Here is a 140,000-nt window from a genome sequence, read left to right on the forward strand (position 1 = left end):
TTCAAACACTCCATAGAGGAGAGAAAGATGCTATCATCTATATTAGCTAACTATCATCTCTATAATACTACCTCACACCTACTATCATCAAAAAGCAGTGCCTCTAAATTCAATTGTTCAACCTCCATATTCCTTGGAGAAAGAAGGGGATCTAGTGGGACTATACCTAGATAGGCTGACAGGGGTGCACTATTTAAGTTCATTTCACCCATTTATCCTATTGCAAGTTGAGATCTTAATAAATTTGGAGTATCCCTACTATACAAGCTTCCTTTCGATCAAGAAACCATTGGGATTGGTGCAATAGTAAGCAAGATATTGACAATTTTCTTCCCTACAGTCATATTTGACAGCACCTATCCATAATGGCAAAAAACAAAAGGAAAGATCAAGTCATGGAGACCATTTAAGAAGACATAAAAAAGTATGTCAATGATAAAAACAACACTAATGAAGCCCTCAATCATGACCAACAAGATGATGGTGTACGTGTTGGTAATGCTCATAGTGCACGAGTGGGTAATGATGGAAATCCCTTGTTTCACGAATCTTTTGAAGACTCTATACTTTCAAGAGAGATGCAAATGCTCAAAGTTGGGAGGCATGATACTTATGAGATGCATATGCTGAAAGTTGGGAGGCATGATACTTATGAGAAACTATCCAAATCCTTGGGAAAGCTTGAGAATACATCCAACAAAGTGAATTAAGGACTTCAACAGCTAGTCAAGTTTATGAAGAGTGGATTTGAAGATGTAGTAGCATCTATCAAGGACTTGAAGACTCAAACCACATCTTTTATACCAAATGTGCCCACTTCTCACATTGAAAATACTTCAGCCCCATCCCTCTAATATGAAAGGAAAGGGGATTGATCAGCCTATAATGTTAATCTTTGAGAAAGGAGAGCCATCAACATTGAGGAGTGCTCATTATCAGCCACCAATGTCATCAAAGCATCATGCCCATCCTCAATTCAATTCGAGATGTGAGGCTACTTATGAAAAAGAGGAGGACCTAAGAGTAGAAGAGAATGAAGAGTTTCATGGATGTGAACCCTTCTTCAAATCTTTTCCCTCTCAATCTACCATCAAGCAAAAAGAATTGGACTTTCATGATAAGAGTGGAAGATTTGATGAAAGAATGCCATTTCATGATATCACCAACAAAAGACAATTCATTTCATGGTCAGTCTACTAATGGATAACATCATTCTTTTGGATTGGGACAACCGAATCATGGTGGTAATACTTCTAGACCAAACTCTTTTGGAAGAGATTCAATGTATAGAGATTCTTGGAGACAATCATCTTTTGGGCATCACTCCAACAATTTCAAGCCAACCTATAATGAAAGGGAGTACAAAGAAAAGATTACCATTTCCAACTTCAAGGGGGATAATGCATCTCCAACTAAGTGGGAAGAATGGGTAAACAAATTAGAGATGTAATTCACACTTTTCCCTCGCTATGATGACGCTAAGATCTATTTTGTGGCACTCCATCTTGAAGGCTATGCGCATACATGGTGGAGATATATGCAAAGAGTTGGTCATAATTTTGCTTCTTGGGAGGATTTTAAGAAGGCAATGTTGGAGGTGTTTATCTCTCCAATGGAGAAACAAAGATTACAAAGAAGATGGTATGGTCTTCAACAAAGGGGCATGTCCGTTCGCGATTACTCTAATATGTTCCTTAATCTTTTTATGTACATTGAAGGGATTGATGATTTGGCCAAGTTAAACAAATACATCTTTGGTCTAGATTCAACTCTCTCTTCGGAAGTAGATGAAGCCATTTTATATGCTGAAAGGTATGGGTAGAAATATAGAAGAGAATCAATGGGGGTTTAGCAAAAAAGTGCAGGGTATTCATTAGCTAATTAGTCTTCAAGGGTTGGAGCTCATTTCAACTAGCAAAGGGATGCTTATAGGCAAGAAGGCAAGGAAACTAGTACCTATAACAATAATTAGAGCAAGTTGCCTACATATCCAACCGTCTATGGATCAAAACCAAGTGGATGAAATGGTTATAAGCCAATGGCTGAAGCAAAACAAAGCTTTGCAAGGGCTGAAAATGCACAAAAGAGATCTCAAAACAACACTTACAACAAGGTCCTTTCAAATGATCAAATAAGGGACATGAGGGCCAAAGGGTTATGCTTCAAGTGCGAAGAAAAGTGGACACATGACCATATGCTGAAATACAAATCCAAAAATAGCAAGCTTAACTTTGTCATCATCGATGAGCTGGATGAAGATGAAAGTAAAGAGGGAAATGTATTTCATGTGGAAGCAAACCCTATGGTTGAAGAAATGCATGATGAGGATGAAGGAAATAATGATGAATTTTATGATATTGTGGATAGCTTTCCTTTTGATCCGGGTGGTTCTTTATGTACAATTTCTCATGATGCATGGACTGATTGTAAGGGAGAAAACATCCCTAGACTTGAGGGGTTGATCAATGGAAGAATGGTTCACCTTTTGATTGATACGGGCAGCACCCATAGCTTCATTAATACCAAATCTTTGCATGGGCTGAGATTACTTCCTCAATAAATGCAAGTGTTGTTGAAGATCCAAGTGGCTAATGGAGCTTATGAGTCAAGTAATGAAGTATGCCTACACACTCCTATCACTCTATCTCCTTCATGTACTTTATAAGTGGACTTGGTCACTTTGAAAATGGGACCCATAGATATTGTCATTGGTCGTGATTGGTTGAAAACCATTGAAATTTTTTCTTTGGACTTGGAAAACATGCTGATGGAGTTCAAATGGAATGGGTAGCATAGAATTGAAGGGCATTGATCAAAAGCAAATGGAACTCATCTCTATAAAGAAGATGCGTAAAGAAATCAATGCATGGTCATGCATATTCACTCTTTTGCTTGCGAAAGTGGATGAAGAACAACCACCAAATCAGCCATCGTCTTCTTCAAAGCAAAAGGATCTAAGAATGGAAGAGCTATTGAAGAAATACAAAGATTTATTTCAGCAACCATCATCTTTGCCTCCAAAGAGAGAGGTAGATCACGCTATTGACTTACTACCCAACACAGAACCCATCAACAAACCTCCCTATCACTTGTCAAAGTTTGAAAGGGAAGAGGTGGAAAGACAAGTTAAAGAGTTGCTGCAAATGGGTTTAAGTCAGCCAAGTCAATCTCTGTTTGCCTCTCCTATGCTCTTCATAAAGAAGAAAGATGGATCTTTTCGCATGTGCATTGATTATAGGGAGCTTAACAAGTCCACAGTGAAGAATAGATACCCGATTCCTCGCATTGATAACCTCTTGGATGAGCTCAAAGATGCCAAAGTCTTCACAAGATTGATTTTCGTTTGGGCTATCATTAAATTCGAATGAAGGAAGGGGATGAGTATAAAATAACCTTTAGGACTGAAAGAGGGTTATACCACTTCTTAGTCATGTCATTTGGGCTTTCAAATGCACCCACTACTTTTCAAGCACTCATGAATAAGATATTGCAACCTTTTTTGTTCAAAACAGTCATTGTATTCTTTGATGATATCCTCATTTGTAGCAAATCCAAGGATGAGCATTTGATGCATGTGTGAGAGTCTTTGACACATTAAGAAGACACACACTCTTTGCCAAAATGTCAAGGTCTTCTTTCATGGAAGATGAAGTGGAATACTTGGGTCACATTGTGGGAGAGCAAGGCATTCATGTGGATCCTAACAAGGTGAAATGTGTCAAAGAGTGGCCTATTCCTACGAATTCTACTTCCTTGAGGGGTTTCCTTGGATTATCTTCATTCTATAAGAGGTTTATAAAAAATTATGCTCATGTGGTGGCTCCTTTGACTGACAGACGGAAGAAAGAAGCTTTCTTTTGGGACTCCATAGCTGACAAGAGCTTCAATGAGCTAAAATCTCTCTTAGTTTTAGCACCTATTCTTGTATGCCTGGATTTCTCTAAGGAATTCATTATATGTGTGGATGCTAGTGGAAGAGGAGTTGGGGATGTTTTGTATCAAGACCATGGAGTTATAGCTTATGAAAGTTGCAAGCTTGATGACAAGGAGCGTCGATTACATGTCTATGAACAAGAGATGTTGGCAATTTTGCATGCTATCAAAATAACTATATATATGGTAGTCATTTCAAGGTGAAGAGTGATCATCGTGTGCTAAAATACTTCCTTTCCCAACTAAATTTGTCCCCTAAACAAAGGAGGTGGCTAGCTACTCCTCAAAGCTATGATATTGAAATATCATGCATGGCTGGAAAAGATAATGTTATCGCGGATGTTTTATCATAGATGTGGGCATGTTCTGTCTCTTCAATTTCAATTGTACATAAGGATTGGATTCATGACATCCAAGAAGAAAATTTGCTTGATGAGCAAGCATCAAAGATGATGAAGGAATTTCAGCAAGGCAGAGGAGAAGAGTATCCCAATTTCAATTGGTACAACGGTCTTTTATGGTTTCATGGTAGAGTCTACTTGACACCACAATCCTCTTTCAAAGATCATATTTTGCATGAGATGCATTCTTCACCTTTAGCGGGCCGTGATGGGCTGTTCAAAACTTTTGACAACATCCATAAGAGCTTCTATCGGAAGGGCATTTGGTAAGATATCAAGAATTATGTGATGCGATGTTTTCCATGTCAATAAAATAAAGACTCATCTCTTCTACTCTGCAGCTTACTTCAGCCACTCCCTATTCCTCAAGGCAAGTGGATTGATATCTCTATGGATTATATTGTGGGATTGCCTACAACTAAGCATGGGTGGAATAGCATTTATGTGGTAGTTGATCGGTTGACCAAATCAGCTCATTTCATCCCTATTAAGGCCCAATTTACAACAAAGCAAGTGGCTCAACAATTCATGGAATGTATTTTCAAGCTTCATGGTATGCCAATGAAGATTGTGTGCGATCGTGATAGTAAGTTTATGGGTAGCTTTTGGAGGAGTTTGTTCTCTTAAATGGAGACTCTTTTGACTCCTAGTATCGCATATCACCCACAAACGGATGGGCAAATTGGAAGAGTTAACAAACGGCTAGAAGTTTATTTGAGGCACTTTTTGCCATGAGACACAAATGCATGGGACCAATGGCTCCATCTTGTGGAGTTTTGTTACAACAATACTTACCATAATAGCATTGGAATGTCTCTTTTTGAAGCTTTATATGGCTACAAAGTACAAGTACCCTCCGCATTGTTTCATGAAGATGTAAATCCACAAGCCCTTGAGGAGTTGGAAAAGATGGAGGGTCTTATGAAGCAATGCAAGGAAAACATTCATAAAACTCAAGAGAAAATGAAGGTCTATGCGGATGAGAAAAGAAAACATGTGGAGTTTAAGATGAATGGGTATTTTTGAAGGTTCCCAAGTCACACTATACTTCTCTTAAAGGAGGACACAACAAACTTGCTCATAGGTTTTATGGCCCTTACTATATTGTCAAGCAAGTTGGGGATATTGCTTATCAACTAGACTTACCTTCAAACACAAGAATCCATAATGTCTTTCATGTGTCTTAGCTTAAAAAGTATGTGGGTCCTCAAATTCAAGTTCTTGAAGAACTACTCCCTTGGATGATGATGGTTTGATCATCTATGAGCTCGAGAAGATTATTGGTAAGCATGAGAAGGTTCTAATCTCTTCCGGCTCCTGCAGAAGTGGATATATTGGCCGTATTCACCTTCAACGTCTGTAACTGCTTTGTAATCACATCCAGAAGCTCTTTCTTAATACTTGAAATTGAGTTGGATAAGTAGTCCTTCAGATTTTCACCTCCTGCAGTGCTTGTTGTAGGATTTTGGGAAGCTTCTGTAATTACTACATACACTGGTTGGGTAGATCCAGAAGGTCCTTTGTTCTGGTTCTGATTCAGAGCTCCTGTTGAGACTTGGGGTTGTTGATTCCAGTTGGTAGGATTCCATTGTTGTTGAGTCGCCATTGGAGGAACTGTTTGAGGCCACTGTTGTTGTGGTTGAACCATTATCTGAGGCACTGTCGTCTGCGATGACCATACTGGATTAGATGCACTATACTGCGGCACTGTTTGCATCTGGGGATAGGGGTAGGGTACTGTCCCTGGGACCACATTTGATGGATATACCATTCCAGGTATAGGAGCAGGTAAGACTCCTCTTCCTGGAGTCATTGACAGCCTTGCTTCAACTTCGTCATACAATCTTGCACTTTCCACTGCAGCTTGCAGATTGATTGGTCTTCTCAATTCCATGAACTTGCGAACTTCTGGTTGTAGGCCCCTGAGAAACACTCATTTCTGGATACTTTCATCCAAATGATGGTTAGTCCATCTCTTCAGGATGGATTCCATTCGCGAGACATAAGCTTCTACTCTTTCTCTAGAGGACTGACTTAGATTCATGAACTCCTCTCGCATCCGCTCTTCAAAACCTTCACGCTTGAATTTAGTGAGGAAGGCCAACTTTAGGTTGTTCCATGTGCCAAAAGTTCTTGTTGCTTGTCTCTTATACCACTGAAACGTTGCGCCCTTGAAAGTGGTGGGGAATATTGCTAACCAATGCTCAGGGGTTCTGGCATTGTTAGCCACACATGCTACCATAAACTCTGCTACATGAAGATTAGGGTCTTCATTGTACTCTCCCTTAAAAACTGGCAATGGGACTACATTTGCTGGCCTATCATCAATGTTTCCAGGACGAATCTGACTAGGAAGGGGACCTTGAGTCGCCATGGGAACTTCTGTAAAGAGTGCTAAAGGGTGTCAAAGGAAGCTTCTATTACGAGCTCGTTCTCAGCTTTGATTTTTGCCTTCTCTCTTCTCACGTACCTCTGGACTCGTTCCAATGCTTGTCTCTTTATTGCGTCTTTCATCAGGGGGTTGGCTTCAACCAGTTGTTCTGGACTCAACAGGATAGTGTCAGAGGGAGCTTCAGTTCTCTGATAGATTCTCTGGCCAACATCTCCTCTACTTCCTTCTTTTCAACATCCCTGAATTCAGCTTTCAAACCACTACAGAGGGGATGATATTCTGTTCTAAAAGTATCAAAACTCATTCTTCTTAGGATCGTTATTACGTCATTATAATAATGCCAGCTTCTGAGGGTTTCAACAGTGTATGTTGTGAAAAACACTCTGTCTACCAACTTCCAGTGGGTTGCTAATTGAATAAACAGAAGATTATTAGTGCACCAAGCATCCCATGTATCTTCCTGTTGAGCATCCACGAACAAATTCCAACTTTTTTCTTTATTGTCTTCGTGAACCTCTACAGACTGACTCCTGAAGCTTCTTCACAATCTCCCATTTGATGATGTCTGGAAACTTCTCAATGAATGCCAAATCTTTCATGGATGGTCGTTTTCTTTGTTTTTGCTTTTCAGTTTGTTCCCAAACAGTTTGCCACCAAGATGCAAGTTTCTGCTGCTTCAACAGTAAGAGGAAACAATCCACCACATAGAGCATGCATCATTATGGTGATGTGTTTCCGCCATTGTGGGATGAACTTCTTGTGGAAAGTGGCTTTGATTATGAGAAATTCCAACTCTTCAGTGGAAGAAGGAACTTTACAAACATCCATTGAATTCTTCTCTTCTTGGCAATGCCATTTCCTTCATTTTCAGCCTCTTTTGGTGCTTGTTGATGGCAAGATTTCCCCGGCTGCGCACAAAAAACATGGAGCCCCAAGAGGAACACCAAGGAAAAGGGAATTCTCTTGCAAGAAAATCTATCTTGTAACATCAACAAGCTTTTATTTCATTCTTCACGCAGCATCATAGTAGATATCTCCCCCAGTTTTAATAGAATCAACCACATTCATCAACATCTTCACAAAATCCATCAATAGAACAAATAACACAAAGAAATACACCATCTTTGAATGGAAATCAATCACATATTATTCATCTTCAATATCTTCATAGTTCTCTCTCTCAATCTCTCACATACAGTTACACTGTTTTGATAGAATTGACTATCTTTGACTTTCTCTTTCTTTCCATCAATAGTACATCATATCCTCACTACAATGTTCTCATAATAATCCTCAATAATCCTTCTTAGGTCGTGGATGCACCTCCCAAGAGGTATGTCTGATATGAAGAGTCACCAGAGCCACTACAGTGTCTTTTCGCAGCTCACTACTGTCACTGTCACTTAGTCTTCTCTTCAGTCTTCAGCAGCTGTTTCTTCCACTTGTTTTAGCTATTTTGAACTTAGATTCATCCTTTCTAAAGGTTAGAAAAATTTTCCAAAGTCACACATACATTCTACAGAACACTTACAGAAGGTCTACAGAACAGTACTAGAACAGTTATAGTACAGTTACAGTACAGAGACAGAGGCTCTACAGAAGATCTATAGAAGGTTACAGAAGGTCATCAAAACCTCATAACTCATACTCAAACCATTACAAACTCTCAAAAACTATTTAATAAGTTTTCACAAGATCTCAATCTTCATCAATCATCAATCCATGCTTTATAGAGAAGACAATCAGAACAAAACAGAAGCTATACGGAAGGTATACAGAACCAATCAGAACCTATCAGAATATCACAGAACCTTATATCTCCACTGAAAATCATCATGAATACGTCACTCTAAATCCACCAAAAATCAATCATTCAGACCTCAAAAATAACAAAAATCAGTCAAAAATTCAGTCTTTTTCCACTCTCAACATTCCTCAATAAAGGAAGAGCTTAGAAGATACAATTTTGAGTCTCCATGTGAGAGAGATGTCATGTAGATTGAGTTCAGGCCTAGGAGGTCCATCAATTTCATGTTCTAAAGATTTTTAGATAGATTGTACATATAATGTCTTTAAATGAAATACTTTTTCACCAACCCTTACAAACCCAAAATAACAAGTAAGAGATTTGGTAATCTTATTGTCAATATCTAGAAATACATTCTCAACGACTAGAAAGAACTAGCTTTAGTCTTTGAAACTTTCTATTCCGGTGAATCAATTGCTTCTAGTGACATGTGAGGCGAGTACTAGTGACATGTGAGGCGAGTTGTTTATGCCAGCATAGGTGTGTGAGTTTCTTGATCTGCCTAAGTTTGATCCTAATGACAACTCATGGTATTTGCCTTCCTTGTATGGGGGTTATTGATACCTTAAGGAAAAAAATTGCATTTAAAAAAAGGCAATGCTAATCTCCCTATCAATGCTTTGGGAAAAACATTTTGACTATATTTTTTGGAACCTTTTATGTGTGACTTCAATTGCTTGCACTAATAATGTATCTACAACTTTCCCAATTGAAGAATGTCTTAAATAGTTCAAGAAAGGAATTGCCTTTTAGAAGGATGTTTGGTATTCAATAACCCTTGGCTAGATGGTGATACCATCAAAGCTTACTTCTCTCTAACTTAGGTAGAGATTGGATTATTAACTAAAATGTTTTCTAAAATGAAGTAGGATTGACATTCTTCTTAGGTAAGGTCCCTTAGTCACATGAACTACTCAAATATTTGTAATGTGTATCTTGTGAAAGTTAAAGAGCAAGATCTAGGGGTAAGATTCGTTAATTTACCTAGATTAACAATTTATGTAACAAGGGTAGTTTTTTGGATATGCAATTGTTTTGCTTTGGACAATTTCTATGATTTAGTTGCCTATTAGGCAAGAGTTCTAAGTTATAGAAAATGCATTGAAAATGCATTTTGAACTTGCAAATTATATGTATAACTTATTTTTTGCTCATTGTGTACTAGAAACTTGGCAAGGGAAGGAACATGGGATATTAAAAAAGTGAAAGGCTTATGAAACTCCAAGTCTACAGTAATGTAAAATTAAGAATCTTGATAACAAAATGTCAAAATGACAATAAAAAAATTAATCCCTAAAAAGAAAGGCTCATGCAAACACAAAAGCAAATCCATGGACAACATTTTGTACAAAATATAGCACTTGTCACAAAGACAACATTTGACCATTTCTTAAAGCAAACAAGACTCATTCCAAATAAAAGGCAAGTTCATAGCCTATACCCAATGATTCAAGTCAAGCTATCAAAGAGATGGAAAATGTTGATGCTCAATATGTATTCGACACTCTTAAAGAGGAATTATAACAAAGTCATCTTGTTTGAATAAGCACATTCCTATTACATATACTAATGAAATTGTCTAGTCTTGTGTGAACTATTGGAAATCCATCACAAATAGTTGTGATAGTATTCTTTCTTGGCAAACTTTATTTTACAAACAATATGGTTTAATGGATAAAAGTACTATAAGGGCAAATTTAATAGAGTTTATTTTGCATCCCAAGGCTTTTATATAGTCCATCTTGCACATGCTTCTTACAAATAGAAATCATTTCAACTTTCTTCCCTTTGTCAAGAAAATGGTGTATGTGCAACGACGTGCCCCAAATAAGGACTATGAAAGCTTGATGCAACATCAATGTCCATTGTGGATTAAAGTAGACAATTTTCCAAATTACTTGTGATGAACTGCAAAAATTGGCTCCTTCATGGACAAGTGATTTTCCCTCTGTATCCAAGCAAAGATAGAAATAGATGCATTTTTTGAGACAAAACCTACTCCCATATAGTTGTGGATGTACATTCAATTGAGATATGTTGAGTTAAAATGTAATCAAATATAATTTTGGCCATTTAGCTACAATATGTCTAACTATATCACATCAACCTTGATGACATTCCACAAGCTAATCCTAAATAATGTGTGACCAAGTTATCTAGTCAATTGCAAGGCACTAAAACTAGAAAGTTGGTTCATTGTATAAGCAAGCACTAACATACAATTTGAAGAAAAAGGCAAAGAAAAGTCAAAAAATAGAGATGGAATGGTTCAAGGTGGATGGTAGCACCATAAAAGAAGTCATCACCATGAGATAAATATGTGCAATCTAGGAATGGGATACATTTTCCCCATCTCTAGGATATACTTCCACCTTTAATGAAAACAACTTACAACAATGAAAGCTTAATTCAACATTTATGTCCAACATGAAGTGAAGTGATTAATTTTCTAGATTGTGCACACCGAATTACCAAGATTGGTTGCTTCATGGGACAAGTGATTTACCTCCTTGTAGATGCACTTCTTGAGACACAAAAAATCCTAATGTAGTTGTAGATGTACATTTGGTTGAGATGTGTTTCAAGTCAAAATAGCATAGCTTTGCAAGAGGCTAACATGTCATAAATTTGGACATTTAGCTACAATATGTCCAACTACTTCACATCAACATTATCTTAATGACATTCCATAATATGCTTGCCAATGAGTTATGCTAGCCAACAATAAAAGTCAACAAATTGAGATGACATTTAAGATGGACAATAGTAACCTAAAAGAAGTAAAAAAATGAGACAAAGACCTAGGCAATTGTGCAACAAGATTATGAACTAATGTGTTGAAAAAAGAACACAAAAAATCCTAATGTAGTTATAGATGTACATTCGGTTGAGATGTGTTTCAAGTTAAAATAGTATAGCTTTGCAAGAGGCTAACATGTCATAAATTTTGAGACGACATTTAAGACGGACAATAGTAACCTAAAAGAAGTCATAGCAATGAGACAAAGACCTAGGCAATCATGCAACAAGATTATGGACTAATGTGTTGAAAAAGATCACAAGAATTTAATATGGAAAAAAATTGGATAACCTAGTGGATACAATGGATAGGATGAGCTTAAAGCCATAGAAGTTGTTTGACACGATTGACTTTTGCTATGCACATATTAAAAGTGTTTGCATCAACAAACTACGTTATCTACAACATACAAAGCCTGTGTAATATAAATAAGTAGAGTTTACCCTAAAACTATGGGCATAATATATATCCAAATGCAATGCAAATTATTGTGGAATCATGCAATACTAATATACTCTATCCATAAGAATATAACTAATATCAATCACTTGGACAATAGGGTTTCTGATCTTTGTATGACCTCTTTATGCAAGCATTCAACATATCTTGGTGGCAAGATGTTGATCAAATATGACTTGCAACCTTTTGTAGCACATTACAATGAGCAAGGTCAATTGCTAATTATCAAATGCATGTTGTAAGTTGAATTACAATGAGCATCAAATGCATGTGCAACAACCATTCCTTCAATCTTAGCACATGCTCAAGAAGACTAGGAGTTTTGCATAACATAATTTTGCCCTCTAGATGCACAATATGATTCAAGATTATGGAAAATGATATATAAAAGAAGGAAAAATTAGCATACACTACAATTTATGTTCAAAGCCTTGAAGATTAGTCAAATTAGATGAACAGATCCACCAAGGATATACATTTTTTACTATGTGAATAATATAATTCACCAAAGTCCTTAACACAAGCTTCAAAGAATGACAAGTTTGTGTGCAAGAAAATCACTTTCTTGATAAGTATGCTTCTCAAAAAGGTCTTTTAAAATTCTTGCATAGTAATTGATAGAAGCTATGCATTTTAAGCGTATGTTGAGTCTAGTTTTTGAAGTACCCTCGAGAGTTCAAGAACCTATCAAAGGTTATAATTTTTGAGGTACCCTTAGAACGTGCTTTTCTTTCTATGTGTAGCTCATCACAACCTTAATATGCATCATAGGCCCATCTAAAGGAAGATAAGGACTTATTCAATCTTATTCAAATTGTTTTTCTCAAAATGAAAATGGCAAACTTATGAATTGAAATGCATTTTAAGCCCACCTCCAATAAATAAGCATGACATGCACTTTCACATTTATAATCCATTGAAATTGTGAAAAAAAAAATCTTACTCAACTTTGGAAATACAAGTTGCCTTTGACGGAAAGGCTATTCAATTAGGATGTAGGTTTGAATCTTGCTTCTTGGGCAAAATTTGGCAAAACATTGTATTGCCTTGCAAGTTTCCCCTATTCCCTTTAGCATTACCTAGCCACTAGAGTTTTTCATTAAATAGACTTCAACAATTGTATACCAAATTTCTTGTTCACAATTTGGAAAACTCATCCAACTTTTGATAAATTTTCACCTAGACTCTCTACTCTTTATTTGGGCCAAATTTTGGAATGTAAACCATGAGTTGAGAGAGAGAGAGAGAGAGAGAGAGAGAGAGAGAGAGAGAGAGAGAGCCCAAATTACACTATGGTTCATCGTAATGCTAGGCAAGATTATAGATTGAATCCTACCCATCCTCTGTCGCCCCCAATCACTCAAACCTTCCAACACCAGAGGTAAGGGGTTTTATACGAAACCTCAATCTTTGCGTACTCCGACAGTGGAAGATAGGACTTTTGATTTTGCCTTGCAATTCGATGCTCGAGGAAGGCTTGTGCCTCCTTAGGATATTTTAAGCTCCCAACGATTGTAATTTCCTTCGCAAGCTTCGATTGCAAGTTTGGAAAAGGCAAATCTTGTAGATATTATTCGTACTGAAATAGAGAGATTCCAAGCTGCCAAGGCTATTGATGTAAAAGGAAAAGGAAAAGCGATGGTTTAATAGTTTTTCTTATTTTTTGATTAATCATGAAAATTGCTTTATGAAATGTGAAAGATATTTCTTTGGGCAGCAAGCAGTATCGATTGTGGAAAGTTGTGCTTGCTAAAAATTGGGATGTTTTTTGTGTTGTGGAGCACAAGCAACATTATTTGGATGGATCTTTTTATGTGTAAAAGGATTACACGGTCTTTTTTAGTGGTCGCGCTTTGCATAAATTGGGAGTTATGTTGGGTGTCAAATCCTCCTTGCAACCACCATTGGTTTCTCAAGATACCCACGACAGATTTCTAATCTTGGAAATATGTTATAAGGAGAAGGTTTTGTGGATTGTAGGCGTATATGCTCCTTCTAATGCAAGGGAATATCATCCGCTTTGGGATGACCTACACTGTCTTGCCCTCGCTCGTCAAGGCTTTGTTATGGGTGATTTTAATGCTTGTGTTTCTGCAGATTAGGTAACCTCTCCGCATTCAGTTATGGATGGTCTTAAGCGACATGCTTGGGATGGTCTTGCAATAGCATCTTTGAAATAGGACATGTGGTTCTGGATGTATCCATCACAAGTCGGATATACTTATAACTCTTTTCAACATCTAAATACTTGGGCCATACTGGATAGGATCTACATCTGCCAAAGTGACTTCTTTCTTCCTACAGTCATTGATATGCAGGTGGAGTTTGTTAGATCATTATCGTTTGGTCTTGGAAATAAGCCACAGACTTGTTCATGCATTCAGGGTTCTCCTTGCCCATTTGCCTCTTCGATTTAATCAATCTTTTTTGTAGCAACATTAATTTTTGGAAGGTGTTCAACAACTAATAGCTTCTTTTAGCACGAAGGTCCTATCTAGAGGGATGGAAGCATGGGTGGTTTTTAAGGATAATGCGCAAGTGTTATCCCAACAATATGGTATTCAACATGCTTTCTCATTTCGAGCTGAATTGTAGCATGCTGAATCTTTATTAGCTCATTCTTGGTCTCTGTGTCAGACTGGGGATTCCAATGATGACTTGCTCACTTGCATTGAATGGTTGAAAGGCAAAGTCCAATCTCTTCATGAAGAGGAATATGCAAAATACAAACTGTCAGCCAGAGCCAAATCTTTACATGATAACTGTCAAACTCATCAATTTTTTACTCATCTGCATTATAAATATACTTGAGAAAATATTGTGTACTTAAAGGATGGGCAAGGTGATATGGTGACTGATCTTGCCTTCATTATTCAAATAATTATTGACTTTTATAAGGCCTTGTTGGGTTCGCAAGTGATTCTTTCAGATGTTCTCTTTGCTCGAACATACATGTGACTTGGTTAGTAATTAGGTCAAACTAGAATGGGTGAATTTAATAGAGGCCGATATTTTTGAAGATGAAGTGGAAGAAGCAATCACTTGCCTTGAAGGAAAAGTCCAAGCTGGGATGGGCTTCCTAATGAGTTGTTTTCAATCCATGTGCAACTGCTTAAGGATCCATTAACTCAATTGTGTCAGCATGTGTGAAACTCTTATATGATGCCTTCAGATTGAAAGATTGCAGTCATCAGGTTGTTGCCCAAGGTTCCCTCTCCAACCTCTTTGAAACAATGGAGACCCATTTCAGTTATGAGATATTTATATAAAATCTTCTCTAAGATTATTGCCAACAGATTGCAAAAAGTATTTCTGCACCTCATTCGTCCACGTCAATATGGTTTCATTAAAGGTCAAAATATAATGCACAATATTTTGAATGTGCAACTAAGAATTTATTATGTCAAAGCTTCTGGCCAACAGGTTATTATGCTTCAGCTAGATATAGAGAAAGCATTTGATCATGTTGGTTGGTCATTTTTGTGGCAATTAATATCTACAATGGGTTTTGGGCCTCATATGATTTCTCTAATTGATACCATCAGTCAGGGTGCTATGGCCCATATTGCTCTTAATGGAGGGATTACAGAGAAAATTGCCTTATCTCAATCTCTTAAGCAAGGTTGTCCTCTCAACCCCTTGTTGTTTGCTTTGGTAACTCACCCCATGCTCTTATTATTGGATAAGTTGGTAGTTCAAGGTGAGATAGTTGGCTTATCTCTTCCTGGCGGTGGTCAGCTGGTGGGTCAATCTTTGGTAGATGATTCTTTTATGTTACTTAAGGCAAATCATATTAATGTCAATTGAGCAATGGTGGCTTGGAATCTTTTTGCTTTGGGATTGAGTCTTCGTATTAATACTCAGAAATCCACCCTTCTTTCTTGTACAAAGAATGATATGCAAGCCTTAGGATGGAATGGAATTATGATCCCAAGGTGCAATATAACCAGACACTTAGAATATCCTATTAGCGTGGAGTTTGCTCCTCGTGTCTTGCTAGATTGGATGGCATTCCAAATTCATGATAGGTTAATGTATTGAAAATCTCAGAGTTAGTCTCTACATGTTAGGCTAAAAGTAACTCAATGCATTATGATCAATATGATCTTTTTATTGCCATTGCTGCCTTGGACTAAGAAGCCCCTTTTGGATTTGGTCTAGCTTATCAAATTTATGCTGTGGAAAAAAAAGGCAATCGTTTGAGACAAGTATGGATCTCTTGGCAGCATGTAACCACTCTGAAAAGTGTGGGGGGGTACAACTTTGTTGGATGTTAATTTGCATAGGATCACTTTGAGGCAGTCTCTTTTTCAAAGTCTATGTATTCAGTGTCATCCTTGGTCAGATATTGCCAAATTCTTCATAGAAAAGATTGATACCTTTCATGATAGCACATTTGTTCATGCTTCATGGTAGCATGCACATAATTCTACGAGTCCTATAAAGGTCTCCTAGTCTTTTCTCCTTCCGGATTTGATTGCTTTCTAGTAGGAGATGCTTCGTTTCACAATTTGACGTCCTCCGGATATTCGTAAGGAGGAAAATTCATTGTAAAAAGAAATACTAGCTTTCTTAAGGTTATTGGATTGGCCACAAAAAGATTTGCAGCAAGACAAGTTTAATCACATGGCTAGGTTATAGTTGAAGAAAGTCTGTGATGGTGTAATTTCTGGGCGGCCCTGTCTTTATTCTTTTAAGCGTATTTGTCAGTATTTTAGGGTGCCTTGTGGATACGACATTTGATCGTCCATACAGAATAGTCTTTAGAGGTTCTCTCCTTTGCCTACGCTATAGCCATTGGATCCATGGCATGACTGGATGTTTGTGCTTCTTGATGACTTTTAAAAAAGGTCAATTAATCAGATATATCATCAGATGGTGGAAGCTAAGAGAAGGGTCACAAGGAAAGTTAATAAGCTCTAGCATTTGAAGGATAGAAAAAAGAAGTGGCGAGAAAGATTTATCAAGCTTTGGAAGCCTAAGGTTCCATATCACGGTAAAGTGTTCATGTGAAGACTACTCAATGAGAGATTTTCAATGGGAGAAGTGCTTTGTGCTCAAAAGATCTCTATAAGTTGTGTTTTTTGTACTACATGTGATGAGACATTGATTCATCTCTGTCTCTTGCCATGTTGCGTAACAAATTTAGAATTTCATTTATCGTGTGTGGTTCTCGATGACTCAACATTGCATACTAGTTCATTCGTGAATTATGGAAAATATGTACTCTATGCCTTCCTTGCCTTCAGATTGTTCATGCCTATTCCATTTACTTAGATGGATAGCCCTGTAACATATATGACGTACTCGCAATGCCTTTATTTTTGATTCGACATCAGGCATCTTTGGGCATGTGGCCTGTGTGCGTGGATTGGTGTAATGACAAATCTCTCCTATGATGCCAACTGACCTAGTTTGCTCCACTCCAACTGTTCATTCACCGTGATTTATTAGAATTGGTCATGTCATAGGTTGTTCTGAGAGCCTGTAGGTTCCATGTAAATATTCTATAGAGAGTGTAAGAGAGACAAAGTATGCTCACATGATGGTTTGATGTAATAGAATGTAAGAGATACAAAGAGAATGTTGACTTGATGGTTTGATGTAAATATTTACTACTTAATTCAATTATCTTCACGAAAAAGAAGAGTTGTGTTAACATCTTTTTACAAACCTCAAAGGTGTACAAGAGAGAAATACAAACCAAAGCTTTTAGTTATAATCAACTTTTCAAGTAACCATAGATACAAAACAAAGTCACTCTAGGGTGCCATTAGCACAAAGAAAAACACTAACTAGGCTTTCTAAACTCTATAATAACTATGCCACCTTAGTAAGCTACCCATTTGCCCCAAAAGCAACTTAATGCTTTTTTAACTCCTCTATGATAACTTTGCCACCTCATTAAATTGTCAAATTTCCCTCCTTTCATCTTCACAATTTCACATTGTTGCACTTAGAGTTGCACCTAGTGTAAGTTCATATGTGATCCATTAGTTTGGTTTTCTTGAAACATTTTGATTGCTTTGATACATCAACTCTTCCATGTTTCCAAACTCCAAAGTTACCAAACTCTAATTGTACCTCCTTTGCAAAGTCTTTTAGTAGCTCTATTGCTTCTTTGATTATGTCCTAGTTAAAGAAGCATGCTAACTTATCGCACAGTAGCATGTCCATGAACAATGCTAGCTACCACAATTTTGGATGTGGCCCATGATGTAAAACTTCCTATCATGATACATACCAATGGAAAGCTCTTGACTCAATGTATGATGGACAACAAAAATTTTCCACCCCCCCATTTTTTTCAACTATCACTGCTGCTAAGCGAAAAAAGTCTAGCATGTCAACATGCTTCCATCAAGTTCTCTTTGGCCTTGCTTGGTTGGCCAAGCAGCCCTCAGTACATCTCAGCATTTACAAACTCGTAAATATTTTTGAAAAACAGAATATTGTGTAAATTAAAAAGACAATCGAATAAATTTAATACTAAAGACATCATAAGATCAGAAGTGCAGAGAGAGAGAGAGAGAGAGAGAGAGAGAGATAATAATCAGCACTTTACACCTCGAGTGACTGTCATTCAACCAAATATTTCTGCACACTTCATTTTGGGATTTTCTCACAAAAAAACTTGAGGAAATGTCACCTCTCTTCATACCTAACTCACTGGCTGACGAGCATGCCAAAAATCTGGCACACTCCCCCTCTTTGTTAATCTTGTGATTAAAATCTATTGGAAAACTTTTCACCTGCAATTGTCAAAAGGAGGAACTGTTAGGCCTTTCTCTCTGATAGCCTAAATTAGCTCCATGTAGATGTGTACCAGATTTTAATCTTGCTTCTTTCCATTTTCCCCCCTGGTCCAGAGAAACAGAGAAAAAGACAGAATTGATCCTATGATATACCCCCCTGCCATGCCATATGTCACAGAAATTGGCCATTCCTGCATTTCAAACATGCTGCATTTCAAACATGAGGAAAATGGTCCAAATATTGAATTGTTTGTTCATGATTTACTGTTCATAGAAACCTCAAGTTTTTGTGGTTGACCTAGAACAGAAGTCAATAAGATAGATAGTCACGTACCTGCCACGGTCTTTCCCAATCCAAGGGCATTGGCCAGGCACCAAACCATGCTCCTACAATAGCTCCATGTGCTGGTACACAGATTGAATACTCCAGACCACCTCTTGGCCTGATTCAGTTTGAACAAGACCAAATCCAATGCCATAAGATTTGTGTCTTATCTTCCATAAAATTTCTTTTTCATGTTTTTAAAAAGACTCTAATTTCAACAAAACAATAAAACAGGAGAAATGCTCTAATTTCAACAAAATCATGAGATTTAGATTGGCCAACTTCCACATACGTCAATCAAGCTGCCAAATACATGCTGAAAATCTGTCTCATATTTCAATCAAAATATTTTCTTGAGCTTTTGTGCAGTGAAGTGGAAGCATGTGACACATGGAACAATTTTACAAGACCAGAAGTTTGTGGAACTTGGTCATAATTGAGACCTAGCACTATTTCGTCTCACAAAAACATTTTGAGTAAGTACCATTTGCATTTAGTACACTTACCTCCCCACACTCCTGTTTTTAGACTACTCTGCCACAGTTGATTCTTGGGTAAAGTGGCAGCAGGATCAAAGTTGGAGGGCTGAGAGCAAGACAAACACGGCATTTTTAGTAGAATTTTTGTATAGATTATGGGATCGTGACTTTTTTTGGCTTATGTTTCAAAGTAGCTCGCTGATCGGCAGCTGGCTCCAATGGGAAAGAACCAAAGTTGTTACAGCTGACCACAGCATTGTTTGTATGGTTGTCAGGCAGCTCAGGTGATCTGGTTAAAGATCGCTGTAGATTATCCAGCAGCCCAAACCAGCTAGTCCCTAAATTGAGGTGCAACACATGTAGTTCTCAGTTGGCTCTAGCCCAAAAAGCACTATGAATTTTCAGCAGAGACCCCACTTTACAGAGGATAGATTGCAGTATCATCGAAAAACCTAACAATGTCGTCTAGTTCATAGAGCAAGAATAAGTTTGCCTGAGTGTTTAATGTTGCCAGCATCATCACTTGGCAGATTTGATATGTGACAGCTTAGGAGGTAAAAGGCCTCTCTTCATTCCAATTTGGCTACTCTCTGTATTGAAGATAGATATTGTCAAAGGGGGTGAAAGAGCATGCAGCATGCCTTCAGCAGCAGACACAACAAATGGTGATGGTGATGGCAGCAGGATGGGCGTTGGGCAGTGTTCAAGGAGCTAGGATACTATGCAGATCAGAGAGGTATGAGGCATTTGCTTCTCCCACTTGTTGAAGGAGAGAGTCACTCCTGAAGCCTCTCTTTTGGTGGTAAGCTTTTGGATACGTATTGGAGAATCCTCAGCCCTTAGCCATGAGAGTCCTTGCTCAAGATTGCTCTTCCAGTGCATGCGAGAGAAACTAGAGTGACTATTCTCTCTTTCACACGAAGATTCACAATCAGCTTAGCACATGACAGTTAGAGTGGCTAGTCTATTGGCATACTAACTTACGTAGGATGAGGGATATGATCAACATGGGTAGTCTAAAGTAGGTAAACACTTGACCATAAATTTTAAAATTTGTTATTTTGAACCTCATACTTGACAATTTAGTTTATAATCTTTTGTGCATTGTATAGGTGAATGCTGATACATTTAAGTTGAAGGGTTTCAAGTATACATTAGGAGGTGGATGAGGAAATCTTTGCGGAACTCTATAGCGAGCTTATAGCAACAGATACTTGTGACACTTTTAGTCAGTGTACTCGTGGGTGAGGAGTTTGAGTAGAGGGTAGAAGAAGCATGGCCCATGGGGCCCTCTGATATTGAGAAGAGGTGGTCGGAGTGGCTTGGAGATATATGTGAGGCAAGGCTCCAGTAGCTCCCATCCCGTACCTCATGATGGCATCCCCCCTACCTATATAGCCATTGCCTAGGGAGCCATAATTTGAAAATGACAGTAACCTAACCAGTAAGGATAAATGAGAGTGTCTCACATTCCGATGCCGAGGCGTCATCTTCAGACTCTCTTGATGAACATTCCGTTGATCTTGATAATGATGATGGTAGTAATGTTTTCTTATAGGCCTCTCTCTTGTATGCACTACTTGTATCGCATGTTGGACATGCAATCGCAAGGGTCCAAGCCCTAGTATATGCCGATTTTGGCTTTTAATCTCATGTATTCATCTTACTTTGTAATGGCACTGCTATTTTCACTTTAAACATGTATTCTATCATTCATAGTCTTTTAAAAAAATCAAGTAACTTCTTTTCTCATATAATATCATACCATACCTTATAAAATCTTAAGGTACCATTTAGTATTGTATTTATTTGAGCCGTACTTTACTGTACCTTTCATACCCAACAAATATGTTGATAGTCTTTACTCTTAATACACAAAAAGAACATACTAATCACTTTGTCCTACAACTTGTGTCTCGTTTAAGATGGGACATGAGCGTAGGTAAGACATCCAAAAGCACGCATATGTGCAACCACTAGCTTTTTGCCATTCCATGCCTCATAAGGCATGATAGTCTTTAATGCCCAAGTAGATGAACAATTCAGCACATAGCAAGCTGTATGAATCATATCCAACCAAAAACTTATCGAGCAAAGATTTTTGTCCAACCATTTTCACAAGCGATCTATTCTTCTGCTCAGCAATACCATTCTCTTGCAATATATAAGGCATAGTTCATTGATGAATAATATCCGTACAAGAAAGAAATGTTGCAAACCCTTTGACATGCACTTCCCTCCTTTGTCAAAGCAAAGAGTAACAAATTTCTAGCTACTCAAGCTTTCAACCATGGCAATAAAATGTTGAAAGCATGAGAATATCTCTGACTTTGCCTTCAAGCCAGCCACCCAAGTGTGATGTGCATAGTCATCAATGAAGGTAACAAAGTAAATGCATCCACTCAGTGAGGGAGTATGTCACGAGGACATGAAATTTTATTGCTTTGCTTAGCATTTAATTAAATGTACTATTGTGACTTGCACATGTGAGATGCAAGTTAATTATTTCACAATGTGGGACACAAGACATCGAAATATAAGTTGATAGCAAATGCAAAAGTTATAGTGAGTTATGCTTGACAAGTACTAGATGGCACTTGGTGTTAGATTTTTGCAAAGACAAAATTATTGACTACTACTATCAGTGGTAACATTAGAGACAATGCATTAATTAATTAATTAATGACAATTTAATTATTGGCCTATGGAATTATTCTTTCGGCACTAGAATAACTATTAAATTGAATTTAAGAAATAATCTATTGAATATTAATTTAACAAGCTAGATAATGCCAGAAAATGAGATTAGAAGGCTGTAGTTGGGGAAATTTACCCATGTAAGTGGAAAAAACGTTTTTGGGGGCTAGCGAAAGTCTATTATAACCATTGTGAGAGGAGGAGGAGGTTGTTAAAGAGCAAGGAGATGTTGCTAATGTGATTTGCAAGCATCATGGACCATTTCTACAGCAGGTGACACCAGTTTGGAGGCCTCCAAGAGCATGTGACAACTTAAGCAAAATTGGGCCTTTTTTTAAAAAAGGGGTGGGGGGATCTCTCAATCCAACTGCAAATTCACACAGAAAATTTGGGGCTTTCCTAAGCTTTCACCCAAAATTTTTTAAGAGATTTGGAGATTTTCTAAAATTAGACTTTCTTAATCAACACTGAGGGAAAATTCATCATCACGCGTGACTTTCGGTATCTTTTGGGTAAAGTTTTTACAAAGATGATCAAATTTCTCTTCAATTTCCCAATAAAATTTGGGACTTTTCATCATTTGAGCCAATTTCATGCCAATTTCTTCAAAAAATTTGGGGCTTTTCTGAAATTTGTCAAATTTCATCAATATCAAGGCTTAATGAAGCTTAAGATTCGGCATTCGGCATTAATTGGGTAATAATTTTACACAAATTCTCTTCATTGTTTGGGTAAATTTTGGAGTTTTTGCCCAATTCCACTACCAAGGCACCCAAAAATTGGGGTTTTGCCTCAATTCATCTTCTTGGCCCTCGATACACTCCAAAATCATATTATAAGGCTGCTGGCCCTGTTCTTTGTCAACATTCATTTTGGTGTATTACTGAGCAAATTTTCAGTATATTCAGCTGCTGTCCACATTATTGGAGCATTTCCAGCCATTAATCTCTAATTTCAGCATATTGCTGATTACCGCCTTTATCGAGTAATATTTCTTCTTGAAAGTAATTATTTTTTGCATATTTTTCTCTCTCCTCAACAAAAAAAGCAACAAGAGAGATTATTATTATTTATATTATTCGACTTCATTGAGGCGGGCAGCATATCTTCTATCAATGATTTATTATTGCTGATCATCACTCATGGAAAATAATAAGAATGATTTGTTAGGCATGCTTGGCGCTGACGACAAGTTCAACGGCACCAATTATCCAATGTGGGCTTACATGATGTGACATGTTCTTGTCGCAAAGAATCTATGGCATATTGCCAACAATAGCGAGTAAAGGCTAGTCTCTCCAACTATCATTCTATACATAGGATCATGCAAGACATCCAAGGAAGCATGGGATAAGCTTGCATCATTATATCAAGTGTGCAATGAAGGACGTGTTGCTTACCTACTTAAGCAACTGGAAGACGTACGCATGGAAGAAGGTAATATGGATGCCTATCTCACCAACATCAAAGATCTTATTGAGCGGTTATAAATATTGATGAAAAAGTTCTTGATAACCAGCTTGTTTCCATCACTCTTAATGGTCTACTGAAGTCATGCCAAGGTTTTGCTACTACCTTGCGGTTGGTAACTATGGGTGACCAAGCTACCTACAACTTTGACCAACTTGTGTCTCTATTGTTACAGGAGGAGAGAAGCTCTCTCAACCGCAATGCTACCATGGCAACCGAACAGGCCTTTACCCATCATCGTGGAAAAACCAAATGCAAGCTAAAAAACAAGGTTGTTGGTCAAAAACATTAAACTTTCATGCTGGTCATCCTTCTTCCTCCACCCCTTTTCTACATCAAAGACTTCCATGCTGGTCCAATCCTCTTCCAATCCTTCCAAGGGTCCAATCAACAAAGCTAAGAGGTGTAATTATTGTTAGAAAACAAGGCAAGACATCACTAAATGTCATGAGCACATTGCATCAGAGAAGGAGTCCAATCTTGCTCTTATATATGAGACTGCGAACTATTCTCAAATCAAGGATTATACCTTTTTCATTTAGTGTCAATATAATCCTTCTATTCATAATGCTTGTTTTTCTATTATTGATGTGGCTTCTACTTGGTATTTCAATAGTGATGCATCTAAGCACTTTACCTCTTGCCGGACATTATTTTCATGTCTTGGATGTACCTAAGGGGGGTATAGTTACGTGTGCTAACAATGCGTCTTATGCAACTAAAGGCATTGGACATGTGTAGGTTGTCTCTGTCTTGGGCACTCCTTTGACATTGCATGATGTTCTCTATGTGCCGAGCACATAGTTGTCAGGTACGAAAGGTACGATACGGTATGGTACGATAAAATATGGTACTAATTAGTACTTTATGATTTTATAAGGTACGGTACGATGTTAGTACGAAAAAAAAGAGATGATTTTTTAAATAACAAAAATAAAAAATCATTAAATGATAGATCATAGAATACATGTTTAAAGTGAAAATAGCCATTTCATTACAAAATAAGATGAATACATGAGGGTGACCATTGTGGTCACATGGGCTATGCAAAACATGCGATACAACTACAATCTAATATATCTGATTAAAAAAAAAAGAGAGACTTGTGTCATATGAATCTATGATGAGGTATCACTATCATCATCATTAGAACCATCTGGGGCTCATCAAGAGAGTTTGAAGATGACTCCTCGACATCAGATTATGAGACACACTCATACTCATCTTCACTGATGAGGTTGCCATCATCATCAAATGATCGCTCCCTAGGTGGCGGCCGTGTAGGCAAGCATGGAATGTCATCATGAGGCACAGGATGTGAGCTACTAGAGCCTCATCTTACATATGTCTGCAAGCCACTCGAACCACCCCTTCTCGATGATGGAGGGCGTCGAATGACCATGCCCCTGCTACCACCTACTCGAACTCCTCACCCACAAGCACGCTGACTACGAGTGTCACGAGTATCTGCCGCTATAAGCTCTCTATATAGCATTGCAAAAATCATCTCCTCCTCGTCCACCTCCTTATGTATACTTGGAAGAGTGTCGCCCATCAACTTGAATGTATCAACATTCATCTACACAATGCAGTAATGCATGTAAGATTGATCATTGTAAATGCTAAAATCTAAATTGTAAAGTATAAAGTTTAAACTTCAGAGTTTAAAGTTTAAAAGTTAAAACAACAAATTTTAAATGTTATGGTTAAGTGTTTAACCCTTACCTGCTTCGGACTACCCATGCTCATCATAACCCTCATCATACGTAAGTTAGTGCGGCAATAGACTAGCCGCTCTAACTGTCGTGTGCTAAGCCGATTACGAATCTTTGTGTGAATGAGAGAATAAGCACTTCGGTTTCTCTCACATGCACTCGAAGAGCAATCTTGGGCAAGGACCCTCATAGCTAAGAGCTGAAGGGTCTCCAGTGCATATCCAAAGTTTTGGCATAAAAATAAAAGCTTCACAAGTGACTCTCTCCTCCAACAAGTGGAAGAAGCAAAAGCCACATGCTCTCTCTGATATGCATAGCATCTTAGCTTCTCTAGCACTGCATTGTGGTCATCCACAAGGACCACATGAGTCAAATAAGCAAGCTGGTCTAAACGTAACTCTCTATCATCCATGGCTGCCGGTGACTTGTAGGCCGGATCTACCAATGTGGCAAAACCATGGATGGGCTTATGCATCCACGCCCATCTCCTCTCTGCTATCTCTAAAACATGTGCACGCTATGTCTTTGTGATCACTGTACAAGCACGTGCCTCCACCAATGCCGCTCTAAAGAAGTGAAAGAGAAGGCCCATGGTGGACCCCTGGCAATCACTCATACGTCACACCCTATAAAAGGGAGTCACGACAATGACAATGGCACGGAATTTTTGCCAAAACTGCTCATTAAGGCACAAGTGCTGCATGGCTTTGGCCTCCTTTGTCTCCTGCTCATCCCACTCATTCCATAGAGTGGATACCATTGTCTGGCACAAGGTGGATTGCACCTCATAAAGGCACTCTAGCAATAACAACATGTAAGTAAAGCGAGTTGAAAAAGGCTTCTTCAACTCCAGTGTGCTATCCTCATGATACATCGCAAGTACCTTTACCTTTACTGTGAAGAATTTGCAATTGATGTAGCTTTGCGGACCACCCTCTTCACCCACTTGAGCTTTCCAATGTCCTCCATGAGCAAGTCTAAACAATGACTTGCACATGGAGTCCACACAATCGTAGGGAACTCCGCCTTAAGCAAACGGCCTATGCGCCGACAATTCAATGCATTGTCGGTAACAACTTGCATCACATTTGAGGGGCCCACTTACAATCACAATTTACAAATTACAAGTTATGTATAAATCAAATTTCAATTATAAATCATGATATTATTATAATGAAAGAAAGTGAAACAAATTTAAAATGTAAATTGCAATGTACACCTTAATGACAGCTTGTTGAATGTAGCGGTAGATGAATGCGGCCGTCGTTTTTCTCTCACTCTTGCCAGTATCTATGGCCTGTAAAAAGTAAGTGCCGAGTGGACATGAGACAAGTATATTGATGATGCCCCATTTCTTACGATCACTCCATCCGTTGGTGAGAATGGAGCAACCATATTTGATCCATGCGGCCCAAATAGGATCAAGGGCTCTATCAATCCTCTCCTTCTCTTCATCAATCTTTCTCGTTCTCATGTCGTTGTATGTGATACCGATCCATCCTTCACATGGATCCACGTTGGCAATGGCTTTTACCACCTTCTTCTTCCATTGCTCTTGCTTTAGGACATTGAATGTAAGATTGCACTCAATCACTGTGCGTGCAATTTCAATGTCCGCAAGTCGTTTCCTTTCTCTAAGAAAGGCAACCGGTCCACGCACATGACCGGGAGCTTGAGAGAGAGACGATTGTCTCTCCAGCACCGATGAGCCTCCACTCTTTATCTTTTACTGGAGCCGTATGCAAATGTGGAGCCCCCACCACCAACGGTAGAGACCTCTCTCGCATCGGTTGAAGATACGTCCACATTGAATGCTTCCTCGTTAGTAGGCATAGGAGTTGGTGCCAATAAGTCACTTCTTCCTCCTCTTGTGGATCCCCCTCTTACCTTGGTGAGAATCTTCTCCACAATGTTTTGAGGGATCTTGCATGGAGCAACTTGGCTCCCGTCTTGGAAAGATGTTGGAGAAGCCGAGTTGCATCACTTGTATAGCGCTTCCTGTAATACTTGCATGTCCAATGGTGGGAGTTGGACTTCTTTGTATCCCTCTCCACATGGATCATATGCAAATTGAAGGCCTCATGCTTCTCACGAGTCATGGTGCCGATGACGGATAGAAAGAAAGAAAGAAAGAAAGAAAGTTATATTAACGTCTACAACAGGCCAAGTTAGCCTATGAGATCAAAATGTTGCATACAAATGTCTGGGAGATTTCAAAAGTCCCAGTAAAGCTACTGTTTATGCTATGTTGAACTAAATTGAGTAGGTACAAAATGATGTATGAACTAGATACAATCTAGAGGTACTCCCTGTGCGGTGTGGAACTGCTCCTGGGGTGTTCATCCTAGGATGTCCCGCATGGGTCGATCTAGCATGGAGAGACTAAAGCGGCAGGGTAGGGCCCTCCGATGGCGGCGTAGTATCCCTTGTATCTTCGACATGTGTCTTCTACAGGGACGGGGGCCGACGAGGCGTGGGCGCCGGGCTTTACCTCTCACTGTGGCTATTTCTAAGGTGGTCCCCGGGGGTCGGGAGGCCGGTTGGGCTGGTGGGGGCTGGGTGGTGGGGAGGGTAGCTGGTATTTGGTAGAAGTCGTTGAGTGTGCGTTGGTTGGTGGCTCCTTGTCTTTGCTCCATGGTTCGTAGGAGGTGGTCTCTGTGGCGTCGTATTTCCAGTAGAAAGAGCCCCAGGCATCTCTGGTCTTTGAATTCCATCACCTTGGAGAGTGGTCTGAATCCTTCGCTGAATAGGTAGTGGAAGTGTCCCCGGATTTCGTAGTACACTGGGCATCTAGAGAGAGAGAGAGAGAGAGAGAGAGATGCTTGAGTCTCGACTCTTGAAAGTTGAGAGGGAAATTTGAGAGGCTCGAGGGTTGGAGTAAAGTTGAAAGAGCGAGAGTGAGAGAGAGGGGATGGGAGATGAGAATGGCAAATGCTTTGATAGGGTGCGGGATAGAGGGGATGGGAGATGAGATTTGAGAATGGCAAATGCTTCGATAGGGTGCGAAAAAGAGGGGATGGGAGGTGAGATTCGAGAATGACAAATCACAAGTCCATTCAAGAATCAAGATCCAAGAGAGGAAGATGAGAATGGTAAGTCACCAGTGCTTGCTAAATTGGTGTGGAAGCATGGAGGAGAGGAGCACCATGGGTCAAAGTTCAAACACTCAAAGAGGGGTCAACGGTCAAAGAGAGGACTGCCAGCTAGAAGGAATCCAAAGAGGGTTGGGGAGGGGAGTGCATGGCTAGAAAAGGGGGTGGGGTGAGGTATCCAAGGCTTCCCATCCCCCAAAAAGTGCCACGCAGGCAGGCGGAGTAAAAGCGGGGCACAGAAAATGTGTGACGTGGGATTGATGACGCACAAGTGACGTGGCCCAAATAAGCCCAAAAAGTTGTATGAATTCATACGGATACGTACCATATAGTACCATATGGTTTGTACCATACGAACATGTCCGTACGACGTACGAAGGCAACTATGGCCGAGCATCAAGAAGAATCTTATCTCCAATTCAGCCATTGCTACTTCCGGGTTTTGTGCTGTTTTTTACAGCCCCCAATGTGCGGTATATAATGATAAAAGTTCTTATTCCATTATCTTGATAGGCACCCTCACTAAAGGTCTCTATCGTCTTGATATGTATGATCAACAACTTGCTGAAAATCCTATTTTGATAGTGCCTTATTAACAAAGGAATCTTTTCATGATACACATTTATGGCATCAGAGGCTTGGTCACATAAACTATCAAGCATTGATGAATCTCTAGCCAGAGGATAAGGTCAAAGATATTTCAAAAATTCACTTGCCACCAAATCACATTTGTGAAAGTTGTTTACTTGGTAAGATGCATCGATTCTTCTTTCCTAAGGATTCTCATGTTCATTCGTCATCTATTTTGCATCTCCTTCGCAATGATGTTTGTGGTTACATGCGGACCAAATCCATTGGTGGATTTTTGTATTTTGTCACATTCATAGATGGAAAATCCCAATCTACTTGGGTATACAGGCTGAAATCTAAGGCTGAAGTCTTATCTTGCTTCAAGGCTTTTATTGGTACGGTGAAAAACCAAAGCAGCTTTCGCATTTGGACCCTTCACGCCAATGGGGGGTGAATATCTTTCCAAACAGTTTTCAGAGTATCTTGCATCTCGAGGAATTCATCATCAATGCACCGTTCCTTAGTACCCCACGACAAAATGGAGCGGCAGAGCAAAAGAATAGATTACTCATGTAGATGGCAAGATGCATGTTGAAGAGTAAGAATTTGTCTAATTTCTTTTGGTTCGATGCTATTCTATGTGCCACTTATGTTTTGAGTAGGTGTCCCACAAGAGCTTTATGCACCATCACTCCTTATAAGACACGGACTAGCTCCAAGCCTTCTCTCTCTCATATGAGGACTTTCAGATCATTGGCGTATGCTCATGTGCCTTCTCAAAAAAGACATAAGCTGGATGATAAGGCTGTTACCTGCGTATTTATTGGATATAGTCCGAAAGTAAAGAGTATTGTCTTTATCAACCCTCTACAAGCAAGGTTATTGTCAACAGAGATGTTATCTTTGCTGAAAATGCTTCTCATCCCTTGCTGGACTGTTAAAAACAGCCTACTATTGATGCTTCAAGCATCTTTGACAGCTTACTACCGCTTTTCCATAATGGTTCCATGGCTGATCCTTCTTCTCAGCCTTCATTTCCACCATCTACATATATATTACAGAAATCTTTTCAGCCAGATTTACAACCACAACAACATCATGATACCTTGTCTGAAGAGCAACCCCCTATTTCTGAAAAATGGGAGCATACAAGGGCTGAAATTCAGCAGCCTAAAAGAGTCCCTCGCTGGCTGTTAGACACTCTTTGGGACAGCAAACTGCCTTCCCTTGGATGCCTGCATACAAGCCTCTACTCCCAAGGATCAAGATAATCTTCTTGTATGTGCATTGGTATTAATTTGTGGATTATGATGAAGATTGTATAAAACAAATGGAAGGCATAGAGACTACGAACCCTATTGAAAAAACTTTAAATACAACCATAAAACTGTGTAGACCATGAGCTAATGATCAACAAGAGATGTCAAAACCATAGAGGGTGCTACGACAGCATAGCTCTTGACCATATGAAAACCACCATAAAGCTACATAGACGAAGCTATAGCGACTAGTAGAACTAAACAAAGACACAAATTGGTTGATAGTATAGACACTAGAGAGCCATGATCACCCTATTGGGAATTAAAGGCTGCAAGTACCTAGCCAGCTACATTTACTTGTACTTATTGCATGCATATCCTACACTCGTCACAAAGCATTGTCACTTTATTATTTATTATTTATTCTTTGTTTGACAATAGAATAAGGGAAGGTACGTCACAAATTGTGATTGTTAGAGTTCCCACATATTGTCTTGCTCTCTCTTACTACTTGAACCTTCGTAGCTCTTACTTCCTCTTGCTTTTGGTTGTGCTCTAAATCCAACTCAACCTTTCAACTAGTATCAAAGTAGATATTCAAGGAGCGTTATTGACATTTACTTCAACTTGAGAAGAGAGCATTATTGACAGCTCTCATGGCAACCACTCTCATTGAGGTATGCATCACTCTTGTTGTTTCTCTGATAAAGCCTAACCTTTCTAGCACTGATCAAGGCCTTTCTCTATATCTTTTGAGTCTTATCAAGTGATCATTAAGCTCAAGCATCCAACGATCAAGAACCCCTATGTTATAAAGATGCTTTTTTAGATGATGGTTGGGTGGAAGCAATGAAGGCAGAGATTGATTCTATCAATCAAAATGACACTTGGGATCTATGTGACTTGCCTCATGGCAAGCATGCCATAGGTACCAAATTGGTTTATAAAATTAAAAGAAAGTTAGATGGTTCTATTGACACGTACAAAGCTTGGCTTGTTGCCAAGGGCTATGCCCAACAACAAGCAATCGACTTTGAGGAGACTTTTGCCCCTACCTCTCACATTACTACCATTAGGAGTATTATTGCCCTTACTACCCACTTTCATTGGGAGGTGCATCAATTGGATATCAAGACGGCATTTCTCCATGGATATCTCACCGAAGAGGTTTATGTTTCTCACCCTCAAGGATTTACAAATAAAGGCTTTGAGCACAAAGTCTATCATCTCAAGAAGGCTTTGTATGGTTTAAAGCAAGCTCCATGGCCTCGGTACAATGCCTGCATACATTTCATCTATTGCATCTTGGATTTCAGAATAGCCCTACCGAAGCTACTCTTTACATTCAACATCAAGGATTTGATTTTATTATTCTTGTGATTTATGTCAATGACATGCTTGTTACTCGGACCAATGCTGGTCAAATTGCAGGGTTTAAGGCTGATTTACAGCAAACATTTGCCATGACAAATCTTGGTGTACTTCACTATTATTTGGGTATCCAATTTGCCACCATTGAGAGGGGCATCATTATGACACAATCCAAGTATATTGGACAGCTTCTTCAGCGTTTTCAGTTTGAGGATTGTAAGCCCACATCTACTCCCTTGGAGCCTAGTTTTAGATTCACTTCTAATGATGGTAGCGGATCCTTTGATAGTACTTTATATCAGCACGCTGTTGGATGCTTGATTTATCTATGTCACATGAGGTCCGATCTTCAATTTGCTATGTCCCAATTGAGCAGATATATGCACAGCCCTTTAGTACTTCATTGGCAGGCAATGAAGCATGTCTTTCGGTATCTTAAAGACACTCAAGATCTTGGCCTTTTCTACAAGGCCGATTCTTCACTCTCTTTGCATGGATATTCTAACAATGATTGGACTGGATATTCAGATTCTCGTGTCTCTCATAGTGGCAACTTCTTTTTCTTGGGTACATCTCTTGTTTCTTGGTTCAACAAGAAACAAACTACAATTGCTACTTCCAATTCTAAAGTTGAGCACATAGCAAAGTTCACAGCCAGAGTGGAGTGTGTTTGGCTTTGCAAGTTACTTGCACATCTTCATGTGCACCAAATAGCTCAATCCTCGTGTCTCTCATAGTGGCCACCGCTTCTTCTTCAATACATCTCCTGTTTCTTGGTTCAACAAGAAACAAACTATAGTTGCTACTTCCAGTTGTGAAGCTGAGTACAGAGTAGCGTTCACAACCAAAGTGGAGTGTGTTTGGCTCCGCAAGTTACTTGCAAATCTTCATGTGCACCAAATAGCTTTGACACTTATCTACATTGACAGTCAGAGTGCTTTGGCATTTGCGCGTAACCTAGTGTTCCATGCGTGCACAAAGCATATAGAAGTTCATTATCATTATGTTCGTGAGTGGATATCAGCTCGAGAAATAGAGTTCATTATCATTATGTTCGTGAGTGGATATCCAACTAGCAACCCTCTTTGATTGTTGACCCCTCTGTGACTATTTGAACCGTCTCTCATCTACAAAAGATGCGCCTCTCCTCCATGCTTGCACACCAATTCGGCAAGCATTTGCCATTCTCATCTCCCTACCTTGGATCTTGAATTGATTTGTGATTTGTCATTCTTATCTCGTATCTCCTCTTTCCCGCACCCTATCAAAGCATTTGCCATTTTCACCTCCCATCCCCTCTCTCACACTCTTGCACTTTCAACTTTACCCCAACCCTTTGGCCTCTCCCTCTGTTTCAACTTTCAAGTTTCAAGAGTCAAGACTCAAGCATCTCACTCTCGCTCTCTTTCACACTATCCCTCAGGCCTCTCCATCCGACATCGGCACCGTGACTTGTGAGAAGCACAACGCCTTCAATTTGCACGCAATCCATATGGAGAGGGACACAAGAAGTCTTAACACCCACCATTGGACATGCAAGTATTGTGAGGAGCACTCTACAAGTACAACCTCGCTTCTCCAATATCTTTGCAAGACAGGGGGGCAAGTTGATCCATGCAAGAAGATCCCTTAAAATATCGCAGATGATATTCTCGTGAAGATGAGAAGGGGATCCACAAGAGGAGGAGAAAGTGGCTTATCGGCACCAACTCCTATGCCTACTAATGAGGAAGTATTGAATGTGGGCGTATCTTCAACTGATGCAAGAGAGGCCTCTACCATTGGTGGTGGGGACTCCACATTCGGCTCCGATGAAAGACAAAGAGTGCACGCTCATGCGGCACCAGAGAGAGAATCCTCTCTCTCAAGCTCCCAGCCATGTGTGTGGATTAGTTACCTTAGAAAAAGGCAATGATTTGCAGACATTGAAATTGCATCCATGGTGATTGAGTGAAATCTTGCATTTAATGTCCTAAAGCAAGAGCAATGGAAGAAGATGATAAAAGCCATTGCCAATGTGGGTCCATGTGAAGGATGAACCAATGTCACATACGACATGAGGACGAAAAAGAGAGATGAACAGAAGGAGAGGATTGATAGAGCCCTTGATCCTATTCAGGCCACATTAATAAAATATGGTTGTTCCATTCTCACTAACAGATGGAGTCATTGTAAGAAACGAGGCATCATCAGCATACTCGTCTCATGTCCACTCAACACTTACCTTTTGTAGGCCGTAGATACCGGAAGGAGGGGGAGCAAAACAACAAGCACATTCACCTACTGCCACATTCAACAAGCTATCATTGAGGTATACATTGCCTTTTACATTTGTTTCAATTTCTTTCATTATGATAATTGATTTATGTATAACTATCTATCTCCCTATTCTAATGTGTCTCTAATATCTTCGATTCTCTCTTTTCCCCCGGGTCCCAACCCCCATCTCTCTTCATTCTTAAATCTTGAAAGTTGAAACTTAAGGCACAACACTTTCTCTCTCTCTTTCTCTTTTGCGAAGATAATTGAATTAAGTAAATATTTTACATCAGACCATCAGGTCGGCTTAGAACTTTCTCTCCGAAAAATATATACATCAAACCATCTGGTCAGCATTCTCACTAAATCTCTTACATTCTATTACATCAAACCATCAGGTCATCCAAGAAAGTGACGAAAGACTATCAGGACTTTAACACAAAGAGAAAATCACATTGCTAGTGTAGAGCAAAAAATAGCCAGCTAGGGGGCAACAATGTCAAGAAGAACAAGGTCAGTCGCTATCATAGAAGAAATCTGCCATAGCACTAAACCTCGAATACAAGCCACATGACCATGGATGCCCAAGACTAAATAAAAAATAAAGGCATTCCGAGTACGCTAGATATGCCACAAGGCAGTCCATCTCAAGAACTAGAATTGGCAAGAATGATCAGATTGCAAAGAAGACATGGAGGGCAGCTTTCCCATAATCCATGAACGGGCTGTTATGTGTAGCTGAGTCGCCGAGAGCCACATGTGAGAAATAAAACACCAAATTTGTCGCGCAACTAGACAAGAGGCAAAAAGATGAAGCAATGTTTCATCACATGTAGTGCAGAATACACAATGCAGACCTCTTCTCAAAATCATCCGATATCACAAACTTCTAGTCACACCATGGATACAATGGCTGTAGCACTAGTAAAGGAGAAAACCTCTGAAGTTTGACTTGTATGGATGACCAGATGTCACAATATCCTTGGGGTACCCAAAAGTGTTGACGAATACGCCGAAAAGAGTAAAGCGGTGACTGCCCAGGAATAACACCGTCAAAAATTGTCTGCAACCCCAAAAGAGCCATTCGATTAAACTTGAATCTGTGCAAATCTTTGTCCGGCCAATATAACAATCTCGAGGAGGCCAAGACTTCTCCTTGCAGCGAATTTGCGTCCTTGAGAATCTCAGGAGTGCACCAAACTGAAAAACGTAGGATCTCCTGCTAGGATGCAATCAAATGAGAAAGGAGAAAAGACCGGGTGATCTTAACAGGCCTCGAGGAATTAAGCACATGCCATCAGGAGGCACGAATGACTGTGTTACCATGGGAGATGCCATTCTTTTCAATGAAAAATTTTGCAATATCTGACAAAGGATGACTCTGTGCGCATAGTACCTTCAAAAGGGCCAACCTCAAGGCTTTCATATGCAAATTAACATCCAGCAAAGTTGCTCCCCCCATTTGTTTAGGCGTAGTCACATGCTACCATGAAATCTAGACTTGGCCCAAACGGTTCCCCTTCTTTTTCCACAACATGAACCTGATAGGCTAAACTAGTTCCAAAAGGGACTTCTTAGTCCAGGGAAGCAATGGCAAAAAGAATGATATCATACTGATTATAATACTTTGAGCAACTTTCAGTCTGACATGTAAAGGCCAGTCTTGAGATTTCCAATACATGAACCTGTCATGAATCCGAGAGGCCATCCAATCCAATAAGGCTTGGGATGCCACCTCCACACCAATAGGATATCCCAAGTGTTTGGTGATATTCCCTTTAAGATCACAATTCCATGCTAGCCTAGGGCTTGCTGATCAATCTCCGTATAGGATAGAAGTGTAGATTTTTGAGTATTAATATGAAGACTAGATGCCAAAGCAAAAAGATTCCATGCCACCATTGCCCGATTGATAGTAGTGCGATTAGCCTTAAGGAACATGAAAGAATCATATGCCAAAGATTGACCCACAAGTGGAGTACCACTGGGAAGAGACAAGCCAACTATCTTGCCTTGATCAGCCAACTTATCCAACAAGGAGAGCATCGGGCGAGTGACCAAAGAAACAACAAAGGGCTGAGAGGGCAGCCTTGCCTAAGACACCGAGATATGGCAATTTCTTCCGTGATCCCTCCATTTTGTGTGTGTATGTGTGTCTCTCTCTCTCTCTCTCTCTCTCTCTCTAACCTCCAAGTATTGTTACTTGTAATTTGTAAATTGTGGTTGTAGGTGGACCCCTCAAATGTGGTCCAAGTTGTTATTGACAATGCACTGAATTGTCGGTGCATGGACCATTTCCTTGAGATTGAGTTTCCCATGATTGTATGAACTCCATATGTAAGTCATTGTTTGGACTTGCTCATGGAGGACATTGGAAAGCTCAAGTGGGTGAAAAGGGTGATCTGCAAAGCTACATCAGTTGTCAACTTCTCCATGATAAAGGTAAAGGTGCTTGTGATGTATCGTGAGCATAGCACACTAGAGTTGAAGAAGCCTTCTTCAACTTGGTTTGCTTATATGTGGTTGTTATTGGAGCACCTTTATCAGGTGCGGTCCGTAGATAGTGGTCTTCACTCTATGGAATGAGTGGGATGAGCATGAGACAGAGGGGGCCAAATCCATGTAGTGCTTTTGCCTTTATGAGCAGTTTCAGCAAAAAGTCCATGCTATTGTCATTATCGTGACTCCCTTTTATAGGGTGTTACGTATGAGTGATTGCGAAGGGTCGACCATGGACCTTCTCATTCACTTCTTAAGAGTGACATTGGTAGAGGCATGTGCTTGTACAATGATCATAGAGACACAACATGCACATGTTTAAGAGAGAACACAGAGGAGATAGGCATGGATGCATAAGCCCATCCATGGTTTTGCCACATTGGTACATTTGGCCTACAAGTCGCCAACGGTCATGGATAATAGAGAGCTTCATTCGGATCAGCTTGCTTATTTGACTCGTGTGGTCCCTATGGATGAACACAATGTAGTGCTGGAGGAGCTAGGATGCTATGCAGATCAAAGAGGACATGTGGCTTTTGCTTTTTCCACTTGTTGGAGGAGAGAGTCACTTGTGAAGCCTTTAGTTTGGTGGCAAAACTTTGGATATGCTTTGGAGACCCTTCAACCTTAGCCATGAGGATCCTTGCCTAGGATTGCTCTTTGGGTGGATGTGAGAGAAACTAGAGTGTCTATTGTCTAATTTACACGAAGATTCGCAATCGGCTTAGCACATGATAGTTAAAGCAGCTAGTTTATTGCCGCACTAACTTATGCTTCATGAGGGGTATGATGAGCATGGGTAGTCCGAAGCAGGTAAATTTTAAACACTTAATCATAAAATTTAAAATTTGATGTTTTAAACTTTGAACTTTGAAGTTTATACTTTACAATTTAGACTTTAGGATTTACAATCTTATATGTATTGTGCAGGTGAATGTTGATACATTCAAGTTGATGGGCGACACTCTTTCGAGTGTACATCAGGAGGTGGATAAAGAGAAGGAGATGATTTTTGTAGAGCTCTGTAGAGCTCTTATAACAACGGATACTCGTGACACTCATAGTTAGCGAGCTCATGGGCAAGGAGTTTGAGTAGGTGGTAGCACGGGCATGGTCATTCGGTCCCCTCCAATATTGAGGGGTGATTTGAGTGGCTTGCAAACATATGTAAGGCGGGGCTCTAATAGCTCACATCTCGTGTCTCATGATGATATCCCCCCCTTGCCTACACAATTGCCACCAAGGGAGCCATCATTTGATGATGATGGTAACCTCATGAGTGAGGATGAGTATGAGTATGTCTCATCATCCAATGCCAAGGAGTCATCTCCAGACTCTCTTGATGACCACTCAAATGATTTTAATGATGATGATGATGATAGTGATATCTCATCATAGATTCATAGATCTCTCTCTCTTTTATATTTACTATCATTGTGTCCACATGCATGATGCCTCTATGATGCATCATCATCCATGTATGTATTAGATTGTAGTTATATCACATGCTTTGTGTAGCCCACACAACCACAATGGCCACGGTCCACCCTCGTGTATTAATCTTATTTTGTACTGAAATGGCTATTTCCACTTTAAACACGTATTCTATCATTTAATGATTTATGGTTTTTTTTTAAAAATCATGTTAGTTTTTTTCCATACTAATATGGTGGGGATGCAACCTCCGCATTGAGCATCAAGCAATAATACTCTAAAATACTCTGTTGAGCCTAGAAGAGCCTGCTCTAACTAAAATACATCAAGGTAAAGAGCAAAACTGGGGATGATTTACCAAGTCACTCTCCTCCATCCGATTGCATTCTTTTATAGGTAGAACAATGCTGAAGCTTCACTAAGAAGCATAAAGAAACTTCACCTTTTACATTGTTGCCAACTTAACTAATATACAATGCAACATTGCATCCAGTTGACTAGCCCCTCATGTATAGCTGACATGCTAGGAGTACCAAATGCATTTGGAAACATTCATGTTTGCATACGTTGGGCTACTGCAATGTGATCGTACATGGGAGTTTACAAACTACCAGCCATACCAAGATACATTTTCCCATACATTGCATATATTAATAGTTGTATTTTTCCTCATGCAAACATTACTAGCCATATTTTATCTCATGACCAACACTATACGAAGCATTTGCATGACCATTAATACCATGAGTCCCAAACACCATGGGTTGCATAGATGCATTGCCAAACTTGCCACAACAACAAGTAATTAATTCATATAAATTGAAAATGTACGCTTAACCACTTTAATAATGGACAACGAATAACATGATGACCCCAAGATTAGCATCCCTTCCGAAATTTCTTTAGCTTTTATTGCAAATGCATGGAGTATAACTGAGATTCTTTGATCTCCTCTACTAATTCAAGTACCTCTTGTTGTCATAAATGACCAACAAGCCTTCAAACCAATTTACCCCTTGGTTTCCTTAGGAATTCGCCTTCACTCTACTCCTTGAAAGACAAAAGAGGCTCCAAATGTGATGAGGGCTGGCTGGCCTCTTGAATCTCCCTGAAATTCTTGAATTTCAGCTACTGGAATCCAAATCTAGCCACTCAATTCTGAGCAACATCGCAAGGTGGCTGTCAAAATCCTAATTTTTAAATATCTCTACCTCTAATGACTCAAATGACTGGATTCTACTGAGGTAACCTTACAAATGGCTATAGGATGATAAAAAATGCCGTAAGAAAGGCTGGAAAACTGTTGTTGCTCTACTCAAACAACCATGGAAGCTATCACCTACAACTTAGGACAACCACAAAGGATGTTGTCCCCTCCTATATGCAACCACTTGCACGAGAAGGATCTTGAGCTGCAATCATCTACACATGGAAGACTCCAAACTGTTGTCACCTATTGTAGGACTGGTCTTTAACAACCTCCTCTCTCACAAAGGATGGAATAGACTTTCACCATCCCCCAAAAATGTTTCTCCTACTTGCATGGGCAAGTTTTGCCAAGTGACAATCTTCTAATGCCATTTTCTAGCATTATCCAACTTATAAAATTAATTTTCAAAAAATTCATTCTCAAAATTAATTTAGAAATCATTCTACTTTCCAAAAAAATAATTCCACCAATGAATAATGAAATTGGCTACGTCAATTTGTCTTCCAAGTATCCTGAGTAGTTATTAGCCCTTAGTTTTACATTAATTAATTAATTAATGCCTAGTCTCTAATGTCACCGCTAATATTAGTGACCAATAAATAGGTCTAGGCCAAAATTTGACATCAAGTACTACCTAGTACCTGTCAAGCATAACTTATTACAACTTTTATATTTGGTTTCAAGTGATATTTTGGGATATTGGGTCCCACATTGTGAAATAATTAACTTGCACCTCAAATGTGCAAGTCACATTTGCACATTTGATTAACTTTTAATCAAATGCCAAGAAAAGTAATAAAATTTCACATCCTCATAACAACTGCCTAAAGACCTACCAAGACTACAAATATAATGGTTATCTTACCTCAAGGGCCCAAAGGGCTACCCCAAAGAGGCCAAAGCATCGGACAAAGGATGCTCGTTGGCAGTCTAATGGCCTATAAGCATGTGCAAAGATTATGAAACCACTTTGAACTAATATTTTTTCTTTTTTGGATTTATTTGTTTTTGTTTAAAGTAGTTATGTCCATGGGGAGAAAAAGGGATGGTCGTATCCAACATCACAAAACAAAAAGCTATCCCAACCACATGCTTAGGGCATTGGTGATGAGGAAATGTATGAAGCTATATATGTATGCAGCTAGAAGGTATTGCCATAGAGACTACCATATGAGCTGCCGTGAATAGGATGGACCTATATCCATAGGTCCACCACTCTCTAATGAAGGAAAAATCGAAAAATATGCATAGATGCATGGAGATTTTCATCCTTGGATGGGCATCCATCGAAAGACACGTTTTCCTCTCATCCAAAGTGATCCATTCACAACTACAAAATGCCATTACATGAAGTAATGTAACAAGTAATGCAAAGTGTCATGCTCAAACAAAATGCTATACAATGGTGCCATTTAGACAATGCCCTCATAGACAATGCCCTCATATGTTTACTTGCCAAGTGCCTTTTTATTTTACAATCATGATTATCAAGATGCAAATGTTGATGATCCTTTTTGGGAAATCCCATTTTCATATTGTACATATGTAAAATGGTGTCACTTTGGGGATCTATAGACACCACCATCTAACACCTCAGCACTCACAATAGGTGTTTTACCCTGCATTGATCATCTTGTATCTTTATAGCATGTAGTTGCATTAGGATAGTCAAGTGTACGGATAGGATGTAGTTGGGAAAAACCATGTAATGCTCCCAAGACGTATTGATCGCAAGAGAGCCCTAGTGATAGGGATGTGATGAGATTATGCTCCAAGCTTGCGGTTTTGCTTCTTATGTCTAGCATGTGATAGTTCCTAACAAGAGCTATTGACACTCATGTGTTGTTTGTGAAGAGATTATGTGGCCTTGCACAAATCAACATTAGTATAGCAGCAAGAATATTGCCCCAACATATAAATGATGATGGTGAGTATTTGATCCCTTCTAGGGAAACTGATGTATTAAGGACTCCAAGAGACTCAAGAAGATTTGGTGGAAAGAGATTGTAGAAGTTAAATGGTTGTCCATGACAAGAAAGCTAGGGGGTCTTTACACAAGAAATGAAATGGTGGGAAGATGTAACACTTGGTGAGCTTATCAAAGTTCTAGGAAGACTATCATAAAAGCATGTCTTCTGAAGCCTCAAAAAGGCTTAACTCTTGAAGCATGGGAATGGGGACTATGATAAGGATAAAATGAGAATTTTAATAAAGCCATCTAAGGCTTATTGCTGGAAAATAAGTCCAGCTGCTTAGGTAGCATATTGCGCCTGTTCCTGACACTTCATGGCAGCCATACTTGGCATGTTTGACAATCGATTTGAACTTGGGACTGAAGTTGCAGGCTTATGAGGCCTTCAACACATGAAAATGAGCTGTTTGCTTTGTATAAAGTGCATGCGGGATGTAATCATGGCTTCCTAGAGTGACAGGTGCAGTGTGATTATGCTGAGAATGGGGTACTGCAGCAGTAATATAAAATAGCAATTGAGCTTTGCAATGAGAAGGAAAGGGACAACACCATTACGGTGCAGCAAGGCTATCATCTCTTGCTTTTCTTCTCACGAAATGATAGTGGCATGGGCTGCCATTATAATTCTTCTCCCTTCCATTTGGAGTTACCAGCATGATCATATGGCTTATCTCCTTCTTTCTTCCAGTCTACTCTCTCAAAACCATTAGAGCTGTCTCAAATCAGTTGATAGTGGATTGGGGCTGTTGAGGTCAATAAGAGAATGAAAGTTGAAGTACTATCAAGACAAGGTTCCAAGCTCCTGCAAGACCAACCAAGGAATTTGACAACAAAGTGTGTTTTTCCTAGCTGTACCCTCTATTTATGGGGAGCCAAAGAGATCTTGTGCTAACTTTTCTTGAAGTAGGAAGAAGATGACTAAACTTCCATTTGCTTCACAACCTCTAAAAGATGGTGGCTTGGGCTAAATTGTATGTTGAAATGAGGCTGCTTTGTCTATTGCAAGGATATATTTCCAAGAGTCCCATTGTGGCTTCCCATGAAGGTGTTTATGGGCTGCTAGCCTACAAGTAATTATGATCATTGGATGGTGTTTTTAGTGGGCAGGTGGAGGTCATTTCCAAGTGTTGTATCTCAGCTTATTTCAGGTTGTTTTGGCAGCTTGTATGTCCAATATTTGGTAATATGATCAGCTTTTGCATTCAGAAAATGTGTATGCCAGAGAAGAAGCTGCCATATTTCTTGTGATCTGTACATGATCATTTTGGAGCTATGTCTCCCCTTGCTAGATATACCTTGTATGCCTTACATAATCATCATTTTGTAAAGATATATGGCACATGCATGTGTCTTGCACAATAACTCATGATAAATGATGTAAAATGATGTCCTTCAAGGGTGATCAAACAACCAATAAGCTTTAGCTTTAGAAGGGTAGCCTACAAAAATCAAGAGCTTTGCTTGGGGCATTAGCTTTCCTATATTATTGTCAAGAGTATGCATTTATGCAAAACTACCAAAGACTCTAGGTGAAAAATGAGAGGATGAGTGCCAAAGAAAGCCTCAAAGGGGGTTTTATGAGGAACCGTTACAATTGCTCATTAGTTGACGATGTACAAAGTGTTGTTAACAACCTTAGTCCATAGGCACTCAAGAAGCTTTGTTGCCAACACCATAGAGCACGCCATGTTCATCATGCTTTGATTCCTACAATCTATGACTCCATTCTGTGAAGGAAGTTGGTAGAGATGAGTTGACGCCGCATGCCCTACTTATACAAGAACTTGGAAAACTGATGGGACTAGCTCTCCACCACTATCACTTCTCATTGTCCCTATACAAACACCCATCTGATTTTGTGCAAGGTGCACCCAACTAGAGAAATATCTAAAGGTCTAAGATTCCTTCTTGAGAAAATAGATCCACATATGTCTCGAATAATCATCCACAATAAGAAAGAAGTACAATGTTCCAATAATGACCGATGTGGATGCTAGCCCACAAAGGTCAATGTGAATCAACCTAAAAGGGCCCTCAACTCAATGTGGTTTGTTAAGGACATGGTGTGTAATATTGTTTCCCCAACTGACAGGTTTTACAAATATCCTTGGATAGTTTAGACATGGAAGGACCTCAATCATTTGATGATGTTACAACTTGTAAAGAGAGTCATACCCAATGTATTCGAAGCAAAAGTGCTAGACACACATTTCATTTGTAGGATTCCTAGCAGTAGCTAGGACATCAAATCTGTGAACTACAAAGCCCTCTAACGTCAATTGTGAAAAAAACTTTGTCATCAAATAGAGACCATTTGCTTGTACCTCACCACTAGCAATCACTAAACTAGTCTTGGTATAGTCATCTGCTGCAACAACCAAAGTGCCATCGCACTAGCTAGTAACCCCATCATCAATTCGAAGACAAAGGAGCTAGGAGTGCACCATCACTTCACCAAAGAGCAAGTTGAGCTAAGCACCATTCACCTAAAGTCCATGCCATCATTGGGCATTCTTGCAAATTTCAGCTTGATGGCAAGAGGGCAAGAGGGCCTCTAGATTTCTTCTCTTGGTGTTTATGAGATTTTGATTAGTTTTTGCTTCAAAGACATTATTATTGTACTTTTTATCATTATCCATATTATCAAGATGATTATGATTGTAAAAGGATACGTAGACAAGTGAACAACTCCTCTGTGAGGGCATTGTCCAAGTGGCATAGTTGCATTGCACTTTGCTTGAGCATAAAATATTGAATTACATATTGCATTACCCCATGTATTGGCATTCTATTCTTGTAAACATGCATCTATGCACATTTATCCATTTTTGGTCAAAGAGAGTGGTTGACTCTGGATCCCAACTCTAGATCCACCATATTCATGGTAGCTCACATGGTAGTCTCCATAGGCAGTCTCCATGGCAGCACTACGCCCATATTGCCTATACCTTTCTTTTTCACCAACACCACAGGTGATCAGTATAACTTGTCTATTTTGTGGTGTGTTGGATCTGACCATCCCTTTTATTTCCCCCAGGGCACAAATACTTGACATGATACAAGCAAGGCATTGTTGACAACATAGGATTAAAACAATCTAAAAAAAACAAAAAAACAAAAACAAGAGTGAAAAAGTTCAAAGTGGTTCCATCGCCTTTCGAGGTCCTGGCAAGCCACTAGGCAACCAATGAGCACCCTTTGTCCAATGCCTTGGCCTCTCTGAGGTAACCCTTTGGGCTCCCTTGGTAATAGTCTCGGTGGGTCCTTGGGAAACTGCCATGCACCCTTGGCCCGATGCCCTAGCTACTTTGGCATGGGTCACCTTGGGATGATTATGGGCTAAGCTCGAGCTATGCCTTGCAATCCCTTCTTGGTTCTAGTTTTGAAGTTGAGAAGGAGTATTGAGCTAAAAAATGCATTATACTTTGATTAGCTCTCTATAATAACCCCAAATCGTGCTTATTAAAACAAGATCTACTTTCCTAGAAGGTGTCTGTGTCACATATGCCAAACCTTAATTTGGCAGGATCCACTCATTTATAAATAGATAGACTGCCCACCACTCAGCCTAATCCTGTTTTGCAGATTGTTGATGCATGTTCTCTACTGTCCACACCCCTCCCTAATGGATATCTCACTTTGAGTTTGTTGTCCATCAGTTAGCACATCCATCCCTTCTCCATCAGCTGACGACACTTTGCAGCCCTTTATCCCTGCATTTTCAGCTGGCATTTGCTGATCTGCCATCAAGCGACTGTTCCCAGCCTTCCCCCATTGCCTACCAATCATCCATGTGCTGCGTTTTGCCAATGCATGCATTTCCAATCTGCATTAGCTGACCACAAGTTGATGCAAACCTGCCACATCATCATCTACTGCTGCATTTTCAGTTTGCTGCAGTAAGCCCTTAACATTCTGACACTTTTTCAGCTGCTGCCCACTATTCATGTGTCCTACACATGTTCAGGCTGATCCAAACTCTCCAGATCTATGTTTGCTACTGCTGTACACATTCGGGAATCTGCTGCGCTTTGGGATCCATACATAGGACAACACACTCTCCAACTCATACCCTCTGTCTCAATCCTTGAGAGACATGAGAGTCCAAGGTTCAGTATTCATCTTGCCTAGTGTGTTTGCTACATTGAGCATTGTATTTATTCACTCATCTTTAGTGTTCATTGTCTCTAAGTTACCCTAGCCCTATTGAGTTCTTTTATCAGACTATGCTTTGTTCTATGATTGTGTTTGTATCCTGTGTTCGAGTATTTCTTTACGTGGTGGTGTGAATCTCTAGAGCTCTGAGGGTGTGTCTTGGAGCTAGTGATCATCCTATGGACAGCAATCAGCTAGATAAACACTACAAATGTGACCAATCAAAGGCTTATTCTTGACCAAATAGGTGCCCAGTTTGTTTACTACATTGAGCATTGTATTTATCCATTCATCATTCATTCATCTTCAATGTTCATTTTCTCTCAGTTACTCTAGCCCTATTGAGTTCTTTTATTGGTCTATGGGTTGTTGTACAATTGTGTTTGTATTTTGTGTTCGAGTACTTCTTTACATGGTGGTGTGAATCTCTAGAGCTCAAAGGGTGTGTCCTGGAGCTGGTGATTATCCTATGGACAGCGGGGAGCTAGGTAAACACTACAAATGTGACCAATCAAAGGCTTATTCTTGAAGATGCCCTACTCCCTGTTGGTGATCATCCTATGGCAAGATGGGAGCTATGGTAAACACAATGAAAATGCAACCAATCATATTCTTGACCGATAGAAGGTGCTCCACTTGTGTAATCCTGGTTTTCCTTGCTGCATTTTCCCACTCTTTGCTAGCTGATTGTGTCTTCATCTTCATGTGCTCAACGTGTCCAACAACTCCTAGATCCAATGTCACTAATTCAAACCACTTTGGGTTGCTGCATATTCTGTGCATAAAAGCTAGACCAGATGATGGGATATCAAGATGCTCTGCCATTTCTTTCATTATCCTTTTGTTTGTTTCCTGCTCTGTGAAGCAAAGTAAACGATTAAAATTCAATCCTGGTGTTGCACATGCTGATTTAAGGCCATTTTTATTAACTAGATGAACTCAAGCACAACTTGCTTTTTTAAAGTTATGCAAGCATGAATTGAAAGTGGTCAATCTAGAAAAATAATTTGTTAAGTTCTAGTTTAAGCACCACAAGAGACAATTTGTCAAATTTCCTACCTGCTTCACAAAACCTTTTAAGGAAGTGCAACACGAGTTACTTTACAACTGCAAGTTTAATGTCATCAAAATTCTGCATACTTACTTTGTAAAAGCAAAGAGGCGCTGCCAAGATGGCCATGAAGTACCCAAAAATATACCAGCAGGTAAAATCTGCCAAAGAAAAGCTATGATGTCTGAATCCTCTATAAAGTACCACACTCTCCTGTATCAAGAACTGTGGATGCTCACAAAGGTGCATTTTGCAAATTCAAACTTAGATATGTCAGATGCACTATAGGAATTGAAGAGTTCTTTCCCAAAATCACAGTAGGCAAGTAGTAAGGCCCTTGTTTCCCACTCCAATGAACTAAGTTTAACCCATACAGGCTACTGTGTGCACTCAGAAAACAAAAGTGAAAAGAACTGGTTCAATTCATTACCGACAGAGCCGACAGCAGCTGAGCCCAGCAAAAGGTCTTCAGACTATACCTGCAAGAGACAAAAAAAAGCCTTCTTCCTAATACTATCTTCAGACAAAACCAAACATCTTAAAGTACTGATTCAACAGTGGCATACTTGTTCATTTACAACAAATGGGTAATAGTTGGTTAGCAATATGCTGAATCCTGTCACAACATCAACTTGTATATTTAAGTTTCTAAGTCTAGAAAGGCATACACCATACAAAATACTCACTCAAATGCCAAAGGAGCTCCAAAAATGATTGCTCCAAAGGTGGTGATACATGCTCCTGCAAACAATGAGAGTCAAAATCTGGATTTTTCCCAGCATAAACATAGAGGTCAAGGACTTTTAAGTAAAAGTAAGTATATTGCTTGATTGGACATAGTAAACAAAACTATTTTCAGTTGGCATTTGAATCACTATTCTATAATGCTAATTTATTGATGAATTTTGGCACTAATATGGTTGCTTTCGGTTTTACTTCATGCTCATGTTGAGCAAACTATTTACTCCAAACTCCAATGCAAACATACTCAAAGCACAACTCATATTGAAACTCTGAAAGGTGCTTGTCTGACAGCATGCCATAATGGAGAGATCAAAACTTTGAAAATGGACAACACACAGTATAGGAAAAGAAACCACCAGTTGGAAGGCTGACGAGGCCCCTCCAAAGTGCCACTACAACCTGATAACAATGAAAGAATACAAACAACAGATATCCTTAAAACCGGTGCAAATAGGCACAAGGAAGGTAGATAAAAGTTACAGAGCTTACCGATTGGCATATATTTTGTGTGATTGACACGACAGTAAATGTCAACAAGATGACAAGAACTTCCAAGGCCTACAAGCAGAAAGGAGTCATGTAAACATAGGGCACTTTTCTCATTAGATGAATTCACCAATGTCCAGTTGATGTTGTAAAACAATTTGAAACCCAATGCATGAAACATGAGTTTGCCTCAATCTATCCCTACTTATGGAAGAGTCAAAAGGCAAAAATATTGCTGGAATAAAAAACATATTCACAAACCCTCAATCACCAGGAGTGGCATGCATAGACACCATGAATACTAGGAACACAAATGCAGCTACTTGGGTGATGAGAGTTGAGCACTAGTTTACTTTCAATGGAGAACCAATGGAGATGGTCCGGCAGTATCAAGTTCACATTCCCAGCTCACTTTATTATTTTTGTTGGATTTCAATTATCAGGGTTGGACTACCACCAAAAGACATAGTTTCATACAACAGAATGCACTAAAAACATTGTCAAAACGGTTTTTAAACCTAGGATACATAATTTGCCAATGTTCTAGATAGTAAAATGATTTTAGGAGCTGTTTTGATAGTTAAAACTTTACAGCAACCACAGTCAAGGTCATAGACTCTCAGACTTGTTTACTGATTATTCATGGCAAGGCGGCACAGCCTCACTTACATTATCATGACATGCAGATGCTTAAGTATAATCAGAACACATCACAGAAGTATGACATCTAGATGCTTAAGTTAATCAGAATACGTACTAGAAGCATAGTGAGTCCTAACCTACAGATCTTGGAATCTAGCAACAATAACTCGACATTCTCTCAAGATGAGGAGCTCATCTTGTAATTCATTTAATAAATTGGCCTAGCATGCATGTTATTCAAGAGTTTTTGCTACTTAAAGCCACTCTTTTTTTTTTTGCAAGTAAAATGTGGCTGATTATATTACTCAGAAAAACTGATTACAACGGAGTGCTCGTGCTCAACGGACTGGCTGGAGCTGATGAAAGTCACGAGTACATCATGTATACAAGCCTTTCAAGGCGGTCTGGGGGGGATGGGGGCAAGAAGCCATGGAGAGGGGATGTATCGCCATCTGGGTCTGCCTGCCTACATCATGAAAAACATGTCCTAGCCGCCCCAAGTGCACATGAAATGACATCGGAGCTCCTGACGAGCCCTGGATTCGCCCTGCACCTAATCCCATTGGCCGCGGAGGGAGTGGATGATGGAGGTCTAGAGCTTTGCTAAGGTCGCCTGTACTGAAAGTCTCTCTCCGCCAAAAGCCTCCTAACACCGCACCTTCCAGATATGCCAATCAGTAAGACTCCCTATGATCTCCCATACCTTAGAGCGGTCTGTTGTGGGCTCCAATACTTGGCGGATGGGTAGAGCCTCCAAACCGACCATTGCGCACAACCCTGCCTCGATAATGAATATCGTGTCTTGCATCCCGGCCTCATACAAAAGGTAGCGGCCCTGATTGACTACCTGCCAGCAAAAAGCTCCCCATGAGATACATCCAAGGCTAGGTACTATACGGCGAAGGATGCGGCATGCACCTCTCCACACGAGTTGCACTACCTCACACAACCAAAGGCAGTGCTTTGGTGTTTCAAGAGGCTACTGTGTGCAACGCATACAACCTCCCTCCTGCATCTGGGCAAGCCAACTTCCCACAGCCAGGCCTCCATATGCCACCAGGCATAAGAAATACAATACCCCCTTCGGCCTCCAACTATCCCATAGGTGGCGCCAAAAGGTCCATCGAAAAGGCTCCGTGATGCCGTGCTCCGCCCAGTGCCTGCTACATGACGGCGCCCAATCCATATCCTCTTGCATCAGTACATATCTACCAATCCTGGCAGTGTACTCCAGGAACCTTAGTGCCTTCTTGGCGACCACTGTGGCCGGCCATAGCTACTCTCCCGGGTCCCAGTCCAACTCATCAAGTAGCTTGCCCTCTCAGATCCAGACGCGCCACTCCCTGAGCTCCTGCTAGAAGACAAAAGGGTTCAGCCTCCATGTCTTCCCCTGAAGGACAATCACCCCGGTCCTCCTCCAAGAAAGGACGGCTATCCCCTCATCCTGCTGCCCTCTGTCAAGGGCCAGACGCTCCCCCTCCCGTATGGTGAAGAGAGTCCTAGGTGGAGCACTGCCCACTCTACCTGCCACCTATAGGGGGATGCCTGTTGGTGAAAACCTAGTGGCCCATACCTCCTCGGAATCTATCGGCTCTCGTCTCGGGGGAGCAAGCCACTCCTAATGTATTGTTGCGTCCATCTCCCTTCTCCTCAGCTCCACTCCTTTCTCTGGTAGCCTGATACTCAATGCAACACCTCCTCGTCCACCATCCTGTACTCCTCCTGCCATGTCTTCATGGTACGAGCCGAGCCGGCCTCCCAACTAGCCCACTGGATGTGGGGGCGCTCGCCAATCTGTGCCCCTTCCCAATCTTTGACCTGGGGGTTCCAAATCACTGACTGGCAATCTATCTCCTCCTGGTAGCCTTGGGGCTCTGGATTAGGGCCTTAGCAAGGCCCTACCACACGCGGATTAAGCTGCGTAGGAAAGGTGATCTGGGCTGATGTGATGATCCATCTCAGGGACAGCCTCCACTCACCGCCAAGCCTTAGTCTACAATCCTGAAGACCCTCATGCAATAGGACCTTCCATGTATGCCCTCCTCGTGTGAGGCCATAGACAACTAGCTTTCCCAAGAGGGCCATGCTCTGATACTTTGGGTCTATGATTCCTAGGCCTCCCTCTAACCAATGTTGTATGATGGTCGCCCATGCCACCTTGGCCCTGGAATCCTTGGAGCCGTCTAACCCAGATCAAAGGAAATTCCACACTAGGCGGCGAATCTGCACTACGCAGGATGAGGAGAAGCACCAACACAAGGCGATGTACCAGGCCGTCACTAGGAGGACCTGGTTAACCACCAGGGCTCAGCTTGCTAGTGCGAGGCGAGCCGTGCTCCAATAGGTCAACTTCCTCCAAATAGAATCAAGGACTAGAAGAAACCCTAGGTAACCGACGGTCTGTCCTCTGCTCACCCATCTAAATCCCAAGTGGATGCCCCACTCCGTGCTGGAGTCCGAGTCTGTGAGAAAACAAACCGACTTTCGCCAGTTAATTTTCACTTCCGTTTCAAAACAGAACACCTCGAGAGCCAGCCTCGCTCTCTCCAACATCAACTCATCGTCCTCTATGTAGAGTGTTGTATCATCTATATACTTTGAGTCTAACAACTCAGTCTCCTCTCTCACGGGAAGTTGGAGGCCGTGTAATCCACTCACACGTGACCTGAGGAAATGAGACATCGCCTTGCAAAGAGTAGGAACAGATACGGGGCCAGGGGGCAGCCTTGCTCGACCGATCTCTCCAGCAAAAACTCCACCCCTCGCTACCACCTTTGAGAACCCTGCTGGTGGCCGATTTGTAAAGTGCAGAGATCCCGCGAAATCCAAGCCTGGGGTAAACCCAACCTCACCATGGTGCCCTCCAAGAAATCCCAATTCACACTATCATAAGCTTTCTCGAAATCCAAGAGTAGTACAGCCAGTCTTTGCCCACTATACTGAGCCCACTCTGTCGCCTCAAAGAAGGTGAATACATTGTCTAGGATGCTCCTATCCTGGACAAAGCCTGCCTGTGTGTCATGGATGATATGTGGAAGCACGGGGCATAGTCGCCTACCAATCATCTTTGCCATTGACAATAAGGTGATCGCTCTCCACTAGGAAAGCTCCAACCGGTCTTCCCCTTTAGGAAGAAGGCTGATAAGGCCTGCCTAAAGACTCCTTTGCATCTGTCCGGAAGTGAAACTCTCCTGGAAGGCCATCAATAGGGGGTCCTGACTCCTTCACCACCTCCCAGTAGGTCGTGAAGAAGGCCTTAGAGAGGCCATCCTCTCCCGAGCATTTTTGCCCATCCTGTGTATGGAAAGCCTTCTCTAGTTCCTTCTCTGTGAAGGGGGCTAGAAGGGAGCGTCCCATCTCCTCTATGACGAGGGACGGGATGTGATCCCAGACCTGCTGTCTACATCGTTGTCCTCTAGCTGAGGCTGTCTCCTGCTGGAAAAGGCATCTGTAGTAGTCGATGGCGATCTCCATCACCTCGTCTGGGTAGAACAAGTCCTCCCATACTAATCTCGAAGGCTGTGTATCTGCTCTCCTGAGGCGCGAGGCTAGTGCACCTAGAAAAACTCCCTGCACATCGTATCCCCCTTCCGCGCCCAAAAAGCTGTTGAGGTACGGAAAGAGAACTCCGAGCGCCTGTCTTCTAGGCCAGCAATGGTTGCTCGTGCTCGCCCCTCCTGTGCGTGGAGGGTGGGATTCCCTGGTGCCTCCTATAATAATCTCTCCGTGGCTGCAAGGTCCCGCCGTAGTGCTCTCTTCTCCTCCCAGCTCTACTGCTTGGCTTGTATAGCTGTCTCTTGGAAAATACTACTCGACTCGGCTAGGACCTCTGCAATCTCCTCTGCAATCTAGTCCCTCGTGTCCCACTCCTTGGTCCAAATCTGCTCTATCTACCTCGTCACATTTTCCCTCTTATAGATCAAGTCAGGGATCCAATTGGATCGTGTGTCTAGGGGGCAGATGCTGGGGAATCAAGTGTGAAGAGAACCGAGCAATGATCAGACAACGTGGTGTCCGCCAACTGCCCAATCTGGCCTCCACAAGAGCCTCCCCACTCTCCCACATAAAACCTGTCTAACCGCTCCAGCAGGACTCCACCTAGCCGCCTGTATCCCCAAGAGAAGTCCAGCGACCTCATCCCCGATCTACACTGAGAATCTATTGCATGCCCTAACCTCCGTAGGGGTATAGACATTGAGGACTCCAAGGCACGAGTCCCCAATATCCAGTCTAATCCATAGAACCCTCCCTCTGCCACTATCATCCCGTGGTCTCATACACAGGCGGCGAGACTTGGGCCGATAGAGGTGCATACACCTCCACTCTTGCCGTGGGCACCTATGGTGTGCTCCCAGTAAGTGCGCAAGTTGCTCGGGAGTACCTTCCCTACCTATTGGGCCTGAGTGGGCTTGAGCTTGTGCTCCTGTAGAAGTAGGATGTCGATCCATCCGGCAAGGGTAGGCTGCGGCTCTTGCAGAACAATCAACTTCCTAGAACCACATGCCCCATTGTAATGGAGACTCTTCACATTCCAGGATGCAAGGTGTAAGCTCATGGGGAAACCTGTGACTGGCTGAACAAGTATCTGTTCAGTGTGGAGGCTGCTGATGAGAAGGAGAAACTATGGGGCATGCAAGTATGCTTTGCCGCAGGTCTGGACGGTGAACTCCAATCCCCCATGGTGCTCTCGGCCGGACCATAGGGGTGATAGATGCTCCAGGTAGTACTACCAATGCATCTGTTAGCCATGCTTAGAGTCGTGACTCTGTACACTGGTAGAAACGGGCCGCTTGTGCCAGGGGCCACTCGATCACATCCCGTGGAGCTCTCCATTGTGGGGGGTCTTGAAAGATAATGCTCAAGTGTGAGACCTCGGCACCAACCCACCAGTTAATGTCCATCATGCAAGCAGGCCATTGCTGTGCAAACAGTGCTAGTCCTTTCCCCATCGACTGGGAGATGTGGCCCTCCACCGGACTCTTCAACTCCTCCTCTATCTATGTCATCGTCCAATCCCCTGAGTGAGAGGACTGAAGGAAAAAAGTATAGTTTGGTCCATCCGATGGTGTTAGTAGATGGACCTTGTCCGTCCTTGACTTACGAACCACGAAGATCCCCACCTCTAGAGGTAGTGGGAACTCTTTGCACTCTGCAACTCTCACGTAGAACCATGGGCCACTGCGGAAGAACTCCTGTGGCAATAGCTTTGCCTGTCTCGGGAAGATGTGACGGGTGGCATGGACAAATGAGCTTGAGGCTGTGTGGGAGGGGGAGAACTGCTAGTGCAAGGAGGATGTAGGCGTGTGTGGCTCATCACCTCTTGTGGGAGGAGGGGGGCTGGGTCTAGGGGGTATCACTTGAGCTAGGGGCGGATCGGGGTGGGGGGGTGTGCTCAGCAAGGGATGTGGTGGGGAGGAAGAAGATCGAGGGATGGTGGGATGGTCGAAGATACATGGCGGGTGTGGGGGGGGCGGAAGAGGGAGCTTACGGGAGCTGGCAGGAGAGGGGTGGCCCCAGCGCGTCTGCTGTAAGGCAGCACAGAGCGACAGGCTGGAGGGAGAGGGAAGGCTGGGCGGTGGGAGGAGGGGGAGGCGAATGCTATGGAAGGCGTGGGAGGCTTTGGGGGCACAATGGTAGCGCTGGATGGGAGCGACGGCTGCAGAGGCGTGACGGGTTCGAGCTCTGATTGTGTACCTGATCTTGGTGTCATAGATACTTAAAGCCACTCTGAGTTCTCAGTTTTAATATTTTGACTCTCCAAACTTTGTACATTTAGATCCTGGTCTGCCTTCATCCTTACATTTTCCCCACGGAACCCTTTCTCACCCCAACTCCCAGAGCCAGATCCATCCTATAGGCTGTGAGAATCTGCAGATGATTGGGAAAGAGAAAGGAACAGCATGAACAGTGACAAAAAGTAATGAACACAAGAACTCAAAAGCAACAGAATCCATAAAGTGAAGCATGAGATGTACAGTACAATACCACTAGGGTACCACGACAATGATGACCAGCACCTAGCAGTGCTGCCTCCAGTCTCCCTCTCTTCAAGGACACAAGATATGCAATACAAAAACTGAGAGTGATCAAAGCCTCAAGACCCCAGACAACTAGAGAAACCCTAAATGAGCCGCCTACCTGCCTATTATAGGCGCGTGCGCCCAACTGAAGGCTAATCAAAGTGCCTAAAACACACAATACATAACAAAGTAACACCCTCTATTGGATCATGAGCGATCAGTATAATAATATATACAATGACCAGGATCATAGAAGCCCCTCGGCACCACCACCATGTCCCATACCACAGCACTAATCTTCCAGAAACCTGAAACATCATGACACGTGTAATGCACCTGAGCACCACCCACTTACACATGCTCATATGTCAGGCAAGAAATGGGCCAGGTAGAAGCAAATGACATGGTAAAGGAAGCATGCATGCGAGAAGGATTGCATGAGAGGCCAGACACATGTGAGAGAGGCAAGACATATGCACTGCCACAAGCAGATCATGGGCAGCAAATCGTGCAAGTTATGGGCAGCAAGATCGTGTCTTGAAAAACATGGCAACAGGCCAGCTCAAACATGAAGGCTGAAAGCAATGTCTTTTGTGCAGAGGCATTTCATTTTGGTGACGTGGTGCTTTGGTTGGCTGATTAATTCATGGGAAAAAGTGATGGACAAGGTGTGGGGCTCAAAAGAGAGTCAGCTACACGATCTACCAAGCCACATAAAAACGGGCTAGTGGTGAGCTGTGAGGGCATCATGCTATTCATCCTTGTCTCGCGATCAGCAAATTCTTCTTCTTCTTCTTCTTCTTCTGTTCATGCTGAGTTGCGAGGAACAACAGAGAGCAACTGAACCCATGTGTTGGAGTGTACATGAGATCGAGGCAACCCAAAGTATTCATGGCTTAATCGAGGTGAAGATTGTTCAAGGTAGATCGAGACGCAGTGAACTATCTGGATGGGACGGTTAGGTGACTTTGTGGATTTGAAGTGTCGGATCATACTTAGGTTCCTAGAGCCAATACTTGTACAATTCTCTATTTAACTGCTGTAATAAAGATTTGAGGATCTCTTCCGCCTCTCTTGGGTTCTCTTACCCTTTGTTGAGCTGTGCATTAGGGCTATACAATTGGTATCAAAGGAAACTCTTGATGACGAGCAAGGGCAAGGAGCAATTGGATTGGAGGATTTCAAAAATTTTTGCATCTTCTCTACAGGTGCTTTGTGGGAAGATGCTTTCTATATTGATCTCATGATGCAAGTGGAGGTAATACAAGCTATGGTGGAGGTGACACACTTGGAGATGGTATCAATTCCAAGAGTGCAATATTCCCCATAACTTCTTCCTGTTTGATGGTCTCCCAACTTCAAGGGGAGGTCACCACATGAGGCAGTAAATGGAGTACAGATTGGAGCAGCTAGAGCGATTGGTAGTCCCAAATTCAAAAGACAAAGACTTCAATATGGCAAGTTTGCATCACAACTCTCTACCAACTAATAACAAGAGAGTTAGCATTGTTCGAATGTCTTCACCACCAAGTTCACGTAGAGATCGGAACACAACAACAGCACCCACCTGCTCCTACTCATGTTTCTGATACCTTCAATCCTTCTCCACAAGATGCCTCATGTCATCTCAAGCATTTTTGCCCATCTTTTGCATCTATCCTAGTCTTTGCATTACTCTCACCAAGAAGGAACAAGCGGCAATGGCAATGAAATTAACCATTCCAAAGTTCAATGGCAAGCGAGATTGGCAAGCATCTTCACCATATTTAACAAGTTGGCATGTTTCTTTGTTTGCAGCTATTTATAGCTAACACCTTTTCAACCTACAACTCATGTCAACTATCCCCAACACTCTCCCTCTCTCATCCAGCTTTTCTCTCTCTATCTTTCCATTCAAGCTCCCTCACCAACACATACCAGCTAGTTTCCAATATTCACTTTCAAACCTTAGTTCGGTCCCATTCATTCATTCCCTACCTTTGTTCTTTTCTCTTTTCTCCCTTCACTCTCCCTATTCATGATTCATGGTTTACCATAGGGTTTTGGAAGGCTTTGTTTTATGACCTTGGCACCAAGCTAGCACTCTCTAGCACTTTTGATCCACAAATTGATGTCCAATGGTACCATGTTTCATTGCTATCATCAAGACCATCATGCTCCATGGGATGAGTACTACCATTGGTCAAGCATGCAATCAATGATACGGTCTATGCCTCTACCAAAAGTGAACTCCATTTGAGATAGATCAGCCGCCAATTAGCAATGCCTTCAATTGTGCAACCAATTTGGTCTTGTATGCCGGCTTGGGGCATCTAGGGGTACTTTTCAACTTGTATACCCACTTAAATGGCAAAGGACACTTTCCACTAGGCAAAGGAACCAAATCCCACATATGATTTTTCTACAGTGAGTCATACTTTGACTGCATGGCTCTCTCCCAAGAGTGACTATCACCTCTGCACATGGCCTCATCATAAGTAAAAGGCTCACCAACATCTATAACCATAACATAATCCACAGAGGGCTCATGTTGAGATTTATGCAATCACACTCCTAAGACAGCCTCTTTGTATGGGGCAGTAGGACAAGGGACATGCAACAGCCTTTTGCTAGTAACATTTAATAAATTTAATAATCAAATGTGCAATATCGTAAGCCAATGTGATGCACATGGCAATTATTTCATGGTAACATGCCAAGGACCCTAAGGAAGTAGTGGTGTCAAAGGAAAACTTGTAACAAGTTATACCAACCTTTCTGTCTCACTTTGGCCCTAGGACAATTAATTGGTAAATAAGTGTCAGTGGTGACACTAGGAACTAGGCACTAATTAATTAATTTATGCCTATCCAAGGGTTAATTAACGCTTGAGACCACTTGGAGTTGCAAATGACCTAGCCAATTAAACTGTGGATGGGTACATCTTATTTTGGGCACGATTACAAGGGCAGGAAATAATTTTCAAAATTAATTAATTCTAAAAATTAATTATATGGTTGAAAATTGCTGGAAAATAGGATTAGAAGGCTGCAGCTTGGTAAAAATGCCCGTGCAATGGGAAAGAAGGCTGTTTGGGGGCTATGGAGGCTCATTCAGTGGTTCAGCCTGAGAGAGAGAGAGAGAGAGAGAGAGAGAGAGAGAGAGAGTTGCTGATCAAAATTTGCTGCTATGGAGACATTCAAGAGGCTGCCAACTACTGTAGGAGACCTTGGAGATGCAAGCGATAGTATCTAACACAAGTGACAATAGATTCACTCCCTCCTAGTAACAAGCAACAACAATTTGGGATTGATCACGGCAAGCAATTGTCATTTATAGGGGTTTTCCCACATGGAAACTTTGAACATTCTCTCTCTACAGCATTCTTTCACCTTCTCCAGTCATTTCGTTGATTATCTCAAAAAATCTCAGCAGTTCTCAATCAAATTTGGTATAGGGAAATGGAATTTCTACTGTAAATCCTAAATCTCAATAGAAAGTAGGATTTAGCAGCCACCTTCAAACTCGTGTGTGCCAACAGTTAGAGGCATTGTACCCTAAAATCAGTAGCTAGAATTCAAGGAATCGCTAGAGATTTCAGATGCCATGCCATCCTGATTCTTTTGGGCCAGCATTTGACCACTTTGTGGTTCCATTTGTACAAATCGAAGGTGAAGATCAAGTGGCAATTTGCCCGAATTGCTTGCTGATCAATTGTAACAGCAAGGGGCTTTTAGATTAATGGAGGAGATTGTGAAATCTCAGTTGTACTTCATCCAATAGCAATACAAATTAAAGAAATACTGCAAGGGGTGCCGGTTTTGGGGCCAACAAGGTGTCTAATGTCCAAGATTATTATGATAATCTATGCATTTCAATTTGTGTTCATTTCCTAATTGTTGTAATTAAGTGCTTAGATTTTAGCACCCTCTCCAAGAAGGAAGACTGGTTCGATGATTCCATTGCCAAGATACCATCAATCTCTTAACTTGGTGGGCTTGAGAAACCTAATTGCAAGCTAGAAGCTTTGCGCTAGTGCTGAATTTGTACTCAGCTCAGAAATTACGCCAAGATATCTTCATACAATGAGATGGAATTAGGCAATGATGATACCTCTCAATGTGGACATTCACATGCAGAAGAAGGAACTGTAATTGCCAATCTTGGACAAGGCTCACACGATGGACAGCAAGCTAAAAATCTTGTTATTGGGCAAGATGTAGAGCCTTCAAGGCAAAATGATATCGATGACCACCAAAAGGCTCCGAAGAAGGACAACAAGGTCAAGAAGAAGTTATCTTCTATACCTTCATGATAGCAAGGTGCACCGAAGATAGTGCCAAAGTCTTCACTTGAAGTGCCCAAAGAAGCCAATGAAGAGAAACAGTTGGTAGCTATGGGACAAGGTGTGTAAATGTAAGGCCATCATGGAAGTGCCAATCCAACGGATTTTGGACAGCCATGCATGCATGCAATGATGGGGGAGCCAAGATACTTTGGTTGTAGCACAATTTTTCACACAATGGTTGGACAAGCACCACATACAAGAATATATGGCATAACTCTCTATGGTATGCAACAACCAATGCATGGAGTGCAAGACCCAATGTATTCGGGTATGGATGATAATGTGCATAGTCCTATGTATGGCAGTGGTTTGATGCTCGAGACACAAAGTGGCATGTTTCGTAATGTAAATACACCCCCAAAGTTTATGGGGCTTAGGAAATGAGTGCTGGTCATGTAAATGTTTTTTTTGGACTTGGTCATGATGTAAATACAGCAAATGCACCCTCATTGCACCGGCCAATGTATGACAATTTGACTCCCAAAGGGGCAACAAAAGACTATGAGGAGGTGGTAAAGGAGTGAAGTTGGAGTCCTTCAATGGAGCACAAGATAGGCTGAAAGCTTTGACTTTCTTTCAACATTTTGATGGAGTCTATTCAGGGGAAAACTTCACCAAATCCTCTAAAATTTGGAAGGCAACCACTTTCTTGAAGGGGAGTGTATAGCAGTGGTGGTCCACACTCTTAATACAAGGAAAAGCATCGTCAATATGGGTACAATTCAAGCAAATATTTGCATTGAATTGATTGACAAGTACTTTGGAGGTAGTGAGCCAAATCATGACAGCTTGGAATAAGCTTGATGCAAAGGAATGCAAGAATTTACAACAATACAATAAGTTTTGGGATACATTGCTGCTTGTTACGTCTTATCCTCCAATACCGCTTCATGAACAAGTGGAAAAGTGTGTATGTGGGCTGCCCAAAGGAATCATGGATTTTTACATTAAATCCACCATATTTAGCATGTCTCAACTCATAGAGATTACTGCTACAGCCAATGCTTTGGTGCATGGAAAGGATTCGGGCTTCCAGGAGAGTAGGGAGAAGTCGAATAAAAAGTTGTCAAAGACTGAGAAAAGGGGTAGATCTGAAAATCAGCCTGAAAAGAGATCAAAACAATAAAGAAAGACTTGGAATTCATTGGCCACAAACAAATGCTTCATTTATGAACAAGAGGGTTGCATTGCAAAGGACTATCCCAATAGGCAGTAAGCTACAAAATCAAAAAATCAAGGAGATTCTAAGGGTAAGAAGCCCAAAACATCAATTGAATTGGTACTCGAATTGGTACCCGATATTGTTAGTAATAAACCCAATGATGATGCTACTAAGTTATGTACAGTATGTGGCAAAATCAGGATTGAGTATGCTTTGATCTTCTTTGATAATGTCGCACGAGCCAACTTCATCTCTACAGACATGGTCCCCCATCCAAGCATCAAAGAGAATGAGATAAAACCCATAGGGAAAGTTGGAATGGCATGCAAGGGCCATGTAGAGCCGGTCACACCACTCATTGGAAAGCTTCATTTGCACATTCAAGGATATGTGAACACCGAAGAATTCTTTATTGCTCCACTTGAGGGTTGTGATGTTTTGCTTAGTATGCCATGGTGCCATCCTATGCATGTAGTGATTGATTCACATGCTAAAGTGATTGTTGTGTAGCATAAGGGCAAGATCCATACTTTGGATGTAAAGTTGAAAGGGAAATTTATCCTTGTTGTATCGATTATTGCCATTTCCAAAGTAATTAAAAAACACATTTCAGCATACTTGGCTTTTACTAAGGATAAGGTTGATAATGAAAATGTTGGAAACATATCAAAGTTAGAAAAGGATCACATTTCATTTCTGAAAATGTATGTTGATTGCTTTTCTCGGTCACTTCTAGGGTAGCTACCACCTAAAAGGCCAAAAGACCATGGCATAGATCTTACCCCTAGAAGTAACCCACCTAATAAGTCACCCTACAAGGTTAAAGCAGCCTAGCAAGAGGAGATTATAAGCCAAGTGAATGAGCCGTTAGAAACAGTGTTGATTTAGCCCAACTCTTCACCATTTTGCTCTCTAGTACTTTTGATACAGAAAAAAGATGGTTCATGGCGTATGTGCATTGACTATCATACTTTGAATAAAATAACGATAAAGAATCGGTTTTCAATTCCTCGAATCAATGATATTATGGATAGATTGCAATGAGCAACCATATTCAGCTGTGTAGATTTTAAAGGTGAATATCATCAGATACACATTAGACTTTAAGATATGTCTAAGATAGCTTTCAAGTCTGGGTTGTATGAGTTTCTTGTCATGCATTTCTGACTTACAAATGCTCTTGTCACTTTTTAATGGACGATAGATTGCATCTTCAAGCCACAAGAGATTTCTACGCATCTTCTTTGATAACATGATTGTCTACTCAAAGAATGAGCTAGAGCATAGAAAGCATTTGGACAATGTGTTTAATGAGGTGCTAAGCAAAAGCTGGTCATTAATGCCAAGAAAATTTGAAATCTTGTTGCATAAAATCCACTTTTTAGGGCACATTGTATCAGCTGATGGTATTCATCATGGCCACCTTTGAGAAATGTGTATGAGGATCCGTAGCTTCTTAAGTCTATGTTTCTATTACAAGATGTATGTACATGATTTTGTTGAAATTGCATCTCCATTGCATGCTTTGCAAAAGAAGAATGTGCCATTTAGATGGACAGCCATAGTTGATAACATGCATCTCACTTCCATACGTGTATGGGTATGAAAGTATGATTCAGACCCGTGGACTGAATCATATGTTGCCCTAATTTTTTCTTAAAAGACTAGAAAAATATAAGAATGATAAGTTGAATCTTAATATGAATTATAGACATTTCAAATAAGCTTACACTTTGAAAAACGAGTATAAAAGACATTGAAGTTTCACAAGGGGACTATGAATATTGAGATTATAATCAGCCCATAAAGATCACAAAATGACGTGACTCATTGACTCATAAATTATAATCAGCCCACTAAGATCACAAAATGTCATGACTCATAATACATCATAGTACTCTAGACTCTATGGACGAGCACGAACACAATTGGCTGCATTATCCATGCACACTTGGACTACCATTTGAGGTCCCACTTCAAGAATGGCACTCTTAAGAATTTCAAATATGTACTCTATGAACTTATACTCACCACTTGTATCACTTGATCATAAGAATGCGGAGCCAAAGATGCATGAAACCATTACATTGATAATCAATAGATGATGTGTACCACACCATCCATCACAAACAATGCTACAGCCATATCTTTTCCATTTCTCTTTGAGATCAAGAAAATCTCTTTGCACACATTTGACCTCATCATCCAATTCTTTAGTGCACAAGTGATGGTATGAAGGGCCTTGAAGCTTGGGCCAACATTTTCAATTGCCTTCACCATGTCAAGAAAGTAAGGACTCCTCACCTTCCAATGAGGAATGTCCTCTACATAAAAGAACCAACGAAAGGCAATTGATGCCTCTTTCCTTGCTTGTATGTCCCAACTTTGAAACAAGGGGCCTTTCCTAGCATTAGCTTTGAGCTTTTTAGGCATCATTCCATGAGCATCACTAGCTTGAGAGGAACAAGTAGCCACATTGGCACTAGCACTTCCTGATGCATCTCCCAAATCAAAAACCTTTGCATCCAATGCATCCTATGAACTCATGGGAGCACTTACGTACAATCTATGAACTACATCTTTTACATCTTGGGGTACACTAGAGCATTTACCAACCCCAAATCCCTTCAACCCCAAGATGTGGACACGAATACGAGTGGAGCCACCATTCCATGTGTGGAAACAATATTTGCATTGCATAATATGCTGTCCATTCTTCAATTTCTGCAATTCAGTCACAAATTGCCACTCTTTTCCTTGCTTTCGAACCATGCTGACCTGGAAAACTGAGATCAGAGAGAGAGAGGATGGGGCTGAGTACTCAGCAGTGAGCACACTGCCCTCTCATGAAGATCAATTGCTGCACACACTCGTGAAGCTGAATTTCTGCACACTCTGATCACTGAAGTCTGAACACTGCTGATTGCACACGTGCAAGGTGAGAGCTGACCATGCAAGCTGCACATGCAGAAAAAACACAGAGAACTTGGGTGAAAACTGCCACAAGCAGGGCACTAGGAAGAAGTCATCAAATTGGGGCAGTCATGGTAACTTTTTTAAAATGTGAAAAAAACGTCAAGTATGAAACGGCATATCATAAGTTTTCATACCAGACGTTTTCAAACATCTAGTATGATGTTTCATATGTGTCTGAATCCAATTGTGTGGACAGCTATGGAAATTTCAACATTTGACAAGTTAAAGGAAAATATGACTTCGGATCTTGTGCTTGTATTGCCCAATCTAAGAAAGTCATTTGTCGTTCAATGTGATGCGTGTAGAAACAGCATTGGGGGTGTTTAATGCAAGATGGCCGAGTTGTGGTTTATGAGAGTCGTCTACTCCACAGTGCGATTGAGATGGTTTTCTAATGATGTATGGACAATTATGTATCACAAACCAATTGAGACCTAAGGCATATGTCAAAAAATGAAGCATGATAGACAAAAGATGTCGGGTTTGTTGCAACCCTTGTCCATTGCAAACAAGCCTTGGCCGAGCATTGCTATGGATTTTATATTTGAGCTTCCTAGGACACCTATAGGGAACGACGAGATATGGACTATCATTTGTAGATTCAACAAACAAGTCCATTTCATTCCGGTAACGAAGAAAATAAAGGCTAATCATATGGCACGATTTTTTTGGCAGCATATATTTAAGTATCATGGTATGCAGAGGCAATTGCCAATGATTAAGATCTTCAAATGGCCAATTTATTTTGGAAGAAATTGCTTGAGAATATGGGTACCACATTGAGATTCTCATCATCCTTCCATCCATAGACAAACGGTCAGCTTGAAGAGGTAGATTCCATAGTGTTGGATCTTTTGAGGTGCTATGTATCAAACCATAAGACACAATGGGAGTAGTATTTGCCATTGGTTGAGTTTGCATACAACAATATGGTGCATAGTTCCACTAGCAAAGCTCCATTTGAGATTGTTGAGGGTGGCAAGAAGATACCATTGATCTTGCACACTAGGGATAAGATCTTTGAGGCTAATTGCTATGTGAAAAGCTTGGATGCAACCTATGCAAAGATAAAATATACACTTCAAAGATCTCAAAAGAAGCAAAAGAAGGCAGTGAATCACCATAGACAAGCTTTACATTTTACAGAGGGTGATTATGTATTGTTGCATTTTGAAAAGACAAGGCTCAAAAATGTGAAAGGTAGGGAGAGGTTGTATCCAAAGCTAAGTATGAGATACTATGGGCCCTTCCAAGTGTTGAAGAGGATTAGCCATATCGCATATCAGCTGAAATTACCTCCACATTGGCAAGTGGACAATGCCTTTCATGTCAGTTTCTTGAGACCTTTTCGTGATGATGTACCAGAGGATGTATCTGCTAAAATTTAGCTTAAAGGTTGAGAAGCTAGATGAGATCTTGGTACCTAAGTAGATTTTGATACACAAAGAAAGAAAGGTCTAAGGTAAAGTTTCATGAAGGTATTTGGTGAAGTTTCAAAACTATTAATCGATGGAAGAGGATGACTTCGCAAACCATCCTCAGTTGTTGCAACTTCACCTAGATATCTTTTATTTGGAGTCAACTTTAGTTCAAGCTCAATCAAGTTCAATAGAGCAAGGGTCCGCAATAATGCCTGATCCTCGAAGGGAAGTTAGCACTTTCACTCACCAGTTATGGACAATTCTCATACGTAGTGGATCTCGAATGTAATCAACATGCATCCAAGATATTGTGCTAACAATATGTCTGTCGTTAGGTCAATACTCAATATACTAGTCACTCTTGAGATATATGCAAATGAGTATGGTTGTTACCGTGGCTCTGAGACTATACTTTTGCATTCACCTTGGAATCAATTTCAGCTCGATTTCCAATCAGTCAGAGATCAGCTTATGATCACTTTGGGATCAGTTTTGCATCAGCTTCTGCATCAGTTTTTGCATTTAGTTTGTGATCGGTTTGGGATCACAATTGCAGCAATTTGTGACCAATTCTCAGATTGCCACGTGATCAGTTTATGCTCAGTTTTCAATGGTTTTCAGCTGGTTTTATGGACAGTAGCATGTTTAAGGATTGCCATTTACAATTCAGCCATGGTTTATGCTGAGTACATTGTTTGCTATGGTTGTTTAGTCAGAATAGTTGAGAACCATGAGATGTGAATGCACCCGATGAGTTTCTAGTAACAATTCTTGACTATTTTTCAGTTTTATGTTACGTTTATGCTAGCTGGAAATTCCCAGCAAGTGTTGGGCATATAGCGTGGTTAAGCAACAGAGGCCAATGTTGTCTTGATTGTGGTGCCTTATGAAAATTCTAGCGTAGCATACTTTTGCTTTGGCACAATGCAATCCAATCGAGGATAATTGCAAGCATTTCAAGGGGGAGGTCTATCACAGAGAGGTGAAAATTTTGAGATGCCTTGCTTTTGTTGGAACATTTCATGAATTTAACAATCAAATGTGCAATATTGTAAGCCACAGAGGAAGTAGTGGGTGTCAAAAGCAAGAGTTGTGATAAGTAATGCCAACTAGGTTTTGTGTCAATTGGTGTCACTTTGGCCCTAGGACAATTAATTGGCCAATAAGTGTCAGTGGTGACACTAGGGACTAGGGGCTAATTAACTAATTTATGCCTATCCAAGGGTCAATTAAGGCTTGGGACCACTTGAGGTTGCAATTGGCCTAGCCAATATTGTGGATGGACAAATCTAATTTTGGGAAATGTTACAAGGGTTGAAATTAATTCAGATCTCCAGGCCTTCAATTTTTGTGCACGCTTTCTAAGGTAGCTATCAATCCTAACTCTAGTGTAAATTAGGTTTACAAGAAAGATTGATCAAAACCTCTACCTCCAATGTCTAATTTTGCTAGAAATTGCAAAGAAAGGATAACAATAGGCTAGAGGATAAGAGAGAATGTTGAGGAGAGAAAAAATTCAAACTTCTTCACCAGAAAATGAAAGAAATCAATTGCTCCCTTGTCTAAGCAATCATAAAAGCTATCTCCGCTGATGGAACACCCTGAATATGATGTTGCTTGGCTGAAACAGCCCTCAAACTGCTATCACCTATTGTTGTAGTCTTTTCTAGGAATCTCATCAACTCCTAGGGGGTCTCCTCCTCAAGGCTAAAACATCCCACTAGGATCCAACCTGTACACGAGACCCACACCATCTCGATGTACGAATGCATCGGCCACACCATCCTGGTGTACGGATGCATTAACCAATAAGCCAAGTGTCACAAGAACATGAAATTTTAAGATGTTTTATTCTTGCCAATAACATTTAATTAAGTTATTAATCAAATACGCAAGGTTGTTTAGCACATGTGATACACATGGCAGTTATTTCATGGTAATAGGCCAAGGACCCCAAGGATGCAGTGGGTATCAAAGGAAAAATGTTATAATAAGCTATATCTAACATGTACTAGTTGGTACTCGTTATCAGATATAGGCCTAAACCAATTTATTGGCCACTGATGTCAGTGTGGTGACATTGGAGACTAGGCATTAATTAATTAATTAATGCCGGTCTAAGGACTAACAACTACTCATGGATACTTAAAAGACAAATTGGCCTAGCTAATTTAATTATTGGCTACTAAAATTAATATGTTGAGCATTAGATTGATTATTAAATTAATTTTCATAATTAATATTCTAAAAATTTAATGTAATAAGCTAGATAATGCTGAAAAATGGAATTAGAAGGTCACTACTTAGCAAACCTTGCCTATGCAAGTGAAAAAAACGTTTTTAGGGGATGGTGAAAGTCTATTCCAACCATTGTGAGAGAGAAGACAGCTGTAAGTGAGCAAGGAGAGGCTGCTGATGTGAATTGCAACCACCTGGGATCAATCCTACAGTACGTGACCGCAATTTGGAGCCCTCTAGGAGCATGTGATAGCAGCCCAAGATCCTTCTTATGCAAATAATAACATATAGGAAGGGGCAATTGTGTCTTTCTGGTGGTCCTAAACTATAGATGATAGCTTCCATGGCTGTTTGACCAAGGCAGCGGCAGTTTTTTAGCATTTCTCACGATGAAACTCTAAAATTTCTCTCTACAACATTCTCTCTCATCCCCCACCTATTTCTCAAGTTATCTTAGCATTTTCCAGCAATTTGAGCTATCAAAGAAAGAGATTTCAATCAATCTTTGTTGTAAACCTTAATTTACAGCAGAATTTAGGGTTTTGACAACCACCTCGGGATGCATGCTCAAATTTGAGAGCCTAGGACTTGAAGTCCAACTGAAATTTCAAGAAGATTCAAGAGGCTAACAAACCAATATCACATTTGGGGCTGAATTTGTCTTCTAAGGAGCACGGTGAAAGCCAATCCCCAAGCAAACCAAAGGGCAAATTGGTTTGGAGGCTTGGTGGTTAGTTTTGATAGTAAGAGACACTTGGATTAGTGGAGGAAATCAAAGGATCTGAGGTGTATTTCTTCCATTTGCAATACAAGATAAAGAAATACCCGAAGGAGCGCCAGTTTTATGGCCAATTGGGTGTCCTATATCCATGACTAAAGTGGTAAAGTGTGCATTTTTACTTTATGTAAATTTTATGATTGTTGTAGTTAGTGCTTAATCAGGTTATTTACCACCCTATCTGAGAAGAAAGATTGGTTTCACCGAGAGTCCAAGAGTGGTGATCACACAATGAACGTGCACAATAGGGCCTTGAGTCCCATAAATAGGACTTCATTGCCCAAATCCCAAAGTGCCCTCAGTGCATTTGCACTAAGTTACTTCATGACCAATATGACCAATCCTACTAGCACATATCTAAATATCCAAGGACGTAACACTTTCTCTTATGAATGATTATTATCCTCAGCAATACCCTCAAGGACAAAGTAAGGAAAATAACTTTTCAATGACCCAAGTAGCCTTCCCCTCCAAGAAGTTTTTTCACTTGACCAAATGCTCAAAATAAATGTTTTGAGATGATCATTTAGTCCTACGGTCAAGAACCAATTCAAGTTCCAATAGAACATAATGAGCAATATCCTCAAGCAATGGGACTTTCTCAGTGGGGATTTTCAATTCGCCTTGTCCCAATCATTCTTTCAAATTACTCATATGCAAGACAAGGTGAACTCGAATTTCCAAAGGTAAATCCAGCTCATAGGATATGCTACTTATCTTCTTGGTAATCTAGAAAAAAGCATTATACTACATAGATAATGTATAACCCATATTCCCTCCTAGAGCTCTCTAGAAGCAGGATGTTGATTAGCATAAAACATAGCACGATCCTAGGCTATTTTAATACTTTCCCTAGCAATCATTAACATCTTCTCCATATCGTGCAAAAAGTGGACTACAAACTACATTTTCGCCCCCCTGAGCTCTGTAGCAATCAATGGTTTCAGCTCATAACCATAGATAAGCATAAACGAGCTATAACCAATTCGTGGCTTTTCACAATCATCTTTGTGGAAATGATTCGAGCCATTTTTATCAATCGGTCAACCACAATCTAGATTGTGTCATAACCTCAATTCGTATAGAGCAATATGTCAAAGTGGAGCAATGCAGAATCGAATGACCAAGACAAAGAGTGAACAAAAAGAGGAGAGAGAGAGAGACAGTGAAATGCAGAAAATCTGCAATGAAGAATGCTGTATAAGGATGTAGAAATATACACGAGTGCAAAGAGAATACCTGTGTATGTCTCCACCTCAAAGATCTTGGTCTCCGTCACGACCGAGAGCAGTCTACATGGTCTGTACCTTGAAATTTGTGAAAACAACAACTGAAATTGGGGCATACAAATAGGCTAGGAAAAACACAAAAAATAATGCAGGTCGGCTGCATTAAATGCAACAGACAACTACTGCAATCTGATTATCTGCCACGTATCACCAGCACCTGGCCGACTTGCCACATGCCATCTGCTCTATTGCCTGCATTCCTCCCACGTGGACTACCTGCTAAAAGCTGCACCTGCCTATCCAAGGAATGTCTCTCTCTAACACCCCCTCTCAGATCTTGGACATGGCAAAAGCCTAAGGGATCTAGAGTGCTGTCGAAGTAAAGCCTAGGGAAGCACCTTGGTAAACAAGCATGCAAAATTGCCCTCTGTCTTGCAATGGACTAGGAAAATTGTCTCATCTAGAATCTTCTCCCAAATGAAATGGTACTGAATCTCAATATGCTTCGTCCGAGCATGAAACACAAGATTCGTAGCCAAGGCAATGCAACTCTCATTGTCGCACTGTAGAACAGTAGGACTTGTCGGTAGGGAGCCAAGCTCTGCCAGGAGCCTGCGAAGCCACACTGTCTCACATGTAGTACAAGGCACTGCCCGATACTCTACCTCAATCGAAGAGAGGGCAACTGTAGCTTGCTTCCTGCTACTCGATTAAACAGCAACAATACCCAAGGTAAAACAATAACCTATCATGGACCTCCAATGATCCACATCACTAGCCCAATTTGAATCACTCCAACTTGTAAGTACCAAGTCCATAGTACCTATACAAGTAGGATAATAGATCCCAAAATCAGCAGTCCCCCCTAGGAACCACAAAATCCTCTCAGTAGCCTGCCAATGCACCATCTTGGGTTCGCTCATGAACCTGGCCAGCATAGCATAAGTCAACACAAGTATTAAGAAGTCAGATCAAGGAACTAACCAACTGCCTATAACGGGTAGCATCCTCCAAAGGAGAATCGGAATGGGTTGTAGCCTTCCAATTCGGGTCCATATGAGTCATAAGAGACTTGCATCCCTCCATCTCACATGTAGCCAAGAGCTCCTATACATACCACAACTCGGAAATAAAGATCCCCCTCGGAATCTAATAGATCTCATGACCTAGAAAGAAGTGTAGAAGTCCCATATCCGTCATCTCAAACTTCTCATGAAGTGCTGCCTTCGTCTGTTCGACCATCTAAGTATGGTCACCTGTCACAATCAAAACGTCCACATAAAGAACAAAAAACACACGACCTCCACCTGAGGTGTGTACATAAAACTGAGGATCGGCTTTGCAACGTCGATACCCTAATTTCTCTTAGAGAAACGAGTCAATCTTCTCATTCGAAGCACAGGGAGCCTACTTAAGACCATAAAGAGCCTTTCACAACCTGTACACCTTACCATCAAAAGAATCGAAGCCTGGAGGTTGCTCAACATGGATCTCCTCCTTCAACTCCCCATTCAAGAAGGCAAACTTCACATCCAACTGATAGACTAGCCATCTTCTATGGCTAGCCAAGGCAAGAACTACATGAATAGTGGCCATCCAAGCTATAGGGGCAAAGGTATAATGGAAGTCAATGCCTCGCCGCTATGGAAAACCTTTAGCAACAAGATGGGCCTTGTGCTTGTCCAATGTGTCATCACTGCAGTACTTGGTCTTGAAGACCCATTTGATTTCAATGATCTTCTTATGAGAAGGCTTCGACAAGAGATACCAAGTGTCATTCCTCTCAATCGACTCCATCTCTTGCTCCATTGCATTCCGCCAATGATCATGCTGTAAAGCCTCCTTCACGGAAGTGGCCTCCCGATCCTGCATGACACAAGTCATCAAATACTAAATAGTGTAAACAAGCTCAGTGTGGTATGCTTGGTTCCTCCAAGAACGTCGTAAACCATCCTGTGGATGCCACTCCTCAGGGACTCCCTCAATCCCTGCATCACGAAGAGTGTCACGAGCCCAATAAGGAGGAGCCCGGATCTCGCCTCATCGCTGTCCCATCTGCTAAAGTTTTGGAAAGATCCACCAACAGCGAGGAGCAATTGGCAAATCCAGAGGTTGAGAACTCAGCTTCTCATCCGAAGAAGAGCCCTCAAGAGGCAAGGCTCCAGAGGAACAGTCGCTGGTGCCTAACTATCACTAAGATCTCCAAGAACACGGTGTTCCTCATCCCACTCTGTGACTCAAGCTTTCTCAAACCCAACATCACGGTTCGTGCAAACATCCCATTTAACAAGATCATACAATCGGTAGCCTCGAAACTGCAAACTATAGCCCACAAACACCAGCCTGTTGGAAGCCGTCTTAAATTTCTCATGCTGTGTCTTTAGGATGTGAATATTGGCATCACACCCAAACACCCTGAAATAAGAAACATCTGGCTTAGACCCAAAGTGCGCCTCGTATAGAGTCATGCCAACAACAATGGAAGCAGGGGAACGATTGAGAATGTGAACGGTCGTAGCGAGAGCCTCAATCCATAGACACTGAGGTGTCTGACAATGCTCCATCATGGTATGGGCCATCTCGATCACATTGCGATTCTTCCGCTCCAAGATACCATTCTGCTGAGGGGTATTGGTATTGGCAAACTCCAAGTGAATACCATGATCTACACAAAAACTAGCAAACTCATTAGAAACAAATTCTCCGCCTTTATCCAATCGTAAGGTCTTCAACTTCTCGCTTAATTAGTTCTCCTCAAAGAGCAACCAATCCTTAAAGTTGAAGAAAGCCTCCGACTTCAACTTCAAGAAATAAGCCCATGTCATCCTGCTGTAATCATCCACAAATAGCATGAAATACAAGCTCCCTCTAAGGGACTCCATCCGCATCGTCTCAAAAGATGACGTACCAACAAGACAATAGGGTTTACGAGGAACATGGAGTGAACTCGGCAAACATGGAGAAGAGAAGAGAATAGAGAAGGAACTCTGATGAATGGAATGATAAAGATCTAAATCATGGAGTGAATGTGATACAAGGGAACAAGGGTGTCGTAGCACAAGGAAGATAATGAAGACAAACACGAACCACAAACCGCAATGTCCTCCTGAAGGGGTGTGAGGGCAGTGGAGAGGCTAAAGAGAAGAGGTGACGGACTGAATGAATCAACCGTGAGGAATGAATGAGAGAGTGGCCTATAAATAGGCACAGTCAGTCTAGGATGGCACCCCTTTTTGGGGCTGCAAACACAAAGCACAAAACGCAGAAACACAAAAAACGCAAACTGCAGGTGAAGGGTGAAGGATTTCTCAACACATCGGTCCACAAAGATCGGTAGAAACAAGCTCCAAGGGCGCGGAAGACCCCCTCAAAGTCTTCCGACGGATGCAGGATACACAAGGTTGCCGGCTCACCACAATATCCGGCAAACCTCGAACAACCCATCCCTTTGACGCCTTCCAAAGGTAATCATTATTGACGTGTCCAAACCGAGCATACCAAAGCTCGAACTGAGTTTGGGAGGTAAGAAGAAGAAAAGTCAAGGCAGAAGAAGACCCCAACTTATAGACTCCATTCTCCTCATAACCTAAAGAAAAAACCTATCTCAATCCTTGATCAAGAATCTGAAAAGAATCCACATCGAATTCGACCAAGAGACGGAGAACACAAATCTTGTGTACCAAAAGTAGATGATACCCCAAGGCTAGCACATAAAGTACCTCGTATGTATGGGCACCACCAAGTCCATCTAGAATAAGATACATGTTGCCCCATCCCTATATAGGAATAGACGAACTATCACCAATGAGAATCTAGCCATGCGAAGGCCACAAATGAGCCACACCTGCTGAAGAATGAGCCATGTGCCGTGGGGCACCACCGTCCACAATCCACTCCCAAGTATATAGGGCTGACAACGCAACATCAAAAGCCGTCAAAGTCGAATCATCAACCACCTCCAAGTGGAGGAAAGCAGCTGATGAGGGAGCGTCCACTGCTCCGGTTGAAGATTTCTCCCTCTTCTCCTTCTCTTTCTTCTCCTTTTCGAGGCAATCCTTCTTCCAGTGACCTATTTAGCCACAAATGTGACAAGCAAACTCCTTGTCTTTGTCCTTCTTAGATATGTCCTCCTCCTTCTTTTGGTCCTTTCTCTTCTTTTGAGAGGACTGACCAACCAAGGCCTTAGATTTCGAAGCATTGGTCCCTTTCAATTGCTCCTCCTGGTCCAAGACCATAGAAACCAACTCTGCCCACCAAAGAGTCTCAAACCGCTCTGAAGCAATCATGGTGGAATAAAAACCACTAAAGCAAGGCGATAATTGTGAAAGAAGAGCTATCACCATGGCTTTAGAAGCGATCACCTTCCCTACATTTTGAACCTACATATAAAGCTACCTCAGCTTGTTGATATGCTCGCGCATAGAAGATGACTTATTGACACTCATGGTCTGCATCTGCACTTCCAAAGAAACTCGCTTCATGATGGTCATCCGATTATATATCTGATCAAGCTCCAACCACATCTCCTGAGCCATCGTCAAATGCTCAATATGAGAGATAACAACTATGGTACATAAGAGAAATAAAAACATGCAAATGCGAGCATTGAGTTTATCTCAATGTGCCTAAGCCTTTGCCACCTCTACATTATCATTGGAAGAGAGTCTAGACTCATCTCACAAAGAAGAACAATGAATAGCCTCCGTAACAAGCTCTTTTGGGGCGGATTATGAAAGGCAGTAAGCTCCCTTTCAATCCCTTTGTTGTCACAAAAGTCCTGAATAGCTTTGGACACATATTCTCCACCATTATCAGAGCAACGGATTGAATAAGCCCATACTTTAGGTGTGGCATCATCAACAAAGGTAATGAAATACTTCTTCCCCCCTAAAGATAATCTTGGCATTCGACATACGTTTGAATGTACCAACTCTTAGGGTGAAGACTTTAGAGAAAGAGGTTTCTTACGTGACATTTGAGCATGTTTTTCATAAATACAACGATCGCACTGTTCAAAATAAACATACCTCAAAGACGGTAAAATAATCCAAACGAGAGAGCACTTTCGTTCCAGATTGACTCATGTGTCCCAACCGGCTATGCCACAAAGAAATACTTGACTGCTCTGTTTTGGCAACTACATGGTCACACACACTAGATACATGCAAGGGATACAAGGTATCACTTTTGGATCCCTTGGCAACAATGTAAGAGCCCTTACAGATTTTCCATTTGCTATTCCCAAAGGTGGTGTGATAGCCTTCATCATCTAGTTGCCCTGTGCTTATCAAGCTCTTCTTGAGTTCAGGTACAAGTCTCACATTATGCAAAACAAACATGAAGCCATGCTGAAATTCCACTTTCACACTACCAATGCCTGCAATTTTACATGCATAGTTATCCCCCAAGTGGATAACACCACGTACACCACCATTGTAGTCAAAGAACCACTCATGATGTGGTGTGACGTGAAAAGACGCACCTAAATCAAGTATCCAAGTGTGCATATCATCCTCAAAATTTGCAATCAATGCATGTGTACTCAAAGAAGCAACAAGAAGTACATCACCATCACTGTTGGTATCATGAGTGACTACATTAACCTCTTCTATTTTTACATTGCTCTTCTTTGCAAGCTAACTATCCTTGTTTTCAACCTTGTTGGCTTCAGTGTTTTTGTTTTTGCCCTTCTCTTTCTTCAATTGAAAACAATCCCATTTGTAGTGCCCTTTTTTGCCACAATGATGGCACTTCACATTTTTTCCATAAGACTTGCTACGTTCTCTATTTTCAAAACCTTGTGCTGAAATCTGCCTCTAGTGTGTAATGCATTAGAAGACTTGTTTGCTAAGCTATTCTGCCTATTGAGTTCTTCCATCAGCAAAGAACTCTCCACATTAGAGTATCACAGTTGAGCATTCGAATTACTCAAAGTTTTCAAGAAAGGATCCCAACTTTCAAGCAAAGTACATAGAAAGAAAGTAGCCTTGAACTCTTCATCAATATGGAAATCCAAAGTAATCAGTTGACTGAAAATTGAGTTAAACTCATTCAAATGTACAGACATGTCTGTACCTTCTTTCATGCGAAAGTCCATTAATTTTTTCAGCCAATAGACCTTGTTGACTGCACTTTTTTATGCATACAATTCTTCAAGCCTTTGCCACATTACATATGCCAAATTCAGTTTCTCAATGTTAAAAAGCAAGTTGTCTGACACTGAGAGCTCAATGGTAGAGCGAGCAAGCTCATCCAAGTCATCCCACTCATCTTGTTCCATGTCTGCCAGTTTGATTCCCTTTGTTTTGATGGGCTTTACATGTTTCTTCTACACCAAGATATTGTAGTATTGTTTTTGCCAAATTGCAAAATTATGTGCACCCTCAAGCTTCTTAATGTGCAAAAGATTACTGCTATCACTGTTTCCAACCATGAGTTGCAGTCCCAAATTGATTGACCAATCACCAAAGGTAAGTCCAAATGTGACACAAGTAACCACGGTACACAAAAGTACTAACCAGCAATGAAAAAATCCCGAGATTGCAGAAATTTCATATCTGCAAATATGTTCAGAGTTAAAAGGGTGTCTATTGCTACACTCCTTGAGCAATTACTGACACATCTAGGGACCAAGCCACCAGTTACATGTGGACAATTTCTACTCTAAAGGCATTCATGGGCACAAATTTGACAATTTTGATCAAAAGCCCCAAATTTTTAGAGGGTAATCCGTCCAGATTGCATCAATATACATACCCAAGTGCATGTATCAGACATTTGTTGCATAGATTGAAGGGATTTTGCAAAAGTCCCAAATTTTTGGATTCAGAGTACACAAATTTTAGTGAAATTGAAGAAATTCCACTAAAATGTGAGAATGCCCAAAATTTCTCAGGCAGATGTGCACCAAATGTGCAATTTCCGAGTCAGATTGTCTTGTCCCGCACTCAAGTCCCCAAATCGAAGAAAAGCCCTAATTTTCTTGGGAAATTTTCACTTTGAGCCTTTGCGTGTAAATACCCGATAGAGAAGTGAGAGAAAACAGAAATTTAAGATTTTAAAAAAACGTTGACTGCCGTCTCATTTGTCGCCTGGCCACCATGGACTGGTTGCCGCGTGCAGGTCTTGTGGCGCGCTGGTCTTGGTCATGTGTGCTAGTCCCATCCGCCTAGTTGCATGTCGTCAACTACATAACCACCCATCGACCTTTCGCCCGCGACCTATTGTGTACCCTATGCCGTCTACAAACTGCCGCTTGCTACTCGTTGAACCCGCCTGCGACTCCTGCAACACCTACCCACGTGCCACACTACAGCACCTACCCACCTGCGACATCACGTGATAGATGACGGAGAGACAGATTCATAAAAAAAGATGGAAGCACGAGTGTCCTTCTCCTCCCAACCACGCCTAGATAAGTGCTGGCCCTCTATCCGGATTCCTTTGCCAGCCGTCAACTTCCTGAAGTCCTACTATTCCTGGACTCCCTTACTCTCTAGGATCCCCTTAACCCCGTTGGGGCGCCCAAGAGCCCGGACGGTCATTCTCGTGCATGTTCCCCTATATTACCTTAATGTGACATTAAATGTCACTTTTAATGTCACATTCCATATTTATGACCTTAATGTGACATTAAATATCACTTTTAATGTCACATTTCCTTCCCCTTAAGAATCGGTTTCGTCCTCGAAAACGATACTTGGAAGGTCTAACTGTAAATCGGGAAACCTTTTCTTTAAAGTACTTACTCGCTCCCATGTTGAGCTTTCTTCTGAACAATCTTTCCACTTAACCAAACATTCTTGATAAAGTATTCCTCGTTCGCCTATTACGAACATTTAATATTTTTTCTGGTTCATGTGGATTAGATTGGTCATAGAATAACTCCTCAATATCATCATTTAAGATTAGATTATCCAAATCACCCAGCTTCTTCCTTAATTTGCTTACATGAAAAACTGGATGTATTTTACTACCAGCAGGTAGTTGGAGCTTGTAAGCCAATTCTCCCACCCTTTTAAGTATTATGAAAGGACCACAATACCTTGGTGAAAGCTTTGGACAGTGTCCCTTTTTCATAGTTTTAGTTTGTTCAGGCACCTTAAGATAGACCAATTCTCCTTCTTCAAAGGAGATGTCTCTTCGATGAGGATCTGCATATGCTCTAGCTCGATTTTGAGCTTTTTTAATATTTTCTTGAGCAAATTTTAACATACTATTCATATCCTCCAAAAAATCTTTAGCTGCCTGAACCTTTTCCTTATGCAGGCCTACTGCAAAAGGAGCTCTGGGCTGAAACCCATACATTAACATAAATGGACTATATCCACTGGAAGAGTGCTTGGCACTGTTATATGCAAACTCTGCTATCGGTAAATACTCTTCCCAATTAGTTTGCCTTTTACTTACATATGCCCTAAGCATATCTTCAAGAATTTGGTTAACCCTTTCAGTTTGCCCATCTGTTTACGGGTAATCCGCCGTACTCATGCTAAGTTTAGTATCCAATTTCCTAAATACCGCACGCCAAAAATGGCTATCAAATTTTCTATCCCGATCAGAAACTATATTTGCCGGAAGGCCATACAATCGGTATATGTTCTCTACGAACAATCTAGCCAATTCTGGTGTTTTAACATCAGTTGAAGTTGGAATAAACCTAGCCATTTTGGTTAACCTATCCACAATCACCCACACAGAGTCGTGCCCCCTCTGTGTTCTAGGTAGAGCAACAATAAAGTCCATGGAGATACTCTCCCATTTTTCCGAAGGAATTTCTAATGGATGGAGAAGTCCTCCCATTTTTAATTTTTCAGCTTTATTAACCTAGCATTTATTACATTTGACCACATAGTCAAGGACGTCCTTATTCATTCCAGGCCAATAGAACTGCCTTTTAATAAGACTATAAGTCTTATTAACTCCTGGATGTCCCGCACTAGGGGTATCATGACACTCAAAGAGTATCTGGCGCCTTATTTCTATATCTTTCGGGACACATACCCTACCTTTGTAGAGTAAATAACCATTATCAATGGTAAAATTCTTCCACTTGAATCCAGTTTGAGCAACCCCTGATGCTCCATTTCCTTGTTGAACATCCTCAGATATTCCTCCCTCGGTAGAAGCACTTTCAGTTGGATCCCCATTTTTTATTGCTTCCCATATGTTGGAATATACCGGATCAACCTGGCATTTCCCTTTTAAAGATTCAAGCAAGTTGGAAGTGAACTCAGTAAAACTCAATTCATTAATGATGGGCATTCTGCTGAGTGCATCAGCTACTATATTATACTTTCCTTTTCTATATCTGATCTCATAGTCGAACTCTTAGAGGAGTTCGGCCCATCTGGCTTTACGCCCGTGTAAATCTGGTTGATCATTAAGCCACTTAATGCTTTCATGATCCGATAAAATCAAAAGTTTGGCACCATACAAATAGTGCCTCCATTTCTTCATTGCATGTACTATTGCATACAGCTCCCTCTCATAAACAGAATAATTCTGTTTTGCACGATCTAATTTCTTGCTTTCAAAAGCAACTGGTCGACCTTCTTGTAATAAGACCGCGCCTATTGCCTTATCACTGGCATCAGCTTCAACCACAAATGGTTTATTGGGATCCACTATTAATAATACTGGAGCTATAGCAATAGCTACCTTAAGTTTTTGAAAACTTTCATTTTGATCTGTTCCCCAATTAAAACTTTTCCCTTTCCCTTTAAGTTGGTATGTCATTGGAACAGCTATTTTGGCATAATCTCGAATGAATCTACGATAAAATCCAGATAAACCTAGGAAGATCTGCAGCTCTTCCAGGTTCCGTGGAGGTGGCCATTCAATAATTGCCCTTACTTTTTCTGGATCCATGTTGATTCCCTCTTTCGAGATTATATGCCCTAGATATTTGACCTCTTGTGCAAAGAATTCACATTTAGTTTTCTTCGCATAAAGGGAATGTGTTCTTAACAGTTGGAATACTAATTGTAAGTATTCCAAATGTTCTTCTGTTGATTTACTAAAGATCAATATATCATCTAAGAAGACTACTACAAAATGTCCTAGATAGGGCCGTAAAACACTATTCATCAGCTTCATAAAGGTAGCTGGTGCATTAGTGAGGCCAAAAGGCATCACCAAAAAATCATAATGCCCGTATCTAGTACGAAATGCCGTCTTGGAAACATCTTGTGCCTTAATTCTTATTTGATGATAACCTGATCTTAAGTCTATCTTTATGAAGAATTTTGCCCCTTACAATTGATCAAAAAGATCTTCCATTCTGGGCATAGGAAATTTATTCTTCACCGTTATTTTATTAAGTGCTCTATAGTCAACACAAAGTCGCATAGAACCATCTTTTTTCTTGACCAATAAAATTGGTGAAGCCCAAGGTGAATTACTGGGTTGAATAAACCCTTTATCCAGGTAATCCTTAATTTGTCTTTCAACTTCTTGATGCTGTGTTTCACTTAACCTATACGGTGGTTTTGAAATTGGGTGTGTATCCTTATTTATATCAATTGGGTGATTTATATCACCCCTATCTGGTGGAAGGCCACTTGGTAAATCAGAAGGAAACACATCTTTAAAGTCATCTAACAAACTGTTCAATTCATTATTAACATTCAATTCACAAACATAAGAAAATTGTTGCTTAATATTACAGAAAGTAAAAGTATTCTGTACAGGAAGAGACCATAGCATATATACCTCACAAATTTCCTTCTTTATCAGCTTCTGAACTTCAGTAGAACACAGCAAAGGATTATCAGATACTTCATGTTCACCTTGAATGACAAAAATCTTACCATCCCTTTCAAATTCCAGTGTATTATGGTGATAGCTACGTTTTAAGGATGGTTCCAATCCCCATAGCCACTCCCTCCCTAGAGCAATATCAGCTCTTTCCATGTTCATTATTTGGAAATCAAGCTTATCTTTATATCCTTGAATCTCAATTTCCAAATTGGATACCATTGTATCCCATATTTTATTGTCTTGGCCTTGCATCATACGAACAACATATTGATGCTCACTGTTTTGTTGGGGAAGTTTCAATTTTTTGACAAGTGCATAATTTATAAAATTATGTGTGGCAGAGTCATCAATCATGACTCTAACCCTTTTTCCAGCTATCAATCCATGTACTCTAAGTAAATCATGTGGCCCAAAAGTAGGCTGCCACATAGAAGTTGACATACAACACTTATGTTGTACATCCATGTGCAAGACCTCTAAAGATTTATACTTTTCATGGCCCTTTAATTCTAAGGTCTGCACTACATGGATTTGTTTTTCTTTTCCCTTGCCCTTGTCCTTTCCTTTGTCTTCCCCCTTTTTCTTTTGAGGGGGGCAATTCCAAGCAACATGGTTAGGGGATAGGCAATTAAAACACAATTTTTCTTTTTTGGCCTTATCAAAGTCATCAGGACTTAACTTTGGCCTCATATACGGTTTCTTTTCAAAAGGTTGTTTTTTACCCTTGAAAAATGACATTTTCCTTTTAAATTTGCCCACAAATTTTGAGGTTTCTAATTCCTTAGACTTGGGCTCCGTATCAGTGAGACTAGTGAGTGTACCTAGGCACGTACTATCTTCATAAATTAATGCAAATTTAATTGCCTCTTCAAGCGTCTTAGGTAAACTCCGTTTTACTTCCTTTTCACAGGCTTTGTCCAGTCCCCTAATGAATCCTCTTGTTTTTTGGAATTCATCAATTCCTTCTAGTTTGAGGATTATCTCACGATATTCCTCCAGATATGTCAGCAGGGGTCTTCCCTTTTGTCTGACATAATCCCAATCTTCCCAATTTCGTTCCATTTCATTTTCAAGAAGAAATTCTTTTAAAAAGACGGATTCAAATTGAGCCCAAGTTTCAGGTATTTTATTCGCCTCCTTTAAAATTCGCCACCACTTATATGCTTTGGGCCCCAAAGTTAAACTAGCCTCCAGTGCTTGGAGATATGGTGGGGTATTCTTTAATTTATGTAAATCTTCCCATTTTTGGAGGAAATTAAAGATTGTGTCTTTATTCCTATCTTTTTCCTCCCCGTAAAATTGAGGTGGTTTCATATCTTTTAAAACTGGATTATCCCTCAATTTATGGTAAGTTTGGGGTTCCTTAGGATCTCGCATAGTCACATCTAAATCTTTCGATGAAGATGGGACATCTGAGGTTTCTATCTTATTTTTTTCTCTTTCCAACAATAAAGTTAATTGAGATTTTATTTCAGTAAGTGTTTGGGTTAAAAATTCCATTTGAACCCCCTGAGTTTGCACACGAGCAGTAAGATCATCGAATTGCTCTCGCGTGGCAAAAAATTCTTCCCATTGTTCTTCTTGTATGTCTGGTTCATGGGGATCTACCATAGGTTGATCCCCGGAACTAGAACTTTCCATTACCCTTTCTTTCCCTTTTTCTGCCATTAATACACTGGAATTGGAAAGCAAAAATAAGAAATTTGCATACAAGATAAAGTACTTCCCTGATTTTTAATGGCAGGCTGTGGCTTCAGTCGTGTATGATATTTTTCTATCTGTCTCACGCACAACAATCGTGACACATTTTGCCTCCGTTGAGCACCATCAGATCACGTTTTGCCTCACGGCTGATGCCTCACGACTGATGCAGCTGACGCCTCATCTTTTATTGACCAGAAACAGAATCGTGTTGTCTCGCGCTGGTTCTGGTTCGTTGTGCAGGCGTTGACCAGAAACGGAATCCCCTTTTCGCCTTTCGCCAGTCGACGGACCAGAAACGAGTCCCCGTTTCTTTTTTTGCCTTACGTCAGTCATTTCTCCCAAAAGAAATGTCACTTATGTGACGTGGTGCTTCTCCCCTTTTATTTTCCTTCACGGCCCATCCCGTCACGTTTTCACGGCACCTAATACTCACGCGATGTGATGTGGCGATTCTGGCTTTCGCTTTTCTTCACGACCCGTCGATTATTATCGATGTCTCTTATGACCAACGACTCCAACAATTACTTTTCGTGACGAGTCACGTCATGTCTGGTCCATCGAACTTTCGCCTGAACAGACTGCGGGCAAATTCATCACTGCCCTTCCGTTGAAGACCTCCAGGAATCCTCACGGCTCTGATACCAATGATAGATGACGGAGAGACAGATTCATAAAAAAAGATGGAAGCACGAGTGTCCTTCTCCTCCCAACCACGCCTAGATAAGTGCTGGCCTTCTATCCGGATTCCTTTGCCAGCGTCAACTTCCTGAAGTCCTACTATTCCTGGACTCCCTTACTCTCTAGGCTCCCCTTCACCCCGTTCGGGCGCCCAAGAGCCCGGACGGTCATTCTCGTGCATGTTCCCCTATATTTACCTTAATGTGACATTAAATGTCACTTTTAATGTCACATTCCATATTTATGACCTTAATGTGACATTGAATATCACTTTTAATGTCACATTAATGTCACAGCACGAGTCTGCGTGTCAATGTGGAGATGCTCGCCTGTCAGATATGATACCAGTTTGTTGGAGCCTAATGGATCTAGATGGAGTGAGCTGAGGGTGAGCACATCAGATATTGCACAGAGAGTAGAAAGCAGTAGAGAGGAGTGTGAGCATGACACACAAGATGTTCAGTACAAAGACGAGTGTACCACTTTTAGGTTTTGATAGTATATAAAGTACAAGAGTGTAAGGGTGCGTTCACATTTGAACACTGTGAAAGGCACAATGAGCCCTTATTCCCAACATCAATCTCCCTGCATGCTTCCCCAGGTTGCTACAAACCTTAATTTCTGTCGTAAATTAGGATTGACAACAGAAAAAAATACAATTTCTCAATCTCCAAGGATTAGAATGATGAGGTCTTCGGAGCAAGGTTGGGAAAGCTCGAGAATGAGAGAGAATGTTGAGTGTAGGGATGGACTGACAAGGCATGGGCATGGTAGCCATATGAGAAACCCAAGTAGATGGAATGGGAACACAGGAAGCAGAAGATGGGAATCCCTGCATAGGTGTAACCCAAGGAGAGAGTGAAGACACACCATAAGCGGAGGATGGAAATCCCTGCGTTTGAGTTATTGGTGTGCTCATTTGCTGAAAGGTGAGAGCCACTGTGTTAAAGGGTGACATTCCCCCTAATGAAGTACCATGGTGCAAAAAGCTGACAATTGCTGCTGATGCACTTTCTCTTGAAGATCACAATCTCTGATGCTCCTATTGTTGTTGGTGCATCCGTTTGGGGCTGGTATAGCAGGACAGCAGCTGATTTTGATCAGTTTTTCACGACAAATCTCAGAATTTTCTCTCTTTACAGCATTCTCTCATCTCCTTCAGCCTATGCTCAACCATTCTCAGCAATTCTCAGCCATTTGGAGGAGATTTCAGCCATTTTTGGTAGGCTGATCTATAATTTCTGCAGTAAACCCTAATTTACAACAGAAATTAGGGTTTAGCAGCCACCTTGGGATCCGTGCCAGAGATTGAAGGCTCAAGGGACTGAAATCAGCAGCTGATAATTGAAGATTATCAAGGGATTTCAAGAGCCAACCCATCCCAAATTGATTTGGAGCAGCATTTGGCCAGCCAAGGGTCAAATTGGAGAAGAAGTCCTAGGTGAATCAAGGGGCAAATGACCCAAAAGGCTTGCTGGTCATTTATGACAGCAAGAGCAATTGGTTAGCAGGAGGAGATTGAAGAATCTCAAGTTGTACTCCTTCCAATTGAATGAAAGCTAAAGAAATACCGCAAGGGGCGCCAATTTTGGGGCCAACAGGGTGTCTACTGTCCAAGAATGTTATGGTAAAGTGTGTATTTCATTTTATGTGCATTTATTTATCACTGTAATTAACTCTTAAATCAGGTTATCACCACCCATTCCAAGAAGGAAGCTTGGTTTCAATTTGAACCTGCCAGACTTCAATCAATGCGTCAGGGAAGTCCATCTTTGGATCCTATTCATCTATATAGATATATAGATGAGGCGCGGCTGCCCCATCTCACCACCCTGTCATACTCCCTCTCTCGCACTAGAGAGTCATGAGGGATGTTATCACCACCACTAGAAAGCAGCTAAGAAAGGGGCCATCAAGCCCTTCCTGCGATTCGAATAAGTTTATCCTTTCCGCACCTTGGACCTCCTTGGTCGAAGGATCGGAGTTTGAGTCTGAGGCAGATGATGACTTGTTGAAGGAGTCCACATCCCATTTCATCTTCTTCTCCATCTTCTTCCTGAAAGCAGCTAACTCTTTGCAATCCTTCTGTAAATGGCCTTTCTTCCCACAATGGTAACACTAGGTCTTCGACTTCTTCTTCTTCAAACCCCTCTCTGAAGCTGCAAAAGCCTCACTAGAACTTGACAAAAGCCTCCTGTGGAACCGCAATGATGCCTTATGCTTAAGCAGCATCGAGGTCATATGTGTAAAACTAACAAGAGTCGATGATGTCTGCGTCCTCAAAGCATTCACCACTCTAGCGAACACCGAAGGGAGTTTGGAGAGTATTGAGTCCAATAAGATGAGCCTCTAGAAGGGCAGATCGATTTGCCGAAGCTAGTCCTGGATTTGGGTCACACGAAATAGAAACGACTGGATAGTATCTTTCACCTCGAACGAAATTTGTTGGAGTTGTCCATAAAGAGTAATGCCCTCATGGTGGAAGGTGCCGCATACAGCAGTTGCAACTTCGTTCATACTTCAAAAGATGTCCTGCAGGAGGTAACCGCCAATAAGACTTCTTAAGAAATACACCGAAGTAAGACCGAGTAAGCACAAGCATTGTCTGAATCCCATGTAAGCACCGCTTCCTCATGGTTGTCTTCATCAAAATCAGCTAGAACAAGAGAAGGCCATTGAGGACGTTCAATAGCTCCGCAAACCACTTACCATAACCACTTCTATATAAACCAAGTCTTCATCACATCACTCCATGTAAGATAATCAAGTCCATGTAACTTATCATCAGTGGATACACACAGAGGAGCCATTTGTAGAGGATTTAGTAGAGAAGTAGAGAAAAGAAGATATTTGGAAAGGGAACATAGCCAAACCACAAGCACAAACTATAGAAAATGAGAGTTTGCATACAATATTCACCAAAATCTGACCAAAACAAGAAGAAATGTGCTGCGAAAAGTCAAAAAATCAGCCAAAAACTGCCTAAAACAGCAAAAATGGCCTAATAATGTAGTTGCCTAGCCAGGAGGAGATGCATAGACACCAAAACGCAAAAATGCCTAAAATATCCAAAATAATGTGCCCAGCCTCTGCATGCACAGACTCACACGTGAGCTGATATATCTACTAGCAGATAGTAGACCCCTCCATGTCGGTCATGTGAAGCACCTTGTATATGGGAGTGACCGCAATGACAAAGCCCCTCACATCCATCCAAAATTTATCCTTCAAGCAAAGCCATTGAACAGCCTTCACTTCTACTTGACTCGATAAGGACTCCCCTTCAAGCCACTCCATGAACTCCTCGAACACGACCATCTTTTGGAGCTTGTTCTGAATGTTGTAGAGATGCTCGAGGAGAAGCCACATGGCTGCAAAGCATGTCTTTGAAGGCTTCTTCAACTCCAAGTCCGAGTACAAGCCAAAAATCACAAGAACTCAAACCTTGCCATTTATGAAAATGACGATTGTGCAAGCATCATCCACAATCCTCTTTACCCACACCAACTTGTCTATATCTTCCATAAGAGGATCTAAGCAATGTGTGGCACATGTTGTCCATACTAAGGATGGAAACTCAGCCTCAAGTTTCCGTCCCATAGAGGCACGATTAGAGGCATCTATGACAACTTGCACAACGCTTTGCACACCAACCTACAAGATCACATATAATGAAGTTAGAATCAATATATTTGAGAATTTTTCAAGTATATAAAATTAATAAATTTGAAAAGTTACAACTTGCAAGTAAATTAATCAATTACCTCAATGATGGCTTGCCATATGTGCAAATACATAAAGCAGCCCGTGGTTCTCCTTCCCCTTGTACCAGCATCCACCACTCGTAGGAAGTACGTACCAAGCATGCAAGAGACAAGGATATTGATAATCCCCCTTTTTCTACAATCACTCCATCCATCAAATAGAATAGAGCACCCGTACTTTGCCCAACCGGCATGCATGAGTTCAAGTAAATTATCAATCCTCTCTCTCTTCATCAAGTTTCCTTGTACGCATGTCATGATATGTGATACCATACCATCCCTCACATGGACCAACAACGGCAATGGCTTTCACTATCCCCTTTCATTGATCTACTTTGAGGATGTGGAAAGAGAGATTACACTCAATTATGGTACATGCAATCTCTATTTGAGCTTGCTTTTGTCTCTCTTTGAGAAAAGAAAGAGGATTGAATACTTGACCCGTTGCTTAAACAAGTGTGGCTTGCTTCTTCGGCATAGATGCCCCACTTGAATGGCTTTTTGTCAATGGGATAAAGGAGGCCCCTCCGACAGAGAAAATAGAGATGGTTGGTAAAGGATCTTCTTCATGATCCAAGGCTCCATGATCGAGAGACACCACCTCCTCGCTTGCCCTTGAAATGTCTTTGCACCACTTCAATGTCAAGTATTTTCAATAACATTCTTGGTGGACATCGTCAGGAATGGCAAGGCATGGTTTGGCCTCCCCTCCCAATTTACATATGTGAATGAGGAGGCAGGTGATGGATGAGGTTTGGATCTTGGGGCAATACTTGCATTGTTGCAAGTGTTGGATTTCTCCTTCACTCATTCAAAGTAGGCACAATGCAAGCGAAAGGCCTCATGTTCTCACCAATGGTAACCAAACTATTGAGCTAAAATATGCATTACTTGCTGATTACCCTCTTAAACAGCCCCACAACACACTAAAAATGCTCTTTTAGAGTAAAACCCTAAAACGGGGAGCGGTTCGAGAAAGTTTAGTGGAAACCCTAATTTTTGGGGCGCCCTTCCACATCTATAAATAGATAGGCTGCCCCCATTCAGCCATCATCCTTGTTTTGCAGGTTACACCAACCCACACACCCTCTGCTGCTGTTGGCACCCAGTTTCCAGCCTGCAACCTGCTTCCATCTGCTGTCCAACCATCATCAACTGCAGCCACATCATCTTCAGCCTGTCCATTGCTGTAGGCGACAGTTCTCAGCTGCTGGCGACTGCTCCAAACTGTCCAAGACTGCTGTTCAGCCTGCTGTCCATCATCTCCAAGGTCAGCCAGCCTGTGTTTTCAGCATTGCAGGCCCTGACGCTCTCAGACACTGTTTCAGCTTGCTGTTTATAGTAGACTATGCACAGTCTCCAGCCCCCGATCGGTGGTTCACTGCTGCGTTTACCAGTTTTCAGCCTCCAAACTACTGCATTTTGGTGACCAGCCTGCTGCCATTCACTATTCAGCACTCCTACACTCCGACTGATGGTCACATACTTGGGATCCGTCTTCGGTAGACATCACACTCCAACATTGCTTTGCCCTTGAGCACACTGTACACTCTTACATTCATTTACAGCATTCATTCGTTTCAGAGTTGTGTTCTCTCTCTCCCTTCTTCTGTTTGTGTTTGAGTTTTTGTGTTTGAGTTTTGAATTTTGCGTTTAGGGTTTGAGTTCTGAGTTTTGTGTTTAGGGTTTGAGTTTTGCCCTCTGTGTCTGTGTCTTTGTGTTTTTGTCGTGGTCGTACACTCCGTGTGTTCTCAGTGCAAACCCTAGCAGTCTTCTTAACATGGTATCAGAGCCGGTGCTCTTGTAAAGAGTATCCTGCAGATATTGTTGAGAGCTAGTCTTTGTGCAAGGCACACAATACGACTCGTAACCGAATCACAATGTCCCAGACACCTTCTCTAGTTCCTATGATGTCTTATCAGGCTTCTCCATCATTGGAGGCCTTGAGACGGCATTATGGACTCGATGAGGAGAACGACACTCCACCTTCACCAAATTTCACTAACATGACAGAGGACGACTTTGAGGAGTACTATCGCAACAAGTACGGTGATATTTACACCCCTCCTACTAGTTTTGCTACCACATTTAGACCAGTTGGTGAGGCTGGCCACCTCTCCGATCATGGAGGACATACGGCATTCGAAACGTCTGGCGATCCACCTTCATCATCTCCGCCAGGTCCAATGTCAGGTTTGTACAATTCTTTTGTGTTGCATGAATCAAAACCCTCGCTTATTTCTTCTTTTGAGGTACAGGATCCGGATGGCTTTGCGTATATGAACTTCAATAGAGAGGGCTCACGAAGCAAACGAAATTCAGGTACATCTACAGCTTCTATTTCATTTGAGCATATTACACACACTTCTCACTTCCCTCCCATCCCATCCTCTTCTATATCACACCTTAATCATCTCTCATCATCTTTCCAAAATCTTGGATTATACTCCACATCTGCATCACACACCCTAGGGGTTGGATCTACCATCTCCGCTCCTAGCACCTTTTCCTTCTCCACCCCATTCTCTACCTTTTTGCACCATGGTACTTCATTAGGGGGAATGCCACCCTTTAACACAGTGCCTCTCACCTTTCAGCAAATGAGCACACCCATCACTCCTGGGTCGACTGTGATGGGCATCCCCCTCACTATCCCCAGCTTCACATCTCCCATGACCACTCATACATAGGGGTTTCCATCCTCAACTTATGGTGCATCTTCACACTCTCCTTGCGTTACACCTACGCAGGAATTCCCATCTTCTACTCCCCGTGTTCCCATCCCACCTCCTTGGGTTCCTCATGTGGCTACCATGCCCATGCCTAGTCAGCCCATCCCTACCTATGGATCCACCTTGCACACTACCAACATGCCTGGTGGGCACTCTAGGGCCCATTCCCAAGTGTACTCCACTCCCCCATCCTGCCCCCACTACACTTTTTCACACTATCCATCTCCGAGCACTACCACTCCTATTGCAACGGCCAAGAATGCCTTCACGGATAAGACACGTTTTAACGGGTCAAATTTCACTACTTGGTCGAATTTCATGCAACAAGTGCTTGAGTCTTAGGGTCTTAGAGACCAACGAGAGCAACTAGTGACAACCAAGCTTATAGCCCTATTCGACCAAGAACGTAGACAGGAGTGCTGAAGCTACATTTACCATTCTACATTGCACCCCACATTGTTTTTCGATACCGGAAGTGCACCTGAAGAAAAGCTGAAAGCCTAATTTCTCACATTGCATGGAAAAGAGCACACACACACACACACAGAGTGACAGTAGCTTGAGGATTGTCTGCAAATAGCAAGAAACTCACTCACACTCAAGAAATTGAACGAACCCACTAGTAGAAGGATTGTCTGCAAATAGCAAGGAACTCACTCAGAGAGCAAGCCATGTGGACGAGAAGTGTCGCTCCAAGGCCCAAGGTCTTCCACCTAAAAAGCCTCAGCAGACCGCTGCGACTTCACAATCCAGTGGGGCTATGCCTTCCGCTGCTGCCCCATCTGCTCCCCCAGCCCTCATAGCGATTGCTAGACATGTGGCACCCAGACAGCTTCAGCGGCCATCCTTCTCTACTCCTAAAGGATTGGTTGATTTGTCTGCAGGTTCCGATCCCCTTGCACTTCATGCATCTATCTCACCTTTCTCTCCACCTCATCAGGCGTTCCCTTGGCAGAGCCCTGCTAGTGGACGTACGTGATGATGGCCACCTTCTTAGACTAGCATGTCTCTAGGTCCTTTCGGATACCCTAGGTAAGTCTACATTCATTTTTCGCACTCTTAGAGTCGGGCCCATAGGATTTTTGTCTCTACATTTTAAGCCTTTCGCTGCATTTACTCACACACACATACACATTTGCATCTTTGCACTTGTTCCTTTAGTTAGCTTTTCATTTTTGTTTTGTTTTGTTTTTGGAGCATCTCACTACTGACCTCTATGATTGCAAACTTTGATTTCCTTTGCAGGTTTTGTTTTCAGTGTAGGGCTAACATGCAGGTTTGCCCAGTCCTACCTAGGCTGGAGACTTGGGATGTGCGCCGTTCCTTCATGGTTTCATCATCCTTGGAGTTTTGCTCTTCTAACAGCATGGAGGCTTCCCCTCCCGAGGCGGATCGTGCAGCCTCTCTTGATGCTATCATGGCAGTGACTTCTACCTAGCTCTTCCAACTGGGATGCTTCCTCCTCTTTATTCCTTATGGTTCTCGGCACCACAGAAGACCGACATCACCCTCCTCTTCCTTCTTCGACATCTACATCCACGTTGAGAGGGAGATCCTACCCTTCTTGGTATTCTACAGGCTTCAGCACTTTGTCTTGAACATCGGCTTCTCCCCCCTGTTGTACCTTACCGTTTGCATTGCATGATTTTATCATCTTTGTACTAGGGCGCTTGGGCAAGTGAACAATTTTCCCATGAGGGACTCTATCCAAGTGGCACATGTTGCATGAGTATTCTTCAACATGTAGCATACTTTGCATCTCATTATGCAAAGCACCACTTCAGCGGATCCTAAGCTGTTTCCACCAGCGGCTATTGTTACCACACCACCATCCTTCTTCATCACATGGATACCTCATCACCTACTTTTCCTCGTCATGGACACCCTGAGTGGATGGGTTAGCTTATACTGTTTTGTGATGTGTTGGGTGTACCCTCCCTACTCTCGTCTTCTAGGTCACTATTCCTCAATCTGCCGCATCCCATAAAATTTACCACACTTATTCAAAAAAAAAAAAAAAAAAAAAAACACACACAAAAGTTCCATATAGTTCCATCCGCCTTTGTAGGGCTTGGTAAGCCACTGGGCAGCCGACTGCACCCTTTGTCCGATGCCACGTCCTCTCTGGGATGACTACTTGGATTCCCTTGGTAAAATAACCATTGCCTCTGTAGTCTTGGTAGGCCACTGGGCAGACAACATGCACCCTTTGTCCGATGCCTTGGCTACTTTGGGGTGGGATGCCTTGGGATACATCAACATCACAATGGTTGGCCTAACCTTTCGGCTCAGTTTTGGGCCTGAGAGGGGATGTTGAGCTAAAATATGCATTACTTATTGATTAGCCTCTTAAACAGCCCCAAAACACACTAAAAATGCTCTTTTAGAGTAAAACCCTAAAATAGGGAGCGGTTCGAGAGAGTTTAGTGGAAACCCTAAAACGGGGAGCGGTTCGAGAAAGTTTAGTGGAAACCCAAATTTTTGGGGCACCCTTCCACATCTATAAAAAGACAGGCTGCCCCCATTCAACCATCATCCTTGTTTTGCATGTTACACCAGCCCACACACCCTCTGCTGCAATTGGCGCCCAGTTTGCAGCCTACAGCCCGCCTCCATCTGCTGTCCAGCCATCATCGACTGCAACCACATCATCTTCAACCTATCCATAGCTGTAGGCGATAGCTCTCAGCTGCTGGCAACTGCTCTAAACTGTCCCAGACTACTGTTCAGCCTGCTGTCCATCATCTCTAGGGTCAGCCAGCCTGCATTTTCAACATTGCAGGTCCTGACACTCTCAAACACTGTTTCAACCTGTTGTTTACAGCAGACTGTGCACAGTTTCCAGCCCCCAATCGGTGGTACACAGCTGCGTTTACCAGTTTCCAGCCTCCAGACTGCTGCGTTTTGGTAACCAACCTGCTGCCATTCACTATTCGACACTCCTACACTCTGACTGGTGGTCACAGACTTGCGATCCGTCTTCGGTGGACATCACACTCCGACATTGCTCTGCCCTTGAGCACTCTGTACACCCTTACATTCATTTACAGCATTCATTTACTTCAGAGTTGTGTTCTCTCTCTCTCCCTTCTTCTGTTTGTGTTAGAGTTTTGAGTTTTGCGTTTAGGGTTTGAGTTTTGCCCTCTGTGTCTGTGTCTGTGTCGTCGTGTTTCTGTGGTGGTCGTACACTGTGTGTCCTCAGTGCAAACCCTAGCAGTCTTCTTAACAACCCCTTTGGGACGAAGATTTTGAAGCCATTCATTCCTATTAGTTGGTCATATGAAAAGTGGCCCCATCGTTAGCAAGCCATGGCTTCTCCTTAGTTGAGGAAGTGAGAATTCTATCCTTAACCTCAATTTTCAAATAGATGCACAAAAGCAAACTTAGTAGTAGCAAGGGTAGCCTTCGAGTTCTGCAAACCTTTTTTGGCTTCAAATGGGGGTACTTTTGCCAACACTTCTCCTCTCGATGAGTGCCCTTTTCACAATGTGGGCACTTAGGCTTAGTCTTCTTCTCAACCTTCTTGTCATCCTCTTTCACGTTGTTTGCCTTCTTGTTTCCCCCTCTTGCACCTATAGCAAATGCTTTAGTAGAGCCGGATCCATTGGCTCCCATCTCTTTGAGACGCTCGTCATGAACCAAGTCAAAGATGCATTAACCTTTAATCATACTACATCAATTCCTAATCTACTACCCCATTCACTCTTCAACAAATTAGTTCACCCCTTCCTCTTCCTCAGCTCTTGGGTCCTTTCCCTTCATAAGTCAAGCTGTCTCTCAGCCCTAATCTAACCACCCTATTGTTCCATCATTAGGCCATCCAAGCGACCTATTCAAGGCACTCCAGCTGCTGGATTTTACTGCCGAACAGGCTGCCTAGCAAGTCATCCCTAGCTGCTGCATTTGTTGTTTGGAGGTCGGCATCTACCTCGACATCATCACCTACTGCTGCATTTTGACTGTTGTACACATTCCAGCCAATCGCCTAGCTTCTACTAGTTGCCTACAGCCTGTCTACACCTGTGTTTGCATCCGTGAGACTCCCCAAAAAGTTGGCAACATCATTCTCAGCATGCCCAACCAGTTTCCAGCCCCTCCTACTGCTGCATTTGGTGGACAGCTAATTTTCAGCATCAAACACTTTTGCATTTTCTCCTCCAGTTGGCTGCCCAGAAGTTGGCTTGATAGCAGCCATCATTCCAAAGAGATTTCAGCATCTTCTTCATCACCAAAAACTCCTAAGGATTGCATTTCGATCCCTCTACAACTGTCCATCATCACCCAATTTCGTCTCCGACATCCCCCTACCCAAAGGACTATGTTTCACTCCCCCCATAGTTCATCCACATCCAAAGGTGTTGCCACTTGATCAACTAGGACATTGCAATCACCTCTGAGCTCAAATCGACATCATTGACTCAACTCTTCTCACCTTAGTACAAGGTCCGACAGACACAAAACCCTGAGGCTTGCTCTACTCCATTGTATCAGCAATGAGCATGATTCATTATTCAATTCTTCTGTTTTTCTAAGTTCTATGTCGCAGTGTTTGCCATACACACAGTGTGTTCCTCCCTGCAAACCCTACACTTTCTTTACACTACCTCACAATAAAACATTACATGCCACTGTCATCCTTCTTGCACAATTTTTGCAAGCAAATGAGAGGGAAAAAAGACACCCAATAATGATTGAGTCCCCTCATCAAATTGTATCAAGCTCTACCATGGCTTGGAGTGGCAACTCACTAATCATGAGACTATTGCATGAAATCCTCTTAAATAGCATGGAAATACAAACAATGACAGCATTCCATGCACAATATCAAGTAAGAGTTCTCTTACCATTGCACCTATAGCATGTGCCCCCCATGATTGCTTTCCCTTGCTTCCCTTGCTAGTAGCATCCCATTCCACCAATGAAGCACGCTCTTCGAAACTTGGACCGTCATGTTCCCATGAGCTTCCAACATAATTATCCATGTTGTCATGCCACAAAGTAGAGAGCAAATTGTTGCCATGACACTAAGAAAACGCCCACATAGACCCTAGTTACAAACATAACATGACCCATGTAAAGTAATGGTATGGCAAACACAAAAAACGCAAAGTGTACAATAGCACATAGAACACAATCTATAGTATGTTGAATGATAATGAATGTATGCACAAATGATGATACAATCCGATAGCCTTAAACCCTCCTAGTCTTTCTAGGACCAAGGTAGAGGTGGTTGAAGGAGTGTTTGTCGCACTATATCATACTTGAACGGATACCAAAACACATCAGCAATCTGATGAAAAAGACAGCGGCAGTGTAGTCCCCCCAAAAAGGCTGAAAATGCAGATCTTGCCAAAAGGATGATTACACCAGTTGATCAGTATAGCTCGGATGTCTAGGAAGCAATAGGGCGACCTACCAGGCAGCCAAATGCAGATGTACTTGCGTCAAAGATGACATCAGAAGTTGGAAATCACACCAATAGTCATGCTAGATGGTCTTTTCTAACTAAGGCAAAACACCCCAACAAGCCACCAAAAGAACGACAATGCTCAAGACCTTTGGGATCAACAATGACCATGACACTGGTGTTAAGAAGACTGCTAGGGTTTGCACTGAGGACACAGAGTGTACGACCATGACAAAAACACAAAGACACAGACACAGACACAGAAGGCAAAACTCAAACCCTAAACGCAAAACTCAAAACTCAAACACAAAAACTCAAACACAAACAGAAGAAGGGAGAGAGAGAACACAACTCTGAAGTGAATGAATGCTGTAAATGAATGTAAGAGTGTACAGTGTGCTCAAGGGCAGAGCAATGTTGGAGTGTGACGTCCACCGAAGACGGATCCCAAGTCTGTGACCACCAGTCGGAGTGTAGGAGTGCTGAATAGTGAATGGCAGCAGGTTGGTCACCAAAACGCAGCAGTCTGGAGGCTGGAAACTAGTAAACACAGCAGTGTACCGCCGATCGGGGGTTGGAAACTGTGCACAATCTGCTATAAACAGCAGGCTGAAACAGTGTCTGAGAGTGTCAGGGCCTGCAACGCTGAAAATGCAGGTTGGCTGACCCTAGAGATGATGGACAACAGTTTGAACAGCAGTCTGGGACAGTTTGGAGCAATCGCCAGCAGCTGAGAGCTATCGCCTACAGCAATGGACAGGCTGAAGATGATATGGCTGCAGACGATGATGGCTGAACAGCAGATGGAGGCGGGCTGCAGGCTGCAAACTAGGCGCCAATAGCAGCAGAGGGTGTGTGGGCTGGTGTAACCTACAAAACAAGGATGATTGCTGAATGGAGGTAGCCTGTCTATTTATAGATGTGGAAGGGCGCCCCAAAAATTAAGGTTTCCACTAAACTTTCTCGAACTGCTCCCCGTTTTAGGGTTTCCACTGAATTCTCTCGAACCGCTCCCCGTTTTAGGGTTTTACTCTAAAAGAGCATTTTTAGTGTGTTTTGGGGCTGTTTAAGAGGCTAATCAGTAAGTAATGCATACTTTTGGCTCAACAACTGGAAACCAAGTCACCAATCCAAAGCTCTAGTTCAACAACCCCAACCCAACATCATCGGCCTCTTCATATAATCCCTTGTCGCGACCCTCTCTTAAGTTGCCAAACTTCCAATTCATTATTCTCTTCTAAGGGACTTTTTAGATGGCAAAAGAAACTCCCTTTAGATCAATACAAAACAGATGTTCTTACATCTTCAACCCTTAGCTAAGTTCTCTTAAGTCTCTTGTCACATTTTGAATATTCCGAAAAGACCTAACATTAGGCTCTCTATCACTCTAGTTGATGAACTCTTGGACTAGAATAATTTTACTATCTCAACCCACCAGCTTAGCTCAATGACATTCCATAGGGAATCCATTCTTTCTTTCTTTCTCTGATCTCTCAATTGTGTCCACACCACACAGCCTCAAGAAAGTTTGTGTTTGATAAAGTCAGGGCTGAAATATGTTGTTGCCAACAGTGAACAACACTTGCCCACGCTTAGACGGCTGATTGATGTGTAAAACCTGCACAAAACAGCAAAGGACGTGTGGTCTTCCCTTCGTAGAGCCTTGCAGTCCTCTCTTTTGGCAGATACCATGTGAAAGTGTGCAACAGGAGAAGAACACAAACATGGAGAAGGGAAGAGAGAATCTAAAACAAATGTAAAGAATGGAAGGAAAAATATGCATTGACTCAAAATGGAATGCTAATACATGGACTGATCAGTCCCTGCACACAGCCCAAAGCATTAGTGAGCAGACCAAATCAGGCTGATGACAAAGAAGTATGCAGACTGATATACAAAGTGCTCAAAATCTACAAGTAAGATGGCTGCCAAGTGTGGAGCGGACTACTATAAATAGCACTGCAACCCCCAAACTGACTACCTGCATAATCTAGGCCAAAAACATGGTCGATTGCAGCCTAGCAGCAGCAATTAACACACCCACCTGCACAAGTCACTGGCTCTACACAGCCTGGGCATCATAAAATATCTAAAATGCACTAAGCTAAGTAACTAGCAGCTAGGGTGAACACACTCAAAAACTTACTAAACTAAAATGCACCCTAATGCAGAGGCTAGAAACATTCAACGCTCTTCCGTCTCCATCAGACTCTGATGGAGCTCATGAATAGGAGATGATCAGCATGAAATAATGCAGGCCTGCCAGCCATCTACATCAGCATCTTGGTTGTTGTCATCCTGTTCAAGGACACTCCCTATTGCAGCATGGCATCCATCAGCTATGTGTGATTGTTGCCAGCCTTCTCAACCTAGTCTGCAGTTGTTCAGAGGTTCTTCTACCTGCTACTACTGCCCAGACATCACCTATTGCATCATCTACACTACACATCAGCAAGCAATATCACTGACAAGCTATTGCCACCTGTGGCAACCTGTTTTCCAGCTGGGCGACCTCATTCTACCCTACATTTTGGACAAGAGCTGTTGTGGTTTTCATCTTCCATGCCAATGTAATCTACATTTTGCATCTCCAGCAAGTTGTGATCAGATTTTGCACCTTTTGCATCAAATTTTCAGTCATAAACATCCCCAATTGGCCCTCGACTCCTGTGTGACATCACCCCCAACTCCAATCAACTACATCTACTTCAAACGTGGTGGTATTGCTGCAATCAGGATCCATACATGAAGGATGATACTCTCCAACACTCTCTTTCAACCCCCCATTGCGAGAGTCAATGGCTGTTGGACATCTCCACTCCTTGAGCATCTCATCTGTACAATCTTCTTCACTCATTCATATCAAACATTTATTCATTCATCATATTCTACTTCTCTCCCCTTTTGCATTTTGTGGTTTTGTTTGACTTATTGTGTTTTAGCCGTATTTTTACATTCTATGTTTTCTTTGTGCAAATCCAAGCATATCTTCACGTCACATATGCCCATTGGAATTGAACCATGGTGATGTGACCTATAAAATATAGTAGATTAGGCACAAGCAATTTCAGTGTACGATGGCTAGTCTAATGGTCATTATGAGTCACCGATATTACCACCCTAATTCAAGAGGAGTCAAAATGGTTGTGTGAGTCTTAAAGCACAATACAAAAGTATTGAAGCTCTCAACATTTCAATTAAAGGTGTGGGAGCTCATTAGGAGCCTCACAAGGTGGCACATTTGGAAGGCTCACTACAAGCCAACATTCAACAAAGAAAACCTTGCTATATATGCCACCTTGGCAAAGATTTGGCTGCCTGTTATCTATTCCCTCCTAGGCCACTAAGAGGAGCTTCAAGGGAATTCTCAGCATTGACAAGATCTTTGAGAGCTATTCCTTCATACATGGGTACATCCAAGCTTGTTCACACTATGAGAGTCTAACCCATGATGGTGTTACACTCCCCACCCCCACCTTGGCTTCTTTCCCTATTCCCCTAGACCACCCTAAGATTCCTTGCATTCATATGATTTGGGCTACAACTAGTCCAACTAGATCTTTGAGCACTTGTACTTTGTCAAATATTAGCCACAATTTATTTTGCAAAAAAATAAAAAAATGACATATGATATTTGGGGCAGTCTTACCAGGGCTATTTGGAGGGTAGTGAGGATATATGAGTGATTACTGTTTGTGAAGGTTTAGTGTCACATCAGTTACAGTTTGTAGAACCAAAAATTGTGGGCCATGTGGCTGATCTCTTTACCCTAGCTCTATTAGAAAAGAGTTCTATGTTAGCTCTATTAGAGGAGAGCTCTATGTTTGTCCTCTACCATGGCAAGCCGGCCATTGCTAACGTGAGCCTTAATATATATATTAGGTAGCTAAGCGTTGGCACATATGATATTTGGGGCAGTCTTACCAGGGCTATTTGGAGGGTAGTGAGGATATGCTCGACCAGGTTGAGACCGAGAAGGTTGGGCAGAACCCACAGGCCTGCCACCAGAGCTGACACAGGGGCCGCATGTAGGATGAAAGCCACAACGAAAGAGCAATCGGGGAGATAGCGAAGGTCTTCTTTCACAAAGCTGGCATTCTTGTCCGCAGCAGCCTGCTTCGTCGCTATCCTTGGATCGTCCATCGTCTCTTCTTCCTCTCTAGGCTAGCCACCACCATGGGGCCAAGTGTTTACGAAAAACCCACGTTGAATGTCTCCAATGAATTTGCAAAAAGGCTTTTTAACAAAAAAATGTTCGAAATATTAACTGGGTTGTCACGTGCAACTAGGTTTGGGTAGTGCCAAGTGGTGTTATTTTTGCTCTTTGTTTAAGTGTTTGTTTATGAATAGCTTGGAAGAGTATGCTTTACACTTGAGAATGCTCCTCTTGTTCAGCTGAGAGCTTGTCGAGAGATAGGAAGGCCGATGGAGATGCTCCATCTTCCTTTTACTTCAACGCTCTTAAAGTCAAAATGGAGAGAGAAACGATTGCATGCATCTAAGATGATGCTAGCAATCTTTACATTGACATTACAGGAGACTTGCACCTTTTTCAACACCACTTAGCAACCATTGTTGAGAATCCTTATCCAAATGCTCCTGATTATGACCAAAACATGGCTGAATTGTTTCAACAATACACTCCATTAATAACTCAAGATGAAGCCAGAAGCTTGTGTCGACCCTTAACAAAAGATGAGTTACACTTTGCCCTAATAAAAATGAAAGATGGCAAGTCTTCAGGTGTGGACGGATTTCTCGCAAAAGTATTCAAGGCCCTATAGGATGTCTATGGAGTAAACTTCAAAGGATTCATAAAGTATTGCCTATGCAAAGGAGAGTTTCCAAGAGAAGCCAATGTCAACTTAATCAAAGTCATCCCCAAGTCAACTTTAAGGATTAAGCATCTCATTGGGGCCTCCTAACAAAGCTAAATATGTCATATGAGCTGGCAACAAAGGCATTAGCATTAAGGATCAAATTGTTGCTAGCACGTATCCTACACCCCCATCAATTTATTTTTGAAAGGAAGATTCAAGATGCTATCTTAAATCTAGCCACTATGATTAATTGGGCCTAAGCAAGTGGTCAAGACCATATGTTGCTCAATCTTGACTTTGAAAAAGCCTATGGTCAAGACTTCATAATTATTACACTACAAGCTATGTGCTTTGGTGAGAAGTTCTTTGATTGGATTAGAGCCATGTTCTCAAATGGAGAAGGACATGTGTATGGTTCTCTAGGGAAGCCTTTCCCCTCAATGTGCATGTTTAGGCAAGGATGTCCTATTGCTCCCCTGTTGTTTGTGAGCGTTAACTCAAATATTATCTAAGCTCACTAAGATCAAGTGGATGTCTTAATTGATATTTTCCAACTCTTTATTGAGATTTCAAGTTGTGCAATCAATAAGCCCAAAACTAAGTTGCTCTGCTTAGGTCTAAGGGAAGCACCAAATTGGCTAAATGTTTATGGTACAAAGATTATTGGTAAGGTTTCATATATATGGGTTGCCCATTAGGCATAGGCTTAACTCAAAATCAGAGATTCTTCTAGATGAAGGCTAAAATTGAAGGCAATTTTCATTAATGGAGCTCTGAGGCTGCGAACAATCAATGGCAAGGTTGGTGTGCTCAACTCAATGATAGTGGCAATAGTTATCTTTGTTACTAGCTTATTTAATTTTAGCAAATCAATCTAGAATGAAATTGAGAAGTTGTTTAGGAAGTTTGTCTAGGACAAATAGGGTAGCCATGCTTGTCACTCTATATATTGGGACATTGTCACAATAGACAAGAAGAAAGGGGACCTTGGGGTTGAACCTCTACTATAGACAAAGCCAATAGATTGCTTTTGAGGTTCATTGGAAGACTCCACATGATGCAAGCATGGGCAAAAATTAGTAGGCACCTTCTTACTCATAAAACCAATGCCTAGTTTGAATTACAGTCATAGTAACCAAAAAATGGATTTCGTCCCCATCATAACATAAAACCCCAAAACTAGCAAAAGATTTCATTTTGTTTTGTGAAACGGGGTCGCAAAATAAAACTTTTAAGGTGAGTTTTTATTTTTTGAAAAATAGGCTTCTAGGGCATGTTTTGTTATCAATCATGGACTGCACAGCCCCAATCCGTTTCATCTTAATGTGTTTGTGCCTCCCCAACATGTTTTACTTGTTGAGCCAAGGCCTTTTCCTCCATCGCTTTCTCCTTCAGCTACCTCCTCCTCCATTGCTCTCTCCTTCTCCTACTCCATCGCTTTCTACTACTCCTCCATCTCTTTCTACTCCTCTTTCTACTCTTTCTCCTCCATCGCTTTCTACTTCTCCTCCATCTTTTTCTCCTCTTCTATTTTCTTCTCTTCCCAGTTCTACCTCTTCCCCTTTCTCATTCTTCTCCATATGCTTTTTCTCCACACACTTGCATTCCTTCATCATCTCATTCTCCTTCGCCTTAAGGATTTGAAGTTTAAATTGGATTTTCATGGCTCCTCACAAGGTTGTCACTCTTAAGAAGTCCATTAACCTTGCAACAAATTGAAGAAGAATTAGAAGAGACAGAGAGAATCACATGAGTGGAGGTGGAAACTCAAGTGGAGCTAGACAGAATGATGAGGAAGAGGCTTCAAGGGCTTCCAATGTGCCAACAAGTACACAAGTATCATGACCATCTGATGGCGTGATTGGTGTGCCTTTACCAAGAGATTTCATTATGATTGATCATGAGGTAATACATATGCGTGCTAGTACTAGCTCTTCTCTTGTTAGTGAGGTCATATCTCTACTTACTAGGCCCTCACAAGGCTTGGCAAACCAATCGAGAAAGAGGAATAAAGAAGGCAATCAAAGCACATTGCAAGTCAAGGAAGGTGAGTCCTGAAGTGGAAGCACGAAGTGAAAGCAAGAGCTATGGTGGAAGAAGTAAGAGCAATAGAGAGAGAGAGAGACATATAATGTGGGAACTCTAATAATCACAATGTGTGAGTGGCCTTCCCTATATTCAAATATCAAAGAAAGAATAAAGAATGAAGTGACAATGATGGGCGTCTATCACTTGCAATGTACAAGTGTGTGAGTATATGGGTATTGTCAATGTAACTAATATAGAGATGACTAGACACATGCACCTTTAACTCCAACAACCTCCTTTTAAAGGTGAATGTGTCCCTATCAAGGAGAATTTAGGAAAATAAGTAACAATGTACAAATGTACATAAGTACTATAGGATGAGGAAAGACGTTATCTTATCCATCGCCCATCGTCTTCTTAAGAAATGCAAAATGCTCCACTGAGAGACTTTTAGTGAGCATATATGCAAGATTTTAGTCAATGGAGATCTTGAAAAGATCAACAAACCTGTCCTCAATGACCTCTCTGGTGAAGTGGCAACGCACCTCAATGTGTTTTATCTCTGTATGAAAGACTGAATTCTTGGCCAATTGAATAGCACTCATAGAATCTGAATGCAATGTAGGGACCACATCACTAATACCCAGGTCTACCACTAGAGAGCCTAACCAGAGAGCCTCTTTGCAAGCCTCAATGATTGCAACATACTCTGCCTCTGTAGTAGATAGGGTCATGCATTTCTGCACCCTAGACATCTAAAAAACAACACCTCTAGCAAAGGTGAAGACATAGTAAGAGGTGGACTTCCTACTGTTTATATGTCTTGCATAATCAAAGTTAGTGTATGCCATAACTGCTATATCCTAGCCACCATAATAGATAGACATAGATGTTGTGCCCTTTAGGTACCTCATGATACTCTTGATGGCATCCCAATGTCATCCGCCAAGTGTAGCCATATAGCATACCACAACTCTCATTGCAAATGGTACGTCAGGATGAGTGGCTATCATGGCATACATCAAACTGCACACAACAAATGTATAAGGGATCTTGGCCATCTTGGCTTTTTACTCATCAGATTGTGGACAATCAACCTGACTAACCTTCACATGAGAAGGTAAAGGACAGCCAATAGCCTTAACATCCTATAGATGAAACCACTCAATGACCTTTTGGATGCATTGCTTCCGTGATAAGTAGAGGAGCCCCTTAGAGCGATCATGCACAATGCACATCCCAAGAGGAACACCAAGGAAAAGGGGATTCTACTGCAAGAAAATCTATATTGTAACATCAACAAGCTTTCATTTCATTCTCTTGATTACCAAAATAAAGAAAACAGCAATTCTTCACGCAGCATCATAGTAGATATCTCCCACGGATTTGATAGAATCAACCATAAATAGTCTTCAATATCTTCATAGAATCCATTAATATAACAAGGAACCTAAAAGAATACACCATTTTTGAATGGAAATTAATCACATAGTATTCATCTTCAATGTCTTCATAGTTCTTTCTCTTAATCTCTCATATACAATTACACTGTTTTGATAGAATTGACTATCTCTGGCTCTCTCTCTCTCTCTCTCTCTCTCTCTCTCTCTCTCTCTCTCTCTCTCTCTCTCTCTCTCTCTCTCTCTTTCAATAGTATATCATCTCCTCACTACAATACTCTCATAATAACTCTCAATAATAATTCTTAGGTCGTGGATACACCTCCCAAGAGGTATGTCTGATGTGAAGAGGCACCAAAGCCACTACAGTGTCTCTTCATAGCTCACTACTATCACTGTCACTCCAGTCTTCTCTTCAGTCTTTAGCACAACAGCTGTTTCTTCCATTTGTTTTAGCTCTTTTGAATTTAGGTTCATCCTTTCCAAAAGTTAGAAAACTTTCCCAAAGTCACACATACTTTCTACAGAACACTTATAGAAGATCTACATAACAATACAGAACAGGAACAGAGTAGATACAGAACAGATACAGAGCAGAGACAGAAGGTTTATAGAGGGTTACAAAAGGTCATCAGAGAATATAAAATCCTCATAATTCATACTAAAATCATTCCAAACTATCAAAAACTTTTTAATAAGCTTTCAAAATATTTCAATCTTCATCAATCATCAATCCATACTTCATACATAAGAAAATCAGAACAAAACAGAAGCTATATAGAAGGTATACAGAACCAATTAGAACCTCAACAGAACCTATCAGAACATCACAAAGCCTCATATCTCCTCTAAAACTCATCATGATCTTCCAAAACATAATCAATATCATCCAAAACACTCTCAAACACTTCCATTAACAACCATACATAACTCTTAATCCATCAAAAATCAATCATTCAGACCTCAAAAACAACAAAAATCAGTCAAAAATTCATTCTTTCTCCACTCTCAACATATCTCCACACTTAGAAAGGAAGCGTCCTCGTGACCTAAGGAAAAGAAGAATATAAGTTCACTAAAGAGCTCAATTTTAATCTTCTTCAGTATCTTCAATAATCATGCCAAACCACAACCCCAACTTATCATCTGTATCTCTAAAAAAAATACTTCTAAAGGAAAACTTCGTTATTCATTAACACATCTGATAAACAATTGAAAGTCATAACAAATTTGTAAAGGATATAAGAGGTTCTTCAGCTTTCCACCATAGGCGTTTCATCCACCATCAATAGTTTGAAAAGAGCTCTCAAACAAGTTATTCAACCAGCACGAGCTCATCACATATAAATTATTACAACACACACACAAACACAACCATCTGAATGACACCTCCAAAAAGAGATATATATCATTAAGAATCATCCAAAATACATTGCAAAGGCATCAATGAAGGTGATCCCTTTTGAAGGCTTGATGGTTTCGAAAACGATCCATGGAAAAGGACTCATCCACAAATGTCTTTGGAGGATTTTGAAAGAACTGAAGGCAACACATCCTTTCTAGCAAAATAAGGTATCTGCTAGGTAGACATAGGGCATGAAAATATAGGACATCCAACTATTGGGAATCAATGTTCACATTGACATTCATACAAAGCTTTGGAATGGCCTTTTGATTGTTATGAAAATGCCTATGCATATATGCTAGATACCAAGCAAAATGAGCTGTCAATCTCATTGAAGGATCTAGATATTGTGAATATTGATGAGAAAAATGGAGGTAATTCTGGTATGCTTGACTAGCAGTGGTCCAATCCCCTAAAATTAATAGCCAATTAATCTGTGGTCCCATAAGAGAATCAATTGAGCTCCATCCTCTTCTTCTCGTTATATGCTGATCAAATCCTTCGTACCCACTAACCAACTAAGGGGGTTGAGAAATAGAAGTGGCAGGAGACGGAAGTGAAACAAGTAAAAGAGGATGAAGAGATTGGTAGACAAAATCATAAAAGGAGAAATAAGATAAAGAAGGAGTGACTGAAAATTTAAGTGAATCAGTTAGGAAAGGTATCAATTGATAAGCAGAAAAAGCAAAAGGTATATGGATAGATGGAGAAGGGCAGGGTGGAGAAGGAGAAAAAACTTGATCTTCAATGAAAGAACAATAGGTAAATATGGGAATTTGAGGAAAACCCTGAAGTTGGAAAAGGAGAGGTAAAATAGTTGTTGAGTTGGATTGATAAAGGGAAAGATAAGTATCATAGCGATGGGCCATTTGTTGATAGTACAATAGGCTAGGAATAGAGGGACCTAAAACAAATCGTCTCTGGTAGGCATCAAAGAAGGATGAATCAAATGGATGGTTTTTGGAAAGATAAGCTAGGAGATCCACCCTCAGTTGATTAGTGCTCTGCACATAAGTAGAAGCTATATTCTGTCGTTGATTTAGGACCACAGAATCAATCATTGAATGCCATGAAGTGTCAGGAAAAGTAGCCACTTTAGAAGAATAGCACTGGAACATGTCATCTATCCTCAACTCCAAATAGTTGACATATAAGACAGCTTGCAAAATCACATCCCCCACATACCAAGCCAGATCTACATCATCTCAAATCAACAGATCACCTCGTAGATACATGTAAGACAACAATATGGTATCCGTCGTCGCAGAATCTTCAAAAACCATACGGACAACTTCTGTCAGCAAATCAGAAGACTAAGCCCCACTCCATCCATCCTCTGGAAGAGGGAGATCCATCGTTGAAAGCTTCATATAGAAGGCCAACTTCTGCAATTGATAGTGGACAAAGAAGGAATGGTCCGGAGGAACATACTCTTGAAAGTGCTCAAATGTAGACCATAACAAATCCATCCTGGATTGCAATCCTTCCACTTTATCTTGAAACAACGGACATAATGTGACATGTCTCTAGAGAACGGCCAAGTCCTATTGAGATATAGAAGGAATGATAGGAACATTGGGACTTGGAGGAGTGGACCGTGACTGTGTCAGTTGGTCCTGCAACTGATTAATCTGGGAAGCTTGTGATTCCAATGTATTATGAGCAATCTGCAAAGTTGACACTTTTGCATCTAAAAGAGTCTGAAACTCTTGAGCTTCTTTGGACATTTTCTCTTTCTCTTCCAAGACTCTAGTGACCTCTGACTGAGCTTCTGTTAATTGAATCTTCAAAGAAGATATTTCTTCTCTATGGGTCTCAATCATTTGGGTCTATTGCTCCATCTGCTTAAACAAATCAGCAAGAGTGTCTTTAGTAGAGGCTAACTTTGTGGTTACCTTATGTAACTAGTCTTTGGACTGCTTCAATTCTTCATAGAAAGAAGCATATAACTATTGAACACAATATGTCACTGAGACTTCAATAGAACTCTGGATGTCATTACAAAGGAATGAAATAGCATCTCCTGATACTAAACTGTTTAGTGAAGGGATTGATATTTCCAAAGAACCCTCTCTACGTACCTTGAATAAATTGTTGCATGTGAGGTAGGCAGGGAGGTCACTGCCAGAGTAGCAGGAACTGTGACTGAAGGAATGACTGGGGGAGTTTTATTTGCCACACGCTTCAAGCGCTTCTGCTGAATGACCAACGGAGGAGGGGAATCAAGATTCTCTATATCAAAAGGTTCTAAATCCTCTGAAGGTGGAGGGGGAGGTACTGGATCAGATGGAGGAGGTGGTAGCACACCCTTTTTAAGGCCTGAGTATGTTAAGAAAGCATATAAATAGGAACCATAAGTGACATTTGTGACATTCCCTTTGGTCACTTTGACAAAATATTGGTCCATCTTTGTAAGCAGGTAAGTACTCCAATCAATGGCAATCCCTTTTAACACCATCCTGGAAGCTGTGAAGAGTTCCCTAGACAAATAATGAGATGGTGTTTTGGTAGGCATAAACCTGTCTTGGAAGAATTGGCAGACTAACTTCCAAAGACGATCAGTGATCATGGAAAAAGACACTCCTGAAGTGTTAATCACTTTCTTGACATCCAGGATCTCTTTGGTCTGCTTTTGTAACAGCTTGAGAATCTCATCATTGGAAAATAATTGTCTGGCTATAACAAAGGTTTCTTCTTTGTAGGGAAGAGACAAAGCCTTCCCTAACCCTCAGGTTGTCAATACCATGGAAGCACCACAAACCAGGCCCGATTTTTAATTGTATGATGGAAGAAACTCATCACACAGGGATGGATCATCTGGAATCAATGGGAGTGAAGCAGCTACGAAAGTTGCAAGACCTGCTTTCGATATAGGCTCAAAAGCCAGTAGGGAAGAATAATCCCTACTGATCAACGGGACATACTGGATAGGAGAAGGGTGAGGCACCATTCAAATGGAAAACACACACACCACAAACATAGACAATCACAAAGAATGCCTGCAAAACAACCAAATAGCGATAAAAAAGAAATTGATCAAAAGAAGCACACACACAGACGTAACTAACCAATTGACTACCCCAAACAATCCACATCCTAGAAAAAATTCGACATGACCTCTACACATATGCGACCGAAAACTTCATGCGATGCAACAAACAGGCACCTAAGATTCCATATCAGGCAAAAAAAAGAAGAAAAACTACAAACCGCACTCGTAATCGGATCACACAAATAAACCATTATACCATAAAAACCTAATCAGGGCCTAATCATAACTTTGACCAACAATGTCAACTAAGAGGACTTTAAATGGCCATCCCACGAAGAGTGTTTATTAAAAAGGGAAAAAAAAGTACAGTGAGGGAAATGATTTTAATGAAGGGTTCATTGTAAGAAATTATTAATAATGGTTGAAATTTTATTAGGTTATAGACCTTAATAAGAAAACAATGGCTTCTTCTTAAAATTTTAATTACAAATTATTAAGGTGAAGCAGTGCTTAAACGAAACCCGGACTTCGATACCCAAACTAGGGTCTTTAAATGCAAATTCATTAATTAGAAATTAATTGTGATGTGGAGCATTTTTTAACCAACGCGTACTTTTTTTGTGATGGTTGGTTCATTTTTATTAAAAATTAAAGTGCCTCTGAAGCACATTTAGCGCGTGCAAAGTGAACGGCTAGTTGATTTTTAATTATTAAAAAATTGTGTGTTAAGTGTGAGTGCGCGTAAAAAAGTAGGCGAATATAGTTTATTTTAACAATTAATTGTGGTCAAGGAACGATAAAAAATAAATAAAGCTCAAAAAAATAAATAAATACATGGCAAGGGTGTGTATGCAAAAGTCTGAAGGCGCACTGAGTGGTCCCAAATGCAAGGAATCCAATCAAAAAAGTAGAAACCACTGACTGGAAAAAATAAAGCACATTGGTATTTTTGTTTTATTATTATTATTTATTTTTCTCTCTTTTTTTAAATTTTAATTTAGGTGTGTTTATATTTTATATATTGTTTGGTTTTGTTGGTTTGTTTTTTCATTCTTTTGTTTCTTTTTTTTTCTAATAATGATTAAAACGAGATATAGGATACATTAATATGTTGTGACGTGTAAGGGTGGAATTTCAGCAATCCAACAAGTGTCAATAATGTGTTTGAATGTATCCATGATTTTATAGCTGATTTTTGGAATTTAAAATTAATTTTAATGAGGTGAAGTATTAAATTTAGGATTTTGGCTTCAAATAATACTTTGGCCATTTATGAAAGCATTTTCAATTGAGAAATTATTGGCAAAAGGAGCAAGGGGGTTTTTGAAGTTTTTTTTTTTTTTTTGGAATTTTTACTATTTTTTAATGAATTTTGCTCATTTTACATGTATTTTTTAAGGAATTTGAAAGTTTTTTGAATTTTTTGTAATTTATTTTCTTAAATTTCCACTTTAGAAAATAGTGCAAATGATTTCAACAATGTTGAAAATTTTTGAGAAAATTTTAAATGAATTTTAATAAATTTATTTGGAGAGGTTTGTTGCAGGTGAAGGGGGTGGTGGATGGGAAGGGGGGCTAGGGGAGGGGTAACCGTGGTTAGGTAAGGGGTAGGGTTAGAGTAACCCAAAGAAAGGGGTGGGCAGGAAGGTGGGGGGGAGAATTAGATGTGGGGAGGGGTAGCAGATGTGGGGGAAAAAGTGGGGGGAGGTAAAATAGGGTTTGGGGGGGGGGGGGGAGTAGATGTGGGGAGGGGTAGTAGATGTGGGTGAAAATGTGGGGGGAGGTAAAATAGGGTGGGGGGGCCCAAGGTGATGGGCGCGCAGGGAGGGTGGGGTTCCCGAGGAGAGGGACGGGTGGGATGGCGTGGGGAGAAGGCGGGGGGAATGGCGACAGGAGGGAAGGCGGGGCGGATGCGACACGAGGGTGGGTGGCCCACAGGAGGGGCGGCGAGGAGAGGGAGGGTGGGGAGGCACGAGGGAGGCAGGGGGTGGAGGAGGTAGCGTCGTGGAAGAAGAGGGAGGAGGCAGGGGCTGCAGGCGGTGGGGCGAGGAGACAAGAGGGAGACGAGGAGAAGGCTGAGATGGCGGGGCGAGAAGGTGGAGGTGAGGTGAGGTGCCACTGCAAGAGGGGCGAGGGCGAGGGTGGTGGCAAGCAAGGAGGGTGGCGAGCTGGGGGGAAGACGGGAAGGCATGCCGCAAGAGGACAAGGTGGAGGGGAAGGATGGAGGGAGGCAGGGGAAGGAAGAACACGAGGAGGGGCCGTGGGAGCGCAGATAAGGCGGTTGGTTCTTTTTTATTTAAAAAAAAATTGAATTATATGTGAGTGTTATTTTTATTTTATTTTATTGATAATTTCATGTCTTTTTTTATTTATTTTATTTTTCTTTACTTTTGTTATTGTTATTTTTTTGTGTTTTGTTTTTTATTTTTATTAGTTATTTTGTTTTTTTGTGTTTTGTGTTTTTTTAGTATTAGTTTTTTTTTTTGGGTTTTTTTTTGTGTTTTGTTTTATTTTTTATGAGTTATTTTGTTTTGTTGTGTTTTTTTTTTGTTTTTTTAATTATTAGTTTAGTTTTTTTGGGTTTTATTTTGTGTGTGAGTTGTGGTTGTTTAAAAAAAATGTGTTGGGAGTTTTTTTAATTTGTTAATTGTAATGATTTTTTCTTGTTTTTGTTTTTGTTTTTTTCCGTGGATATTTGTTGTTTTTATGGTTATTTTGGTTAAGGAAAATGAGCGCACCCCCGTCCTGCACACATGCGTGGGGCGGGGTAAAAAAATTTGCATCGGGGGGATCAGACGGGGCAGGGACGGCGAGGCGCGTAAAATAAAAAACAGGCGCGTTCATGCGTGACACGAGAAACGCGGCCACACGGTAAAAAAAAAAGAAAATTTAATAAAACCCATACCGCACGTCAGATTGAGTAAAAAGGAAAAATGTGCCAGGAGACGAGGGGAAGATGATAGAAAAATGTGACACTGGTTTCGGGGCAAAATTAGGGTGTTCACATGGACAAAACATAAAAAACAAACCCGAAAACACTTACGTGTATTAATATTGGCAAATCCGCGCGTCGGAACGAAGTGCAAAAAGAAGGAAAAATGTGCAAAATAATGTGTCCAACGACTTCTATGAGGCAAAACACAGTTCCGATCAAGATAGGACACGTTCACATGGGAAAAACCCCAAAAAGAGACTCGAAAATAGACTCAAAAATTAATACGGGAAGAACAAATTGCCGGAACGAAGTGTGATAAACATGAAAAATGTCTGGAAGAAAGGGATTCATAGGGTTGGCACATCAAAACTCAGTGGAGGGGAATTAGAAGGGGATCACATGGGAAAAATACAAAAAAGACACCCAAAAACACTTGAAAAAATCAATAATTAAAAATTGAGTAGTCGAAAGAGGGGAAAGAAAAAAGAAAAAAGTAGGGGAAAGGCTGGCAGGACATGACTATCAAGTTAAACTGGAATTCCGATGCAAATAGGGCATGTTCACATGGAAAAATGTGAAAAATAAGCACGAAAAGGGTCCGAAAACACGCAAAAATTAATAACGGATAAACCATGCATCGGAATGACATGGATTAAAAAGAAAAAATGTCAAGGAAATTGGGTAGGGTAGGACTGGCACATCAAATCAGTGTTCCGAAGTAATAAAGAAGTGTTCACATGGAAAATCGTCCAATTTACGGGAATTACTTCAAAAATTAATAACTTTAGAATCGTATGTCGGAACAAGGGTTGGTAAAAAGGAAAAATGGGCAGTTTGAAGGGAAGGACATGGCTATAAGGTTAGATGTGAGTCTCAGTGAATGTAGGGTGCGTTCACATGGAAAATCACAAAACAAAGAATAAATGCAAACGGAGAAGGAAGAACCCCGGGGATAGGGTGAAATAGAACGAAAGAGTGGGGAAGGGACCCCAGTAGGGTAAAATGAATTCATGGCATAAATGCATGATCATAACAGGGTATATGCATGGGGATATGCAACATAGACGCGTAGGGACGCGTCCCCATACTTAAAACCTTAACAGGAAGGGTAAACTGAACATGAAGTATCTAGTACCACACATCAAACCAACCACGAATGTCCCCACACTTAACACATGACCGTTACTGCGAAATTGAAGGTGTAGGGTTAGAAGAACTTGGCCCACATTGCCGAGAAGTAATGTCGACTATCGAGACAGTGTCTTATATCATTATCGGCTGTTGCAAGAGGTACAAGGTGTCTTCATAGTACACATTCTTCATGGCAGGGACCACGTGACAGCACCCAGGGAGGTAACTGGTTGAAATAATTGTAGAAAATTTATCGATAACGAGAGATATTGCACTCAACTCACGATCACTCAAATGGAATGAAAGAGCAGTCACTTGCCCCATTACTAACATCACTCGAAGAAATAATGATGAAACCCAGAGCTCACACCTAGTTTAGGAATTGACAAGGGAATGGTGCAGAGAGAGTATACCAGGATGTACAATTGATGGTGCATCAGTGCGTCCAACCCCTCTAGTATAGGTGCAAACAGGAAGGCCAGGGAGCCTCATGGTGCAGTGTACAGAACAGAGTGATGTGTCTTGTGCTAATGGCAGAGACCCATCCTGTGGGTGCATAGGGAAACAGAAACGTACCTGACTCTAATGGTCATAACATCCCTCAATCCTCACCTCTCGATAATTGATTAAAGAAACACCAGTCACACTCAACCCACCCTCTGTCTCACGCTTTGTTGAAAGATACAGAGGGCAGCCCATTGCTGAAACCCATTGATGTAATCCTCACCATCACTTGTGTAGAGCTTGTATGGCTTGTGTGCAATTGATGGTGCAAATGTGCATTCTGCCCTGTGCCGGCATATAGTACAAGAAGGAAGGCCATGGAGCCTTATGGTGCAGTGCACAGAAACAGATCGTGCATTGTGCATTGAGAGGCCCATCCTGTGCATGTACACATCGCACCTCTTATTTGATTTGAAGGGAAAGACTGGTCACTCAGCCCACCCTCTATCTCCTGCTTTGTTGAAAGATATAGAGGGCAGCCCATACTCATGTCCCCATCTTGTTAGGATGAAAGCTCACATCACTAAAGGGGTTGGTGATGAAGATCATGTCGGTTGTTGTTGTCATAAGGATCTTGAAGATGAGGCATACCCAGGGAGGCAGCCTACAAGTTTGATACTTCAATGATTTGTAAGAAAGGTCGTCTGTTAAGAAGGGCAGACGGACTGATATTGCAAAGACAGCGCGCCAAGGGAGGTGGCTTCAAATGACGTGCTGAAAAGGTTCGCTGCTGATAAATCAACTATCTTGAACTGCAGGGTGTTACCACCTTTTCCACAATCAGCTTCCCGCCCAAGGGTGTTTCCACCTTTTCTTGGAATGAGGCCTGTTATGACAGGGAATTTATTCATTTTCTCCCATAACAATTTTGTCTGTTTTTTTTCTTTCTTTTTTCTGTCTTCCTTTTTTTTTTCGTTAAGAAAGAGAATGGTAGAAATACCATGTGTTAGGACCAACCTCGCTACCATTGTTGGATCAGACGAGAAAAGAACAAGGTCAGGTTGAGATGTATCTGTGAGGGGCTAGCAGATCGAGACCGTCTCATGAGGAGAATCATAAGGGCTATCAAAAGCACGAAGAGAAGGACAGTGTGACGCCCAAAAGGAGAAGGGTAGGTCAACTGTGATTGTCAAGTTCCCCAGGGAGAGAAGTACTTCTTCAGACGATAGCCATTGATTAAGAAGGGATCATCAGAGGCATCAACGGTCTACACCTAAACAAAGCCATTAGGATTGACAGCAAGTACCTTGTACGGCCCCATCCACCGTTGCTGAATCTTGCCAGGAAACTTGCCAAATCTCGAATCATAGGCCAGGACAAGATCACATTCTTTGAACTTCTTGTGCTTGACGAAACTGTCACGATAGGCCTTGCATCGCGCTTGAGTGGTTTCCATTCACTGTAGGGCCATCCACCGTATCTCATCCAAGCATTCCAAGTGCATGGAGATGGCGTTGCAGTGACTTATCATCTCCCAAGCGTTCTTTAACTGCCACTCGCAAAGAGGGCAATTCTAGCTCAACAGGAAAGATGGCTTTTGTATCATACACTAGCTAGAAAGGGGTCTGTCCTATAGTTGCCTTATGGGAGGTTTTGTATGCCCATGGGGCCTCTGTAAGTCGATCATCCCAGTCACGACAATGTGCGACAATCGTTCTTGTCAGGATCCCTCAAAAGAATGCGATTGGTGACTTCAACTTAGCCATTGGCTCTGGGGTAATAGGGAGTAGACTTGCGATGGCAGATCTTATACAACTCTGTCAGCTCCTCCATGATTTTGTTAAGGAAATAAGTACCTCTGTCACTTACCAGCTCGAGGGGACTGCTAAAACGGGTGATAATATTCTCGTACATGAACAGGGCTATGTTGTTACCATTGTCCCACTTCAGAGCTTTAGCTTCACACCACTTTGTGACATAATCCGTACATACTAGGATGTATCTGTTCTGCTTCCGTATGGTGGGTGGATCAATGGGACCCACAAAATCAATCCCCCACTTCTCAAACAACTTGAGGGGAAGAATGGGTTGCAATGGCATGGCACTTGTTTTGGTGGGTTTTCCCATTCGCTGACAAGCATCACATCTCTTACAGTAGTCATATGCATCCTTGTGGAGGGTCGGCCACCAATATCCTGCTAACAGAGCCTTCCTGGCTGTCACTTCTCCTGCGAAGTGTCCACCACATGGTTCATAGCATGCTTTCAATACTATGCCGATTTCATCCCTTGCAACACATCTTCATGATACTTCATCTTTGCCTCTCTTGTACAATGCATCGCCTAGCAAAGTGTAGGGGGCTGATTCTAACAGAAGCTTCTTCTTCTTACGGCTTGAGATGCCAGGAGGATACTGTTGAGTTGCCAGGAGATTGGCTATGTCTGCATACCAAGGAGTAATGTTAACCCCAACATGAAGAAAGCAAAAGGAAATAAAAAAGATGCAGGGCAAAGGCGGAAAAAACGTAGCCCGAATGAAGAAAGAAGAGGAGAAAAGCCCGACTGAAGAAAGAAGAGGAGAAAAGCCCGACTGAAGAAAGAAGAGGAGAAAATGCCAAAAGCGCAAGGGCAACCTTAAAAAGTCCAAGGCAAATGCAAAAGGGGAAAGGTGTATTTTAAATTACAAAGGCGCACCCTAAAATCTTGTAAAAGAGTGCCAGGGAGTGGAAAATCTGAAAAGCTAGAACAGAAGACAAAGACAAAGGCCAAGGCGAAGAGAAACGGAAAACAAAGGCGCACAAGGAAAAGTGCAAGTCAAAACTTTCGTAAAAGAGCGCAAGCGCATCATGGTCTAATTCAAGGAGCGCTGGGCTCTCACTCGTGCAATTTGTAAATGTAGATGGGTGGTGGAAAGGAAGCTAGGAAGATAGAAGGACAATGGGAAATAGGGCCTAGGCTACGGCCGGCCATGTAAAAAAGGGGAAAAGGGGATGACCGCCCAAAAGGGATTTAGGGTTTTATATATAAAGTTGAAAAGCGAATGAGAATCTCATTCTTGTGTGTGGCAAAAAGTGGCTCTCTTCTTCTTCTTCTTCTTCTTCTTCTTGCTTGCTTGAGCTTGTGCTTGAGAGAGGGAGTGTGAGAGTGTGAGGGAGTGAGTGTGTGAGGGTAAGGGACCGTGGGGTGGAGAAGCTCTTCATCTTCTCCTCTCGTCTTCTCTTCTCTTCTCTTCTTTTCTCTTGCTCCTCGTGGTGATGGAGCTTGGAGTGTGGAGCTTGAGGATGGAGCTTGCTTGAAGCTTGCACTTGGATCGTGGAGCTACCAGAGTGTGCGGGAGAGGAGGTAACTTGAATGGCATGGAGGTAAGCTCACTACACCCGTAGATATGGATGGCGCGTCGGCTATGTGAGAGGTAGCCATTAGTGCTCAGCTTGGAACACTTGAACAATAAGCGGTCCATGGGTCTTGGCGGTAGAGCGAAAGCTCCCACATTTTGGTTCCGTTGCCAAGACCAACGGATTCAAGCCTTGAGTGCTTGCGCGCTTCGAATTGAGCATCAAAGTAAGGATTTTTCCCGAACCGGTGCTTGAGATAGGTAGGAAGTGAGGGGGTTGAAGATGGTATTCGATCTCCTTGGCAAGTGGGTTTTTTGCTTTTTTGAGATTTATGTTGTGAGATGGAGTAGTGTAGGTATATACTTTGTGATTTGGATGCATTAGAGTAGGAGAAAACAAAGAAAAACAAAGAAAATAAGCATTAGGGTTTACTGTTGCAAAACAGGGCAAAAACAGGGCAAAAATCGTGCAAAAAATGGTAAAAAGCTCGCTTGCGATGCCTAAGAGCCTAAGATCGGCAAGTGAGTGATTGGGGGCATCAACACCATACCCGAGAAGGGGTATAAGGGCCAAGAGTGGCAAGAAAGGCCACATTGTGCATTGCAGGGTTTCAGGAGAGCAGGAGAGAAGAGGAAAGCTTCTTGAGTGGATCCGCTTCGATCTTGTCATCCGAGAGATATTTGCCCAGCCCAGGTAATTCTACACCTTCCCCTACATGAGTAGGATGGATCTGGAGCTGCTTGACTAGGGGGAAGGCCTCCAACACTCGGCGCAACAGATTTCGTGAGATTCGGCGAAAAAACGCACCGTACTCGGCGTGTCCGAGTGACAGCGATTCTATGCCGAGTCCCAGAATCGGCCCTTGAACCACTCGACTCGACCTTCGGACCACCCGACTCGGCCCTCGACTACTCGGTCCTCAAACCATTCGGCCCGCTACCATGTGAACACCCACCGCTCGTCCCGTTCGAATTGAGCACTCGGACTACCTTGGAATTCGGCCTCGGCCCACTCGGCCCTTCTGACTCCGGCCTCGCCCCACTCGACCCTCGGACACCTAGGTTCGGACTGGCTGAATTTGGCATTCGGATAGCTACATATGGCCCCTTCTACTCGGCCCTCAGACGGTCCGAATTGGGCATTCGGCCCCTGTAATTCGGACCTATTGGGCCGGATTTAGATTCCCTCAAATTTTAACCTGAAGACAGTGAGATTTGACTAAGAGACCACATAGAGTTGAAACCGTATCATAGATCAAGCACTGGGTTGAACCTGAGAGCGAGTAGTCCAAAGTTTGGCTGAAACCGATCTCTCAAATCGCGTATGGCATTTACTGTAGCGGCCCTGCGGGCCGGAGGGGACTGCTCCCCCCGGACCTCCATAGAGGGGGCTCTGCCCCCTCTGCACCTCCCCCAAGTAGGTTGGAGAGAAAACGCGCGCTGTGACAGGTCCTCCAAATTCGACCCTAGCGTAGTAATGGCTCTATATGAACATGGATTCTCACTGACGAAAGAACAACCAAAAGCCCATGCTCGGACCGAGAGAAATAGAGACCCGAGAACCTCAATGGGCCAATCTAGCCAACAAGGGCAAGAAGGCCACACTGCAAAAACACATACGTGTTGCATTCGGACTGCATCTATTCAAAGCGGAAAGCAATAACGTCAAGCTACAATAGAGAGAATGACTAGATATGACAGTCCTGACAATAGATGCTTCTTGAATAGTACCACACTGACGAGCCAAGACATCAGTGGAGAATCCACATCTGGTCGTGCAGTTGGGGACTCAAGGGCATTTGTCAGAAGGCTTAAATTTACAAGCCAAGACCCAGAAGATGAAGACATAGTACCACTTGCTTATCTTAGGGTCAAACTCATTGCAAAAAGAGAGCATACTATCGATGCTCTGATTGATGAAGGAGCAGATTTTAATATCTTGACCTATGAGGCATGGATCCTACTAGGCCAACCAAAGCTGACACCGACTAATGCAACTCTTAGCCCTTATGGGGGATCTCCACAAGCACTCGTAGGGAAGTGCAATATCCTTGCAACAATTGAAACTGAGAGCTTGCATATCCTATATCATGTTCCTCCAAATAGTACTAAATATGGTAAGAAAACCCTCTTGGGAAGACCCTTCAAAAGGGCAACCAAATGTGAGGCTGACTATGTAGCTCAGAGGATACACCTGACACTACCGAGTGTGAGGATACTCACAACCTTTAGCAAGGGTGACCTCATCGAACCTCGAGGGAAAGGCAAGGAAGGTGCTGACGTAATAGTCAAGCCTACTAACGAGAGCAAGGACTTGTTGGAAGAGTTGATACAAGCACATGTCAAACAACGAGAATCAGTGAGTGAAGCCATGCTTGAAACAAGAAGGTTAAGAGACAATGCCAAGGACGGGCTTGGGACTTACAAATATTGTAGAAGACCCCAAAGGAAGCCCAAGCCTTAAAGGCGAAGGCATCGATGGAGGGTTAGCACAACACCACGATGGATGTCCAAAGCGTTGCTATGTGCTCAAGGGTATTACGTAGGTAACCGATGGATTTGGGTACTAGAATCCCCTACTAAACCATCTCTATCAGTTTAAGACAAGATTGCATCAAAAGCAATGAAGCACAGGAGGAAACCTAAGAGAAACTCTAGGTCTCGAGGCGAGAGACCGGACACAAGTGTTCAAAAGAAAGAGCCTCAGCCTAACATGCTTACTAAGCAGATGTCATATGTAGCCATTGAGCGTGCACAAAAGCCATTAGTGCCCAAAGGGCCTTTGATTCTCCAAGAGGATAATAGGCATCATAGGCACAACATCACTCATGGCAAGGCTGATCGCTCAACAAAGCAAATGGTGCAATTGTCCAATAGCCTCGAGCAAACCATTCAGCTAGTGCCAAGTCCACCTAAGAGTCCTAGATATCCTACATCCTCTTTTTCCAAACGGACACAGAAAGCACAACAATGGTCGTCAATGGCAGCTGCTCACTCCCAATCTCTATCTCCATCAAAGCTTCCAAATATCCAAGAGGGGGGACATGACACTAGCCGTAGCTCTTGGCTCAAGGATATGCATGTGCAACCCAATAGGACCAGATCATCTCATGCTTGATCTACGCAGATGAATGCTCAAAGGGCAACAAAAGACGCGACCACTTCCGATCGCCCTAAGGACCAGACATCGCAAGCCATTAGTGCCCAAAGGGCCTTTGATTCTCCAAGAGGATAACAGGCATCATAGGCACAACATCGCTCATGGCAAGGCTGATCGCTCAACAAAGCAAATGGCGCAATTGTCCAATAGCCTCGAGCAAACCATTCAGCTAGTGCCAAGTCCACCTAAGAGTCCTAGATCTCCTACATCCTCTTTTTCCAAACGGACACAGGAAGCACAACAATGGTCGTCAATGGCGGCTGCTCACTCCCAATCTCTATCTCCATCAAAGCTTCCAAATATCCAAGAGGGGGGAACATGACACTAGCCATAGCTCTCGGCCCAAGGATATGCCTGTGCAACCCAATAGGACCAGATCATCTCATGCTTGATCTACGCAGATGAATGCTCAAAGGGCAACAAAAGACGCGACCACTTCCGATCGCCCTAAGGACCGGACATCGGAATCCACCAATAGTAGCAAGTCCATCGAACTAGCTGCTAGTACTTCAAATCATGGATCACAGTAGTCACAGCCCTTGGCCGTGACAATGTCCCTTGCCGAATGTGTCCTTAGTAGTTTACCTGTGGAGGAGGTGTCACAACCAACTTACTTGACTACTCCAGCACGCCCAAAGTGCCTAAAGCCTAGGTTGGAGGAGTTAAACACATGGGAATTGGCGAAAGAACTAGACTCTTCCAGAAGGGAGACAATTGTACCCTCACAACCTGGCAAGGCTAATCAGCAAGCCACGGCTATGACCCATGTGGACATACTAGAGAAAGGAAAAGCTAAGGCCCAACCAAGCATAACAACGGTTGACCTAGTCCAGGGTCCTGAGTCGTTGAAAGTTGCACCTTCATTGACCAAGAAAAAGAGGAGAAAACAACAGAAACAACAACAATTGCAGGTGGTTGAGGACCCCAAGAACGTTGAGACGAAGAGCGCTGGAGAGTTGATGAATAAAGCATCGAGTCCACCACCAATGAACCCATTGATGCCTCCCCTAACGGTGATGAAACCTCAAACACATCCGTGTGCCCTAAAAAATCAAAGCAGTCGTTATCATCAATGGCTGCTCGCAACACTCAATCCACCGACAATAGAACTTGCATTGACCAGTCAAGAGTGGATATAACGCTGTCACAACAGGGTGACAAACCTATACCAATCACGTCCAAGGAAAACCATGACGCAATAACGAAGCCTCAGGAGAAACATGGAAACCCCAAGAGCGTCAGACATCCTAGCGTTGACCGATCCTGCTCATCTAGGCCTGAGCCCCCAGCTACGCTAAAGCCCATGCAAGAACCTTGCATGAGATAGCAACCGAGCAAGCCCTCGTTGAACATAGAAGTGTCACCGAATGCTTAACTGAGTTGGATGCCAAGCTCAAGGTGTTCGCATGTGTCTATGTCCTGGCAGACACGCACGCATTCCCTTAAGAGCAGATTGGAGAATACTTGCCATTTCCCTTATCTTGGGAGGAGCAAGAACATCTTGACGAGCACTATAACAGGCTCTTGCATGAAGGCGTGCTACTCATCTCGGGCGGGGAAGCCGACGAACTGCGCTTAACTGTCACATTCAATGATGTGCTCTGCCAACCAAATCTCTTAGAGATAGAGCAACTAAAGCGGCTGTCAGAGGGCCGAAGTCAGTTTGAACAGCGTTGATGTGAAAACGGCATTGCAATGGCCTAACTAGGATCTCAGATCATGACTGTCTCTGAGGAGTGATTGGCCAAATGGCGGTCTCAAAGAGACCCCACCTATATGGCACCAACCTCCCTTCGAGTGCTAATTGCCATTCAAGGTATAGACCTAGCTGAACCTAGCCAAGAGGACTCCCTGTTCGATAAGGTCCTCACTGAGGAGGAGCTACATGTTGCTAGTAGACCTGGACAAGCTTCCATGCTACTCGATGTCGGAAAATATCTATCGATATTGAGTAAGCTGCCACGAGTATTGGATACGTGTGCCACACTGCAGTACAATCCGGAGTTCTATAGCTGGTTGTTATCCTCATAAAGTGACATGGATCCATGGATATGTACATAAATAAACAATAGCTTTTGTTACACTGTATAGACACTGTCAACACACACAAGCAATAATAGTCAAGCACAAACAGAAGAGTTGGGGCCAACAGGCTAGACTCGTCCGTTCCCCCTCTCACATGACCATTTTCACCTCTGGGCGAAGGGCATGCACCCCGCATTGCCACCGTGGAAAGCCCTGACCAACATCTCTGATGATGTAAGTAGGGTGCAGTCCCTTTCTATACACCTTTCCCTTTCTGGTCCATCCTTCCGAGGATGAGCCCTGCCCAAATCCATGACCACTAGCCGATGTAACTCAGCGTGAGCCAAGGTCTGCTAATGGCAGGAGGCTAAGTCAACATCAGCCACCCCGCTACAACGAGCACATCACGTCCCACTCCGCCTCTTCTAGTCATATGTGTTTGATAACCCACACTATAATTTAGCCCACGCTAACGGTCTTATTCCGTATCAAGGCCTAACCCTTGGTTTGCATATTGCAGGTCCCCTACAAGAAAAACATGGAAAACCTAGGGCAGCTAGCTTGCAGAGATGCTCTCCGCGGATGACGGGAACATGTGGCACATACCCCTCCATCGGTGCGCTATGTGCCCACCCTCAAAAGGTACGCGAAGAAAGTCGAGACTCAAAGAAACGCATAGCATGTGGCAACGCCAGTTGCACAGACTCCCAACATACGCTCCGGCACCAGGTGCTCACGAAAAGAAAGGGCAGCTCAGGACAGGGAAGAATTTGATGAATTGTTTAAAGGCATTTTGGAAACGGTGGCGGCCCGGGACTACACCATTCATGTCCGGACCGACATGTTCCCTGCCCAGCCTCACGGGAGTCCCACACCAGCACCGCCCCAGTCGCCCAACCAACTGGACTCACCCCGCCTAGTACAAATCAACTAAACCCATATGATGTACAAGTAGCTTGACAAGTCATCATGCCATAACTTTTTGTCTTTTGGTGAGCAAAGGGGTAAGATCCCCACTTGTACACACTTCATTTACCCCTCGTTAATGTACGCGACCTTAACAAGCAATGAAATAGGCATCCCAATAGACATCGTAGCATTTTGAAAAATTATGTCTTAACATGATTGCATTTGTCAATGTACTTAACGCAAGCAAGCATATACTCTCACGAAGTGACAAGTGGATGCAGGATGACACAGGTCTTCGTGCAAACGTGTTCAACAACCAGGCCATCGCAAGACCACCAACCGCACAAGAACCGCAACAAAGCCACACTGCTGAATGCGAAAAATCACCCTTGCGAGTGCCCACATCGCACGAACCAAAGCACAGTTATGGGCTACACTCTCTTCTTGGGCCAAGCTCTACAATGAGCTCACGACCGGTGTCATTGCAATTGCACCAATATCGCAACAACGGCTCCCCTAACAATGAGGCTAGGGCAAAATCATCACGGTCATATCCATTTCCTGAGCCTCCGAGGCTTGACATGTCCCAACCCATTTAAAGGCTCATAGCCTCTACATATTGCAATGGTTGTACGGTGGCAAAAAAAAAAAAAAGAGAGAGAAAAGAAAAGAGAAAAGAAAAGAAAAGAAAAGAACACAAAAAGAACGAAAAGATAAGAAGCACCCACGATCACATCACTGCACCTAGGGGTCTTCAAATTAGGTGCATCCAGTGACCAAAATCGGCTGGCTCCATCCCTAGTCCCCTAGCCCCCTAGCACCCCCCACAATGGTTCAGGGCACATCACGGGCAGGACAGACCTAAGGAGCTTGTCTCACCTATGGTTAAGACCTGTCACCCTGACCCATTCTCACCATTCCCTCTTACACTCTACCTTAAAACCATGGCAATCAATTGGGGCATGCACCACCGAATGGCCCTGAACAGTCCACCGTCCTCATCACACAAGCCCAATGTCTCCCACCTAAGGCTAGTACACTATCCCTGTGTTCTATCTTGCTACATCGTGCAATCACAATGCACAGGATGTTGCACCCACCTTCACGTATACTTCTTTCCATCATTGACCACTTTGCTTCATCCACACGATGCTATCAAAAACTAGCCTGCGGTCTTCTACCTACGTAATATCTAAGTATGCACGAGCACTTATATAATATCTGCACCAAAGTCTATACACAGTTTGGATCCTCAAGTGCAGGACAATACTCTAGGCTTGCTTAGAGTTCGACCTGTCTCCCAAACTAATCAAATATGTCTTGTGCACGCTAAGAAGACTAGCACTACCCCTTAGGGAGAGACCACCTAAGAGGTTTTCCAATTGCAGGTATTAAAACTCCAATGAAAGCGCCGTCAGCTCTACATCAACACTCAACTTTGACCTCTTGTCCTTTACTTCATCATGCCAGACCACTAGAGAATCATCACAAACATATTTAGCACGAGCATCCCAAAAACACCAACACCCGTGCCAGCTATGTGTGACCATTCCCAACAAAAAGTAGCCCTATCACCACCTACAACCATCATATCACCCACCAATTAGAAGAGCAAAGTGCTGCCAACGATCTTCATTCGCACCAACATCAGCACTCCTCCAAGGCAAACCACAACAGTCCCTTCCACCCACGTCTGCGGTGCAAGCTCCGCATGCTACCTTCGACGAAGAGTGCCATGGGACTGGCACTCCTCTAGGAGGGGGGTAATGTTAACCCCAACATGAAGAAAGCAAAAGGAAATAAAAAAGATGCAGGGCAAAGGCGTAAAAAATGTAGCCCGACTGAAGAAAGAAGAGGAGAAAAGCCCGACTGAAGAAAGAAGAGGAGAAAAGGCCAAAAGCGCAATGGCAACCTTAACAAGTCCAAGGCAAATGCAAAAGGGGAAAGGTGCATTTTAAAATACAAAGGCGCACCCTGAAATCTTGTAAAAGAGTGCCAGGCAGTGAAAAATCCGAAAAGCTAAAATAGAAGACAAAGGCAAAGGCCAAGGCGAAGAGAAACAGAAGACAAAGGCGCACAAGGAAAAGTGCAAGTCAAAACTTTCGTAAAGGAGTGCAAGTGCATCATGGTTTAATTCAAGGAGCGCCGGGCTCTCACCCGTGCAATTTGTAAATGTAGATGGGCGGTGGAAAGGAAGCTAGGAAGATAGAAGGACAATGGGAAAAATGGCCTAGGCTACGGTCGACTATATAAAAAAGGGGAAAAGGGGATAACCGCCCAAAAGGGATTTAGGGTTTTGTATAAAAGTGAATGAGAAGCTCATTCTTGTGTGTGGAAAATGGCTCTCTTTTTCTTCTTCTTCTTCTTCTTCTTGCTTGCTTGAGCTTGTGCTTGAGAGAGGGAGTGTGAGAGTGTGAGGGAGTGAGTGTGTGAGGGTGAGGGACCGTGGGGTGGAGAACCTCTCCATCTTCTCCTCTCGTCTTCTCTTCCCTTCTCTTCTCTTCTCTTGCTCGTGGTGATGGAGCTTGGAGCGTGGAGCTTGAGGATGGAGCTTGCTTGAAGCTTGCACTTGGATCGTGGAGCGACCGGAGTGTGCGGGAGAGGAGGTAACTCGAATGGCATGGAGTAAGCTCACTACACCCGTAGATATGGATGGCGCGTCGGCTATGTGAGAGGTAGCCATTAGTGCTCGGCTTGGAACGCTTGAACAATAAGCGGTCCGTGGGTCTTGGCGGTAGAGTGAAATTTCCCACAAGTAACTATTTCAACTAGAAACAAGGAAGTATCAGGAAGGTTTGGATCATCCTGTTCCTCTTCTACTGTTTGAGGGATTCGTGATAGATGATCGGCTAGGACATGGGAATGGCCAGGCTTAGTGACCACTTCAAAATCGAACTCCTAGAATAGGAGCAACCATCTCATCAGTTGTCCTTTAACATCTGCTTTGTTCATTAGGAAGGACAAGGCTTCATGATCCACATAGAACTTGAAATGTGTTGACAATAAATAGTGTCGAAACTTCTCCAGTGCAAACACCATTGCCAAGCATTCAAGCTATGTCACTGTATAGTTTCGTTCCCTATATCAGTGACCTTTTGGCTTGCATAATATATATGTTGATCTAATTTAGAGGGGCCCTTTTGACATAGAATAGCACCTAGCCCTTCAACTGATGCATCTGTGTGCACATGAAACTCCTTTGTCCAGTCAGGAGGCTGCAAGATAGGTGCTTTGATAAGGCACTGTTTCAGGGTATTAAAGGCTTCTTCATAATCATCAGTCCAAAGGAAATCAGCATCTTTCCTTAGGAGCTAGTGCAGAGGAGCTGCCTTGGTTGCAAAATGTGCAATAAATCTTATGTAGTAGCCCACATGGCCAAGAAATCCTCTCAATTGCTTGAGGTTTGTTGGTGCTCTTAAGGTGGCAATCTTCTCAATCTTCGCCGGGTCTGTTGCAATCCCTTGTGCAGAGACAATATGACCCAGAAGAACTCATGATGAGACACCAAAGACACAATTATCAGGGTTGAGAGAAATCCCATACTCTCGGCATCTGTCAAAACATTGCTCTAGGTATCCCCAATGCTCATGGATCAAGCTATAAACACAGAAGTCATCAAGATACACCTCAATGAAATCATGCAAATGATTCTGGAAGGCAGCCATCATTACTCGTTGGAAGGTAGCAGGAGCATTATAGAGCCCAAATGGCATCACTCTATAGGCATAGGTCCCCCATTTTGTGGTGAAGGTTATTTTGGATTGGTCCTCTTCTGCAATTTGAACTTGGTTATATCCACTGAATCCATCCAAGAGGGAATACAGCTCATGGCCTGCCATTGTGTCCAATAGTTGGTCTGTAAAAGGGATATGAAATGATCCTTCTTCGTCTTTGAATTGAGCTTCCAAAAGTCCACACATATTCGAAGTTTTCCGTTCTTCTTAGGTACTACCACAATGGGAGAAACCCATTCACTGTTAGCCACGGGATAAATGAACTTGGCTTCAAGAAGTTTCAATAATTCAGCCTTCACTAGAGAAGAATAATTAGGATTCATACGCCTTTGTCTTTGCCTTATAGGTTTGGCATCGGGCTCTAGGTCAATGTGATGTTGTCATACTGTGGGATCAATCCCCTTTAGATCTTTATATGACTAAGCAAACACATCTAAGTTCTCCTTTAATAAGTCTCGCAAGACCACTAATTCTCCTTTTGGAAGATTGAGACCCACTTTCAGGTGACGTTCAGTACCATCAGTATCTAAGAAAGTCACTTGTCTTTCACCTTCCACTTCGCCGATAAATGTCCCATGGATTGCTTCTGGATAGAGGTTTGACTCTTTCAAGGGAGTAGTGTCATCATCGGATGTTCCACTAGAACCAGTGTCCTCCTTCTGAATAGATGATTCATTTGTCTGTTGAGGTTGTTGGAAGGGTATCAGAGCTTTATTTGCTTCTGTGTGAGTGGTAATTTCTTCTAGACTTAGGTATTCATCTTCAGAGGATGCGTCCAGGAATGTCATATAGCATGGACCTTCTAGAAGCCGAGGCTTTGATAGCTCTAGCTTCTGTTGGCAGGGGGCATCATCATCATCTTTTCTCTAGACTGAATGGTTAGGGCGACAGGAGCCACTGGTGAACTTAATTCTTATGCCTTTAATCCATTGCTTATACAGATTCTGCATACTTTGTGGTCCATTCGCCAACCCAAATGAAACCATGGTCATTCCACCCAACACCCTGAGATCTTCAGCCTCTGAGGTCTCTGTAGGGATATCAACAAGATCATCCACTATCAGAGAAAATTCTTCATCTACACTTTCATAACCTGCTTCGTTTTCTTCCTCATCATTTTCATCCTCTTCCTCAGGAGATTTAGTCGCTGCTTCTGTAGAGGCTCTGTAGGAGAATAACAGATCTTCTGCCTCTACATCTGATTTTGCTTTTGCTTTTGTCTCTGCCTATGACTCTGCTTCTAACTCTGGCTCTGTGACTGTCTCTGTTCTGTCTCTGTTACTATTTCTGGGACTGCCATGTAACAGGGAGAACAATACATCCATGCTTCTATCTCACTATCAGAGGTGATTTCAAAAGTCAATTCAAGTTGAGGCAGGAGGTATTCTCCCATGGATAAGGACTTTGCGTCCCTTGGCAGTTGGCTTATAGTGCCCACTGTTAGGGACTGTGCCTCTGTTTTCTTGGGAAAAATTTGTTTAATAGCCTCTTCGTCTCCTGATGTACCATCTGCTACCTCATTGGAGGAGTCGGTGGATGTGGATCCATTCCCTTTTTACGATCCATACAACTTTAATACCACTTTGTTGGGTCCTCTGCCTAGGGTTAGGGTTCCTTTTGAACCAGTCCGTCCTGGCTCTCGCTTCAAAAAGCCAAGGTCCTCCCAACAGTAGAGGGTATGAGGTCCCATAAGAATTTGTTTTGACCACCAAATATGCTAGCCAATAATCTCTTCCTGTAAGGGTTGTTTATACATATGGGAGGATGCCCAACGGTTTGATTCTGCTTTGGTCTGTCAATCTGATAAGCTACTGTGTAGGTTGAATCCCTTGCAACCCTAAGTTCTTCATTGTCACATCCATCATTATGTTTATTAATGAGCCTCCATCAATCAATGCATTTGAAATAAAGCATCCTTCTATCCATACACTAATCTCTGGGGTTCCAGGATCTAGGAAGGCATTAGACACATCCACTTTCTTTACAGGCTCTGGGGTCTTATTGGTCTTGGTCACTGTTGAAGAAACAATCCTTAGTCCATGTCTTCTTGTCAAGATGCTTTTGAATTTCTTTCGGCAGTTGGGAGACAGCATCAACAATTGTCTAAATGTTAGATTTGGTTTAAAGGTGTCTAGGTCTTTGACCAAGTCATAATCTTTGATAGGATCCATAGGCCTCTCCAGCCTGCTGGGGAATGGGGCTACACCCATTTTCATCTTTCCTTTTTATTCTAATAATTGCAACATTAGCACTTCTTCTGTTTCTGGAGGTGCTTCTGTATCATCTATCTCCTGGACCTCTGGTCTTGTTTCTATGACTGTCTCTATGACTCTTTATGGCACTATAGTGCTCTGTACTACATTGTTCTATTTTGTATTGCTTTGTCCCTCTGTTGAGGTTGAACTTCACAGTCTTGGCAGAAGAATCATTTTCGTTCTGAACAACTGGTTCCTTCCTCTTGGCACGCGTGACAGCGACAACTTCCAACTCTACCAAATTGGAGGCAGGCTCTTGTACCTTCTGTTGGCTATCAGTGTATTGGCCTTTACAGGGGCCGGACTTGGACATTCCTTTGCAGTGTGGCCTTCACCTTTGCATCGACTGCATAAGGGCTCGTAATCCACAGATCGTCTAGGGTTTGGACAATTTGGGGAGATATGACCCTTTTCTCCACACCTACAACATTCCACTTTTGATCTCTGACAACCACCAGACTATCGTCCTCTGTAACTTTGAGAGAGAAACCTCTTTGAACCAAAAATAGGACCAAATTCCCTAGGCTTTGGCTCAATATCTTGTGTTGTCATTTTGGATTCTACTAAGTTGAATCGTGCATTTTCATCCTTCTGTCTTCATTCATGCATCTCTTTCAGAGAGCAAATATCCTCTATATGGTTCTTACGCAAACAATAGGAACAGAAGGCTCCAAGAATGGTTGGTTTTTGAGTATATTCAATAGCTAAATGTTTTGCTTGATGACACTTTCCAGAGCTCATCATATCTCTTCCAACTCCCGTAGGGGTGGATATATTGGCGGTATTCACCTTCAGTGTCTGTAGCTGCTCTATAATCACATCCATAAGCTCTTTCTTGATACTTGCAACTAAGTTGGATAAGTAGTCCTTCAGATTTTCACCTCTTGAAGTGCTTGTAGTAGGATTTTGTGAAGCTTCTATAATTAGTGCATACACTGATTGGGTCGATCTAGAAGGTCCTCTGTTTTGGTTCTGATTCAGAGCTCCTGTTGAAACTTGGGGTTGTTGATTCTAGTTGGTAGGGTTCCACTATTGTTGAGTCACCATTGGAGGAACTGTTTGAGGCCACTATTATTATGGTTGAACCATCATTTGAGGCATTGTCATCTGTGGTGACCATAGTGGGTTAGGTGCATTATATTGCGGCACTGTTTCCATCTGGGAATAGGGGTAGGGAACTATCCTTGGGACTGCATTTGGTGGGTATACCATTCCTGGCATAGGAGAAGGTAAGACTCCTCTTCCTGAAGTCATTGACAGCCTTGCTTCAACTTCGTCATACAATCTTGCACCTTCCACTACAGCTTGCAGATTGATTAGTCTTCTCAATTCCATGAACTTGCAAACTTCTGGTTGTAGGCCTCTGAGAAACACTCCTTTTTGAATACCCTCGTCCAAATGATGGTTAGTCCATCTCTTCAGGATGGATTCCATTCGCGAGACACAAGCTTCTACTCTTTCTCCAGAGGACTGACTTAGGTCCATGAACTCCTCTCGCATCCGCTCTTCAAAACCTTCACACTTGAATTTAGTGAGGAAGGCCAACTTTAGGTCGTCCCATGTGCCAAAAGTTCTTGCTGCTTGTCTCTCATACCACTGAAACTTCATGCCCTTGAAAGTGGAGGGGAATATTGCTAACCAATGCTCAGGGGTTCTGGCATTGTTAGCCACACATGCTACCATAAATTCTGCTACATGAAGATCAGGGTCTTCATTGTACTCTCCCTTAAAAACTGGCAATGGGACTACATTTGCTAGCCTGTCATCAATATTTCCAGGATGAATCTGACTAGGAATGGGACCTTGAGTTGCCATGGGGACTTCTGTAAAGAGTGCTTTTAGGGCGTCAAAGGAGGCTTCTGCTGTGAGCTTGTTCTCAACTTTGATTTTTGCCTTCTCTCTTCTCACGTACCTTTGGACTTGTTCTAACGCTTGCCTCTTGATTGCATCATTCATCAGGGCTTGGCTCCAACTAGTTGTTCAGTACTCAATAGAATAGAATCAGAGAGGGGCTTCAGTCTCTGGGGGATTCTCTGGCCAACATCTCTTCTACTTCCTTCTTTTCAACATCTCTGAATTCGGCTTTCAAACCACTACAGAGGGGGAGATATTTCATTCTGAAAGTATCAAAACTCATTCTTCTTAGGATCATGGTTGTGCCATTATAATAATGCCAGCTTCTGAGGGTTTCAACAGTGTATGTTGTGAAAAACACTTTGTCTACCAACTTCCAGTGGGTTGCTAATTGGACAAACAGAAGATTGTCAGTGCACCAAGCATCCCACGTATCTTGCTGTTGAGCATCCACGAACAAATTCCAACTCTTTTCCTTCTTGTTTTCGTGAAGTGGGTTGCTAATTGGACAAACAGAAGATTGTCAATGCACCAAGCATCCCACGTATCTTGCTGTTGAGCATCTACGAACAAATTCCAACTCTTTTCCTTCTTGTTTTCGTGAATCTCCACAAACCATGACTCTTGAAGCTTCTTCACAATCTCCCACTTGATGATGTCTGGAAACTTCTCAATGAATGGTAAATCTTCCATGGATGGTCATTCTCTCTGCTTCTGCTCTTCAGTTTGTTCCCAAACAATTTTCCACCAAGATGCAAGTTTCTGTTGCTTCAACAGGAAGAGGAAACAGTCCACTACATAGAGCATGCATCATGATAGTGATATGTTTCCGCCATTATGGGATGAACTTCTTGTAGAAAGCGGCTTTGGCAATAAGAATCTCCAACTCTTCAGTGGAAGAAGGAACTTTGCAAACATCCATTGAATTCTTCTTTTCTTGGCAATGCCATTTCCTTCATTTTCAACCTCTTCTGATGCTTGTTGATGGTAAGTTTCCCTGGCTGCGCACCAAAAATATGGAGCCCTAAGAGGTACACCAAGAAAAAGGGGATTCTACTGCAAGAAAATCTATCTTGTAACATCAACAAGATTTCATTTCATTCTTTTGATTACCAAAATAAAGAAAATAGCAATTCTTCACGCAGCATCATAGTAGATATCTCCCACGGATTTGATAGAATCAACCATAATCTTCAACATCTTCATAGAATCCATCAATAACAAGGAACATAAAGGAATACATCATTTTTGAATGGAAATCAATCACATAGTATTCATATTCAATGTCTTCATAGTTCTCTCTCTTAATCTCTCATATACAGTTACACTATTTTGATAGAATTGACTATGTCTGGCTCTCTCTCTCTCTCTTTCAATAGTACATCATCTCCTCACTACAATACTCTCATAAGGACTCTCAATAATCCTTCTTAGGTCGTGGATACACCTCCCAATAGGTATGTCTGATGTGAAGAGGCACCATAGCCACTATAGGGGAGCTACGGAGCTCTACCTCAAGACCTACGGATCGCTTATTGATCAAGCGTTTCAAGCCGAGCGGCCATGGCTACCTCTCACATAGCCGATGCGCAATGCCTACCTTGTGGGTGTAGTGAGCTTACCTTGATGCTCGATCAAGTTCCCTCCTCTCTCTCACACTCCGGTAGCTCCACGATCCTTGTGGCAAGCTCAAGCAACCTCAATCCCTCTCCGTCAAGCTCCATCCTCCATAGCCGCGCGAGATGAGAGGAGAGAAGAAGAGAAGGGAAGATGAAGAGAGAAGATGGGGAGCTTGTTCTCCACGATCCCTCACTCGCATACACTCACTCCCTCACTCCCTCACACTCCCTCAATCCCTCACTCAAGCACAAGGAAGAAGGTAAGAAGCAAGAGAAGAAGAAGAAGAAGCTTTAGCCACACCCAAGAATGAGCTTCTCATTCACTTTTGAACTTTATATACATGCCCTACTTTTTGGGCAGTCATCCCCACTTTTTACATGGCCGGCCATTAGCCTAGGCCCTCTTTTCCTATTTCCCACCATTTTAACTTATCCCGTTCCCACTAATGCATGCAATTGGCACACAGGAGTGAGGTTGACGCTCTTTTTACAAGGATTTCGGGAGCGCCTTCATATTTAATGGTGCGCTTTTACTCTTTTCTTTTCTCGAGGCGACACCATCGTTTAGATTTTCAGAGTCTGACCTCTATCCAAGGCGCCTTTTCCTTTCTTTGTCATGTGCCTTCTTGGTTGTCTCCTTCTTCCATTTCTCCCACACTTTTGCTCCATTTTTCGTTCCTCTGTGCTGCGATAAACATTACCCCCTCCTAGCGGATTGCCAATCTCATGGCATTGGGGTGGGGAGCAGCAGGGTAGTTGGGATTGGTGCTAAGTGGAAATGGCGGGTAGATGACCACTGTCGAAAAGGCGGCGCTGCGATGAGGGATGGTGGGGTGTTGGTTCCTGGTGATTTGGAGAGGTTCCGGCTTGCTGTGATCTGCATGAAGATGCTCCGCCGTGTTTACACAGTTGGAATTTGTCGTCGGCGATGACTGCCAAAACCAGGGCTTCGTTATCAGTTAAAGAACACATGGTGTCTAGATGTAGCCAATGGTAGCTCGACTGAGTTATGAACATGCTGCAAGAGAAAGTTGTGCACTCCCTAAGGGGATATCTGTCTCACGGTGAGGTGTAAGTGCATATGCAGTGGAACTGGGAGATGGGTCTAACCTTGGGCAAGCCCTTGGTAATGTCTCACACTTGAGGACCCAGTTCGTGCATTGTTGGAGGTGTAGTGCAGTGCAGAGCTTAGGGTGACTGGTCTGAAAGTCCTGCCTTTGATGTGCCCTAAGCGTGGAGTGGGGAGAGGGGCTATGGGTGATCCCTAGGTGCTGTGAGCAAAGTGTGTGCTTCTCTCTCATTTTTTTTCTTTTTTCTTTTTTTTTTTGGGAAGGCGTTTGGCTAGTGCCGATCACCATCACTTGAAACGCCGGGAGGTCGCAGGCATTGGGATAGAAAGGCCCGGCTTTGGAGATATTCTTTAATTGCAGCTCGGGCCTTCAGAGGGGTGGATGACAAAAATGGGTGGTTACACTTTGTGAAGCGGGTGTCATTCATGTTTTCTAAGAGCTCCAAGCAAAAGGAGGGGAGGAGGGATGCCCTCATCATCAACCGAGTCATGGCTCTACTATTGATGCCTAGATTGATGTCAAAAAAGAGGGGGGAGGTGAGCTTCTTCAGCGGTAGGTTTTTATAGTAATAGGAATTTGAGCAACCTAAGATAGTTGCAGGTGGTTAGGAAGGCAGGATTCGGGCAGGAGGAGAAGTCTGCGAGGAAGCTGTTGATGGATGGAAGAATATCCTGATGTCTAAATACTAAGCATTCATTGGGAGTTTGGGCATTTACATTATATATTTTAGGGAAGTCAAAATCCCTGTGAATGGCACGGTCATAGTCCACTCCATGCCGGCGGGGGTAGGGCATGTGGAAGGCGTCATTTTGCTCCTTGGGGAGTGAGCTGCAGAAGGCAGTCCAAGCGTCAAAATTGGTGTCCCAAATCCTCCATCACCACTTTGGCTACGCCTTGTAGCCTTGGACGGATTTGGCAATTCGGTTCACCTTGTCATGCCAGTAGTCTGCAGGCTCCTGCCTCCACCGGGTCATAATTAGGCTCCTTTCTTCCACCAACGGTTCGCTAGGTCATTGGCTAGCTCCTTGATTTTGGATAGGATACTGAGCGGTAGCGCTTGATCTAGCGAGTGTGGGTAGGAGAAGGACATCTCAAAAGGCCTCGTTTGAAACTCCCGGTCACACCGAATGACTAATTCCTGTGGCCAATCAATGGGGTTGGGGTCCCTTCGTAGTGGTACTGGCTCGTCAGAGAATTGTCTTGGTAGTGACCGGGCTCTGCATTGTGCATCCTTTGCCAGCTCCTGTCTCCTTCTTGTGGTTGCCACAATGGACTCCAGCATGTGGGCGTCTTCAGTCTCGTCTGGTGGGAGGTCTGGTAGAGGGGAACTGGGTGCTTTGTGTAGTTCTTTGTCGGCCTCTTGGTCCGAATCCGGGCCTTCCTCGTTATCTTGTTCAGCCACAGCTGGGATTGTTTGCGATGGTGGTGCAGGCGACTTTTGCTCTTCAAATCCCAGGTCCTTGAGCTCAATAGTGGAGAGGCCGGCACTGCGCAGGTAGTTGAATTGTTGTTTCTTAGTGAGTCCCGTGCTGGCAGGGAGCTCCCGTTCCTGAAGACCGTACCTTAGCACTCAGGTAGTCAATTCTAGTTTTCTTCTCACCCTTTCCATTGAATCATCGCCTTGTGCTTGGGTGACGTGTAGCACGGTGCTGAGGAAGGCTTGCCTTTGTACGTGGGTGTATACATTGGCTGCTTCAGCTCTAGATTAGGCAAGCACTCTCTCGCATTCTGCCACCGCCAAGCGTTCTGTTAATTGCCTGATTCTGTCAAAGTTATTTGCTTCCCAAGCATTGGCCCTTTCATCCATCTTTTGTCTTTCCTCTTCCATCGCACTTGCCAGTGTGGTCATCATCTGTTGTTGTTCGTTCGTTAAAGCCCAGAGTTGATGCCACTCCTTGGACTTTCGAGCTAGCTGCGCTTCGGGGATTTCCTTCGCTTAAGTTGCGATACTGAATTTATGCTTTGCCTCATTAATTCGTTCTGACCTCTGCTGTGCCAGCTGCTCATGGCTCTGGATTTCTACAAGGTGCATTCTCCGTTGCATGAAAGCCATGGCCATGAGGGCCTCAGTATCTTCATTGGCAACTTCCAACGCCCCTTGCAGTTATTGTATCTCCTGTTGTTGTTCTTGCACTTCCGTTGCGAGGGTTGTGGACCGGCCCTATGCCACGAATTCTATCTCTCTTTCTAGCCTATTTTGCTCCTTGAGCGCATACTGAAGCTTTGCCATGGCGTCCCCCTGCCCCTCGCTCGGTTCACCTTCTTGAGTTGCCAATAGGCTGTACCCCTCTAGTCTGGCCGTTCTTTGCTCTAAGTTGGCATACTGCTGCACCAGCAACTTTAAACTCCATTGCTCAGCCCCACCAGGTTTTGTTATTCATCCTCCAGTCTCTGTCGTAGGCAGTTCTCATTGTCCTAGGCCTCCTTCTTCTTTGCCTCCAGTTGGTCTTGTAACGCCTTGACCTCCCTTCGCCGGTTAGCCTCTTGCTTTGAAACTTCGAGCTTTAGGGCCGCCAAGGTTTCCCTTTCTTTCTCTAGCTCCAGTATGGCCACCTTCTTTTTCTCCTTTTCCGCTTCTAGCTGTGCTAAGAGCTTGGCCACGTAGGCATCATAGTCTGCTCCCAGTGACAGGGGGATGGGGGCTGTGGTGGTAGATGCTTCGAGTTTTTGCCATTTAGGGTCTTTCCTGGATTCAGCATCAGCAGTGGCAGATCTTTTCATGCGGGGTTCTGGGACAATCTCTGCCACCTTACTGACAAGCATTTGCATCATGCTCATCAGTTGGGCTGTGTCCAGAGAAGGCGCGGGCTGTGGGGCATTTGGGGTGTCTGTTGGCGTCGGCATGAAGGAGGGAGGCAGGGGATGTAGCGGTGACTTTCCCTTGCCTGCATTCATCGGGGCTGCCCTCACACTGCCACTCGCTTCGGCTTCATGGTGACGACCATAGGGGTGGATTTCTTCTGGTTTGTGAGCTTCTTCAACAGACGGCGAGTGGCCTCAGCCAACTTGGCCAGTTCCTACATGCCCAGTTGGTAGGCTTCCTCTTTCGCCCTTCTCTATCGTTCCTCTTCTGCCCTTTTTGATTCCTCTTTAACTCTTGCAAGTTCTTCCTCCTCCTCCTTCTGTAGTTGTTCTTCCAACCCACATGGCTCTTTTCGAGCCCCCTTCACCTTGGCTCGCTCCCTTTTGCTTAGTGTCTTTGCCCTCTTTTGGCCCTTGTTGTCCTTCATTTGCGTTTGAGGCCCGGCCTTTTGCGGGGGTGGTACCTCAGGGTCCCCTACATTGGTAGCCATCCTTTCACTTGAGACTTCCTTCTCTCGACGTGGTGAGTCTTGGTGCTCAATCTGCTCTCCTTTCATGCCAGCACCCTTGATGGCCTCATCAATGATTGCTGTAAGTATGCCTCTGTACCTGATCGTGGAGGCCTTGATGGTAGGTTTTTTCCTCGTGGATCAGGCGGTGGAGGCTGGGGAGTCCCCACTGACTGGCGTTATGGTTAGAGCTAGAAGGGCGGTGGAACTCTTTATAGTCTTCTCGACGAAACCGTTCCAGTCCACCTCCTCTGGGGCCCCTACTGCAATGCTTTCCAGCAGTGGTACGTTGATCGTGTTCATGAGGGCGTTGTACCTATGGCTGGAGAAGAGAGAATGGATCATTTTAGCTTGCATCCTTGTTGCCGGGTTTGGAATGTCAGCTAGACTAATTCCATCGACTGTGTGTACATCTTCCTTTTTGACATCACCAATACCAATTAAAGTTGTGGACATCACCAAAACCAACTATGTCCAATGCTAGGTCATTACCCAAATGGGTAGATCTAGTCAAACTGCGATAGGAGTGAAACCACTCTTTAGGTCACATGAAAAGAAGCCCATGAATCTATCAAGCAACATTGAGTATACCTTGATAAAGCATCAGTCAGCTATGAAGTATCAAGAGAAGAAGTTGCAAGTATGAAATCATCATCAAAATCAGTTTGCACAACATTAATCTCTTCATTCTAATACTAGACTTGCTAGAGACAATATTGTGATCATCTTTTTTGTCTTGTACTTTACCCTTGCCCTTTTCTTTGCACTTGTTTTTGTGCATTTTCTGGCACTACTGCCTAATATGGCCTGCTTTCCTTCAATAATGACAAGTCAATGAGGACTTACAACCATGGGACTTATTGCGAAACTATCCACGTGACTGAGAGCAAGACTACTGAGAGTCTCTGCCCACAGTTGTCATTACCACTCCTACCATTATTGCCTCTAACAGTGAAAGCATAAGAGGTGCAAGAAGCATCAACATTCTTCTTGTTAACCTCTTTAGTCAAGAGTATTACCTCTACATCTTGCAAATTATAACCCATCAGTAGGTCTGTTGACACACATAGCAGTGTGAAAGGTATTCGATGATTCAGGCAACTAAGAGAAACAAAGGAAGAAGAGTGCCCTCAAATTCAATCCCCTGCAAAGACCAATGACTAATAATGGAATGAAACTCATTTAAGAGAGCTGACATAGAAGTGTGCTCCTTCATGCGAAGGTCCATGAGTTGCATTAGCCAATACATTTGAGAAGTGGGGCTCTATTTGTCATAGACATTGCGAATCTTTTTCCATACTTCCCATGCAGACTGCCCATTAGAGACAACATTATAGAATATCTATTTAGAGAGGGATAATATGATGGTGGACTTACATAGCTCATCTAATTCAACCCAATCATTTGCATCAATGAGTTTGGGCTTGACACCGTTATGTTTCAAGGGTCTGCCCTACATTTTCTACACTAAAACTTACCGAATTTGGGCCTTCTGCTATAGTTGATGCCATCCAACTTGTCAATATTAAATATAGTACTATAAGTTGAGCCATCAACCATAATGAATGCAAATGAGTGCACAAATGGTCAAAATAGGTTGTTATAATTACTACATATGGTCAAAATAGGTTGTTATAATTACTACAAACATCCCTGAAACCACTATTAGATCAAGCTGAAAACAAGGGATACTGACCTTTGAATGAATTGTCCACAAACTCAATGCAAATGACAGTCACAAATGAAGATGACTGACTGCTTGCATAAATAGTGCAATAAACTGTAATTACATCATGCTAAAGATGAAGTACATTAGTAAAAAATCAATGCAAAAGAGGGGCAATCACTAATATAAGACAAACTGCAATTGCTAAAGAGTAGCTCCAAGTAGCAGTGAGTGAATATACAACTGGCACTTAGAAGTGTCAAAGAATTAGTGTGTTAGATTGAGATACATCCCATAGGCATAACCATCATGCATGGCATGGGTCTCACGAGTAACAAAAGAGCCTAACTAGAGGCACAACAGACTAAGCAATGCAATATAAGCTTAGTACATAACCAACCAAGATGCATACATAATTGAAAACATTCTGATAGAGATAGATACCAATCCAAAAGTAATGTCAAATCAGCCATTAAGCATCAATTGAGTACATAAAGCATGACAATAGCATGTACATATCACCAAGTCCCATGGTCTTGGCACAATGGATTCAACAATGTAACAGAAGCTTGGTACACATAAAACATGACAAGAGCATGTACATGTCACCAAGTCCCACTGTCTCACTGTAAGATCCCCTCAACTCAACTACGTAACCAAAAGCTCAATGTAATATCCAAATGTCAAGAAGTGGCTCCCATAGGAACAAAAGTTGAATGCCAAACAAGCAAACAAAGCTCAAAGCATCATGTGGAAGATATCCATATATCCAAGATCCAAGTAGCACACATTTGGGAGCATTTGACCCAAGTACCTTGCAAAGCTCTTACTAGAGCATCAAATAATTAGATATAATAGTGAATGACAACCAATGGCAAGAGTCAAAGTTCCAAAATCAGCTCAAAGGTAATGTGGAAGCATATCCAAGCATGTAACATGAACCATAAGCAACAATACATCACTTAGAATAATCAGTAAGCACCCAAGAGCAATAGGCATATGTTTTCACTAATAAAATAACATTCATCCGTGCTTATTACAGCAGTGAAAAACCTCTATAAAATTGAGCAAAAGAGTACTCAAATCCCAAAACATTCCAATACATTGGCATAACATTTTCATATGGTCTAGCATCAAATAGAAATCCCAAAAAGCATAATGACCTCTAGAAAATGAATGAAGTGATGTTCTAAACTGTATGATGGCAAATTGTCACAAACTATATGATGTTTGTCACAAACTGTGGCTGACCCCATGAACTCCAATGGATGCCCAGACTCATGCGAGAGATGTCAGAAAAGTTTCCAAATGATTGTCAAGAGTCAAGTGGAGTGCCAAGAGTTGGAGAATGAGGCAGATTGATGAGGAAGGAGGGGATAGCAAACATGCACAATTCACACTGATGTGGCCTCCCCTGTTGTTCCTACTCCTACTATTGGTGCTGATGCTTTGGAAGCACTCTAAGGTACTCAAAGGAACCAAGTAATGCTTAGGAACAAGTGGCAAAAGGGGGGGGGGTGTGGAGAAGTAGAGTTCAAGATAGAGATGAATGCATACCTCACAGTGAAGAATCCATGGCTACCATTAAAAGGTTGAGTTGAAGCTTTTCTCCACAAGCTAAAAGCAATGTCGAGTGGGCTCAAGCTCTCGGGCAAGATGGCTCTGATACTAGTTGAAGGAAGGTGAGTCGTGAAGTGGAAGCACGGAGCTGAAGCAAGAGCTATGGTGGAATGAGCAAGAGCAAGAGAGAGACATACACACAATGTGGGAACTCCAACAATCACAATGTGTGACCAGCATTTCCTTTATTCAAATGCCACTGAAAGAATAAAGAATGAAGTGACAGTGATGGGAACCCACCACCTACAATGTACAAGTGTGTGAGTATGTGGGTACTGTCAATGTTACTAATACATAAGCGCCTTTACCCCCAACAGCAAGCACGCTTTGCTCCAAGGCTAAAGTAAGAGGCTTGATTGATTAAGCATATGTTCTTCTACCAATGTAACCTTGCATTCAACATTGCTTGAGCACCAACTTATATTAAGTTTTGCAATGCATTCGTTGCTACAACTATAATGAGAGCTACTAGTTTACATTCAGGTGCACAGAGGCTCTAAGGATCATTCACTTGAATGCTCAAGTGACTTACATTCAAGATGAATTGACTAGATTAAAGTCATGCATCAATATGGTTGCAACATTGTATCCAATGGATGGAGAGATAGGGTAAGTAACAAATTGTACTTACTCAATGCTTTTTCTAATAATTTACATGCTTCTCGTTCTATTCTTAATGGTACATAAAGTCAATAATTAGTAGCTACTACTGATGACAATTGTTGACTTAATAGAGATGCCCCAATACATGATTAATAACTTGGTATCATGTTGTGTTGGTACCAGGTTGTTGCATGAGATGGATGCTTAAGCCCCTACCTTAAGCATACTGGGGAGTGGATTTACTCTCATATCAAGAGGGCCATAGATGAGATTAGAGCACAACATGTGGTGCAAGTCATAATAAATAATGGCTTAATTGTACCAAGATGGGCAAGTATGTTGATAGAGACTATCCCACTATTGCATGGACTCCATGGGCCTCACACTCACTTAATCTCATGATGAAGGATGTGGCATCACTTTCTAGGGTGGAGCCAATCTCTGGAGAAAGCCTTGTGTATAATCAATTTTATCACTCACAAGACCTTGGCTTTGGCTCTAGTTAGAGGTTTTTGCCACTACAACCTTGTGAAGCCGGCAAACATATGTTTTGGCTATTTATTTCTAGTGCTTCATTGGTAAGCGGTCATTTATTGTTTCTATTATGCATATAAAATAAAATTTTAAAATTATTTTGAGTATTGTGTCTTGATTCCTATGTCTAGAATGGTGCAAATAAAAGATTATCTTTGTCAACTTGTATGTAGCCGAGGAGTGTAATGCATGGAGAGGATTGTCTCACTCCTCTATTTTATTTTGAGGCTCTTTGATCATGAGGGGTATACCATGAGCTTACTTTATCATTATATCCATTAGCTCCATAATGCCATGTTATCATGGTGTGCATTGTCCATGGAGATGTAAATGATAAATGTTAATTTATATATTTGCTTTGTGAAATTGCTAATGGTAAACTACTGATGAGAGATACCGTGCAACTTGTAGAGTTCGTGATCTAACCTGCATACGGGATGAGATATGGGATTGGTTTTATAAACTAATCCACATTGTTTCATACATATTCCATCCTTTGTATATGCATACAAAGTACCGGAACAATATAAAGCTTATGTCACAATGGACTCAGTACCGTGATCGGGTCTTTGAGTTAGAGCAAAGAGATTGGTAAGCTCTCTCTCTAGCTTACAAGTTATAATTTGTCATTTTGTGTGTTTGGTCATTGGTGATCAATATATACAAACTATTTTTTAAATTAATGTTGAATTATGAATGGGATTGAGAATGAGGTAATTCTTTTCATGCATGGTCGTGATCATTTTGCATGAGATTGCCTTTAGACAAGAGAGAAGACATCTTGCCGATTCTTGATGGGAAATAACTGGACAACTTATGCCGAATGTGCAGTTCTTGCCTCTTCATAAGCTCTCCCAAGAGTGTATTACTGGTGTAGCAGAGCCCAATTGGACCAAATGCGCACATATCCATACCAAGAAAAGGAATAAGTAAATGCTTTTATTTTTCAATCTCTTGTATGTGCATTGGTAGTTTTGAACGCACTCACTTGTATGTTTCATTTCGTTGGTCACCTCAAGGTTTTGAGGTTTCAAAAATATTAATTATAATAGTATATAATATTAATAATTATATTTAAAAATTGGTAGTACATGTAACCTAGGTCCAAGGTCCTAGACTATAGAGTGAAAAATTCAAAGCCTAGAATATGAATATCCATTTCATCTAGTTTCTAGATTCATCATTCTACTCATTTAGAAATTGCAAATTAGCATTCACTATTCACAAATCACATATTACAGTGTATATACTATACCATGATTTGTGAATCATTATACACAATAACACATGTATAACAAATTAGCATATATGATTCACAAATCACATATTACAATGTACATACTATACAGTGATTCATGAATCATTATACACAATAACACATGTATAAAACATTTAACTGTTAATGTAACACAAACTTCAAAGTAAAACTAAGAAGATTAAACTAATGTTAATAACTTATGATAACATTAGCATACATGATTGCATCTTTGCATAGATGATATATGATAGAAAATAACATGAACATAGAAAATGTCATAAAAGAGTCAAGGATGTAAGAGTTTAGACTTAAAGCCCCTGGTTGGTATAAACTATAACCAAAATCTAGTCACAATACACATCAATCATGAAAACCTTGAAACATGAGATAGGATGACATGTTTTTGGTGACTATGATTAAAGTATCCTATTGTTGTTGTCAAATGCAGTTAAGTTGAAAATCAAGAATTCAGACACTGTCAATGGAGAGTATAATCCAAGACACCGCTTGGGTGGAGGATAAGAATGATAGAAGTGATGCATCTTTAGAGTTGTCAAATTGGTTGTGCAAAAATGTCTTTGAAGCCCCATTTGCTCCAATTGGAATTAAACTCAGACTCTCTAAGAGTATGCATGAGAAAGAATTGCAGAGGTGGAAGGATTTATGGCATGAAGCTTAGCTCAGACTACTCAATGTTGAGGAGGTATCAGAAATATG

At 41.9% G+C, this 140,000-nt stretch overlaps 1 protein-coding gene across 2 annotated transcripts; it reads right to left on the reverse strand.

The window, feature by feature from the left end:
* Positions 1 to 18,244: 18,244 nt before the first annotated feature.
* On the reverse strand, positions 18,245 to 97,396 carry LOC148018429 (phosphatidylinositol-glycan biosynthesis class F-like protein). 2 transcript variants are annotated; one of them, XM_087662156.1, is made up of 9 exons: positions 97,102 to 97,396; positions 47,339 to 47,407; positions 47,206 to 47,248; positions 46,792 to 46,846; positions 46,536 to 46,584; positions 46,199 to 46,266; positions 18,882 to 18,990; positions 18,619 to 18,738; positions 18,406 to 18,544 (listed from the first exon to the last, which is right to left on the reverse strand). In XM_087662156.1, the coding sequence occupies exons 1-8, from the start codon at positions 97,318 to 97,320 to the stop codon at positions 18,625 to 18,627; spliced, it is 726 nt and encodes a 241-aa protein (XP_087518282.1). In that variant the 5' UTR covers positions 97,321 to 97,396; the 3' UTR covers positions 18,406 to 18,544; positions 18,619 to 18,624. The 2 variants fall into 2 exon arrangements, with proteins under 2 accessions (XP_087518281.1, XP_087518282.1); XM_087662155.1 differs by lacking the exon at positions 18,619 to 18,738 and having other exon boundaries at positions 18,245 to 18,544.
* Positions 97,397 to 140,000: the final 42,604 nt, after the last annotated feature.

Source organism: Lygodium microphyllum, chromosome 21, assembly GCF_053477565.2.
Source record: "Lygodium microphyllum isolate KBCC chromosome 21, Lygodium_microphyllum_v1.1.10, whole genome shotgun sequence".
In the NCBI taxonomy this organism is placed as follows: Eukaryota; Viridiplantae; Streptophyta; class Polypodiopsida; order Schizaeales; family Lygodiaceae; genus Lygodium; species Lygodium microphyllum.

What these genes read in the sequence shown, in the direction of transcription:
- LOC148018429 (XM_087662155.1), bottom strand. Translation starts at nt 97,320, where the DNA reads ATGGACGATCCAAGGATAGCGACGAAGCAGGCTGCTGCGGACAAGAAT. An exon ending in CACAAAATATATGCCAATCG is followed by an intron (nt 47,249 to 47,338) that starts GTAAGCTCTGTA and finishes CATTGTTATCAG; the next exon opens with GTTGTAGTGGCACTTTGGAG. An exon ending in CCTCGTCAGCCTTCCAACTG is followed by an intron (nt 46,847 to 47,205) that starts GTGGTTTCTTTT and finishes CATTGTTTGCAG; the next exon opens with GAGCATGTATCACCACCTTT.